The following is a 144,179-nucleotide window of genomic DNA, read 5'->3' as shown; positions in this document are numbered from 1 at the left end:
TTTGTAAAGAAAAATGCATTTCTCCGTAAATTTGGTATACAATACTTGCGTCGACAATATTTAATTTCCTCTTTTAATTTCCCTTCATAAATACCAAAAAAATGGTACCCAATACTTTATTTAAAAAAATGCATATATTTTATAGTAGCCTTAAAAAGCAAGCGAAATTTTAAATTAAACAAAGAAGACAAAAAAATGTAACAAAAAATATTTATGTCGTCTTATATCACGGTGAAAAAAAGTTTAGGTGTGGCCAATATCAGATCGTTAACCGGCTCTCAGCGAATTCGAGAGAGTCACTTGACGGAATCGGGCTCCGCTGTTATGGTTTGTTTGCGAAAAAATTGAGTTTGTGTTGGTGATATAAGAAAAAAATCACCACCAAATTGGCAAGACGAATTGAATACAGAAGGTAGCGTCTTCCAAAAACCGTTGCTTTATTTTTCGCGATTTTGACATGTATGACGTTAGGATCCTGACCACTACAAAACAAACAAAAGGAAGAGAAATTACAAGTTTGTAAAAATTCAGTGATTGACTTGGTACTATTGTGATTTGTGACATTTAAACTGAAAAACTTATGAAAAACGAATTTCGGCATGTTAAATTGGGAAAGCACAAATTATAAAAATTCCTTCAAGTACAGTTTCTTCTTGTTTTTATGCGGATGACGTCGAGCAAGAAAGTGCGTGTGTATGATTTCTTGTGTTTCATAATTTCTATTGCTTTCGTCTACTCTTCTTCTTCACAAACAAGTAATTCACCTTTCTTTTGTTTGCATACTCTGACCATGACGTCTCAGCGAATTCAGAAGGCGCACTCTATTATTCTATTTCTCTTGGTGTAAATACTTTCGAAGAATTCTGCAGCCGAGTATCCAGTGACGTGGCAGCCGAAGTTACTTGCTCAATTTAATGTTTCACCATAGCTGAAGATAATCTATAATTTTTGCTTTTATATAACGAAACCAAATACAGAGTATATTTATAAAAAAAAATATAAAAAAGTTCAATATTACGAAAACAAAACAAAAATAAAATCGTCCTAAAATTGTCTATAACACAAAAATAAAAAATATAAAACAAAAATTGCTTATTCGATACAAATATCTAAAAATACGTATTTATATTTCCATGCAGAGTAATTTTAGCAAAAAAAAGTACAAAATTTTGGACAATAAAAAAACGCTTAAGAATTATTCACCAAAAACTATGCTATTAGGAAACATAATTGGCGCTTACATCAATACTGGGTTGCTTGGCCGAGTCCCTACCCCAAGCTGTGGTGTATGTCTTGATGTTATTCCACAAATAAGAGGATCTACCGTTTTATTCTGACTGCGAACGATCTTTTCATGACCGAAATACACTTGAACGTTTACCATAACGTAGAGTGATTGCTGTTAGGAACGATTTTTTTTCTATTAATTGGTGATTCATTCCCACTACGGTATGCGAACCAAAGTCCCACCTGCTGGCAGTAATGCAAAAAATCAGTCGGTAAAATATATATTGTAGTTAAAATTTCAAGTCAATAGGTCAAGATTTGTCTGAGTGTTGAATCCGACTGACTTGAAAAATGTAGTCGTTTTGAGGAAAACGCCTTTAGCCTTCCGTTGGACAACTTTTGTGAAACTTTCCATTGAGTACCCTGGTCTGGTCTTTTTTTCGTTATGTTCAAGGTTCCTTTTTAAGGTGGTAGTCTAGTCAAATACTCATTTTTTATTAAAGGTGGCTTGTCAACAAGATTTTGGCTCTTCAGGACATCTGAAACGAAAAAGTTAAACTGATTATTATTCTGTAGGCTTGTCATTCTGGCAGGTGCTACAATGGGAAAATTTTTTGAAAAAAAAAAAAAAAAGTCGGTCTTTTGAAAAAAAAAGGTATGTTTTTCGGGTGGAAATCAGACTGTAGTATGGAAAGTTAGGGCTGAAAAGAAACGAACGTAGCACGTGCCTTAAACGGTTATATCCAAAAATCAATAGAAAGTTACAGTTGAGGAAGCTATCTGGAAGCTCAAAGTTGAAGAAGCCAGTTGGCCAGGATGCCCAACGGAGGGTTAACATTTTTGGTGTGGCACATATGAAACTGCGCACAGTTACGCCAAAATTCAAAATATAAATATTTGGACAATTCTTCCTACTTAATCTTTTGACTATTTAATTTTTAAGTTTTTTTTAATTTCTGCAGTGACCTATACTCAATGTAAATTCACAAAGAGTTGGTAGATATGGATTTATCAAAAATGGAGCTTCTGATAAATGAGTAAATGATAGCAACACCCTAAAATCCACGCCAAACAGTACACTCTCTGTGTATAGTTTCTTAAAAATCACAACAGAGTTTCTCAATCAATATTGCCAAATTGCCTGCTATCAAAAAAGCCTAGATAAAAAAGGACTCGTTCGAAATACCTTTCAATGCATATAAATGCACATTTTGGGCTACCTTGCCCTCACTTTGGTTGGCAGTACATCCCATGGTTAAAAGCGATAAGGTTACGAAAAATTTCGTGATTGAAAAAAGAAACGTGGAAAATCTGATTCTGTGACGAAATGCGTACCATAAATGTTTGCTTTCGTTTGTGTGCAGCTGAAGGTTAAATATGAATAGGATAAATCTGGCATAGGCTGTAATCGCAGATCCCCAATACGAGGGAGGAAAATAAATGTAAGGACGAGCAATTTTCAAGGGTGAATCACCGTCAGCGAATCACCTCCAGTAACGATGAAAGTCTTCGACGACTTGCAACTGCAATCAACGTTTGTATACAAATAAAAGTAAAAAAAATAGTACATGAATTTCGTGGCAGCAATCAACTTTTTTTACCACATGGCGGTTGCAAAGTGTCAGGACCTCTAACAATTCATTCATGAATACATTGCAATATTGTTCAGGACTAAAGGGATATGCAAAGGGTGGTTAAGTTTCAAGGTCCGGTGTTGATTTTGAATAAAATACAATTTTTTTAAAGAAATTATTATCATTTCTCTTTATTATGATAATATTGGTACAGTTCAATTACGTATGAAAGAAAATATCGGCCAAATGGCCACCGCGACCTTGGCGCCACACCTCCATCCGATGGTCCAAATTTTCGATGACGCTGAGGCATAATTGAGTTAATGTGCCGAATTATCTCATCCTTTAGTTCTTGAATTGTTGCTTATCGACGTACACCTTTTCTTTCAAATAACCCCAAAGCAAGAAGTCCAACGGTGTCAAATCACATTATCTTGGAGGCCAATTGACATCGCCGCGACGTGAGATTATTCGGCCATCAAATTTTTCGCGCAAAAGAGCCATTGTTTCGTTAGCTGTGTGACAAGTGGCACCCTCCTGTTGAAATCACATATTATCCACATCCATATCTTCCAATTCGGGCCATAAAAAGTTCGTTATCATCTCACGATAGCGAACACTATTCACAGTAACTGCCTGACCGGCCTCATTTTGGAAGAAATACGGCCCAATGATGCCGCCGGCCCATAAACCGCACCAAACAGTCATTCTCCGCAATCACTCTTGGATTATCATTCGCCCAAATGTGGCAATTCTGCAAATTGACGAATCCACTGAGGTGAAAATGTGCCTCATCACTGAAAATGATTTTCTTCACGAAGTGCCCGATATGCATTTTGATTTGAGCGCCCGTTTTCATAATAAGCCTGAATAACTTTAACGCATTGCTCGATTATGTATCTTTCCATGGTTCTAATTGAATTAGTCTCAAATTGAAAAATGTCAAATGCAATGTAGAAAAAAGCTTGACGTTTAGGTGTAGTTTACATTCAAAATCGGCCTTTAAAATTTAACCATTCTTTATTTAATGCCGACTAATAGTCAAGGCTGTAGTCGAGAAAAAACTATCAGTGTACGCCATTTTGACACAGACATGTGCCGAAAATCGTGTTTATATTTGCCAAAAATTTTTAGCTGTATTAAACGAAAACACCGAACATTTAATTTCAGTAACTTTACACAAGTCGGAGTGATACAAAATTCTAAGTTTTTTTCATGAATCTTCGAAAGCATTTTCAAAATCATATTGATTTAAAATCGCCGGATTTTCAGCACATGGCTGACAATTCCTGTTGTTACCTGCATGTGCACACCCTGTATTTAAATATATTTGTAAGTAGAATAGCTTAGAAAAATCAGCAAAATGTGTTGCACCTGATAACTCTAACTTACATGCCTTTAATAATTATATGCAATGTAAATATTTTTCAACACATTATTGCTTGCACATCTCGCTTTTGTTATTACAATCGTTGTTCACCATTCCTTTATGTTATTATTATCTAATTTACAACAGTTGTTCGCATTATTTTCTGCTTGAATTTGTTTGTCAGGTGTTGCTAATCCTTTCAAAGTTTTTTTTTTTTCGATAGAAAAGCGCCATGTTGAGTATGTTGTTTTTGTTGTTGCTACTTACATATAACAATCTCCTGTTTCAACCGCTTACTGTGTGGTTGTCTTAATCCCAGCGGAATTCAATTATATACCTGATTAGTTAATTTGCCTATTAGAGCTTGAAATTATTTGGCACTGATTAAAAATAATCCCACTGATGTTTTAAACAAAAGGATTTTCAACAGTATCGTAGTTTTGTTTAGCTGCGCGGCGAGGACATCAAAGAGCAGCATAAGCCGCCAATGCAGTCCACTTAACGCAACTGTCGATGCTAATTAACTGATTGATTTAGGCGAATAGTTGATTTAAGAGTTTCCTACTTCAGGAGGCCTAAACCTAGAATTTGTTTAGGAATCTTTTTTGAGAAGGTGGCAAAAAACTATGCGCACAAATACAGCGTATTTTGTAGGTTAGTTCAGTAAATTTGCATTTAAAATATATACATTAAAAATATCTTATATCTCGATATAGCTTCTGCTCAAATATGAACGAGACGTTATCAATAAAACGGTCCGCGGATGGCATATGGCAAAAATAATTTTTTTGTTTTTTGGTAGGACTGTTATAAGCTTACATGGCAAATTTCAGCGTGATATGTCACATAGTTTGTTTTCTGTGCTACTGTAAACAAGTGAAGCTCGAGTGTGTTCTTCGAATTCTCTTTTATGACTTAAATTGTCTCAAAATGTTTTCCACGGAGCGGCAACTTGAGCTTGGGAAACAGGAAAAAGTCACATGGAGCCATATCAGGCGAATACGGTGCTTGCGGAACGATATTAACATTATTTTTGTTCAAATAATCGCGAACAAGACGTGATGTATGAGCTGGTGCATTATCGTGATGCAAGAACCATGACATGTTGTCCCACAATTCCTTCCTTTTAAGACGAATGTTCTCGCGCAAACGCTTTAAAACGTCTAAACAATATTCAGCGTTAACCGATTTTGTGATTTGTGCGATTTTCAAGCACAATTTCCTTTACTTTTCCGATGTTTTCGTCGTTTACTGATGTTGCTGGACGACGTTCATGAGGCAAGTTTTCAACCGATGTACGGCCCTCTTTGAACGATTTGTACCACTGGAAAACACGTGCACGCGATAGAGCAGAGTCCCCATAGGTTGTCTGCAACATTTTTAAGGCGTCTGAAGCCGAAATTTTGTTGGAATAACAAAATTTCAAACAAATTCTTTGTTCAACTTGAATTTCCATCGTTAAATTCGAAGAACACACTCGAGCTTGACTTGTTTACAGTAGCACAGAAAACAAACTATGTGACATATCACGCTGAAATTTGCCATGTAAGCTTATAACAGTCCTACCAAAAAACAAAAAATTTATTTTTGCCATATATCATCCGCGGACCGTTTTATTGATAACGTCACGTTCATATTTGAGTAGAAGGTATTACAAGGAACATTATTTTTTAGCCATTGCTGGAAGGTGTTTGCCTTAAGGTCTGGAGCACAATCTTGCTAGAAGATTAAAAGCCCTCCATTGAAGAAAGTTTCACTCAACTGCTTCATTACGTCTTCTAAGACATTCTCCTGCTACACATTGGCCCCTTTTTCGCAGAAATGAAGAAATGTAACGCCTTTACAAGACACTCCCCACCAAACCAGGATGGATGGGAGCCATGGAAGAGGCACAACATTTTTTGCCTCTTTGTACTGTAAAATTTTAGTCTTGCCTGGAAACCACTTTCCATGGCGCTTTGCAAATCCAACATGAACGCAGTGGGCAAAATGAAAATGGTAGTTTTTGAATGAAACGAAAATACCAGGAAATGTTTTTAATTCAAACATTTTAATATTTTACAAGGTTTGGCTGAAAAACTGTGAGAGTAACTTCGGTTGCCACGTCACATAGTACTCAATAAAAGGATTCTGCTTGCTCATTTCACAGCCATTCCACACTAATAAAATCTCAAACTAAACATCTCTTAAAATCTGTACAAACTAAAGATGACCAAATGCAAAATTTTTTTTCTTGGGAGGGCGATGTAAAAATGTGGAGTTTGTTTAACAATCGTCAGTAATGCCACACCGCAAAAAACATAGAATGGGATTTTTTAAAGAAAAATTGGGAATTTTCAGTTTTTTTTTAATGAATATGTAATTATAAATATTTAAATGGCAACATTTTTCAACTAACTTAAAAGCGTGGTCATACCTCTGCATTCTGTACATCGTAATTTTTTCTATGTGAGAGACGAAAATTTAGTTTTTGTTTTTAATTTGACACAAAACATAATTAGTTTTTCGAAAAAAGTAAAATTATTAACTTCCTCTTGTTCTAAGTTTTTAGTTAGTTAATATAGAAAAATACTGAGAAAAACATGTTAAATTTAATTTTAAACTAGTTTTTAGCAAATTTTACTATGATTACAATAAACTACGGTTTTTCTTAACCTTAGTTTACGGAATTTAGAAGTGGCCTCTTTTTGATTATGGTTTGTGCTACAAAGGAGGACTATAAAGAGGAGTAGGTAGGTAGGTAGGTGAAATGGTTGAATGCCATTCTGGCACTCCTCAAGGAGCACTAAAGCGCCATTTTGATTGCATTATGAGACCTCCAACAGGCAGACACCTACAGCCAACCAGAGCTGTTGATATAATGGAGGAGATTGATTGGATTTAAGTTGGCGCACTGCCCCAGGCTGTCGAAGAAAGGAGCTCCTAGTGCCCTTAATCGTTTAGGTGCCAAACCCGGACATTTACAAAGAAAGTGCTCTACAGTCTCCTTCTCCGAAAGATCCCCACAGCTTCTGCATTGGAGGCTCAATGGTAACCCTAGCTTTTCCGCGTGTGTGCCGATCGTCCAATGACCGGTAAACACCGCTACGAGTTTAGAAATTGAATGGCGATTAGTCCAAAGAGTGAGGAGTAAAAAGAGTAACATTTAAGTACATTCGAACACTTTTTTCACTTTCCAAAATTCAAATCACTACTTCAAAGCACTTGTTTTTAGTTGACAAAGGATGATTCCGGAAAATTCATGACAGCATTTTTGATTTCTTTTGACAATAATAATATTCCTTGGCATAGGTTTATAAATTTAGGTGGCTAATTTGAAGGAAATATTGTGAATTTGAATAAATAATAGAGATCTCGTGTTTTATTAACAAATTTCGTACTTATTGAACGAAATATATGCAGCGATTGAAAAAGATTGAAGAAGTTTTCTCTAGCCTTTTGCGCAATTTTGGATCTGCCATTATGAATTTTGAAAATTTCAAGTCAGCATTGCAAACAGGGGTCACAAAAGCGCAAGTATGATAAAAATCATGATATTGCTTTATATTTTAGAAATATTTTCTTAATTTCAAACCACTGTATGATGATACACTGAACTATTTGAGATGTACCAAGCCTTAAACACTGGGTAGTGAAATAAAAAAAACGGCTGGTGAATTTTTGAGGTCGACCAATAATCGCTTTGATACCTTTTGTGCTATTTGAGAATAAGAAAAAAAGAAAAACATATTTTTTTAGAATATCCTTTTGGTGTAATGTTCTTACAATCAAAATACCTTTTAAGTGTCATTTTATTTCCAAATCCTTTCTAACAACAGTATCATTAGCAACCATAGCAGACGCAAGCGCGTGTCACAATTTACCTTTGTCTGGCTGTCACATTTGACATGTCGAAGTGCAAATTATCCTCTCACTACTAAATGTTGCCAAATAGGCAAATCAAAGCGTTTGAGAGAAGTGTGTCACTCAGAGCGAATTATGAGTATTTGCAAATGATACGCGAACGGATTTGATTCAACAATGCAAGGGAGAGCAAAGACGTATTAGAATAATAGTCTAAGAAGCAGCTTGTTATAGGAGGAACTAACAAAGCAGTACAAAGACTGGCTGGTGGCTGCAGGCGTGTCCAATGCCAGATCTATGTATAATAAGTATGGCTGTCAAGCGGAAGTGCGAGGAAAATGTGTGAAAAGTATTTGAATGGATTTGAAACGCTGTGCAAGTGGTTGTTATGCAAATGTTTTTCTCTTTTTCTTTATTTATTCGTGGGGGTTAGAAGAAGGCAGGCTTTGCGATTTGGTTTTTGATTTTCGAGTAAGCGTGTTTTCTATTTTTTTTCTATTTCTTCTTGCCTGAGTGGCATGCGGTCACTTCCTATCGAAATTTTTTTACGCATAGAAATTTTGATTGACAGTTTGGTGTAGTTAAAATCTAAAAATTTGACAGCTCAATGTGGTGACACGCGTCGCATGAAGAAAATCAAATGCGTCTATAATTTAACTATGTAAGTATGTGCGTATGTTTGTACTCGAAGCTTGTAACTGGACCAGTAGCTGCTTGTCAAATTTCGCTCTAAGCACATAACGCACATTTTGCGGTCGAATAATTACAAAATGTACGCGTACATGCGTGAGAATGCATGCATACACTTATACATATACATATATATGTGTGTATGTTTGTATTAAACACTGAAGTCCAACAATGGATTACACGAGTGTACGCGTGCGGCGGGTTAAAATAATTACTACTCCCACTTAAGCCTCAAAGAAAGGAGAAATATGAAATTATTATTTGACAACTAACCACAATTTGATTGAAATCCTATATCACGCAGCAGTGCACCAACTATTTATGACATTTAATCTATGTGTGGATATCCATTCAAAGAAAGAAATTTCACATCCCATTGCAGCCAAGTGCGCGCGTGTTCACGCTACAATTTCCGCAAAAAGGCAATTATGACAATTTAATCAGCACAGCGCGCACAAGATTGTCCAGGTTAGAAGAAAAACGAAAATATGCAAGGTGAGTTCCAAAGTAAATAGGAAATTTTCAGTAATTAAAAAAAAATATTATTACTTTTATATTTGAGAAAATATCAAACGTATTGCAGAATAGCTTTCAGAACGGGCGGAATGTGCCTAAGAAGTCTTGAAATATACGACATTTATGTAGCCAATTGTACGTAGGAGCTATTAGAACAGCATTCGGAAATCTCTGAAATATGTATCGGGTGTTTTGTTTTTAGCTACTTGAGAACTATCGATATCGATAACTATGGTTTGGCTGAGCATGATACACTCTGTTGACATATCTGTTCACTCAAGTTTGTCAAGTCATCATAAACTGTTGAACGCCAGAACAAAGCTTCCGAATTGAAAAAGAGGTTGTTTCCTTGGAGGATAGTTTAACGTGACAACATCATAGGAAAATAATGATGGAATGGTTGCAATTTTCAAAAGAAAATATTATTTTATTTGTTTGATAGATATTTTGTATGGATATAGAGGAGGAGGTTAATGGAATCGCAATGGAATAGGTCAAGTTACATTTACACAAACGTGAAAATTGACGAAACATTTATCAAATACATGAAAGATATGTTCAATTTCGATTCTGCATCAGACGTTAATTAGTCAGCAACACTAAGGGGCACCATCATCGATTTGCCTTTTTCAAGACACTTTACACTCGAAATACTCCCTTTAGTTTCCTACTTATCCTATCATTGTCCTATTCTCAACAGAGAAATGGTTCATTACCATGCACACAGGAAGGAGGCATATGCAAATACAAATATGTGAATTTATATACATATGCGCATATACATACCTATATATGCTCACTCAAGTAGGAGAGAGCCAGATGTCGAACGTTGCCGAATGCGGGGGCCGATTGTGCTCTTTGTCGTTCGTTCCGCGTTCTCGCTTGCAGTTCAAGCAAGGTAACGACGCATGAGCAAGATAACGACGCATTTTTTGGTGCGTGCGGCCGGCTACATCGAATTATAAGACGTTATCACGTCAAAAACAAATAAATCTGTTAGCGAAGATCAAAGAGCGCTCTTGACATCAGCGGTACTTATTTCTTTCGAAACGGCAGCTATGGTGAGTGGAGGGCGCATCAGGCCATACTGACTGAATTTTTGTTTCTAAAATTTAGCTAACTAAACATCGGCTATACTTGGTTCCAATAAGACGACGCAACTTCCCAATCGATTTATTGCAATATTCTAGCCATACGATCAGATTTATTGAAGAAAGTAGACTGATTGAGTAGACAAAGTACAGGGGCCGGAATTCGGAGTGAACACCAATTAAAAAGGAAATATATTTAGTTTGAAAAATTACTCTTATCTAATTCAAAGTAAAAGGTGTGTGAAAATAATACAAAATTAAGAATCAATTTACATTTGCTCGATATGACCACCTTTCGCCTTGACTATGGCCTTGAGACGGTCCAGAAATGAATCGCAAGCTGCCCGAATGGGAGTTGCAGGAATTTTGGTCCCCTCGCGCACAATAGCTTTTTTCAGCGCCTCGTGACAGGTGAATCTTTTAGTTCGGGCTTTGCTTCCCAAAATAGCTCAAAGAGAATAATCCATCGGATTCGCGTTTGGTGAATTTAAGAGCTATTGTGTGGACGTTATGAAGTTCGAAACGTTGTTTTTTAGCCATTCTTGGTTCACTCGAGATTTGTGAGATGGTGCCGAATCCTAATGAAACTTCCATGGTCGTCGACTGAAATGTTTGTCTGCCCACGGCTTCAAAGCAACCTCCAGAATACTTTCCCGATAATATTTCGCATTTACCTTGACCCCAGGCCCGATGAAAACGATTGGAGAGCGCCCATCTGCGGTTACAGTGGGCCAAACCATTACTTGTGGCGGGTGCTGCCTCCTGGTGGCCAATCGATGACTCAAATTCTCGTATGAAGGGTCGGTCAAATAAACTCTATTGGTTTGGCAGTTTACGAATTGCTCAATTTGAAAAATGTTGTCGTCAGAAAATACAATGTTCGGAAATTGACCGCTTTAGGCCAATCGAAACAACTCTTTTGCTCTCTCAAGTCCAACTTGTTGCTGCTTTGGTGAGAGATCATGCACCTTTTGGATCTTGTAAGGCTTGGCATTGAGATTGTTTTTCAGTATACGGCGGAAGCTATGACCAGATATTTTCAGTTCTTTCGCCATTTGATTGGCGCTTCGTCAGTGGCAATGCAAACAATTTTCAGGTTAAAAAAACGTCAAACATCGAATTTTTGCTTATTCGCAACATTGGGCAGCATACAAATTTTATTCTTAAGTAGATTCCTCGAAGAAAGTGAAGCCTTTTTTTTGACGTAGAACATTCGAACCGACGTTAAATTTTATTTCATCAAAATCGGTTCGGTAGCACTGGCTATCTCTGTGTCCTGGACAATGTGAAGACCATTTTTTGAAGGCTGACAACTTTTTGAACGAATCTCGTATGGCAAAAAAAAAAATTATATTTTTTTGCATTGGATGGAAAAATAAAATATCCAAAACAAAAATAATTTTTTTTTTCCGTTTTCATTTTAATTGCTTTTAAAGAAACAGCCCAAAAACACCGTGTCAAATGAGGCGACGGCCTTAAAATAGTCCACTCGGCCACGCAAGACGCTTTATTGGGTGGCAGGGGGCCCATTATGAACTAAATAAGTCGTTGTTTTTTCACAAATTTTGTTTTTAATTTTTTTTTAAGTTCCTGGTAAAAAATCCCAATTTGAGTCAACATCAAAATATTAAATTGGGCAATGGAAAACGGAAAAGCATGAGAAAGTATGTATATTTATAGAAAAAAAAAATCAAAATATGTATGTACCTATAAGTACATTTTGAAATAAATACAGCGCAAAAAATATTTATTATGCTTCCCATTTTCACACGAAATGAACCGATGTTGTGGTCAAATTCGCACAAGGAACTGCTGTTTATTAAAAATCCAGACTATTTTGGAATGCGCCATATTTATCTAGTGTGTAATAATAATGAAATAAAATAAACCGCATTTACTTTTGTTAAATTCAAAAGGAGAAAATGTCTCTTATTGCTAGAGGGCAGTTCTATGTGCGAGGTTGAATGAAGCACGGAAAAACGCAAGGCGCGAACATAATCACAGCATAATTTGCGCTAATAACGCAAGGCAACCCTCTTTCCTGCACCTCCAAAAAACACGATAAATACCACCGCTATGAGCAATGCTGTTAACCACACCCCGTGCTTGCGAATGCGTGTGTGCGTGTGTGTGCATGTACCTATATTCGCTTCCTGTGACAGCGGGTTACGACTCATATTACACTTTCGCCTTCTACGGCCCTAGGCATGTATGCTTACCTGCTATTATCCTTTTGCAGGCGCTTTTAATATTTTAATATTTTCTTGTAACACGATAATACCCGTATATTGTGTGCCTATAATTGGCCTATGGAAATCATAACAAAAAAAAAAAAAAACTCACATACAAGTCACGGCATTCAGAAAGAGCTGCACTCTTCATATTTTATATATTTTGTATATCTAATTCCTGAACTAAGCAATATTTCTGTATTTTTTCGTGCGCTCTTGCCACTTACAATTTTGCGCTATAATTGCCCAATTTGTGTTTAACAATTGGGTTTTTACGAATTCGTGTATCTTCGTGTTAACATGCACTTGTGCGATAGAGTCGTGTTAACCCATTGCATGTTTCGACATCATTTTCCGGTACCAAAAATGCTCGCCTAATTGGTTTTCTATAAATTGAGGGATACAATTTTTTATGTAATTTTCATATCCTTTCTCTCTTTGATACACCAATTACTGGAGCAATTATTTTACATGTTTGAAATTTTTTGCTAGAATAACACTATTTTCATCTCACTTATAGGTCATATCACTTGCGTGCTTATCTGGTCATAGGAACGTAGAGGGCAATGAGAAAGTAGACAAGTTGATTAAAGTAGGATGCGCCGACGGGTGAAATGTGCTTCAGCGCACTAGACAGAACATCAAGAAATGTTGCTGGCGACATTTAAAGTAATTGGCCGGTCGGTATTAAATTACGCTGCGCCCATCTGATAGCCTGGCACTAGTGATTCGAAGTGGACAAAGCTCCAAACCTCCAAAGGCCGAAGGACATTTAAGTTGATCCCCAAATTAAATGAATGGATAAGCAGAAAGCACGGCGAAATAGATGACTATCTATCCAAAATTCTAAGCAGACATGATGGCCTTCTTGCATACCTCCACCGCTTTAATCTAGCACATAATTCGATCAGCCCTGAGTGCGACAGTGAAGATGAGAGTGCAGAACACGTGACTTTCCACTGCGCCAAATTTTATGAAGAGCGCTTCGAGCTCGCAAATGTCCTCAGCATCATCGCCACACCAGACAAACGTGTAACGTAAAAGCTGAACTCGAAAGAGAAATGTGAAGCACTAAAAGTCACCCAGATGGGTCACCCAAAGAAGCCATTTTGAAACAGATTTCCTGTTGGGGTAACTGAATTCACGAACAGACGACAAGCAAAAACGCGTGAGGTAAGGCCTCAAGATGAATCCAAACAGACGACAAGTCGATATCGAGTGACGATATTGCAATTTTTCGATGACCCATTGATCACAAAGCAATGGAGGTTATCGAAAGCGTATAACCCCAATACGCAATTAGGAGGGGAACCTGGTCGCAGGTACCTGGTGTGTCTAAAAGGCATAAGCACGGCTCCACCTTGATGAAATGCTTTTAGTAGTCTCAAGGAGGATTCAGCCGAGAGTTGGAATGTTAAAGCGGTTAGTGAGAGCATACCCCACATACCTTTAGTGTGACGGCACCTTTCATGATGTTTGTGCCGTTTTCGATTTTAACCTCCTCTGAACAAAACAAAAAAAAACCTGCCAAAATACTGCTATCAGGACAGTCACGGCATACCTCCCACCTTCACAACGAGTGAATGACCTTCCTTCCGTGTCTAGAAGCACAGAAAATTGCTCAACAAGCAATTCTTGCTTGGGTATAACCGTAGGAATCACTACTGCATACATTATTTGCTACAGCCTGAGCCACCTCCCAGGCAGGGAGGCATCTCTTCGGCTACACGGACGATAACGAGGACATAATGCGACTGCAACTACTGGATTGGGCAGTAAATATGCATATTGGGTCCTGGAATAAGTTCATAACGTTTTTATATTTTCTTTTATTTTACAACGATTTGCTTGCTGTTTGACAAAGGGTAGATATTCGTTCAATAGAGCTCTTTCTGCTGTACAAAACTATGTTAATTGTATTTTTGAGTTCATTAATTTATTATTAGATTTGAGGCTTATCAATAAAATACGCAGGAGGCTGAATTCAACGTTTTTGACACCTGCTCTCCTTTGCTTTTCATCGAGGTCGAAAAGCTGCCGAAGCAGCCCGGTACATTTGCAACGTGTATACAGAAGGTATCATAGGCGAGTCTGCAGTACGCAAATGGTTTTCCATGTTCAAAACTGGCGACTTTGATGCCGATGAACGTCTTACAGCGGATGGCCCTCTAAATTCGATGAAGAACGTTTCAAACTACTTTTGAAGCAGAATGGTCGTCAAACCAGTCGTGAATTGGCGGAAAAAATGAGCCGCGATCATAATGAGATTTACTGAAAACTTGGGAGCCTGAGTGGCTAACGAACTCAACGAAAATAACAAAGAAAATTGCCTTCAAATTGCTTCTCAGCATCTCACCCGCCATCAAGCAACACTTTGTCATAAACAACGCTATTTATACCAAATCGTCACCGGAGATGAGAAACGGTGCCTATACATCAATATGAAGCAAAGAAAGGAGTGAGTGGCTCCAAGAGATACGCCAAAGCCGAGAATCAAGTCGGATCTTCATTCAAAGAAGGCAATGATATGTTTTTGGTGGGACTGGGAGGGCATGGTGCACTGGGAAATACTCGAAAAGAATGTCCCGGTCAACAAGTGAGCTCTACATTGTTCAGCTACACCACGTGAATGAGGCTATTTGAATGAAAATACTTGATCGACATAGTCAAACCAATACTCCTTCACGACAACGCCCCATGTTGCACAAGTCGTCAAAGCCGCACCCCAAGAGCTGGAATGGGAGGTGCTTCAGCATCCGCCGTATTCTGTGGACCTTGCACCAATCGATTGCCATCTTTTCCGCTCTGTGTCAATGCATATGAAGGGCGTTACCTTCGATAACAAATGCCTCCTTAAAAACTGGCTCAGTAACTTCTTTGACACCAGACTAGGCGATTTTTGGCGGAACGGCATCAACAAATTGGTCGAGAGGGTGGAAGAGGTTATAAACAGCAACGGCGAATATACAATTAGTCTTTTCGCCACGCCACAGATAATGGTTTATGCCGCTAAAACAGCAGATGGGTGCTCTCCAAACGTTTTCGTGGAGCCTGGCGTCAAGGCAAATGCGAAATATTATCGCGAGAGTATTCTGGAAGTTGCTTTGAAGCCGTAGATAGACAAACATTTTGGTGACAGACCATTGACGTTTCAACAGGACTCGGCACCATCTCACAAATCTCGAGTGAACCAAGAATGGCTAAAGTCAACGTTTCGAACTTCATAGCGCCTCTCAAATTCACCAGACGCCAACCCGATGGATTATTCTCTTGGGCCATTTTGGGGGGGCAAGGTCCGAACTAAATGATTCACCGTGTTGAAGCGCCCTCCAGCTCTGTCACTGGAAAACTTTTCATAATATAAAAGAAACAACATATTTTTATTGCTCCAACTTGCGATTTTTTTTATTTATTCATATAAATTTCTTTAATAGTATATTTAATATATATTGTTGTATTTCTGATAAACATTCATGAGATCATAATAATGATTTTTTATAATATACTTTTATGCATATTTATAATATATTTCTGCGTAGTTATTATGTATACATTTTTCTTTAATGTTTTTTACATACATATATTTAATTTCATTTTTCCTTTTTCTTTATAAAAATCATTCATATTGTAATATCTTATAACTGTTTAAGCACTAAACGATATACTTCCTTTTTTTACAAATATTATCAAAGCAAATAAAAAATAAACAAATCAAATTTGTATAAGCAAATGATAAAAAAACAGTATTAAAAGCAATGCAGCTAAGTAAGAAATAGAAACGATTTACACTTGCAAAAAATATAAATTTTCTTCTTCCGTAATATTTTATAACATTTTGCAACAAACAATTTTTAAAGCGAGTAAATTACAGCTAGAGAAATTGTTTTTATAAACTTATTTTCTTTTTTTTCTTTAATTTTTGTATAAGTATGTATGCATGTTTGTAAATAAGTGTTTTTGTAAGTTGTAACTTGACAGCACCTGACGTGGAAATTTGGCAACTCCGCAAGCAAGCAGACTGCGGAAGGGTGAAATAAAGCGCGAAATGGAATAATAACTACATTGTAACTATTTACTTGCATAAATTTAAACTAAGTTGAATATTTTTAAAACAAAAAAAATTGCGCTATTTACAAATTAGCTTGGCTTGTCTTAAGTTAAATGTATGTATGTATGATATAAATGTTATGCGTTTTTTTTGTGGCTTTGTTTGGCAATTTGAGCGAATGCATGACTTTCTTTACAAACTACACATTGAGAATGAGAATATTAATGGCAATTGATGAAGTTGATGACAACGTAAAAATATGTAAAAAAAATCGAATGATTTTTTTCTAATGTTCTTCTTCTTCTAATTGACTAAATGAATGGAATTATAAATTAACAGAATTTTTTAAACGTAACTTTTTTTTTGGACACTCACTCCGGAGGCGACCGGCTGCTGCGCTAAACTGGGAAAGTAATGAAAAAGGAGTTGTAGAAATTTGGCAACGTCGCTAGCATAACTTGAGCCTAACTCGCTGGCGAGACATAGCAATTTTTTTCCGACTTTTTTTAAATAACCCCTTTTTCCACTTTGCTTCCAGCATTCGCTTTGACGTTCCTCCATTATTAAGTGAGTACAAAATATACCGAGATCATTGTGAAAACTACTAGAAATGAGCCTGCGTAAAGCTTTACTCACACCAAATTGACAATTCAGTAAGCAAAAACAAAAAAACAAATATATGTTTTATAAAATTGCTTTGAAATATCAGACTTGGTAGAGCTTTCGTGGCCCATTTGGTACAAATTTACAAATCGTTCAATTTAAATTCAATTCGTTTTGTTTCGTATCGTTTCGTTTTTGCTATTGGCTTTTCTGTAAAATTCATTATACTGTAAGAAATTATGGCTATTTTTCTGTTGAGAAAGTGAAATACTGCACATTGATGATGATTTGAATGGTTCGTGGAGAGTGGCTTTAATTGAGTATATTATGAGAGTAAAATTGAGTACGAAATGAGTATATGAATTGTACTGCGAGAGCGTGGGAAATTTGCTGCTGGCGAATATTTGTTGTGAAGGAATTAGCTAAGCAAGAAAACTGGAGAGAGAGAGAAGTGTAGGTAGGTGTAGGTGTAGGTACGTTTTCTGTGAGATCGAGATGAGTATCGTAAAGAATTTTTGTTAGGTGAGTAGAAAATTGTCAAAGGCTTAATGCCGCTAAGAATTTCGAATAGATGGAGCTTTTTAGTTTATGGAAGCTCATTAAGCTCTCGTTTCATAGAATTTTGCTGCATAGAGATGTGTATTATGCACTTTTATTGCAGTTATTAATGCAGGTGTCAGAAGTCTATAACTATTTTCAAAGTTTTTTTAAACCGCATTTGTTCGTTTACTTTGGTTCGACATTTTTAAAGTTTATTGCTTAGCTAAAGCAATAAATGCTTAAGAGCTTTTCAAACTATTTGAGGCGATAAAATAGTTTATAGAAATTTTTTGCAAAGCTTCTTTTCGATGTAGAGCTTTTTTTTGTAGAGGCGTAGCTTGTTTTGTAGAGGAGTAGCTCTTTTAGCGCTTTCACGTATATTGAGCTTTCATTAATGTGGAACCTTTTTGGTAAGTTTTACTTCTTAGATTTACATATTCATCTAAATTTCACCAGCAATCAAATTTATGCTCTCTTAATCTTTTTATGTTATTTAAGTTATTGAGAAAATAGACATTTTATAAAAGTCTACAGTATTATGTAATATGGTTTGAACTACACATAGTAAAGTACTGGCAGAAAATACTTGTAAAAAATTCGTTGAAATACAAAAAAAAACACATTTTCTGTGTACTAAATTAACACTAAAGGCCTGTTTGCATAGAAATAGTTTTGAAAAATGCTTCATAAAAAAATGCACATACAATTTTAAGTTTTTTTTAGCGCTTTTCAAACCTAAATTCGCTTTCTATGAAATTAGCCCTAAAAAATATTTCTATATAATAAGAGCTTACTTTACTATTTACAAGAAAATCGAAAATTTGAACAGCTACGAAATTCTAACTAATTGTGCCCAGATTTTATGCACTGCGAAATTATTAAGAATTATGTGAAAAAATTACAGCTAAGCACATATTTTTGCATAAATTTCGCAAACTATAACTATTTTCTATACATAAACGAATTCAATTAAAAACTAATTATGTAGTAGCGAAAAAACGTCTAATGACAAGAAATTTTTGCAATCACCTGCCTTTTTTGATTAAAAAAACATTTTTTTATAACAATATTTCGTTGCTTAATGAAATAACCAATAAACTATGAAAATAAAATAGTTTACGATCTAAATGTTAATTATAAAAATAACTAAAATAAAATCTATAAACAATTACAACTAGTTCCATTTTAATATTTAGACTTGGTGGTTGTTTTTGCAGTGGTGGTGGTGGTGGTGTGGGTGCTGTTATTTTCACTGTTGCTATTCGCTACTCAGAGCGCTTGTCATTGCGCTTTGTCCAACAAAAATTGCCAACATTGAAAAATCATTTTTTTATATAATATTTTTTGTTGTTGTTTGTTTTTTGTACAAAACGCTTAATTCTTATTGTGCTATCGTATTTTTAATATTATATTACTCTTTTTCTTTATTAACAAACAAAGCAAATAATTAAAATTAAAAATCATAATTATTTTACGACATGAGATCATTGCGTTTTTTGGGAATTGTTTTATGTTACAAATTTTATTTATTTTCTAATTTTGCATTTTACTTTACAAACTGGTTTTTATGTTCACAAAAAAAATTTTTTATAAAATTCAATTACTTATTTGACCTACTATACAAGACTCGAAAATATATTTCTTCAAATTTTGTATAGTAAAAATTAATTTATATTAAATTTAATTTTTTAAATCTTATAATAATTCAGCTAACTTAGAGATGAACATTTGATTACCACTGCTATCGACTTGGTATGCTTTTTCTACTCATATTTTTTATAAAAATATAGCCGACTTCAGCCCCTTACTTGCAAGAGTCTTAACCCAAATAATTTTTTTTAACTCTTATGTGACACAAAAAGCGTCATAGGAGAAGATTTTAGAAGCTCTGCAGCTACTTGCTAAGTCGGCAATATTTTGTATTAGAATGCCGCTGAAATTCAAGTAGCAGGTTTAGGTTTTTGTAGCTTATTTGTGAAAAAATATGCTTTCCTTAAAATATTTAATTAACTTAATGCAAAAGTGCTCACTTAAGTCCGAAATTTTTGTAATTAACAGCTTTTTTCTGACTTTGGTACACGAGATCCATGCTTTGTAAATTTCAACTGGGTAATATTTTTCATATTTTTATGCGAAGCTGAGATCAATGCTTTTGATTTTACAAACATCGCTACTTGAAAATCAGCACAGAAATATTTTAAAGCTCTATGAATGGAAATTTGCGTTGTGGGCAGAAAAAATATTACTTTAAAAGAATTAGTTATTTCCTCAACTGGTTTATATAAAAGAAGTAAAGGTTGTTGTTGTTGTAGCAGTTAGCATTGTTTTAGCTATTAGAGTGATAGTTCTTGAACGGATAGAAAAAAATCTATGTACGTAGAACCAACTGCCGTGGGAACGCATTCCAGTAATGTAAAACGTCGAAGTCATATTTTCTAATTAAAACACATTTCCATTTTAAATTTCACCAATTCTCACAGCTGTATGTGCACAGTTTTCTATATTTGAATGTATGTTAGCTGAAGTTTAACTTTTTTGTTATTCTTTTCAAGACTGAAATAGTTACTTTTTTGAAAAAAAGAAAACTAAAGACTTTTTTGGAGGTGTCTAAGAAAAATTTGCTGCAAATCATACCAGAATTGAAAATATTAAATATTATTTCCTTGAAAAGCAACAAGTTAACTTGATTGAGAAGTTTCAAGTTTTCAGGCGACACCTCAGGGGCTTAACCGCATATATTTAAAGCTTTAACGGAGAAAAAGCCTTAAAACTTAAAATTCTACAGCAATGCAACTGAAACAAAAGTTAAAAGGCCATTTCAACTCATATCACATCTCTACCGGTTAAAAGCTTCGAACTTGAATAAAGTGAAAGCTGTAAGCTGTAAGCTATGCGAAAGCTCAACAGCTTACTAAAATTTCTTTTTAGCCTTAGTAGTTGTGAAGGCTTTTAGTTTTAAAGTTGATATAGAATGGATAGATTAAAATATTTAGGTAAAGTAAAATTTAGTGAAAGCTTGAAAACAGCATTTAAATTACTTTAAAAATTTTAAATTGAGCTGCCCAGTGATCTATCAATTCCATTTTTAATTATATTTAAGGCTTTACAACTTTTAAGCTTAAATTTAAAACAAACGCGAATAAAGCCAGTGTTTTCATAGCTTCAAGTAGGGCAAAAGACCACAAGATCACTGGTGTTTGTTACCAGCTCTAGGTAGTTCAAGGCTTCAAAGACTGTTTTCCCAAATGAAATAATAGTTTCGAAAGCTACGAGTTTTGCAAAAGCATTTTCACTAATTTCATTATAGCAGTAAACTTCTTAAAAGCAGCTAACTTAAATTTTAAAGAGAAAAAGAGAGGAAAATTTTTAGTCATGGAGTAGTAAAAGTTTTATATAAGTTATCATATATAAATTAGAAAAATATAAAATAATTTAAGTGCATGGAGCTAGGATTAAAAAGTGCACAGCTGAAAGTTTAAAAAACTGATTAAACTATGACAAAAGTCTGAAAAAACTGATTAAACTAAACGTGTAGAAACTGCGCTTTTCAGAAAATAGCTTTAAAAAAATGTGTTTTATTCTAATTTTATCTTAGCTTTAACATGCTTGAAGATTGTCTAATTTGAAGACACTCATATAATATAATCAATGCTCTAAAGCTTGATAATAGGCGAAAGCTCAAACGTCTTATGTATAGGAAATTGAATTTTTAATGTGAAATTAGCTAAGGAGTTTCGGAAAACAATTCATATTTCCACTTTTTTTTATTTGTTTGGTTCTCGCCTGCTTTATTTCGCACAATAAAATTGTACAAGTGAAAGCTTCCAAGCAAGGCACTTTAAAATCTTGTAAAAAAAGCTTCTCAGAAAGCCAATTTTAAAATCCAAAAGTAAAGTTATAGTGCTTGAAGAAATTTTATTAAATAAATTATTATTAAAGCTCTAACAAAGGTAAATTTTGTTTTGATTTTGAAGACCGAAATTAAAACAATGCTTCAAGCTTTGAAACAAACTATTTCAAACTTTCATGAATTGTAATTATGGCAAAAACGTGCTTTTGTTTTACTGTTTAGTCCGTTTGTTTTCAAATACCACCTATTAATAAGAAATTTCCACTTCAGTTAGCGTCCAGCAATGAAAGCTTTACACGCAAGAATTTGAGGAGGTTATTTTAAAAAAAAGCTCTATCAGAAAGCCTCTAAGGAAAGCTTCTACTTTAGGCACGCCAAGTTTAAAAAAAGAGAAATATTTAAAAAACAGTTGAAAGCTCAAAAGTGCAATGCTTTTTCGCGCTGTAAAATCAGCTATGAGTTTCTGTTTTGACTACAACCGCTAAATTTTAAAACAGGTGAAAGCTCAAAACCACAATACCTTTAATTGATGCTTTTTCTCGCCATAAAATCAATTAAGAAATTTGTTTCACTTTAATCTTTTTTGTGTTTTCTTTTTTTGCTGTTCAGACTTCAACTTTTAAATTTTAAATTAAAAATGAAAATGAAATGTGAACTTAATTAAAAAATTTGTTTCACTTTAACGTTTTTTGTTTGTTTCTGTTTTACCTATAACCTCTAAATATTGAAATAGGTGAAAGCTGAAAAGCGCAATATTGTATGCTCTTTCTCGCTATAAAATCAGTTGTAAAATTAATTAAAATTTCGTTTCGCTTTAACGTTTTTTTTTTTTTTGTTTGTTTCTGTTCTGGCTAAATTTTAAAACAGGTGAAAGCTCAAAAGCGCAATACCTTTAATTGAGTGTTTTTCTCGATATAAAATTAGCTGTGAAATTAGTTAAAATATTTGTTTCCCTTTAACGTTTTTGTTCTTTTTTTTTGTTTCTGTCAATATTTAAATTTTAAAACAGATGAAAACTCAAGAGCTTTTTCTCGATGTAAAATCGGCTGGAGTTAGTAAATTTTATGTTTTACCTTAACCCTTTTTTATGGTTTTTGTGTTTTAACTTCTACAAATAAATAACAATCATTCCTTTTTCAGCGGAAAACCCTTCTTATGCTTGAGCTTTCAGTTTTCGCCCACAAAAATAATTTCCACTCATAAGGCATGAATTATATCCAGTTATTTTTAGCATTCATACTTCAATTAAAAAATTAGATAATTGAGACCAATTTGAAAATGATTATCGTAAATTACAAATTAAGAATATTTTCTATAAATTCACTTACAAATATTTAAATTTCTTTTTACAAATGTTTTTGTTTCATATTATCATTTTAAATTTTTTGATTTTTAGCATTTTTTATGTATCCATACATACATTTTTTTAGTTTTATATTGTATAAAATTTATTGTAATTTTATGTGAAATTTGCTGTAATTTTATGCGCTTAAGCTGTTTTTCATTAATTGAAGATTAGCTAAAATTTATTTTTTTTTTTCATCTTTGTAACAAAAAAATTGCAACAAAATTCATAAAAAAATCAACATTTGCATGTTTTCTTTTATTTAATTTTTGTTTGAAAAAACATGTAAAAAAAATCACAAAAATGGATTTCAAATTTACCACTACATAAGCACTGAATTTGGTAAATCAATGCAAAAAATTAACTAACCGTAATTACTAAATTTTTTTAAAGCACTTCTTTATCAATTTTTAAACTCATTTCTCTTTTAAGTTTTTTTTACCTCAATATTAGTTGTTGTATTGCAGTAAAATGTGTTTGTAATTTAAATTACAGCGAAGACTTTGAATTTGTTTGATTTTTATTTTTTTTTATTTTTTATTTTTATTCTAAGAATTTATATTTTACAAAATCTTTATATTTTTAAAGATTAACGTTTTTATATTTTTGAGCATTTTATTTATACAATTTTATAAATGTTTATTATTTTTTATATTTTTATTTTATATTTTGGAAATTTTATTACTATTATTATTTTTTATTGTTTCATAATTTTTTTTTAAGTTTATTCAAATTTAAAAAAATTTTTTTTTTAAACTTTAGCACCTTTCCACTTAAATATTTACGTCAGTTACAATATTCAATATCAGTATGCTTTCGCGCTATTGGAAAAAATATTGTAATTCTTTTATACATTTAAAAAGAAAATATCACCATTTAACATTACACCCTTTATTCATATTTTAGTTTTATGTTTTTTTTTGTGTTTTACTGGGAAATCCCTACTTGCAGTTTGCGATTCATGAATGAAAGAAGAATGAAGAAATTTTTTTCTAAAAAAAAAATGCAAGGTTTATAACTTAAGGAAATTTATTTATTAAGTAGTTATTCGGAAGATGAATGGCTATATTGTAAAATAATGAAAAACTTATGTGTTGTGAATGTTATTAAGCAATCGAGATCCACTAAACTTTTAATTACTTCAATGCAAGAAAAAATATTTAAGTGTCGTCGAAGGAAAAGAGATCTCTGAAAAATTGTCAGAACCATTTTTTTTGTTCGCCCTGAAGAATATTTTGCTTAAAGAATACTGTTTAATTTGTGCTTTTGGACTGACGGCAGTTTAGCTAAGTAGAGTAATGAAAAAATATGCAGCGCAGAATGTGCATAATACAAAAACATATTTAGACACCTGATATGCACTGGCGCTTATTATTACTATTGTATTTGGCGCTTGGTGGGTTAAAAAGTGCACCACCGCTGGCTAAGCTTATTATGCAGGTTAGAATCGGATGAACTTCAACAAAATTAAAAAAAAAATTACTATACAAATTACTTCGAATTATATGTATGTATGTATAGTAAAGTACCTATATAAGCCTGTCAAAAAGCACTGCTTGAAATATTTAAGTTTTTGCTGCTTTAAGTCATGGAATCTGTAACAATGAAATAATTTTGTTCTATTTTTATAATAACAAAACTCTCTACCTGAAGTTCCTTAAGTGTTGTTTTTTTTCTCACTTTAAAATCGTCTGCCTCAAAGGGTTAAAATAGCTCTTAGTTTGAGTGGCAAGAAGCCATTTTTAAATGCACAAATAAAAAAATACTGAAAAACAACCGATTTGAATTGAAAACTCTAATTGGTGTTTTCTTTTTAAAACCCACAGCTAATTATTCTGAGACCAACTGTAACGTAAGCAACACTAGAAGATCCCCAAGCGCTAACTGAAGTAGCCTATAAACCACTGACTTCGGGAAATACACTGAAAAACTACCAAATCCAGTTGAATTGAGTTCACAGAAGAAGCTACGCCAGGCCAGCTACTGCAACTGGATTGTACAGTATGTGGCAAATTATTAGAGACAGTATTCATATTATAGATAGGAGACGAATGTGACAATTATAAAATAAAAAAAGAATAGCTCACACATACCGAAATTTTTTGGATTTTTATATTTCTAAAGGTATTCTATGACGTTCGAAACTAATGCCCCAAAAAAAAGTTCAAATTAATCCACCGAAAGGTATATGAAGTGGCTGTGCTCTCAGATCTGCGAGTACTTGCATAGCAACTGGGAGAAATACAGTGTGCAAACGTTTTGAAATATGAGGGGCTGGATGATTTTTTTCATAAGCAAAAATATGCTGATAACCGTATTATCACGAAAATAGTGGCCACCCGGTTTGAAAAGTTAATTGAAGAAGAGTGTCATTACACTGAAAAAGCACAAAACGTTAAAGCTCGCTTACAAACAAGAACATATCATTAAAAAATATGTACTGAGCTGAATTTTATTTAAATGGTTTTTTTTGTAACTTGTTTTAACTACTTTTTATAAGGAAACCGCCATTTCAACTAACTAAAATATTTCAATGCGTAGCTATGGGATTCAAGAAATTCCTTGAAAAGTTTTTACAAAATATGGAGAAAACTTTTTGTTTTGCTTTTCTTAATTTTTCTATTCTGCAGGGTGGGTGAATTGTTATTTTTTTATACTTTTTCACTTTTTTACTTTCACTTTTCAGTTTTTCAAATTTGTGGTTAGAATAATGTAGAATTTCAAAAGTTTCCTTCTTTTGACAAATTTTAAAACAAATATTTTTAAATTTTTATTTACAATTTTTTGAAGAAATTTTCTTTGTTTTTGAATTTTAATTGTTGGGTTATAATATGAAAATTTTCATTTTGAATTTGTACCTGTTTTAAATTTCCAGTTATGCTGTTCCTCATTTCAAATTGCAAATTTTGTAGTGCATCATTTAATTATTTAAAAAAAAACTTTATACTTTTCAGTTTTGATTGGGAATTTTGCAAAATTTTCAAAAAAATTGTTAGTTTGTTTATGAAATTTTTATTTTGGAGTTCTGCAAATTATTCAAACAAATTGTAAATTTGTTTATGAAACTTTTATTTTGGAATTTCGAAAATTTTTCAAAAAAATTGTGAGTTTGTTAATGGAATGTTTTTTATGTATGGTAAATTGTGCTGCAATTTTGAGATAGGCTAGTTTTCACTTAAAAAATTTTGTTTGCAGTTCTAGACTTTTTTTTCTTATTTTATTTACCGATGATTGCATTTTTATTTGTCAGCTTCAACCTTGAGTTATGCTATTTTTCATTTAGAATGAGCAATTTTGGTTTCGATTTTGATTTTCAAATTTTTCGTTAAAATTATTCAAAATTATCAGCTACAAGTTTTGAAATTGCGTTGTGCTATTTTTGAAATAAAGTGTGAATTTATAAAGCCTTTTTTTTAATTTGAATAGCCAATTTGAATTCTGAGTTATTTTATGTATTAGCATGAAATTCCAACTTTTGTAGTTCAGTTTTTTGTTTTTGTTATTATATATATTTTTTGTTTTTCAGTTTAAATTTTCAGTATTGTCATTTTTATGTAAAACTATCGTTTTCTGTTGCTTTGTGCTATTTTTTTAAATAAATTTTTTTGAAAAAATTGTCAGTAACGAAAAAAATTAATAAATTCTTATAATTTTACCTGTCAGTTTTTAAGTTATGCCATTTTTATGCAAAACTAGCATTTTATGTTGAATTATGTTATTTTTTTTATAATAATACAATTTTAACTGCAAATTCTGAAAAAAAAATTAATAAACCCTTTGTTTTAATTTACTTTCCAGCTAATTTTGAGTTACACTGTTTTTTGTATTAAATTTTGACTTGATAGTTCAGGTTTTTAGTTTTGTTCCTAGAAAAAATTTTTTAGTTGTTAATTGCAATTTTGAGTTATGCCATTTTTATGTAGAACTATCATTTTATGCTCCCGTTTGCTATGTTTTGAAAAGAAATTAAAATTTTAACTTTTGAAAAAATGTTATAAATTAATTTTTTTATAATTCACTTGCCAGTTTTAATTTTGAGTTACGCTGTTTTTCGTAAAAAAATTTAAACTTAGTTGTTCTGGTTTTTATTTGTGTTACTGGAAAAATATTTTCAGTTGTTAATTGCGATTTTGAGTTATGCCTTTTTTATGTATAATTGACATTTTTTGAAATGATATTCACATTTTAAGTTTCGAAAAATTTTAAAAATTATTTTTTTTGTTAATTTACTGTCCAGTTTTGATTTTGAGTTGCGCTGTTTTTCGTATAAAATTTAAATTTTGTAATTCATGATTTAATTTTGGTTGTCAGAAAATTATTTTTACTTGTCAATTGCAGTTTTGAGTTATGCCGTTCTTATGTAGAATTGACATTTTTTCAAATGAAATAAAAATTTTAAATTGCAAAAAAAACTTATAAATTAATTTTTTTTTTTAATTTACTTGCCAGTTTTAATTTTGAGTTACTCTGTTTTTCGTATACAATTTGAATTTTTTAATTTATGATTAAATTTTTGTTGCCAGAAAATTTATTTTTACTTGACGATTGCAATTTTGAGTTATGCCGTTCTTATGCAGAACTACAATTTTTCAATTCCCAAACGAGTTTTTGTTTTAAGTATGCAATCTTTTTTTCTTCTTGCCAGTTTTGATTTAGAGTTTTGCTATTTTTCATCTTAAATGGTCAGCTTATAATTCAGGCTTTTATTTTTGTTGTTGTAAAATTGGTTTTTACAAGTCGGTTTCAACTCTTAGTTATTTTAGGTTTCATTAAAAATTGTCGGCTGATGGATGGTCGCATTTTTGCTATAACTATTGAAAATGTTATTTATGTACGTACTTGTGAGTTTTAATTTTAGAGTTACGCTATTTTTTTTATTTTAAATTCATAGTCTGCATTTTCAATTCAGCTGTTTTTGGTTTTATATTTTAAGTTCATACAAAATTGTAAAATCTTTATCAAAAATGTGTTGTTGTAAAATTCTAGTCCTTACTTCGTTACAATGTGTCTAGAAATATATCAGTTGAAAAGTTTTATCAAAAATACTGCAAAAAGTGTTTTCTTTGAAAAATGCTACAAAAAAAAATTTCAAAAATTACTAACATCAGTTTTTCATTTTTCAAATTACAATTGAGTGACTTTAGAATATCGATCATACGAAAGTTCACATGGGTACAACATGGGTACAGTTTTTAATTTTAGAATATTTAGTATGTTTTAATTGCTTTGAAGGTAATCGTTTTTTACTCCATAGATTCTACGAGAACCAAATTTTTGGTCAACTACTCCAATAGATTTTTTAGTAAATTTGTTGTTTTGTTTGTAATTTCTGCCTGGTTTGCTGCCAATTCATTTGTTATATAGATATGTAGGCTTTTAGTATAAATGCTGTCTTTTATAAAACGCACAGTCTTATTTGTTTCACATTAAGAAAAATACAACAACAAACTTCATCACCATAGAAAAATATTTTCTTTAAGCACAAAAGTTGCTTATACTTAGCGGCAGTTGAAATACATAAGTTCTGGAATACTATTCATACGATTTGATTTGTGTCTTTGCAAAATTTCCACGTCTAAATACGGTAAAGGCTGTTATTAAGATTTGTATGTATACACACAATGTGTAGTTGTTATAAACGCTTACATTTTAAAAAAATATTCTTTTCGATTAGTACAAATATTTTTTGTGTCTTCTGTTTCTCGCTTTCACTTCCATTTCGTTTCGACTTTGAATGCGTTTGTTTAGTTAAGAAAAGCTTCGTTGCTAAAATTCGGGTTCGTTGTCGCTAACTACGCTCCTTCATATACACACCTTCCTCACTCTCCTCTCTTTCTCACACATAAGTGCTGGCAAATCTCTCATTTCCATTTTTCGCGCTTCTGCTCCCCAAGCACCAATTCATCTAATTCAAATGCGTTCCACTAGCTTTTATAACCATTCATTGGCTTTTTCTCCGTTAGCCGCTTGCTCACAGCAATTTAATTTCACACATTTGTTACCTTCCCACACAGATTGTCTCCATCACACGCGTCACATCCCTCGCTCTCTCGCTTTCTCATTCCTCTTTCGGGTGCTCACTTTCATGCGGCGTATAAGTCGCGCCATTCCACGCGCTGCTTTCGTTCAAAAACTTCTCATTCAACATTTCTCGTGCCGTTTCTTCACTTTTAAACTTTTCAAACTTGTTCATTGCTTTCAAAACATTTGACGCTTTTGGTACTTTTTCGTTACCACTTTATACATTTTTTTGTTTCTTTTTCGCAAATTTATTTATTTTTTTAAGTGTAAATAATTTTTTATATGCATTGCTTTTCTGCTGCTGCTGTTTAATTGTAAGTATTGCGGCTGCTGCTGGTGCTTCACATTTCGGGCACTCATCGTGCCACAAGGAAGCCACAACCCATTGCCACAACGATGACTGTAACGACAGTGGGCCAGATGAAGGCTTTGAATTGCTGGAAGAGGAAATAGAAGAAATAAAAAGAAAAAAATTGGCATTAAAATCGGAGTTAATTTGATGTTTTTTTCTTAAGCTACATATTAAGAAAATTAATGAAACAATACTGCGGTCTAAAATATCTACTGTGTCCCTTCATGTACGCCAAGCATTCCCTAATTTGCTCTCTACTCATCACAGTACCTCATCCAAACCTTGTTCCTTATCAAACTTAAGAAACAGTTGGGTTTGGCACATACGCTCTGCCTTTCTTTTGGCTGCAATTGGCCGAGATACTCGTATCTCAACCTTTTCCGCGCTATTCAAGAAGAAGATGTATTGGAGTGTCCGGGGACTGGTCGCAGAAACGATAAGAATCAGTCGATCATATCCCAATCCTGTGCAGAAGACTGCAATGGCAATCTGCAATGGCTTGTGAGAATGCCCGTAGCATTCTCAGTTTATGCTTAGGGAGGGCTATGAGTTTCCTAGAGCTCTTTTGATTGTACCACCCACTCCCCAGTAAGGTATTCGCCGACTCGCGGCAGCAGAGATGCTTGGTTTCAAAATAGGAAATATTCAAAAAGAAAGCTGAAATAACTAAATTCAAGGTTTTTAGGCTAACACAGCAGGCGACCAAATGTTACTGCTAATGGAATTTGATATTATTTCGCCAGGCCTAAGTTTATATGTATGTATTATATATATGAGCTCATTTCATAAAAAAAGGGTTTCACAAAATATATGTATTTTGCGCTAATGAGAAAATAATTTTTAAAAATTCGCATAGCTGTTTCAGAAGCTATGCCTTTTATATTACCAAGCAAGGAATGCACGATTTTCTTTTTATTTGGAGAAAATGAGCAACACCTTCTTGAAAAAAAAAAAATTGTAAAAATCAACGAGAATTTTGAGCCGAGTCAAACTTGCGCTTTGTGAGACTAAAATTTAACGGGTTGTAAAACTGCATACCAAAAATTATTTAAAAAACTCGAATGCAAAAGTTTGAAATTTGGGGATTTTTTTTTTTTTAGTTTGCATAATCTTCAAAATTTTGATCTACATAATATTTGTTTGCTGCAGAGATGCTTGGTTTCAAAATAGGAAATATTCAAAAAGAAAGCTGAAATAACTAAATTCAAGGTTTTTAGGCTAACACAGCAGGCGACCAAATGTTACTGCTAATGGAATTTGATATTATTTCGCCAGGCCTAAGTTTATATGTATGTATTATATATATGAGCTCATTTCATAAAAAAAGGGTTTCACAAAATATATGTATTTTGCGCTAATGAGAAAATAATTTTTAAAAATTCGCATAGCTGTTTCAGAAGCTATGCCTTTTATATTACCAAGCAAGGAATGCACGATTTTCTTTTTATTTGGAGAAAATGAGCAACACCTTCTTGAAAAAAAAAAATTGTAAAAATCAACGAGAATTTTGAGCCGAGTCAAACTTGCGCTTTGTGAGACTAAAATTTAACGGGTTGTAAAACTGCATACCAAAAATTATTTAAAAAACTCGAATGCAAAAGTTTGAAATTTGGGGATTTTTTTTTTTTTAGTTTGCATAATCTTAAAAATTTTGATCTACATAATATTTGTTTTAGAATTATTTATATTTGTTATAAAAAATTAATGAAGATTAAGTATAACAAAAAAAAAGTAGCCAAAAAAACTGGTCCACATATTGCGCTTCTCATTCAATTCCGTCTGCATGTGTCTATGAACATTTAGAAAGGGCCTCGGCAGCGATGCCTGTAGTGAATATTAAACATCAAGTGGTGGTAAAAGTTTTGCGGCGGTCAATGTCGAGTCTCTCCAAGTGCATTTTTGTCAAGAAAAAAATCCGAAAAACCATTTGCTCTTCGGATGTGGCACAAAACAAAACATAGACCATAAACTATTTGCGAAGCGACATCAAGACGCACAACAAAAATTGAATAAGATGAACGGCCAAATGCTGAACAAAGACTTGGGTGGCAAAATTCATTCAATTTAAACGCTTTATTGGGTGTTTGGTTGAGCTCTTCCCCCTATTTGTGGGATACATCTTAAGGATGTTCCACAAAGAAAGGTGCTTACAGTTTCAAGCCGACTCCGAACGGCCGATGGTGTTTTATGAGAAGTTTTTTCATGGCAGAAATACACTCGGAGGCTTGCCATTGCCTGCCGAGAGTGACAGCTCTTAGAAACTACTTTTTCTATCATTTGATGTTTCGTGCTCGTATACTCGAATCTGGGCGCTTTTGAGCATAAACGGGCACATTGCAGTAATAGTACAAATGAAATTTAGTCCGTTTACTTTTACTGAATACCGAATGATAGTCACACGCCCGCGCATTGGGCTACGGTGGCCGGTTTCCAATAGGTGCTCTCAGGATAATATGGGTTCCTTGCCATCGCAACATTGAGGATAACTGCAGAGCCGATGATGCAAGCAAATGACTTATGTAGAAGTTGTCTTGATAAGAAAGAGTAAGAAACGATCGTGCACCTTCTGTGCCATTTTCCTGCTCTATCCAGGCGGAGATTTGCTACTCTAGGCAGACAATTTTTTAACGAATTGGAAAATCTCAGTTCTGCATAAATACGAGGTATTCTAAAATTTTTGAAAAGCACACACTGGGTGTACGAGAAATAGGAAATCTCACAGCATCAGCAGCATCACAATGGGCTATAATCTTGAGTGTGTCCCACAGGACAACCGCTTCAACCTAACAAATTTGACGGCTGTAGTTTCGCCAAGATGCTCATTATACAGTGTACAAAGTGTACAGCTCAAAGTTCGAGCGCTTTTAATGAAAAACCTTTGCATCGTGCGAATTGATTTTCAGTATCAACAGATGACATCTAGCGTAGTTCCATGGATTATCCATTTTATGCTCGTATACGATATTTGCAATAGATACAAAATGGCGTAAAATGTATACGAAGGAAAGAAAACAAAAAATCAAAAAAAATTGTTCATTTATTGCCTGCAAGTGCAAGTAAATCAAAAGCGCTTAATAGTTATAATCTCAAAAGCATTTAATGGCCTATTAAATATACTATTGTATCACTTTCACACTGCCCACATCCAGTATCATCCCCTTCGCTTGGCAAGTCGCAACACCTGAATGTGCCGTACGGCTGCAAATACCCTAAGCTATGCTCCATACATACAGACTTATAGCAAGTAAGCAACGCGCCTTTGGGTCAACTGCGCCTTTAGCGCTCATCGACGGCGCGTAAAATCCTCCCCAAAGACCACTTCACACGTGCCACTTCAACGCCAATGTTACACTTAAGTATTTATCATGTAAGTACAAACATACATATGTACATATCTTCACAAGTATGTTGCTATCAATAAATAATTTTTATGTTTTCGCCGTCGACATTCGGAAAATGTAACAAATGCGCTTATAATTACAATAGAAATGTGCCGAAAATTGATATCATTGGTGGTGTAACCCCCAGTTGGTCATACAGCTAACTGCATATACATCTTTACACACAGAAATAGGTATGCTTAGTAGACGTAAATGAGTAGTGGAATAGTAAAAGTGCTAGATAAATAAACATAAATAAATATTTCATTATCATTGCGGTCAGTTAATTTGATACTTTTGTTCGAATGGTCGCATTTTTTTTTGTTTTGCTTCAATGCATTCTGTATTTGGATGGAAGAAGTGCTCTGGGGTGGTTTCCGTGCGATTTGGCAATGTATGCAAATGAAATGTTATAGAAATTTCAATAATTTTCGTCATCTCCGCTAAATTGTTTGTAATAATCGAAATGCATTTCGAACACTTGTTGTAATATTTAGTATTTTTAATACATCGAATCTGTACGCGCGCTGTGGAGTTGTGTTGAGGAAGGTAGACTATTTTCGTGCATCTTCGGCAATTACGGACCTTCATCTGAGGCGGGATCTCATAGAGAGCATTTATATACGTTAAACTTACCCAAGAAGTACTCAGAACACTAGCCAACATGGTCAAGAGATTTTGAGATTTGTACTACCTAGCAGATCGTTATTCGGCTTTGAGCGAATTTGAAAGATATCCCGACGTCGGAACATTTTTTAAGGGGAACTTTGGATTCTGCGTCATTCGTTTTATATTTCAACAAAAATTTTGCTTTAGGCTAGTGAAACACAAAACGAATGATTTTTTTCAACTTACAACTTACTGAGGAAACTGGTTTTATTTGTGTGTATGCATGGGAAATGTTAGGAATGAATGTAATATATGCAGAGTGTTTATTTCTACTTTTATCTCAATTTCTATAGTGAATATTGTTATTAAAACAATACATAATTATTAATAAATGTAAAAGAGTGATAAAAATCATGTTTTGATAATATTAAAAAATCATATAATGATAATAATAAAATAATTAATGTAATAAGTATTTTTAAATGGTAATTAAATTATTATTTTAAAGTAATTTTTTTTTAATAGGATTTAAGAGAAAAATTTTTTCATGGACAAGGAGGAAAATATTCGATGCCATCCGAGATGTTTTTCTGTCCGAAAAATTTGATAATTTAATACAAATTATCTGTAATAAACTAATGGACGACGCAACACCTTCATATGTTATCAAAGAAAAATCAAAAATGGCTTTGATAAAAGTTATTTCTCTTTTGAAAAAGAAATGGAAAGATGCTCGCAGTACGAAAAATTGTTTCCTGGAGAATAATAAAAGCTTGTTCGACGATTCAACGAGCGTAACGGTGAATAGTTTACATAAATTTACATTAATATAATATAAATTTATATATATAAATTTACATTAATATATTAATTTATATACATTAATAAAGTTTTCAGACAGCATCCTTGATGTGAACAATGACGAGGAGATATGAATAAATGTATGTTCTTCCTATTAAAATTTAAGTTCGTTTCATAAATAAATGTATGATGCGTCACTTTCAGTTTAAGTGTGTTATTTTTCACGACATATTTTCCCTCTTTTAATGTGGCATATTCTTTTGAAGATTGTACGTCTACTGTCAAAATCAAAGACTCCAAAAACCTTGGTAATGTGAACTTCAGTAAAATCTGAAAATTTTTCGCAAAAACTGTCCGCCATTTTGGGTCCGCTATTTTGAATTTTGAAATTCTGATCTCATATTCACAATCAGCGACCCCAAAAACCTCGGTAATGTGAATTTTAGTAAAATCTGAAAACTTTTTGCGAAAAATGTCCACCATTTTGGGTCCGCTATTTTGAATTTTGAAATTTTGATTTCATTTTCAGAATCAGCGACATAAAAAACCCTATAAGTAAAAATTTCATCAAAATCGTACTATTTCTCTTTGACTTATTGTTTTCTGACCAAAACGTCGGGCTACTTGACCACTGTGCAGCGGAGAGAAACACGTCGACCTCATAGCCCGGGATCAAATGGATGCGTGAGACTCCAAGAAGAAATACGTCATCACTAGCTTCCCAGAACGGAGATGCCAAACCATGCTGCGGGGGCAAAGCCGATGGCACAATGAACCGAGTAGCAGATAGACGGCGAAACTTATCCCATCAATTGGCAAATGGGTCCAAAGGAACTTCAGGGAAGTGAACTACTTCTTAACACAGTTCCTCTCCAGCCACGGATACCTCCGGAGATACCTATACCACATTGGGGTGATAAGGGATTCCAAGTGCATATACTGCGAAGGGCTCGCTGAAAGAAGTTCTCTGAGGGAGGAGATTGACAACATCGCGCCGAGCAACACAAGTAGAAAAATGCTCGAACGCGGTAGAGAAATACATTGAGAACATACTGCGGAAAAAAAGATATACCTCGACATAGTGCAACAAAGCGAGCCCGCACAGAATCTGGCTACAAGCATGGTGGCCCAGTAGAATTGGTCCTTTATGGATGCCGTTCTGAAGTAATGTAGAAAATAGTGCCGGGAAGAGTGTCTCCCCAGAAGGAAAGGAGGGATTGTTTTAGTTATGGGTTTCTAGAAAGACAATTCCTATACAATTTTTTGAATTGTGAAATAATAAAGTTTACACTTCAAATGGCTCACAAATCGCTTTGGTTTCTGTCAATTTTGTTTTGGTTGTGTTGGATTTTTTTCCCGACTGAAAAAATTTCGTGCATTCGTTGGAGCAGGCAGCCCAAGGAATCTATGCTGCTTATGAAACAGTGGTTTCAGTGAGTTCATTCTGGTAACATGCGCCAGCGTCGAAGTTGAGACAGCGCGCATATTCTGGTACGCCCAACATCCAAAATGTCGATGAAGTCATAGAAATCATTCAGTCGGACTGGCAACTGAGCACCGATAGCATTGGCCAGAAAATGAAGATTAGTCAGCAAACTGTTTGGAATCATTTTTATAATAGCAATTCCAGGATTCATACGGTATTGGAGGGCATACATATTTGAGGCTATAACTTCCGGCAACCATTATTTTTTTTTGCTCCTTTTCATGAAGCTACATGGAGGACTACAACTTAACTCAAGACATTTAGAAACATTCAGTTATCGTCGCTATATCGTCACAAATCACACCGATTTATAAATCTCAAATTTTCTTTGCTGCGTTCGTTCATTCGTTCATAAGGTTCGGCGTGAATGGGAAGCATCAGGCAACCATGCAGAGTCTGTTGGAAACCACAAAACTCATGAGGAACGTTTTGACATTGTCCTACATTTATTCAACAAATGCTAGCGATCACTGTCGAGGGCCCTTCAAAATTAATGAGAGCCCTTGCTAGGGAGCTTATAGTTCCTGAGCGTCTTATCCGCCCAGTTGTTCATAAAGATATCCGGTATGATAAATTTTGGTTTTATTTCTCTTACTTTTAATTTAACTAATTTTCAATGAAACTATAGCGCATTCTTTAACAAAGGTGATGTGAATAAAAATTCCAAACTTTGTATGAAATTTAGAAAAATTCAGTGAAATTTATGAAAATTGCATCAGAATTTCGCACTTTTTAATCAGAATTTTTAGCAAACCTTTGGGTATGCAGTTTTATTTCCCATTTATTTCTAGTATAAAAAGTGAAAGCTACAAGTGCTTCAAAAGTCATATTTATTATTAACAATTTTTTTTTAATGGCATTGACAATTTTCTTTCATATGAAAAACACTTTTATGCGGAGGAAGATGGCAACACCGTAAGTAAAGCAAAAATAAATTTAAAAAAAAATCCAAAATTAACGCGATTTTCGAGTCAGTTCAGACCTTCCTTTTATTACCTTAAAATTGCACCCAACCTAATACAAAATTTTTCTCAAAAAAAAATCTACATTTTTAATCAGCTTAAATAAGTGAAATGCCATATTTCTTTGGATAGATGCAGCAGCTACTTCTTGAAGGTGAGACCACCGAATTTTTTACAATTTAAATAAAATAACATTCGCTTAAATATTTTTGATTTATTTAATTTGCAATCACAGCGTCTCACTGCAGCGCCTCACCGCAGCGCCTACTGCCTATATGCCACCTGCTATTTGAGTTAAAAAAATAAGCAATCGCAAATTCAAATAAGTCTTTTGTTTTTATACAAAATATAAACAACAACAAACGTGCCACAATAAATGCAGCTGAAATTTGAAACTGTAATTACGCGCTTCAGTAAACAACTAGAAAAGTTCATTAACATACAAAAGCATTGCAGAAAATTGCTTATCGTTGCAGGAGGAAAAAAAAAAAAAACTAAGAAAAAAGGAGTGAAAAAAATGTGCTATACAAGTATTGAAGTAGCAACAACAAAATTACGACGACAGCTGTGCGCCCAGGGGCTGCAGTGAGTCAGCGCTAAAGAGCTGCTGAAAGCAAAAAAAACAAAGCACCAAAACACCTATGAAAATTAAACAAAAACATCTAGAAAAACTATTTTTTCGTTATCACCATTAAAGAGCGCTTTACAAAGGGTAATAAAATTAACAAAAAGAAAAAAATATAAACGAGTAAAAAAAAATTATAAACGAGTAAAAAAAAAATGAGTAAAAAAAAATTATAAGCGACTAAAGCAAAAAAAATTGAAAGAAGTAAATTAAATTAAAGCAAAAATAAGCCAAATCAAAATGTTCGTAAAAATTGCAACGATTTGCAGTTTTTGTTTAGAAAACCTCGTAAAAAAGCTGGAAAAAGTAAAGCAGCCAGCCAATCAGGCGACATTGCAGCAGGCAGGCACTCAGGCAGTTAGTCAGCCAGCCAGCCGGTGTTGCGGACTCAAGTGACAATAAAATTCGTATTTTTTGCGATAAAATTTAATTGCGCAGCTTTGTGGCGTCAATAAAATAAGCGAACTCAGCTATGGAAAGAATAAAATCGCGCGCGCGCTTCCGCAACGTGCCACCGCGACCAAACGCCTGGAAGCCCGCTTGCTTTTCAGGGTCTTTACACAGCGAATGATGTTATGTACAGGGTCTTTCAACAATTACAAATATGCAGTATTTTGAAAAATTTAGATGCTTCACAGCAGCTCCAATTATTTTCTTTTGGCGCTCAAGCAAAATCGGACTTATTTTCATAAATCGTATAACAGTTTTTGTCTTTTTCACAACACCTGCCTGGAAGACGCGCAATCGAACAGCACTAATAGGACTATGAATAAGTTCGTGCGGTTTTACAACAGATGGCGTAACTTGATTATTATTCCATCGATCCACATTTCCAAACATTCATTGGAGAGCTACTGTCGTAAGGCACAAACGTCAGTATAAGTTTTTTATTTGAAGCGTAAACAACAATATTTTTACCACACTTGAAAATGTCGAATTTCGTGCCAAATAATGTGTTTTTGCGGGGAATTCTTCTTCATTATTTTAATATGAAGAAAAAAGCAGCCGAAAGTCATCGTATCTTGGTGGAAGTTTATGGTGAGCATGCTCTAGCTGAGCGAACGTGCCAGAAGTGGTTTGCACGCTTTAAAAGTGGTGATTTTGGCTTGGAAGACGAAGAACGCGAGGGTGCGCCGCCAAAGTTCATGGATACCGAATTGGAGGAATTGCTCGATCAAGATCCGGCTCAAACGCAAGAAGAGGTTGCAAAAACTTTGGGAGTTGATCAATCAACCATTTCCAAACGTTTAAAAGCCATGGGAATGATCCGAAAGGTAGGCCATTGGGTGCCGTATGAATTGAAGCCAAGAGACGTTGAACGCCGTTTTATGGCATGCGAACAACTGCTTCAACGGCACAAAAGAAAGGGTTTTTTGCATCGAATTGTGACTGGCGATGAAAAGTGGGTCCATTACGACAATCCAAAACGTCGGGCAACGTATGGATACCCTGGCCATGCTTCAACATCGACGTCGGCGCAGAATATTCATGGCCTGAAGGTTATGCTGTGTATCTGGTGGGACCAGCTGGGTGTTGTGTATTATGATTACGGGGGATGTCTACCGACGACAATTGATGCGTTTGAGCCGAGCACTGCGAGAAAAACGGCCGCAATACGCCGATAGACACGACAAAGTTATTTTGCAACATGACAATGCTCGGCCACATGTTGCACAAGTGGTCAAAACATACTTAGAAACGCTCAAATGGGATGTCCTACCCCACCCGCCGTATAGTCCAGACCTTGCGCCATCCGATTACTATCTCTTCCGACCGATGCAACATGGCCTGGCTGACCAGCACTTCCGTAATTACGATGAAACGTAACGCAACGAAACAAGAAACCCGTACTTGAAAGACCCTGCTCATTTAGCAGCACGTGGCTGACGCGTTTGCCTCTCATTGCTTAGCGGGCGCGCGCGCTCGGTTGGTTGGTTGAGCGGTCGCTCATGTCCATTGGCCTGCATGTCTAGCAGCGCACAACTGACTTAGATTGTATTTTGCATTTAGTCGCTGCAGCGTAATAAAATTCTTACTTACTATCTTTTTGTTCAATAGTTTTTTCTTTTTTTTGTTTTTGGTTTTCTTTTTGCAGTAGTTTTGAATTTATTGTCGTTCATCGTTCAATGTGGAAGCATTGCGCCCGCCTTGTTTCGACTCTTATTTTTCGCTTTCGCATGTGGCCACAAGTGTTTCGAAAACAAAGAGTTTTGAATGCATTCTTCATGTCATTCTATAAATGAATGAACTGTGTCATACAGAAGTTTTTATTTTACATACAAATTATGCATGTACGCTATTTTTCTTGGGCCCTGAACAATAGCGTATTTTACGTCTTAAATAATAAAGAACACCTGTGGTTGTGGGCTGGCACATACACACACCTGTTTATATGTGTATGTGTATGTAATACAAAGGTGGATCTGAATTTTGTAAGAGAAAAATCTTCTTTATTAGATACTCATTCAGTGATTGCACAAGAAGCTTCAAGGAAAGAAAGTCATTTGCCTCTGCACACATGGCGAGGCTAAAGGATGTATGTATGTATGTGCAGCTATGAAAGAATTCCATAAAAAATTTCATGGAAAATTAATAGTTGGCTCTTAAGCTATTAATCTGTTTTCACGTCTATGTTCCAGTTGTTCTCTTACTTGATTTTAAAAATTTAAATTGTGTGCCTACTTAGCATGCTCGTATCGCACCCTAAATACAAAAGGGTCACAACTCAAAATTTTCCACACTCGAGCTTGACTTGTTTACAGTAGCACAGAAAACAAACTATGTGACATATCACGCTGAAATTTGCCATGTAAGCTTATAATAGTCCTACCAAAAAAACAAAAAAATTATATTTGCCATATGTCATCCGCGGACCGTTTTATTGATAACGTCTCGTTCATATTTGAGCAGAAGTACATTTTGAGTTGTGACCCTTTTGTATTTAGGGTGCGGTATATTGGGCAAGGCGTGTATGAGTTAATTTACTATGGCACTACCACTTATTGACAAGTTATGACAATTTATTTGTTTCTTATTTAATTTTAGTAATTCGCTTATGAAAATATGATTAATAACTGCCACAAAAGCTTAAAATTTTCTGTAAATATTAAAAAAAAATTCAAAATATGTTCACAAAAAATGCAAACTCCTTAAACAAAATATTTAGAAAAATTTCGGTTTAGTAGTTTTATAGCCCACTGATTTTATGCATATTAGGGCGCAAGTTTGGAGATGCTCAAAATTCCCATTGATTTAAAAAATAATAATTTATTTGCTGGCGATCTTGTGAATTTTCTCTATTTAACGAAAAATATCAATTCTCGAGGGAAAAATACCCATTCCGTATAAAGATTTTTAAAGCGAAATATATGCAATTATTTTTAACACATGAACAATTGTTATTTAGTTTTATGTTTAAAATTTTTCAATTTAATTTTTTAAGATAAAATAAAAATAGAAATTAAAAAAAATGAATCCCTTCGTTTAAAATTTTTTCGTTAAATTTTTTAGGCTAAAATATGCTTAAAAAAATTGTAATTTTTTTGTTTCAAATTTGTCAGTTTAATTTAATTTAAGAAAAAATATACCTATTAAAAGAAATCCCTTTGTTTAAAATTTTTTACTTTATTTTTTAGGCTAAAATATGCTTAAAAAAATTATAATTTTTTGTTTTAAATTTTTAAGTTAAATTTTTTAGAATAAAATGAAGTTAAAGAAAATTTAAGTTTTTTTGGTAATTTTTTTTTTTATTTTTTGTAATAACTGGATTGAAAAAAACCTATTCGGACGCTTTTCATATTTTTGTCACTAATTAGTAGACTTTTCTTAGTTGTTGATCAAAATTTTTGGAGATCTTTTGGGAAAGAAATTAGTTTTTATTTAAAATGAACTTAAAAAAAATTAAAATTTTTTTGTTTAAATTTTTTTGATTTTTTGTAATAACTGTATTGAAAAAACCTATTCAGACACTTTTTATATTTTTGTCACTAATTACTGAGATTTTTCTCAGCTGTTATTCAAAATTTTGGTAATTTTTTTTTTAATTATAAAACTAACGCCATTCAGATATTTTGCTTAAATTTATCGTTTATAGCTGAGTCTGTTCCCAGCTTTTTTTGTTTAAAATGTTTTCAAAATTTTTGTTTGAGTTTTTTAAAAACACCGCATTGAATTATTTTATAATTGTCACAAACAGCTGAAACTATTTTCGTTAGCCCCTGAAAGTTTCATAGCGGGATTCTCATTTAGCGGGATTTTCGAGTTATATTTAAATTGGTTAAGCGAACCAGTGAAAATACGATGAAAATACAATAATTTTATTACTGTATGCACTTAGTGACGCTTCAGTCTATTTGCACACGGATGTAATGCACGAGTGCGTATAGAACTGTTCCCTATTTAATACGATTTTTTTTTTTGAAAAATTACAAAAAAATTTGGTTCACAAAAAAACAAATAATACATTTTAAAAATTACAATTGGGGAAAAACCAAAAAAAAAAATTTTAAAAAAATATTTTTAATCCTAAAAAAAAATTTAAAAAATTATTTTTAATGTTAAAAAAACAGAGTATGTTTCACTCTAAAAACCGCAATACCCAAGTTTCAAAAGTGAATAAATTTTAAATTAATAAATGGAGTCTGAAAAAGAGCGCCTTTCAGAAATAACAAATAAATTTCAGTTCAACAAAAGTGAAATTAATTTTTAAAAATTATGGTTTTTCCCAATGTTTTTTTAAGTAGCCTTTATCCTGAAATGTTAAGGAAAAATGTTTTAAATGTTAAATAACCAGAAGATATTTCACTCTAAAAACCCAATACCAACATTTTCAGCAGTGAATGAATCTCAAATCGATATATTTAAATTACAAAAAAAAATTACAAATAAATTATGTTCAAAAAATTTAAAAATAAATTGAAATTAATTTTTAAAAACTTATATTAAGTAGGTTTTATCCTAAACAATTAAAAAAAATGCTATAAATGTTAAAAAAAACGGAATATATTTAATTTAAAAAATCTTAACGCCTAAATTTTCAATAGTGAATAAATCTAAAATTATAAACTAAATCTAAAAATAGAATTTTTTTCGAAATAACTTTTTTTAATATATTTTATTCTAATTAATAAATAAAAAAAATGAAAAAATTTCAATTAAAAATATCTGCGTTTTTGTTTTTCACTTTGAAAACCCCATTTAAAAATGTTCAACAGTAAATAATATAAATGTCAAAATGATACATTAAATTTAAAGAAATAGACAGAAGATATACCATTTTAAAAAACTGCATAAAAAAATTTTCAAGAGTGAATAATTCTCAGAATAATAAATGAAATATAAATAAAAATATTTGTTATTCCAATAAATGAACAAAACAGATTTTAAATATTTACACAACGAATATTTCATTTGAATACCGAACACCAAAATTTTCAACAGTGAATAAATCTCAAAATTATAAATGAAATCTGAGGAGTTCTTTTCAAAAAATTAATAAAAAATGTCGGATCAGAAAATGATAAAAAAAGTTAAATTAAATTTACCGACGCTTCTGTAGGGCTTAGAAGCAGCAGATGGAAGATGATGCCAGGCAAGGGCCGACAGCATTAAGAAGAAACCTTTATCTTATACCATTTTAAATTTTTTGCTTTCATAGCGTGTTCGAAATTGAATACTTGCTAGATAATTCTCTACTTTAACAATTCATACTCAGAAGTCACTTCAAGCTATTCGTCCAGCTTAGTACTAACTGATTGAGCATAATCGTTTTACTTGTCCCAAGTACTCTTCCTTCCCTCTGCTTTTCACTCACCTTTTTCTCTGACTTGGATTTTGGCACATCCTTTTTCTTCTTACGCGGCGGTATTCGCCCATTAAATTCCTGCAAACGTTCACGGCCTGCTGTAAAATTATCATAACGATCATCGAACTCATCCCAGCTGGTCTCATGCTCGCTATGACATTCGCGCTCATCATCATTTGTGGTTGATGTGCGACGCGACCTAAATGAAGAAAAAAAAAATAAAAATTTAAGAAAAAAATCATCTTAAACAATGCAATATTGATATAAATTTTTGTATGCAATCTTTTTAACATAAAGAATCAGTAGAGATATTAACTTATGAGAATCATGCTGATTTCTTATGAAATATCATTGCCGAGCGTAATAAATTAAAAAAGTTTATCCGAATACGCAAATTGCAATTAGCGAACAATAAAATGCAAGAGTAGATGAGGGGATGAACAAGAGTCAAGTGGCTGGCTGCACGTTGTGCCCATTCTCATAGTGAAATATTCATAAGGCGATAAAGTGGCGACATTCGAGAGGTGCCAATCAACATATCCACCAATACATTCATGGGCCATAGTTTTGTAAGTAATCTCGAAATGAAAGCATTATCATGGCAGCAACTTGTCGCTGGTCATGTCGATAAGTATTTGCTTGCGCTATAATTAACAGCAACCCGTCAACGGCAGCCGACGTGCGCTACATACATATGTATGTATGTTGATAGCAATTGGATGCTGAAGGGGCTGGTATATTTGTCTGTGGCTGCTGCTCTCATTGTTGCTAACTGACCGATAGCACTGGCGCAGCACACTTGGTGCGTGAAAAGATGTCATGGGAATTGATATTTTTAGCGTACTTATATACGGAGGCATAGCGAGATTTCACAATCTAAATGGCGCGTTAATGCGTTGCGGGAGCTGCGGTTACTTACAGCTGGTAGGTCGTTGATCGCAAGCGTTCAGTGTGTGTGCCTTTCAAGCTCACTACGCAGCTATACATAGACTTTCGATTATAACCAACGTCATTATATGGCTGATACTTTATAGAATTTTATATTTTTTGGTTTGTATTGTTATTGTTCTGGCACTACTGTGCAGAGTAGGCGTTCCCAGGCGATAAGAAATTGTATGTAGATTTGTTAATTTTTGAAATGGAAAACTTGGAATATTGCATGCGATAATGAGTTTAAGTTATGCTTTCGGCATACTATGTCGCATAGAATAATGGCAATGTGCATGTATAGTTTTTGGGCAATATTTGAAATGTTTGGTTTTCTGCTTTCGTTAAGCTTCGAAAACATTCGTTAAATTTTAAGAACTTTCGTTAAGTTTCCAAGGGATTCCAGTTATACAACTCGCTTTAAGTTTTGGAAACCTTCGTTAAGTTTTAAGAACTTTCGTTGAGTTCCAAAAGGATTCCAATTGTACCACTATCGTTAAGTTTTGGAAGCATTCGTTAGGTTTGAAAGAGGTTATGAATTTCATAACGCAACTTTCGTCAAGTTTCGAAGAGGTTCTAATTAGAGGTTCTATTATTAAGCTTCGTGTCTTAAATGTTCACTTTTGATGTTGTTTTCGCGTATTTCAATGCTATGAAATAAAAATTGCAGTTTTCTTATTTCGTTAAGATTCAATTTATTTAAATACAATTCCGTCTTATAAATTTCGCATAAAATATTAAAGAATTGAATTTTTAAAAAGTAGAGATAATCTATTGAAGACAAAGTTGCTTAACTTTCGTTAATTTGAACAACATTTCCAGAACTACCAAATTTCTATGCAAAAATTTGTTTCACTTACCGCTTCTGCGCATCTGAAAAACTGCGATGCAATCGCGCATGTCCCTTCGCCATACAAGATTGTGTTGATGTCGACGTCGACGCTACACAGGTGCGCTGATGCGTTGTCGCTTCCGTCGATCCGAACACATTGCCGGTGCAGGTGCTGGCATTTGCGGTGAGCGGCGTCGGCGGTGGGGTATACTGATAGTGTGGATATGAATATTGCTGATATTGTTGTGGGGTTGTCTGACTATGCGCACTGGTGTGACTACTGGGCGGCATTGGTGGGGCCGACTGGGGTGGCTGTTGGAGGTGTTGTGTATTGCTATAGCCGCCACTGATGTTGTGCTGACGAAAGAAGGTGTTCTCTTCTCCGGCAGCAAAGCTGACGCTGGTTCGTGGCGTGCGCGGTGTGCTGCGGCTGGGTGGAAAGAATACTTCGCCGCCACCACCACTGGCTGTGTATGGAGATGGGCTATGCACGTGACAGCATGGACTGGCTGGTGGTGGATACTGGAAGGCAGGGGTATCTAGAAAACAAAAAGGAAGAAAGAATTAGTTAGCGTTATGGGTAAAGCTTTTACGAAAAAATATATATATAAAGCTACATTATTGAAGTTTCACTTTAAAGTATTCTAATAAACAACAAGAATCCTAAATTTATACACACCAAAAAGGTTTCGTTAAGCTTAAGACTTTTCATTTAGTACTTATATTTCCGTTGGGTTGCAAGAATTTTGGCAGCGTAAATTAAAATGTTTTAAAATTTCTGCGTTCTACAGAGTTTATACAAATGGTATTCCGTCAAGTGTTTGCGTTTGAATAGACCGAAGCAGACAAGAAAATAATGTTTTTATACGGGCCAATGTTAAATTTGCTTTAGAAAATCTATTTTGCAAGTTTTTGTTAAGCTTACAATGCTTCGTTGAGTTTGAATATTTTTCGTTAAGTTTTAAAACATACTAATATACTTCAATCGATTCACATAAAGTAGCAAAAAATAAAATATCTGGCTTATAAATATTATTTCGTCAAGTGTTTGAATAGACCGAAGCAGACAAGAAAATATTGCTTTTTCATACGGGCCAATATTGAAGCTCTTTTACAAATTGTATTTTGGAAGTTTTCGTTAAGTTGGAATTTTTTTCGTTAAGTTTACAATGTTTCGTTGAGTTTTCATTTTTTTGTTAAGTCTTAAAATATACCACCGTAATCCATTATATTATAAAATAACGTAGATAATTTTCCTGATTTATAAAGATTATTTCGTCAAGTGTTTGAATAGACCGAGGTAGACAACAAAATAATATTTTTCATACGGGCCAATGGTAAAGCTGATTTACAAATTATATTTTGTAAGTTTTCGTTAAGCTTGAATTTTTTTGTTAAGTTTCAATTTTTCGTTAAGTTCGAATTTTTTTACGTTAAGTTTACAATGTTTCTTTGAGTTTGAATTTTTTCGTGAAGTCTTAAAATATACCACCGTAACTAATTTATATTATGAAGTAACGAAATATTATGCAATGTTTCTGATTTATAAATATTACTTCAGAAACAGACAACAAAATAATAATTTTCACACGGGCCAATGTTAAAGCTGCAAGTTTTCGTTAAGTTAGCAATGTTTCGTTAAGTTTGATTTTTTTCGTTAAGTTTGAATTTTTTCGTTAAGTTTGAATTTTTTCGTAAAGTCTTAAAATACACCACCCTAACTGATTTACAGTAAGAAATAACAAGAAAATAATGTTTCTGATTTTTAAATACTATATTCAGCATACAATTTTTCCAGATTTTCGTTGAAGTAAACGGATCAGTCGAATTTTAAAAAAAGATTCGGTAAATTTTTTTGTTTCGTTCTAATTTTCTAATAAAAATTACTTGGAAACTTGTATGATATAGGGTATTTTTTTAAATTCAATAAAACTTTAAATTCTTTCGTTAAGTCCCAAATAATTTTTTAAACTTAAAAATGGTTAGTAAAGCATAGTAAAATATCTTCGGATCTAGCTGAACTTGAAATAATTGTCGTGCATCTTCCTTCATCGTAGCATCATGTTTCGCTTTGTTTCGTTAAGTTAAAAAAATGGATTTTAAATATAGTCCCTTCAGAATTCAAAAACTTAATGTTGTGGAGAAAAAAATTCAATAAATTTATAAAATTTTTGTTTTTATTGAAGTGTACGCCTTTGCTTAAAAAAATTAATACTCGTGCATAAAAATGCTTAAGTTCGGTAAGAATTTCAAGTAAATCAAATATATTTTTTATTAAAAAATTTCTGTTTCTATAACAAAAATATTTTACTAACGCCACCTGCCCATCACCAATACAACAACTGGCGTCGTTTATACACCCACACATGCACCGCTGTATTACACTTTGCCACCTCAAGAGGGTATAGAATTTCAAAACTAACAAATCTGCATTTTTATTTATTTTATCTGCTAATTAGCGACAACGTAAGCGAAATTACAAGACACCTGAGACCGAGCGCCTTGCTGTAAAACGCACACACACACACACACAAACGTATACCCACACTTATTTGAAGTTGGTAATTTATTTTTCTACAAATATTGCACATGAGCAGGTCGTGGCACCGGCATGATAAATTAAACGCATACAAGCAACAACAACAACTTCGTTGTTATAAAAAATACATACAAATACAAATAAATGAAATGCAAAGCACCTTTTAATGCATTTAAAGCATTTTAAAGCAATAGCAAAAATCATAAAAATCAATCAAGCGTAAGAAGGCGTTTAAGAGCAAGAAAGAAAATGAAGAGAAGTGAGGAGAAAATGCAAAAAGGTGCCAATAAGAATTGCATATAATTTGCATGAAATTATACAAACTTTGTAAAAAAAAGTGCAATCTGGAAGTTGCAAATGTCAGCCAAGCGCATATACCATAATTGCATATACATACATACATACACACGTGTGTATGTTTTGCATACCTGGTTTACAAGCGAGCGTCTGAACGTGCAATTTTATGTACTTATAAGTATTCTTCGCGCGAGTAATAAATGCAATCGCATCTCGCTACTTTGCTTATTGCAGTGTAATTTGAGTGCTGATAATTTACTTTTTACAATGTCAGAATGCTTATTCTTCAGTGTAATATATGAGTCGTAATGTATGCAAAATAAATGGTAATTTATCACAATTCGCACTTTTTTTGTTGCACTTTGCCCTCGCCTTCATTTGCAACTGAATTGGAATTTTTATCGCATCTCTAAACGTTCCACTACAGAATTCTTCATTTTCATAATTTGAACGAAGTGGTTTAAATTAGAAAAATTAGAATGTTATACAAGCTTCGAGATTTCCGACTTATTTCGGGTTGTCGATGCTTCCACCTTTCTTGCGAACTACGGCGCTGAATGTAATGACAGGCGTGTCTCATACTGCACGAATATTAGTAAATGTTAAACGAGTAGGGGAGGTCTGAAATAATGTAGCTCACTTGGAGAGGTTAGGGAGAGCACCAACCAGAGTGAAACCTTTAATACTGAAGAAGGGGGAAACTGGAGGTTACAAAAGAGATACTCGAAACATGACAACTAGGAACTGTGGGTGGTGCAAGTCAGCGTACTAACAAGAAAATATCACAGGCGGCTTATATTCAAACCAAAAAGCTCCTCAGACGCAGTTAAAAATGAAAGCCAAGATGTCGCAGTCGCAGCCTTGCGAAATCCAGTCTGGCACTCCCTATTATGAGATCTCCCAGCCAGAGCTGTAGATATAATTCAGAAGATTGATGCTATTTAAGTTGGCGCACTGCCCCAGGTTGTCGAAGAAAGGAGCGCCCAGTGATCTTTATCATCTAGCTGCCAAACCCGGACATTTACAGAGAAAGTACCAATAGTCTGATTCTCTGAAAGGTCCCCACAGCTTCTGCAATGAAGGTTATATGGTAACCCCTGTTTTTTCGCGTGTGTGCCGATCGTCCAGTGACCGGTAAACACAGCTACAAGTTTGAAAATCGAATGACGTGGAGTCTCCAGGACTTTCTGAGTCTGCCGTGTATTGTACTGGGGCCAAAGGGTTTTCGAAATCTCACATGAAAAAATAGAGCTTCATATCTTCTGTGTTTTCCTGAGAAATAATTTGTGCAATTCCCCTTTAACAACGGTCAGAGTGATGCCGATGACCGAGTAAAAGGTCTCTGAGACCGATTCAGTCCCATTCCTGGCAAGCTCATCAGCAATTCCATTTCCCTCTATGTTCCTATGCCCTCGAACCCATATAAGAGAAATGTTACCCGCACATGCAAGATATTTGATCTCCTCCTTAAAGGAGTTGACTAGTTTGGATTTGCACCATAGCATCGTTAGAGCCTTGATTGCGGCTTGACTATCGGAAAAAATGTTAATATCGCCCTCGCTGCCACATTATCTAAGCAATTTGCATGCCTGCAGGATCACAAAGGCTTCTGACTAAAAAACACTAGCAGTTTTCGGAAATTTTAAGGAAATAGATAAATTGCCTGATTTAGAGTAACCCTTTGCACCAACTCTCGATTCCATCTTGGAACCGTCGGTGAAGACAGAGGTCCAAGCTTCGGTGCAGATTTTTTTCTCAATCCAATCCAAACTCTACTTTGCAGATGGAGAAGTCTGTTCGAAGTTCGGAGCAATACGGAGTTAACTGCCCGAAAAAGCTACCATGCCCCTTGAGAGATTGCCTCCAGAGGCCAACCTCCTTTAACCTGATTGCACTTTGAGCTGCAATGGAAATAACGTAAAAGTCGGGAAGTGAGTGCAAGTAAAAGGATGGGAAGTAAGTGCAAAATTTTCCATGCTCCAATGCCTGCAGTCCTTTGCACCCACCCCAGTTTAATGATACTATAGCTCTTCGAAGAGCTTCCCCCTAAACCAGGCATCCGTAAGTTAAAATTGGTAGAACCACTACTTGTACGTTCGAAGAACGACCTGTAGCTTGAGTGCCCATTTTTTGCCGATCATAGATTTGCAGTAGTAGAACTGGCCTTCTTTACCCGATTTCCATGTGTAGCTTTCAATGCAGTTTTGAGTAAAGTATCACTCCAAGATACCTAACTTCCCTGAGAAGTACATATTAAGGTGATTATTTCAATGATACATTCAACAAAGAAGAGAATTGATTTCTAGTAATTGTAAAACCTGATGATATAGAGCTCGAGATCTTATAAAATTCTCGAAAAGTCCCATCAATAGGCGCATTGCATTCGAAATTCGTTTGGAAAAAAGAGGGAATTCAGATAAAAAGGGTAAGAGTTTCCGAAAGTTTTCGCTGGATTGAATCTCTGCAATTTGTCGAGCGAATAGGAATGCAACTCATTCATTCTCAATGCCATCTCAATATACCATCGAAGTCTTGCGGCAGAGCAAATATTCTGTACTACAGTAGGTTCTGTTTTTATGCGGCTTTTTTTTATGCGGTTTTGAAATAGTGCGGTTTTTTTTAAATTACAAAATGCATGTCGACCTATCGGGAATTGTACATATAAACAAGATTCTAAACCAGCTAAGCAAAAACTCATCACAGATTCATGCGGTCTGTGGAACGTATCTATAGTTATAATATGGAACTAGTGCCCTTTTTTATGCGATTTTATTACATTATTTCAGATTTATGCGGTTTTAGCATTTGAAACGTATCTATAATTTTACTATAGAACTAGTAGCTTTTTTTATGCTGTTTTTTTTTTATGCTGTTTCTTGCGGAACGTATCTACCGCATAAAAACAGAACCTACTGTACTATATTTTTATCCTACGAATTAAATGCACACAGTGGAGCATCGATGATGCCTATGCTGACCATATGTGGTGTTCATGGATTGTATTCCTTAAACTGATAGAACTGGGCTCCATTTCCTATTCTCTCTGAGATGAAATTTCGCTACTAACCTGCCAGAATGTTTCAAAAATCCTTCATTGTTTTGCTGGTGTCAATACTGCACCTGTGTCCGACTATTCCCCCTATGGTGTTCTCTAAAATTGGCTCGGCTCTAATAAGAGACTTGATGGAACCGCAGTTCGCCAATCCACCAGCCAGCTCGTTGCCTTGAACCTCACAGTGCCCCGACACCCACATAAGCTCAAGCTTATTTAGCCTTGCAAAAAATGTTAAGCCTCATCTTTCATTCCTGAATAATTTTTGAAAAGGTACGAGCGGGTTTTAAAACCTTTAGAGTAGCTTAACTGTCACGGCAGACTTTGGTGGTAGACCTAGTAGTTGTTGTAATTGCAAAATATTACACTTTTATCAGAGTTGGTGCTAACAGGAAAGTGAACTTCACAATCAGACTCGGCCACTTATCGAAATGATTTTAAAATTTAGTTTCAAAATGATTTCGTGAATATTCACTATAAAGTCAAAGGAATCGTTTGGTAAGTTTTTAGAAATTAAATAATTTTGTTATAAAATATTTGTTACAGAACTTTAAAAATTTAAAATATTTATTCGTTTTTTTTTTTAAATCAAAAACCTTATTCTATTCAATTTACTACCAATAAACTCAAGCCAAAAAAAAGCAAAAAAAAAAAAAAACTTAAAACAATTTGCTAAAAGCTTTTAAAACAGTGGCGCAATTCTGCGCATTTGACCCCCTATCCTTGATCTCGCTCGCATGTTAATAGGTACAACAACAACAACAACAAGAAAAGCATAAAAACAATAACCAACCGCAACTGCTTGTAAATGGGCAAATGCTGCAAATAAACAAAGTAACAGCATAAATAACAACAACAGCCATCATTAACCGAGATAGCGAGCGATAAAGACAGCTAAACTGGCAGAGAGAGAGAGAGAGATAAAAGCTCGATGTAAGCCTTGCGCTCAGCTGTTCAAATGTTTAATTTGATTACCGTCGGTCGCCTTGCTGTGGACAACAAAAGCTAATGGAGCGCAAATTTGTTGTTATTAGCCATTGTTGTTGCTTGCGGCTGCAGGCATTGCAGGCACGATCTTACCGACCACTCCTTAGCAGCTGAAGAACGCAAAAACAAAAGCGCGCTGGTCAAAAAAAAAATGTTAAATTAAATAAAGTGAAAAAAATAAAATAAAATAAAATAAAAAAAATCAACAGCAACAACAATAAAAAGTTGGTTAGTAATTTAGTCGCGCTGATAGACATGCGGGCAACATTTGTTGTTGGCAGTTAGCATTTGAAACAAGTTTGATGCCACAGCACCATGTGCTTGAGTGGCTGGCGCAGATATTGATTGCTTGTATGTTGTTGTTTTTTTTCTTTTTTTTTTTCTTTTTGTTATACCATTTTTTTCCGCGATGACAATGAAGTATTTGCAATTGTTGATGGTTGGCCGCTGGCTGTTAGCGCACGTGAATCGCTCGCTGGCTCGCTTGCTGGGCTGAGAAGCTGGCGCAGCTAACCTTGAAATGTAGTAGCATCATTAATTCCATTACAGCATAACACTTGGCGGATTCGCTGTCATTTATTTTATAATGCATTTGTTTTTTGCTGATGCAGACTGCAGCGACACAAAAAAAAAAACACTAGCAATAATAAAATAGTCGCAACTACTACAAATGCGATGGAATATTTGGTCTGAAGCGCTGTTGGCATTTAAACGGCAATAGAAGACTATTATGAGTTAGCGATTTTTTTTTTTAATTTTTCTTCAGTAATTGCATCTGTTGGATTGAAGTGCAGTTGTGCTTGCAGTTGTTACATTGTTATTGTTTTTGCTGTTAGCAGCATATCATTCGCGGTTTGTTGTCGGTTGTTGTTAAATATTTTATCACCTTCAATTAAGCATGAAAACAAAGTGACCAGAGTGATTACAACATCAAATGAAACAATTAAAAACTACAAGAAAAAAATTGTACTCGTATTAGCCAAAAATCTAAAATGGAAAGGGGAACAAATTCGGTTATTGAGTATACGGAATGTTGTAATATCCAAAATAATACGGCAGAATGTCATACAATACGATCGGCTATGGTTGCAAGGATAGGCTAAGACAAGAAGGTACTAAGAGAGAGGGTAAGGAATAGGATAGAAAAGGACAAGAGAGGATGGAGGGCTATATAATAGTGGGATAAAAAAGAGAGCTCAGTATAAGATAGGAGTAGCGGGTAGCAGTATTGGAATTTGTAGTGACAGTCAAGCTGCATTGAAAGCCCTTGCTAAGCCACGCTGCTCTTCGAAGTTAGTCGGTGAATGTAAGACAAAACTGAACAAAGTTGGAAAACACAAGAAACTTAGTCTTATTTGGGTGCCTGGACATTGGGAATGAGTTAGCTGATAAACTGCCTAATGAAGGCTCTGCAAGTAGGTCACTAGGCCCTGAAACCTTTCTAGTTGTCAATTTTGCAGCGATTCAACTATGGGTTGACGACTTCATGAAGTCTACCCATAGAGGACGTTGATCTGTGTTGAACTCGTGCAGATTAGCCAAGTGCTTTGTGAAAGAACCCAACAGGAAAATAGCGACATTTCTCCTAGAAGTCAGTAGAAAGGACCTGAGAGTAATGGTGGGTGTAATCACAGGAAACAATGACGGTGTTCAGCATATGGCTGTCATGGGCGTCGTCCACAGCCCGATATGCCTATCCCGTCTTGAGGACGACGACACCGCAAAGCATTTTTTCTGTAGCTGTCTGGAGTTTCCCAAAATCAGACTTAGGATATTGGGTTGCGATATACTGAGTATGGGTATATACATATATATTTATATAATGTTTGGCCGAGCTCCTCCGCGTATTTGTGGGGTACGTCTTGATGTTGTTCCACAAATGGAGGGACCTACAGTTTTAAGCCGACTCCGAACGGCAGATATTTTTATGAGGAGCTTTTTCATGGCAGAAATACACTCGAAGGTTTGTCATTGCCTGCCCAGGGGCGACCGCTATTAGAAAAATGTTTTTCTTAATTTTGGTGTTTTCGCCGAGATTCGAACCAACGTTCTCTCTGTGAATTCCGAATGGTAGTCACGCACCAATCCATTCGGCTACAGCGGCCGCCTGGGTAGCAGCGGCTAATCACCTACCCTGTCAGAAAGCAAAATAGATTAACGGAACCAACGCAAGACTGAGTCTGAGGAGTGAACAAGGAAAACAAAAAACAAAGAAAAGGGTCTACCGACCAATTTCGATTAATGTTTGTCTGTATACTCTCCGGTCCAGTAGTTTTAACTGTGTTTTGTCCTGGATCTTGTCAGCGTAGTTGAAAAGATGCCTCCTGACGTGTCTGGGAGGTGGCTCAGCCTCCAATATATGTATGTTTGCAAAACTGATAGCTTCGTTACCACCCTAGCAGAAATTGCTTACTGAACATTTTGCTGTGTTCCTTAACTGGAAGCATGGAAGCCTTATTGTGAAGGTGTTGCAGGCAGGGCGGTCATCAGGAGGCACGCCGTGGGTGTCCTGTTAGCAGCATTGTGACAAGGCTGGAGCTTTGTCCACTGCGAACCACTAGTTCCAGGCGACCAGACGGGCGCAGTACAATTCAAAACAGACCGGCCAATTGCTTTAAATATCGCCAGCTACATTTCTTTGGTTTTGCCCCAAGTGCTGCCGGCAAGTGATTTGAAGACCTTCTTGCGGTTTTGGACCTTAGTAGCAATTGCGGTTGTGTGAGCTTAATTTTGAAAAACCTCAAAATGTTGGCTTGTTGACTGTCGCTATTGGTGTGTCATAGACTTTTACCTTTAGCTGAAGAAGATTGACCTCCGATCATATTAGTGACTGCTGAAAATATTTCTTAGCAGTGGGAGAGATAAAACGTAAGATTCTTCACGCATCTGGCTCTAAAGTTATGACATAATCATACTGATAAACATTCAGTTTTTTCCTCATAATATCGACTTCCATGGTACGCCTCCTCGGTAGTTGGGGAGTTTATACAGGTTGCCTAAAGTAAACACGGGATTTTCAGCTCACTTTCTACAGCTTTTAAAGAAGTTCATTGGTCCCCTAACTCCTCGCTTGATACAACAATTTATTCAATCTAGAGTAAGCCACACATTTTTCTTCGCTCTTACGCTGACTTCAAAGAGAAACTGCCGATCTACTTTTGTTTTTGTGGTGGCGGTTAAACATTTTTATGCTACGATAAAGCAAAAAATTCCATGCTTTAAGCATTCCGTGTGAATTATTTCGCATTTCTTATGCAATAAGATTTTTTTTTTTACAAAAATATATGCAAAAAACATTTTCTTAAGAGCTGCGAATGGCGATTTATTGTTTAAGATGTTGTTATTGTATTGTGCCGCATGAATGTAAAAATTTGCATGCTTGAATTAAGTTGTTTGTGTTTTTATTGCTGTTGCTTTTATTGTGTTCTTCTAAGTATTTAAATAGCAATTACAACATTTTGTACAATCTGTGACAGCATTTTTGCGATTCATGACTACTCTAATGTATTTGAATATTTTTTTTATAATTTTTATTGTTACACTGATTGAATCTTCCGATTCCTAATTGACAATCAAGCGCTTGAGCATCGATTTCTCATTGCTGTTTTGATGCGCTCGCGTGATGGGGGCAGTGTTGATGAAATATTAGATTTATTAAAGCGTCACTCGGCAGCTCGAGTGATTGAATGGCTTTGAGTTTTGTATGTGCGAATGTAAAATTACAAAAATAAAACTTTGATGATGGAGCAATTTTATTTAACTTTTGAGTTGAAGTTACAACAAATACGTAATAAAAACGTCAGTTGAGAATCCAATATTTTATTAGGTTTTTGTTTGATAAATTGTTTGTGTACAAATAGTGACTGAAAACAGCACCGGTCACACTAAAATATCCATTTTAAATTGAAGAACACAAATGGTGTACGGGCAATTTGTTGGAAATCCAAAAAAAATTGTACATTCAAAAATTTAGTTTCTGTAAAATGGCATTGCTTAAATCCTATTAAAGCGACAATAAAGAGTTTGGCTTTTAATTGTTTGCTGCTTATTACTGCCGCAAGCTTATTATTTTATAGATGGACAATTAGATGCCAAAAAATATTGTCAAAAGACAATTCGCCAATAAACCCAGAATTGTAGCAGTAGAAAAACCATGAAAGACGGTTCTATGCTATTGGAGCGACCTGGATTTATATTCGGTCAAGGACTTTCGTTGCAGCTGCATTCCCCAAAATTGTATGGGAAAGTTTTATGCTGTTCAAACAACAACGTTAAAAATGTTTCAGACAAATTATATTGGCCGCACTCAATTCATAAAATAGTAGCGTTTTGCTGGAAGCAAACAGACACAGTGAGATAGCCAACAAAACCGAAACTACCTTGGAAAATTGAGTTAGTGGATAGGTGCAATTTTATTTACCGTGGTTAGCTATGCCTATGATTCGTAAGCATACATAAACTTAATCAAATGAGAATGCCTGATGTCTGATGAGAGCTGGGAGTTTGAGGATAAGTAAATGAAATCAAAGCGAAATAATGCGACGCGGGGCACAACTTAGAAGACTTTTTCAAGCAATGCACGCCTTTATTGACTGCATTAACTGCTTTATTAGATAGTTGCTTAATCAGCATAATTAAGTGACTGCCATGCCAAGACCTGCAGATATTGGCGATAGGGTCAGCGGTTCCTTGTCATTAATTATTCAATTACCAAGTCCGTGAATTGGTTCCTTCTTCTGGCGGTCAGTTGGTCACTTATTTAACTTATGTAGAGTCCGAATATTTTTGGGCGTAACTAAGTTATATAATTAGAGAATGAATGAGCATTAGTTTTCAATACCGAACTGACCGATTTTCAAGGCCGAACTGAACATTTTTAAGGACCCAAGTAATAAACAACCGCGAAAGTCTTGAAATTCTAGTAGTTTTATTAGTCAAGGGATTGAAGTATTTTGGACTTAGTCGTACATTTTGGGATTTTTGGACTTAGTCGTACAATTGGTTTCTATGTAGGCTTGAGTATGATAAAAACTGCAGTCAAAAAATTACAAAAACTAATAATTTGAAAATTTATTCAAAAGTTTTGCTATCCAGCATAGTTCCTTTTATAATGTATACGGCTCTTTTTAGCATTTTTATAATTATTTTTTTACTTTTGTATTAAAAGTTTTTGAAAACCATTTTTTTGCAAAAAAATTGTAGGTATTGTATTAAAAAGTTTTGAAACAAATTTAATTTTATATTAACAGTTTTTGAAACAAATTTAATGTTGTATTAACAATTTTGGAAAAAAAATTTAATTTGGTACTAACAATTTTTGAGAAAGAAAGTAAATTTTTGTATTAAAAATTTTGAAAAAAATTTAATTTCGTATTAACAATTTTTGAAAAAAATTTAATTTTTATTAATACTTTTTAAAAAAAATTAATTTTGTACAAACAATTTTGGAGAAAAGAAGTTTATTTTTGTATTAAAAATTTTGAAAAAATGTATTTTTGTATTTCAAATTTTGAAAACTATTTTTTTTTTTAATTTGTATTGCATTAAAAGTTAAAAAAAATATTATTTTATATTAACAATTTATGGGACAAATTAAATTTTGTATTAACAATTTTTAAAGAAATTTAATTTTGTGCTAACAATTTTTGAAAAAACAATTTATTTTTGAATTAAAAATTTTGAAAAAAAATTTGTACAATTTCTGAAAAAAAAATTTTTTGTTTAAAGATTTAGAAAAACAATGTTGGAACGAAATATTAGCAATTTTGTTATAATTTCTGTTCATAGTTTTAATTTCATTGAAAAATGTTTTTGTTTTATTTATTTTCGTAAATTTCTTTTTTTTAACTTTGTTTTTCGGAGTTTATTTTCATATTAAAAATTTAGATAAAGAATTTTTGCAAAAGAATATTGTATTAAAGAATTTTCTATTACCAATTTTGAAAATGAATTTTTGAACAAAATTTGTTTTTGTATTAACAATTTTGATACCATTTGGTTGACAGCTTAATTTTCGTTAAAAAATGCTTGTGTTTTATTTTCATAAATTTCTTTCATTATACTAGTCTCTTTTTTAGAAAAATAATGTTTGGAAAAAACTTAATTTTGAACTACAAATTTTGAAAAAGAATTAAAAAAAATTTTGGATTAAAAACTATGATAATATTTTGTTCGTCAGTTTAATTTTCATTAAAAAATGTTGGTGGTTTATTTTTATAAATTTTTTTGTTTTATTATTTTTGTGTGAAAAAAATTAAAAAAAAAAATATTTTTGGATTAAAAGCTTTGATTAAACTTTGTTCGTCAGGTGAAATTTTCATTAAAAAATGGTGGTGGTTTATTTTTATAAATTTATTTTATTCTACTATTTTTTGTGGAGTAAATTTTCGTATTAAAAATTTAGAAAAAGAACTTTTGCAAAAAATTATTTTTGTATTAAACATTTTGAAAAAGAATTAAACAAAAGGGTTTTTTTTGGATTAAAAATGTTGCTAAAATTTTGTTCGTCAGTTTAATTTTCATTAAAAAATGCTTTTGTTTTATTTTCATAATTTTTTTTTTTTTTTTGTTTTTTTTTGTGAAACTTAAAAGTGTTTTATTTTTAATAATATTATCATAGTGACGCTTCGCTAGAAGTAATCAGTATCGATTTTTAACTGTACGTATTTGTTAAGTGTTTAGTTTTGGGAGCAAAATAATTCAAGTTCTACTACGGTTAGTTGGAAAACGCAATTTGTTTATTTTTTCTTCAAATATTGTATTAACTACACAAATTGAGTCTTTCAAGGAATCTCTCTTGCAGTTGATCCACAATTTAGTTGATAAGTCATTTAAATTTACAGTTAATCAATCAAGAAGAATATGTAGTAGTATACAAGTCCGATGCGCCAACTACTGAAGAGGCTAGAATAGTTCACTTTTTAACAGGACTTTTAATCTGGCATTTGTAGCCACTAAGTCAGTTAGTCATTTAGTCGCTTACTCAGTCAGCCAGCCAGCATTTCTACATTCAGCCAAACTAATGCTATGCCTAATTAATCAACAAGCATCAAATGAACGCACGCTCCTATATGTAGGCAATAATCCACACATACCTGTTCGCACATTTCATAGTAGTGAATTAATGCAATGTTCCGCTTCATGCGCCATCATCACCACACTAATCTAATACTTGCGCATACGCCACGTACTCGCATCACATACCTTCCTGCCTGCAAGTGCTGTCTTGTCGACTTTGCAGATGCAATTTTACAAAGGTGCTGCGACATTTAAATAGAATTTATCATATTTACTTATTTATGCAAATGCAAATCGGAATAACAAAAACGCTCGCTTTTATAAAATAAGTACACACAAATGCACACATGCAAAAATAGCAACTGAATGACAAAATAAGCTATAATCAGCAGCAACAGCAGTTGGAGTTGAGGTTGCGGGCTGGAAGCTAAGCTGCCGCGCACCAACTTAGCCTTGAAGTTTTGCAATAATCTTTTATTTTATACGGCTTATTTTTCTTTTTTTCCTTTTTGCGCTACTTGCTTATATTTATTTATTTTTTCTGGCTGTAATAAATGCAAAAAACAGAAATGCATAATCACGCTCAAAGCGATGGCTATGCGCGCGAAAGGAGGAGTGGAAATATGTACAAGGTGGTCCATAAAGCTTTCGGAATTTGAAGTAGTCATTTTTTTTTACTTTGGCGGCCAAATAATTTCTTTTATGTGTAAAAAATTTAGTTTATGATAGGATATTTATAAAACTTGTCGCTTTTTACTTGAACAAAGTTGGCAAATATTAAAAAGGTATCTCCGAAATGGGAAGGGCGAAAATCATATTTTCAGATGAAGCTTATTTTTTTCGGGCGACTATGTTAACAAGCAGTTCTTTCACATTTAGAGTTGGGAAAATTCTCTAGTCGACATATAGAAGTCGCTGCAATAGCGATGCACGTAGAGTGACTTTTTGGTGCATATTTTTTTTCAATATTATTCGTTTTTCTTCTCAAAGAGCAAGAACGAGCAGTCACTGGCGAGAGTTACCTACCGCGCTATGATAACCGACTTTTTGACTATAAAAACGAAGAGGATCACATAGTAGTGGCACGTGGCCTGTGGTCTCAACATGCTCCATATTCAATCTTATATTCGTTATTTTGCGCACTGCTTTCGCAAATCGAACAAACAGCCAAAGCCGGAATGTTAATGGACTGCCTAAGAGCCATAATTTAGCTACATTAGACTACATTTTTGGTGAGACGCCATTAAAGATGAATATTACGCTAACAATGTAGAGATGTTCAAGTGTTTAAATATGAAATCCAAGTTGTAATTAGTGGGATCAGTGCTGAAGCACTCGAAAATGTACTGAAAGATTGGGTTGAAGCAATGGGCTATTGGAAAGCCAGCCATGGAAGTTTATTTAATGACCTCGTCTCACTTGAAATGGTGTTGTTTGGGTGTTTCTTTCGAAGCGTGTTAAGCGGAAAGGAAAAAAGATATTTCATTTTTGTTTTCAGTCTTTTAGTTTTTGATCTATTGCTAAAAAATAAAATTTTTTTCGTTCAAAAAGTTGTCAGTCTTCAAAAAATGGGCTCCCGGAAACAGATATGCCGCTGGTGACACGGATTTCGGGACTCACAAGTGTCTGAAACCACGATCTTAAAAAAAAATTGACAAAATGACGGACGTTCAAAGATGAAAAACCGCTCTCTGACCCTTTCTTTTCACTTTAGAAGTCCGAAAAAAATACTAAACAATTTTTTCCCCGAATAATAGCAATTTACACGATAACGACATTACGTCCTCTTTCTGTGTTAACTTCGTAACTTCATTTTTTTCGAAATTGAGATTTTTAGTGAAAAACACTCCTTAGCTCTCCTGTTACGTAAAACAAAACATGCAATGTTCATAATGATTATAGATTTTTTTCAGAGCGTTTCGATTTTTCTCGTATCTACATGTTCGAATTCAAAAACCTCGTATCTACTATAAGTATCGTATCAAATAAGTTATAACATTTCGTAGAAGTTAAGTAACTCTAAACATTTTTGTCGATTTACTCAAAATTATGATTTTGTAGATACGAGTTTAACACAGAAAGGGGACGATTAATTCTATGTCATTTAAATTTAATTTTATCAAAATCGGTTCAGTAGAACCGGTTGTTCTGAAGGCTGACAACTTTTTGAACGAACCTCGTAGGGTAAAAAAAAAATAATTTTTTTAAAATGTATCAAAATGTACCCAAAAACTACTATTTCAAATGAGGCGGGAGAACCTCAATGAAATGATATCGGATGTTTTTGAAATATTGGTTTTGTTTTATTAAAGTTTTTTTTTTTTTTTTTTTTTTTTTTTTTAAATTTGTCTACTTGTTTTTAATTTTTTATTAGGAAAAACAAATTTTATTTGATTTTTGTATTTATTTAATTTTTTGGGTTTTTGCTCACCAGTTTGACTTTTTCCCCATTATTTCTTAAGTACTTCATTAAACTTTTTAGTTCCGTTTTTTGTTTTATTTTTGTTTTTCATTTTTTAATTCTTCTTAATTTTATATTTATTTATTTATTTTTCTGATTTTTTGTTTACGTCAAGCTGGTAAAAGCGTCAAACCACTAAAAAAAAAGTAATTTTTCATTATTCATGCCGTTTTGCTTAGTGAAATCAAATTCTCGCTAGCTGAACCACCCTGTTGTTTAAGACGTAAGCGCGCAATTTGCGTCATTTCAAAATGCCAGGCGGGTGGTGGCCAATTTTATGATAAAGAGCCTAAATTGTAATATATTTTTTTTTTAATTCGAAGCAAAATAAAAATGCGCAAGTTATTAAATAAAAATGCAATAAAATTTTTATTACTTTTTATTAAAAACGTATTTTATGCAAAGCGGCAATGAGTGGTAAGGAATTGTCACCAATTTGTAGCACCTTTGCGCTTTATTGCAATAAGCTTTACTGCGGTTGCTGTGGGTTAAATGGCTCAATTTGATCAGATGGCAGGCTGGTTCATAGTTTTCTTGTATGACAAGGGCGTGGCAGCGTGTGAATGGCACTTGATTTGTTGTTATTACTCGTATGAGTGCAGATGCATTTCGCAATTATTTTTGTAATTTATTTTACTTCCACTGACGAGGTTAGTTGTAATTTTAAACGATCTTTTTTTTTGCAAGCCAAAGAGGTTGGATTATTAGTGAAAATATTATTAGAGGTTTTATATATTACGGTCTGGGTTGACCCTTGGCCTCCCTCAATAACTTCCTAAGTAACGCAAGGCCTAATTGTTGTCTTATAGAGTTTCAGCTTCGTTCACTTAGAAAGAACGAGGAACCTAGAGCCTTGTATAGCGAAAAGAAGACCAAATTTCCCGCCTGAAACCTTGCACTAACTTATTATATTAAAATTAGAAAACGTGTGCTAATTTACAATCCAAGTTTTAATAATTTGTAGTATTAGTGCTGATGAAGAAGTGTTAAATCGATAGCTGAAATCGCTCACTCCGAAAGCCGGGTTACTTTTACTGAAAGCATTTATACTAGACATTATTCTGGAGTTTTGACAATTTATTATTTAATTTTAATATTTTTTTTTTTTAACAAATTATAGTTCATTATCCTATAAAAAATAATGTAAATTGAAGCTTCAAGCTTTGTGCGAATTTAAAAAAAAAATTTTAAGAAAATGTAAATCTCCAACTTTTAATCGGAATTAAAAAAAATTCAGTTTGTAACGTTATACTTGTATCCCATTAAATTGTAGTAAAGGGTGATCAATTTAGTGGTATCCGTTCTAAATTTAAATAAATCGACGAAAATTCAAATGGGGCAATCTTTACCCTTTTTGTGTATAACTATTCATGACACGATTACATTCACACGATCATGGTGACCAATCCACTGGTCCGAGGCGGCGACGCCGCAGGAAATCCCGTGTTTCATGTTTCAGCTATCGCTGAACACCATAAGTTGGACTGAGCGCGCGATGAACACTTCTCACAGAGCGTCGATTTTCGTAATAGAATTGTACGATTCGTAGACGTTGTTGAGGTGTAAGTATTTTCATGATGAAATTTCAGTGAATACTGAAAGAATTAGGCATTTCATATAAAGATAGTCACGCGTGATTTGACAAAAAATCTTATTGGAAAAAGCACCTCCAATCTGACCCTCCTTACGTATGTGACCGCTCACAGCATACTCCCTCTTGGCGCTTACTTTTAAGTCTCACTGAAAAATAACTACAGTGTAACCTGTCCTAACAGATACCTTTATTTGGGAGGTAACCCTAGAGCGTACATTTTTTTTTTTACCAAATTTTATGCATCGGAAGATGTTAGCTCCTCTTGAATGGACAACCCCATTGCACGGGCAAAAGCTAAGTGACGGTGAGTGCACGCCCAAGGGAGGTTTCACTGTATTTATAAAATGTTTGTAAAATTCCAGAGAAAGAGAGAGACATATATACCTATGAAATGATACTTTTTTTTCAATTTGAAACGTTTATTAACAAAAAAATGGTTACAAATTTAATCTTCAAAATAATAGCCATCGCTAGCGACACATTTTTCCCATCTCTCAGGCAATTTGTGGATGCCGCGCCAAAAAAATTGACCATCTTTGGCCGCAAACCAATCATCGAGCCCATTTTTGGTTCTTCGTGAGAATTGAAGCGCTGCTCGGAAAGTGCGTGGCCCATCGATGCAAACAACTGATAATCGGAAGGCACCAAGTCTGGTGAATAAGCCGCATGCACCAGGGAGTCACAATCGTACGTCTCCACCAATTCCCGGGTCGCTCTTTTTCGATGTGGCGGTGCATTGTCATCAAGAAAATTACTTTGTGACGCCGATCGGCATATTCTGGGCGTTTTCGGTGTACAGCGCTGTTCAAATCGGCCAATTGTCGTTGGTAGCGTGCACCGTCAACTGTTTCACCTGGTTTTAATAGTTCGTACCAAATCATACCACGCTGATCCCAGAATACACACAGCCTTACTATGCGGCCGAAGCGATTGTGTTTGGCCGTTGTTTTTGGCTTGTGGCCGGGCGGACTATCCGATCGGTTACGCTTGGGATTGAGAAATACAACTATTTGATGCAAAAAAGACTTCTTTTTGAACTGGGAGAGCAGCATTTCACAAGTCCGCAAGGATGTCAAGGATGTCCGCAAATCGTAGTTTGAAGCACGAAATTCGACATTTTTAAGAGCGACAAAAATGCACTGTTGTATGAAAGGTAAAAAACAATGAACTGAATAATGTTGACAGATGACAGACGAAAAAAAACAAGACATTTGGGAAGGTTTAAAAATACTCCTAGCGACATCTATGGACTAATAGCGGAAAGCTAGTAGATGTATTTCAAAATTATGAAAACTATTGAGAAAATTAAAAAAATATGAATTTAAATAATAATTTGGAAATTTAACTGTTAATAAAACGTGAGACAAAAAAAAAACGAAACTAACGGTATAAAAGCAGAAGTTCAACGGTAGCTCAACCAAGCGCTCACTACCTCGCATTCTCGCTTCATATGGTATATTTGTATATACCTATGCAGTTCCGTTACGAATCAATATTCACTTCCTTGCAACAGTAGCCGCTGACTTGTAATTAATACCCCGAATTTGGCAATGTCCTTGCAACACTTGATTTGGACGCGCTGAATGTTAACGCATTGGTCACATTGAACTTGGCGGGCGCCAAAATTGGCAAAAATTCCATAAATGTAAAATATATATGGTACATACATATATGTATGTGTATGTGCTTTCATTTGGCCGTCATGGATTTTTGTGGCTGCCTGTTTTACACATTGAAGCGCATTGTTCGAAATCGTTGTTTATCCTCGATTTTCCTCGACTAAACGCCAATGTCCAGCGCCACAAATGGACACTCAATATCCACACACACACATACAAGTACGAGTACATATGTTTGTATGTGTGTACTTAATGTACGCGGCATTCACGGAATGCATGCCACACCATAAATGCCAATAATTGCGATCTTTCGCACATTCAATTAACACCAAATTTAGGAGGCGGCAGCGTTTATGACCGTTTAAGCGGTCAATTAACGGTGTTTAATTACAAATGAGTAAAAAAAAAAGTAAAAATTCATTAGAAAATAATTAAAAAAACATTCTCAGCTTTATAGCGCAATCAATACAATTCTAATTTTAATTGTCTGCTGCAGCTTTTTGCTTCTTTTTCATTTTCTTTGCTCTGTATATTCTCAATCAACTTCCCGCATTTCTAAATTTTACTTGACACCTCTGTGTCTGTCATTCACCAGCTCAAATATGTACATCGATCAATCGCACGCATATTTCGCTAAACTTCACTGGATGATCTACATGGCGATCGCATTGCAACATAGTTTTTGTTTTTTAATTTTTTTTTTGCGAAATTTTGCAATCACGCTGGTATATTTATATGCTCGTACGAGTGTGCATAGTGTGGCATGCTTCAATCGATTTGCCATTTTTGGCTGGACTGCTTTTTATTTATCATTTTTATTGATTTTTTGTTTTACATTTTTCTGTTTGGCTTCGCCACATTGTTTGTCTGTTTGACACTTAAATCGCAACACTTTTTGTTGCGGCCATACCAGCTGCCATGCGATCAGTCTGTATGTTTGCCAGTCGGTCGGGCAGCCATACATTTACACATTCATTGATCCGGTGGTTTGCGCTGCTGTCGCAATTTGTCATTTATGGTTGTGATTTGGTGGCCAGCTGCACGCCAAAAATGACTATCTGGTAGTATTTGCTTCTACATGAATGTTTATATGTATGTTTATATGTATGTGGATATGTATGTTTATATGTATGTTTATATGTATGTGGATATGTATTTTCGTAATACAGATTTGCTGCCTTTCCTACGGTCTCTAAGTTGTCAGAAATTTGTGTGCATTTTTCATTAAGTATATGCGCATATTGCAACTTTGTTGTCACATGTCAAGTGTCATAACTGTTACGACTATTGTACTTTTGTCTATTTGACATTTAACAAATATGTGTGGCAGTTAGTGCTGATCGTACTACAAGTAGCAATATAACACTTGGCGAACTGACACTGCCATAAACCAAATTACATATTCATGAAATTGCTTTTGGGGGGGTTGTGAAAAATATTGATTTTTCCTTAAAATATAATTCAATCATGAAAATGTATGTGTTCGAAATTGAAGTAGAGTGCCAAGCAACTACAATGCAAATATTTGATCATAAATTTTTTGTACCCCGATTGGGTTACTGAATTTAGCAAAGGACAAAGACAATTTGGCGAAATTTTTTTTTTTGATCTGGCCCCAAGGCGACAAATGGTTAGAGACCAAATAATAATAAGAATAAATTTTGTTGTAGTTACAGCTTACTTGAACGATGTATTCTCTTTCATCTCAATCGATACAAAATTTATGTTAAGTTTTTTATCAAAGTAAGCTTATTTCCATAAAAAATAGTATAGGGTGGGTCATGTAAAATTTGCTTTTTGAATCAGCTATAAAAAAAGAAACTAATCAATATTTTTTCAAACTTTTTTTTATTTTGAAGATTGAACATTGTCATTTATGAATAAAAAATAATATCGTTCAAATGACTGTCACGACGGGCTTTACAGTAGCCCATTCGATCAACCCATTTTTTAAGCACATTTTCGATTGTTTGGGCTCCAATTTCATGAATGGCAACTTCGATTTCGTGTTTTAGAGCATCAATCGTCTCTGGATGGATCGCATAGCATTTGTCCTTAACGGCTCCCCACAAGAAATAGTCCAACAGGCTTATATCACAGCTCCGAGGCGGCCAATTGATATCGGCATATCGTCGAAAAAAAAAAACACTATCAAAGTTTGAGTTTGAGCGAGTGGCGGATAAGATGGAACGACGAGCTAGATCAACTGATAAAGGGCGAAAATGTTATATGTTTCATCAAAGCGCAGCGGTTAAGATGGTTGGGTCCCATTACAAAAATGGACGGTACGAGGGCACAGAAGAAAATCGTAGAAGCCAGAGCGTTCAACACTAGAGCAAGAGGAAGACCGAGAACAAGATGGACCGACGAACTAGAGGACGACATCAAGAAACTTAGGACAACGAACTGGAAAAAAGTAGCAAGCATTCGAGGCGTATGGAGGTCCAACGCAGCAGGCCAAAGCTCACAAAGAGCTGTAGATGGTGATGATCAAAGTTTGAGTGACTTCAAACTTATATTTTATTATAAAAGGTGATCAGATTGGAGCTAATTTTTCCTGATCCCGCGGTACTACTGTCAAACTAAATACCTAATTTTTCATGACATTTCATCATGGAAAGACTTACCGCCTCAACAAAGGTTACAAATCGTACAATTTTATTACGAAAATCGACACTCTGTGAGAAGTGTACATCGCGCACTCAAGCCATCTCATGATGTACAGCGATGAGGCCCATTTTTGGCTTAATGGCATCCTGAAGCCATAGAAGAACAGCCATTACATCCATTGAAAATAACTGTTTGGTGTGGCCTATAGGCTGTAGGAATCATTGCCCTATATTTCTTCAAAGATGAGCTAGCGAGCTGGCACCAATCTAACAGTGAATGGCGAACGCTAACGTGCCATGCCATGATAAACGACTTTTTGGGGCTGGGAATTAAAGCCTGTGATCTCCATAATATTTGGTTCCAACAAGACGGCGCTACTTGCCATTCAGCCTATGAAACAATGGATTTACTGCGTCGTCGTTTCGGTGAGCAATTTATCTCTCGTCTTGGACCAGTGGATTGGCCACAAAAATCGTGTTCTATCACACTTTTGAACTTTTATTTGTGGGGAAATGTAAAGTCTAAATGCTTTTTGGATAAACCAGTTTCGCTCAGGCATTGGACGCCAATATTGGTAAAGCTTTTCATGAGATAGAAAGTCATTAGTCATTAGGTCACAAGTCATTCAAAATAGGTGTTTATGTATGGCCAAATTACGGTGCAGTTGCGGCCAACATTTGAAAGGCATGAGCTTCAAAAATACATAGATGTGATCAATGGTTCTACACAAAAATAATAAAGATTGCTCAATCAATTTGATTTTTCGTTGTTTTACTTCAGTTTAAATCCGATATCTCTTGATCATTTTTTATTTACTCTGGTAACCAAACCCCCTATTGAATGCAATCAAACGATACCAACTCTAAGGTAGGCATTGATTACAAGTGAAGGCTTCGCAATGTACCAGCATTAGTTTAGTATGGGTTCCTGGCCATAGGTGCAGCTCTGAAAATTGCGCCAAAAATGAGCTGATTGTGTGAATAAGCAAGTATTAGATAAGCTGCGGAACGCAGTTTTTAGATTAATCTACATAGCATTTACATTTATCTCGTTAATATCGCCAGCCTTCTTTTTGTGATAGTTCGATCGCACGACAAAAAAGCATTAAACGATGAAACGCCAAAGAAATTGTGAGAATATTATCTAATTCATACATATACGAGTATTCTATGAACTAAATCCGAAAATTGTGTTTATATAGGCAGTTAGAAACGTATTTAATAGAAGTTTTTCAGTTAGTGTATATGAAGGAAATACCTTGGACTAAGTTGATATGAAAAACCAGGTTATAGTGATACAATTAATCAAGAGCGTAGAGTTTTTCGAATAAATTTTGGACGCAGAAACCAGTTGAAGCTTCAGCTGTTGATGTTTTGCTATATTACTTTTTAGCTGTTTGTTATGTTTTATGCTCTTTTTCTATGCTATGTCTGTTATTTTCTAATGCTATACTATACTACCCATGCACAGACATAGTCTCTGTGTAATCGGAGTTATTTTTTGATGGATCAGTTGAAAACACCTTCATAGGACGCTAAAAATATCTTCCTGGGCTTCTTCCTTCTCTGTACTGTTCGATGCGTATAAGTCATGAAAAATAGATTTTTCTCAGAAATCAAATAATCGATTTCGTGTACATCCCTTAGACTTTGAAAAATGAACAAACAAACAAAAACATTGTTTATATGCATAAAGAAATAAATTTGTAGAAATCCTTGAAGTGCCTTTCCTTTCGGAATTTACATGCATATGACTTATGGTATGCAAGCTGTTTTTCTCGAAATCCACTCAAAGCGAAATTCATAATAAAAAGTGCGAAATTCATAAATCTTCGTTACATTTCGCAATATCGTGTAAACTGTCACTTTTCAAAAGTGAACTTAAAACACACAAAAAATAAAATAAAAAAAAATCAATAAAAACACGTAAATACTACAAAGAAGAATGTAGAAGCCGCTTATGGGCTTTATTATTGTTCTTATGTCCATAACAACTTGTTGCCGTTGGTTGAACTTCATTGTGGTTCGTCATACGAAAACAAAGAACTTTCATTGCGGTCGGGCATTTTTTGCTTGATTAGCAGAAAACCGGACGTACAAGTGTCATTAAACGCTACATAACGGTTAATTAATTACGAATGCATTTAAAACAAAAAGGGCACTAATTAAAAGATGCAGTGAAATCGAGTTGACACAAAAAAAAAATTAAATGAAAAAAAAAAAAAAATAAATAAATAAAAAAAAATGAAAAATAAAAAAGAATAAAAAATAAAAATAAAAAAAATTAAAAATAGGAAAGAACTAAAAATAAAAAAAAATTTAATTAAAACGAAAATTAAAAAAAAATAATGAAAAATAAAAATGAGAGAAAAAAATGAATAATCACTGTGAGAGTTCATTAATAAACAGCGGAAATTGAAAACATGAAATTTTATTTTTTATCGTTGCTTTCTTAAAATAATTTAATTTCCTTTCTTCAATTTATGCAGCTAAATTGATTTTCCACCGATTTACTTGTGTATGTATGTATTGTATATGTGTGTGTGTCCCATTAAAAGTAGTCAAACTACCTGCCTCGCGAACAGCTATTTGTCTAATATCTTCACAAATTGAATAACTGCAGACATTTTTGGCTACTACCGCCGAATGACGCACAGTGAAATTCTCAAACTAGTCAGTCATGCTCAGATGTTGCTTGATGGCCAATTTGTTAGTGTAAATGCGAGCACGCCTCAGCTGTTTTGTAGGCACTTTCAGTGACTTATGCTTTTGTTATTTCTTCTTTTGTTTTTTTCGCTTTCCGCGTGTTTTTAAATTTTTTGGCGCTCACATGTTTTTGTGTGTTTTTGTTTTTGTTACAATTTTTTTTTTCATTTTACAACCAAATTAGCAACAAGTCGTGACGTTGGCACAGACAGTTTTTTGCTGTTAATTTTAAATGTCAATAAATTCAAGCAAATTGAGAAGGTCCGTTAAGTGACGTCACACTGACACATTTTTGGCTGGTGTAGCACAAGCGACGGCTGAGCAAAAGCAGCGACTAAGGCGTGTGCTATAACAACAAATTAGCATTTAAAATGCAAATAAAAAACCAATTGTTTTGCTAATTTTTTTTTGTTGGAGAGGTTATTGGTCGAGCAATCGCGGCTGTATGTAGTAAAATCGAATTAGTTTAATAAGTTAATGGAAAAAATAGAATTATTAAATTTATTTACGAATTCCTTTAAAACGAGTAGGAGAACTATAAAGAAAAATGTTGTGGCTGCTGAGTCTTTTTAAATTAAATAAGAAAAAAAACTACTAAAAGTAGAAGAAAAGCGAAATTTTAATGAATTTTCGGCAATTTCACATAAAATTAGTCATTCTGTAAATTGATGATTATTGAATTTGCCTTCGATGAATTGAAAGTTGATTGAACTTTCATTGGCTTTTCGCTGTGTGCGCTGACTCATCGATAGTGTTAATTCAGGTGGTGTAATTAGAAGGTGAAGAAGAAAGTAACGGGTAAATATGACTTAGCACACGCGTTATTACTCAGCGTTTTGTTGAAAACTTAAATAAAACAAAAGTGATATTAATTTCAAAAATATACAGATATTGGATATTCAAGTGTTTTTGTATATCCGAAATGTAATTTAAAATAAATAAATGAAGATATTTTTGAACATTATTTCTTCTTGGTATTAATTTTTTTAATCATTTTATATTTTTTTTGTCAGAAAAGCAAATTACATAAAAAATATCACAAAATATTTTTGAAAATTTTTTCTTTCTGATGTTAAATTTTGTATTAATTTTATATTTTTTGTTAACAATTTTCTTTGAAAAAAAAAAAACAACTAAAGAAATGAAACTCAAAGGATATCAACTTCAAAAATAAAATAAAATTAATTTGCATACCTAATCGTTGAGGTCAATGATTTATTTTATGTATTTATGGATGGTATAATTTTTTTGTTTATCCCAAAAGCGCACTGAATGATAAATAATTGAGAATATATACATATAATATATTTTTTTGATATTTAATTATTTATTAATTTTATATTTTTTTTTAATTTAAAGAAAATAATTAAAAATAACTTGCCTAGTATCAATTTCAATAAAATATAATTAATCTTTTGCAACCCTCAACGTTGAGGTCAATGAAGCACTTATGGATATTCAAGATTTTTTGTTTTTGTATTATTTTCTCACTTAAAAAATGTTTTTCTGCGCATTTTCATATACGCAACTTTTCCTCGATGCATATTAAGAATTTACGATTTTTTAATTAACTTTATAATTGTTGCAATTAAAGCGTTTAATAACAATTACAGTAGCAAAGCGATTTGCGGCAAAATATTAAAAAAAAAAAACAAGAAAAAAAATTAACATGGTGCAAGCGTTGGAGATGTTTATGTGTGTTGAAGAGAACTTCTTCATGCATATATACAAATAAATGTATGTATGTGTGTATGTGTGAATATATCTATGTATGCATGTACCTATGTATGTTTGCATTACGTATGTAGACACTATAATAAGAAGCATCTAAGCACTTACGCTACACAACATAACTCAAAACGCATCTAGACTGTAAGACTTTTGCTACTTGACTAGAACAAGAAAGGAAAAAAAAAAATTAAAAAATTTGTAAAAAATATGTAAAAAAAAAAAAATACAATGAAAGACGTTTGACTTTTTTCTACTTGCAACAGAGTTGTAGCTTAGCGAAACACCAAGGTTGCAGTTTGAACAAAAAAAAAAACTTCAGCACTTAAAATACTTGTATTTATAATATACAAAATGTAAGCACAAAAGACACTTGGACAAGCATATGCGCATATGCAGATACTTACACATATGCATATATGCATTCTGGCCCACTGCAAAGCTCATCGCAAATCTAAGTCTGGCTGTCCCAACATTTCTTACAAGCAGCTACTTGAATGTGGCATTTTCGCGCAAAAGAAAAAAAATACAATAGAAAAATATTCTACGGACAAGTGCTGGAATACTGCATAATTCATTTTTTACTACACATTTGCATACCCCTATTTCTTCACTACAAACTCGGCTCTACATATACTTACATGCGTTTCTTTATATTGGCTTTCCTCTACTGGCAAGCCACAACCCGCAACCCGCACATTTCGCACTTCGTTATTCGCTAAATGCTAATTATAGCAGCTAATCATTTTCTGTTAGACAATGCATAAAATTTATGAATGCTATTGTTATTCATATTTACATACATTTTACTCGTTATTTTTATTTTTTTACTTGGTTTTGCTTTCAAGCCAAATACTCACTCCCATTAGTTACCAAAGTATTAGCAGCGCTTAGTCATTAGCGTAGCTACTGGATTTGAAACTTAATGAATGGTCAACATAAAAGAACAAAGAAATCTAATTTCAAATGTTGCCAGCTGAAGAGGCAGCCGTTGATGCTATTGTTTTTGCGAATTTATGCATTTTGCGGTTATTGTCAGTTTGGCGCGATTACAATTAACCTTGACGCATACTCGTCGTATATGTACGAGTATGTATGTATGTGTGTATGTGCATAGCTTATGTCATATTATTTGCATAGGATTAGCACTCGCGCACATATAAATATTTTGGGATATTAAAAATAAGAAATTGAAATGAGTGTGAAAACTTTATTGGCATGGGCGATACTTGAAAATTATGGATCTATTCAGAATTGTGTGCTAAGTCGCTTGGCATATTTTTGCTTTACGCTAACGAAATATGGTGTGTACAAATGTATGAGGTGGCGCATAATTAAACACCCTATTGGAAGATTTATGATTTTTGCAAATGGAGTCATACGTCAATGAAAGAGCTACTTCACACAATAAAAATTTATTGCTTTCTGATTTAAATTTTTTCATTAATTTCATATTTTTTGTTAATAATTTTCTTAGAAAAAAAAACGACTAAACAAATTACGTATAAAATAACGTTTATTTTGCATCCCTAAACGTTGAGGTGAATGAAGTACTTGGTGATATTAAAGTTTTTTGTATATCCCCAATGCGAATTGAATTATAAATAAATGTGATTTTGTTTTTTTTTATAAATCATTCAAAATTTATTTTAAATTATTATGGATTTATTGTGAATTTGTTATAATTACATTATTTTATAAATGTTTTAAGTTTTTTTTTTGATATTTTTGACATGAATATTTGATAGTTTTATTGAAAATTTCAAAAAAAAAAAAAATATAAGACACTCAAATATTGTTAACTTCAAAAATAAAATAAAATTATTTCGCATACCTTAACGTTGAGGTAAATGAAGTATTTAAGGATGTTGGACGTTTTTCTGCATATCCGAAATGCGAATTTAATGCCAAATAAATGAGAATATTTTTTGTTTTTTTTTTTCACATTTAATTTTTTATTAATATTATATTTTTTTAAATTACTTTGTTATCTAGAAAAACGCAAAAACAAACAAATAAAAAAAAAATTTCCCATTCATATTATAAAATTTTCCCACTAGTAGCCCCACTTAAGGTTTCTCACATTGTGCCCGCCGTTGTTGTTGTAATAGAAAAACTATTGCTCATACGTACTGTACTGCACTGCTGGAGTGGCAGTGCTTCACCGAATATAAATCCGGATAGCTCCGGGAACATATAATCTACAGCAGTGGGGACGGGTCGGCGTGGTCGAGTGGAAGACAATTTCTTTTTAACAGCTGTAATCCAATTAGCCATAAAGTTAAAAAAATATCAAAAATTAAAAAAAAAAATTAAAAATAATAAAAAATTTATAAAAAAACACAAAAATAAAAATAAAAAAAATAAGAACACATATATCGGATAAAGCCGAAAAAAAGTTAAAAGAAAATATCAAAAAATAAACATAAAAAAATAAGAAAAATATATCAAAACCAAAACCCAAAAAATTAAAATTAAAAACAAAAAAAAAATTTATCAAAAAAAAAAAATCATCGGGGTACTTCTTATTTGAACTAAATTTGTTTTTTAATTTTTGTCGCGCGTCATATTTTTACCCTATTCTAAGACATAAAACCCGTTCAGTATTTTTTTCGCATTTTGAAAGTAAACTAAATAAATAGTGTTCGGTACTATCAAATAAAAAATTTTAGAAAGGTATTGGCTTCAAGCTTTTATAAATAAAACAAAAAAATCAAATTAAAAATCAAAGTCAAAATCAGAATTGGGTCACCGCTGGGCTAGAAATTTCAAAAAATCGATGTTTTGTTTTTTCGATATTTCGAAAGTATAGCACTTTAACAATACACTGTGAAATTTTCATGCGGAAGTTCCCAAAATTATAGCTTCTACAGCTCATTAACCAGATAGAGAGCGGTGCGGCTCGCTCCTGTACCTCAAACTTTACACTCATTTATCTCGAAACGACTTTTTTCGGCCTGGTGTTGGCAAAACAAAAAAAAAAAAAAATATTCAACCAAACAGTCTGAAATTTCATCAATGGTTATCACCCTTACTAGAATCATATTATAATTTCAATTAATTTTTTTATTTTTTTGTTATTTTTTTGATAAAAAAACCCAAAAAACCCGATTTTAAGAGAGTCAAATATAGCTACAGTCATACTGATTAATAACTTTTTTGGTTTTTGCGTTTCAGATAAATAGAAGAGCCAAAATGGACTTGGACGGTACAATTTTTCATGAGGGTCAGCTTCAGCGCCATTTTTAAATTATTAATATTAAAAAAAAATTTTTTTTTTCATTTTTATATGTAAAAGAAATTAGAAAAAAGGTAAAAAAATTCCTCAATACCAAGCGGAAGGGGTGAAGAGAAATATTTTGCACTACTTAAGTGAATGTCCAGGGCTAGCTAGGGCACGACTTTGCTCTTTCGATAAGGCTTTCTTCTAGCAAATTAATGAGATCTCAGACATCGAGATGAAGAATTTGCTGCTATGCCTGGATCTCTCAAAATGGATCTGATATAGAAAACAAAAAAAGCAAAAGCAGGGCATCATCACACGAGAACAGTGGTGGTAAAACGGCGCTAGGATTATTTCAGTAGAAATACTCAACCACTTCAACAATAACAACAACAACAACCCTACATTTTCGAGCTCTAGCTCATCGAGATCCCTTAAAAGTAAATTATCAACATAAATCAAACAATTATTACAAGAAAAGATAACTTATTCAAGTGTTATGCCAATGATAATTTGTAGGAAGGCGTTTTTTTATTTTCTGAAACTTTGAAAAGTGGGAGCGACTACTAAAATTCAACCAAAGAAATAACAAAAAATCACGCGTTCGTTATTTAGCTGCTATACGCGATGCCGTTTTTGGCTACTTTGTGAATGTTGAAAAATCAGGAGCTCCATACTACATACACACATATATATACATACTATAAAATTTGTCAAAACAAATCTTAATTTTTTTATAAGCATCATTACTTGGTAGTTAGGTGAGTCAGGTTGCTTGTTCAACACAAGGCACTCGTTGGTCCTAAGGCCCATTGTGACACCTGCATTGGTTTTCCTGCCCCTAACTAAGTTGCTTAAGCCACTTAGATCTTTTAAAGAAGGTAATTAATCCCTCCAGTGAGACAATTTGCACATTTCGCAGGTCCTAAAAGAAATAATCGCCATCATTCCTTGGTAACAACTAATGCCGGAAAATTATGCTCCTGAACCTTTGTAATTTTTCCACTTTAGCAAAATTAGGCCTACTTAAGGTTTGCTAAGCCTAAATATAGTTTCAAAGATCTACTTTATTGTAGGCAGAAAAAATGTCAATTTCTTGCCACTCGATTTGCTGTTCAATCCAATTTGATGAATCCGATTAAAATGTACACGCAATTAACTAACACTCAAGTTCAATATCACAGATAATTTTAAGTATTACAATTTTATGAACGATGTATTCAATTACTCGTACGCTATCGCATTTCGCGTGCACGGGTAGCTATTTGCGTTGCAATGAAATTCATTAATATAAATCATGGCTTATCTGCCGGCCATTAGTCATCGATCTGTGATCGCCAATGCAGCAGGCAGCAGATAATGGATTGTGCAGTGTGGCGGGCGATGCGCCAAAGTAGTGAACGAAGAAGAAGAGAAAAAAAAACATACACAAAAGAGTCGTCAAGTAATACTAGTAGTAATAAGTAAAAATAATCACATAAAACGAATTAAAAACAATAAAAACAAAACTCTAAACAGAGAAGCTAATTGAAAATAATTCACACTTCGTTTGGAAGCGCGAAAATTTATGGGCTACTTATGGAAGTGTGTAAGCACGAAGGAGGCGAAGCGAGATTGTAAATGTAGATGTATATGCAGGTAGGTAGATAGTTAATTAACTGCCACGCTGACCGACTGACGGATGCGCTAACTCACTAGGCGACTGTCTAAGCGTCTAACTGAGCGATAAGTGCATGGGCTGGAAGAGTATTGCCAGAGTATATGGCGGTAAGAGGCGCGTTAGCGATGGGAGGAAGTTGTGGAGTACTGCGTTGTCTCGAGTTGGCTTTAGTGACCGCCTAGCGAGCCAGCCAAGCAACTAACCAATCAACGGCGTCAGTAAGCCGCTTAGCACTTCATTTCGCGCGCGATAATGCGATTAGTTGCATCTGCAATATATGCAGATTTTTATTTTTTATTTTGCGATGACAGATTAGTACTATGTACAGTCGTGTATCCATTTGAAACTATAAATGTAGCTGCGTAATGCATCACTACTTGTACATATACATATTCATATACATATACAGAAATGCAGGTGTATTATTTTCGTTCGCACAGTGCCAATGCGTAACTCAATCAGTAAGTTCAAGTTCAGTGCCCCAACAACAATAGATGCAGTACACGCAAAACGTTAAACATCGAAAAAAAAGAATTAAACTCAATCTGATACGCGCTTTACTGTCATCAATTGACAATTTTGTCTATTTTCTATTTTAAGCTCGCAGCACATTACGTTTTGTATAGCGAATGCGGCTGCGTTTTCGCAAAATTTGCTTGGCGCCTTAGATTAACAGCAACAAAAGCAATAATAATGGCGCGAAATTGAGCGTATCAGCGTTATTACTGATTAGTCACAATAGCTATATATGTATGTATGTGTGTATATATGTATATACATTACGAGCATAGCAACGTTCATATTCAGTCAAGCGGCAACGAGCTTTAGGCGTAGCGTAGGTTGTGTTCGCTCTTCCTCTATGAACTCGCCACATGCGCGCGTTCGAACAGCCAACGGCGAATTTGTGTAGGCGAGCTATTTTTAAAAGCATTTAGTGGTGTAAATTAATTTGCTTTTATTAATTTAATTTTATTTAATTTATGTGCCATAAAAATGCTTTGGAGTTTGTGTGGTAACATTTTTGGAAGACATTTTGTATTTGTTCTTTTGTTTTGTGAATTTAGTTTTTAAAGGCCCTAAGTGATTAAATTCCGTATTTTTCGATATTTCGTATATAATCCCAATTTCTGGGTTCGCCACTTCACGGAATGTATTTATTTGTGCAATTTCGGTATTAAGTGAAATTTTGTAATTTATTCCTTTATTATTATTATTTTTTTGTAATGTATTAATAAATGATCAATCAGTGGTTTTTCCTTGGCCATCACATCTAATTAATAAAAAAATGAGAAAAGCATAACCTTTTCTGATTTATCGACTTAAAAAGTATTTGTTTAGTTTGATGAAATAAATCAAAAGGGCCGAGTGCATTTTCCATAGGCCATCGCCATAGGCCAAAAAATAGAAAGAAAAAAAAACATATGTCGTATATGAGTGAAAAAGTTGAAGTCGGCTTCCGGTATATTTGTTGTTATATTTCGTTTTTTTCTTTGAAATTTTAATCCTATGAAATATGAGCTAAAAAATTTTCTTCTTGTATACATTTTTTTTTTTTACTTTTTTAAATAAAACTATAATCCTATTTAATATCTGTTAAACAATTAAACTCGGCTTCTTCTTTTTATTTAAAAATTTTGTAAAAAATATGTATAAACATTTTTTTTAATATTACAAGAAATTTAAGGCAATATAACAAACAAAAGACGAACCAAGAGAAGCCAGAGTAAACCACTTTTTATTAAACCCATTTTTATTAAAATTTTTTTACGAACATAAACAGATTTTTATTAAAAATTTTATTAAAAATATGTTAATACATTCTTTTATTAAAAACAATTAATTTTTTTATTTAGAGAACGAAATTTCGGACTAAAACTGTTTTTGACTAATTTCAATTTTTATTAAAATTTTGTATTGAAAATATTTTATTTATTTAATTTATTTCTTTAGTAAATAAGAAAAAATAACTTATACTGTTTTAATATCAAAAAAATAAGACAGAGAGAAAGGTTTTCGTTTAACATTTTTTATTTAATTTTTTATTGAAAGCAATTTATTGGTTGGTTGGTTGGTCTAAGGGTGACTCCGCATCGGGGTGCCACATAGACCGCAAGTTGGGTCCGTTGTGTTGCCCTAGAGCTCATTATTTTATATGATTTCCCCACCTAACCGAGATTTTTATTATAGATTTTGGTCCAAAATATTAATTCGTTTCGAGAATTTAATGAGAGATTCGATTTTCAAGTCCGAGAGTACTGAAAGATTGTCAATTGTTGGAGAGCCTAGAAGAGCGAGTCGACTTCTGGCTAGGCCGGGACAACTACACAGCAAATGCCTGCTCGATATGCAGGTTGTTTCTTTTAGTTTTATAAAATTTTTTTTATTAAAAATGAAATGCAAAAAGGGAACACAATTTTATTAAAAATCAGTTGTTAAAATTTTTTAATAATTTATTTTTTTTTTTCATTTATTTTTATAAAATTTTTTTATTAACATTTTTTAAATAATTTCATTTTCTATTGAAAAATAGTATTTTTAATTAATTTTTCTTTTTAATAAATAGGAAAAATTAATTTATCTTGTTTTAATATTTAAAAAATAAGAGAGAGAAAAAGTTTTTTATCAAAAATATTTTATTTAATTTTTTTATTGAAAACAATTTATTATTATTTTTTGTTTATTTTTATAAAATTTCTGTTATACAGTTTTTTTATTAATTTCACTCTTTACTAGAATTTTTTATTAAAACTATTAATTTTCATTAATTATTTTTTTTAATAAATAAAAAAACACTTTATCTTGTTTGAATATTTAAAAAATAAGAGAGAGAAAAAGGTTTTTTATTAAAAAAATTTGTATTTCTTTTTTTTTAAACAATTTATAATTTTTTTTTTTATTTTTTTATAAATTTTTTTTATTAAAAATAAAAGACAAAAAGAAAAAGACATGTTTATTAAGCACAAATTTTTATTAAATTTAAATGTTTATTGAAAACAATTTATTAATTTTTTTATGTATTTTCATAAAATTTCTTTTATTACAATACAATAATTTTTTTTTAATAATTTCATTTTTATTCAATTTTTTTATTAGAAACAGTATTTTTAATTTAATTTGTGGTTTTTTAATGAATAACAAAAGAAATAATTTATCTTGTTCTAATATTAAAGAAAACAAGAGAGAGAAAACATTTTTTATAGAAAAGAATTTACTTATTTTTTTTTTAATATTTTTTTTTTATAGTTATTTTTTTATTAAAATTTTCTAAAAATTAATTTAACTTTTTATTAAAAATATTATTTTTTAATTCAATTTATTTTTATTAAAACATTCTTAAAATTGATTTAACTTTTTATTAGAATTTTTTATCAAAAATTAGTTTTTTAAATTAATTTTTTTTTATAAATAAATAAAATGCTTAATCTTGATTTAATGTTTAAAAATATAGGGGAGAGAAATTTTTTTTTATTAAAAATTTGTTATTAGATTTTTTAATTAGTTTAATTTTTATTATATATAATAATAATTATATAATTGTTTTAAATTCAATTTATTTTTAAGCCGAAATTTATTTCTCTCATAACTAAGTAAAAAAAATGTTATAATTTTTTTTTAAACCCGCAAAGACCCCTCTGCGGTTCGATTGCGGCATAAATTGTAGGTCACTATATTTTTGAGGTGTTCAACAAGACGAACACCACAAATTATAGATGGAGCGGAGCTCGGCCAAACATTTAACAGGGAGTAAAATTTAATCAGACGTTAAACAGTAATGAGATACTTAATTAGTAATCGATCATTTTAAATTCACAATAAAAATTAAGTAACTCTAGAATTTTTTATGTTTTATTTTTCGAGAGTTGAATACGAAAACAGAAACTAAATTGAGAAAATCTTTCAGTATTTATTAAATTTAATTTATTGAAACGTTCCAGAAATCGTTTAATTCAGCTTATTTTTATTTTGTTGATTTATTTTTTTTTGTTTTGTTATTTCGCTTTTTCTCTCCATAGGTCCTCTTTTGGGGCAACTAAGTAGAGTATAAAAAAATGGACTCAACTCAGGCCTTATTTCTCAGTTGCCTTGCTCTCGTTGGCCTAAAGTTGCGACATTTTGGATCTTAGCTTTTGACTGCCCTTGAGAACTTATTAGGCTTGCGTATTAGCAACCAAGAATTTTATCATCAACACGCTGAAATCATCTCATACCTGAAACTCATTATCATTCAGCTATCGCTTTTCTCTCTTTTCTACTCCGTTCCACTTCTTCCAATGGTAGCACAACGGACGCATTTGAATCCTGTGAAAGCAGGGTAACCTTCTAATACATATTAAATAAGCCACAACTATGTAGTAAATAATTGCAAACCCTTGGTGTAATTTTTTTAATCAACACTGTACGCCTGTATGCATTGGCTCTTCATACAACATAACCATATTTGGCTTTATTTCGCAGTATTGATTATCATTTTGCATGTGTAGTGGACACTTAATTGACTGCTAAATGTTGTTGACAGTTGCTATTTGTTTGCAAACAAGAACAAAATAAAGTTGCACTTGAAACTGACACTGAAGAAAACTTGCAGATATTTTACACTTCTTAGGCATAAAGTTTGCTCGCTTGGGGTTTTACGATCAATTATCAGTTCATAGATAAGGCAGTTGAAATCCATTAAAATTGCATGAAATAGTATTAGTGAACTGAAGAGGGACCACTTAATAGATAAAACGTAAGTTTCGTCAATTGGCACGGCTTCTGTGCCATAGAGAAATACAGAAATGCATGAAATAATTATGACAGCGAATTGTGAAATAAAAAGTATATATAAGTATTTTTGGAACAGAAAAACGACCATATAACGTTCAAAGTAATTGTACAATAACAGTAAACTATAATATTTGTGTAGAACAAAGTTGTAGTACAACATGTCTCAAATCTTGTTTGTTTGTACGAGCAGTGAGTCAATGCTTCCAAATTTTAGCCATAGTTTGCCTCAGTTCGACGGTGGAATTTTGCGGGTAACATTTTTGTGGAACATTTTAACCCTCTGGCTGCCTTTGTTACGGGTCAATTCGGCCCTAAGCCTAAGAAAGTGTTTAGAAAAGCCTAAAAGGTGTTTTTAAATGGGTTACTTGAGGACTAAAATGTGCTACAAAATACACAAAATTTCATGAGGGCTACCGAAGCCTTGAGAGTCCTAAATATATGCGTAATAGAGAGTTTTTTTGTGCCAATCAAAAAAATCGACTTTTTTGTTGTGTTGTGTTATTTTTAAAATGCAATTCTATTGCAGAAAGTAATTCCTCATCAAGGCACTGCGTCTTGTAATAGTTTTTGCGCAGTTAAGCAGTTAATTAAGTTTCATTAACAAATGGCGGTACAGTACAACCAAAAAGTGCTGACAGGCGCCCTTGAAAGTGCATAAAAAAGATGTCGTGTCTGCTATAATTACACACATGCTTACATATTTACTTACAGCTGTGTGCAATCACTTATGTACATTTACGAATGTGTTTGTACGTGTGCGTGTGTGTGACATCAATGCCGAGGAATGCCGGTAGTTGCTGAGCGCTTTTATTCAGCTCAGTGTTTTGTTTTTTTAATTTTTTCATGTTCATTTTCTTCAACAAAACCCACAGTAAGAAAATGTTGGAAGTAAATGGCAAAAAGTGAATAAATGCAAGCATCGCTGGTGCAGTACATTTGCCACTTCACGTGCAATGTGTAAAAATGCCAAAAGCATGTGTCATCAACATCAACAACACCATCACCTATAACAACACCACCGACAACAACACCACTACAACTACAAGTAATAGCGACTGCTGGCGAGCTGTGGAAGACTGCATGAACGGCTTGCCAGACAGTTTGGCGCGCAACCTGCGCCATGTGAATTATTCGTATATTTTCCATACAGAAAATGGCTCATATATGTACTTATTTATGTGTGTGTATGTATTCACTTATAAGTAACCATACATTAAGACACTAAGTAAATATATACATACATGCATACACATATATGGACTTGTATGTACGTTTTATGTGCAGACAGATACTTGAGCAGCAAAAAGTGGCGTTGAGAAGCCAACGAAGACAGATAGTCTGCTGAGAATTACTGTTACAGTACTCATAATCTTTCATACATACTTATAAACATATATTCTTATACAAATTTAATAATAAAAAACAAAAAAAATATCTTCCAAAACAAAAACATCGTGTAACAAAAATTTTATATATTTGAAATATGAATGAAAAGTCACTTTGCTTGCTTCTATCAATCTCCTCCTGCCAAAAAATATGTACATTAGGCCGGGGTTTGTGGGGAGGCAAAAAAATCGCCCATTGCTCTGTGAAAATCATATTCTAGGGATCAAAATAAGAAACTTTGCCGAAGGAACCATACCTCTAAAACGAATTCTGATGTCCCCAATTTGGGTCGAACGAAAAATCCCACTTTGACCCATTTAGAGTGCTCCAATCGAGATATAGATATAGATATAGATATAGATATAGATATAGATATAGATATAGATATAGATATAGATATAGATATAGATATAGATATAGATATAGATATAGATATAGATATAGATATAGATATAGATATAGATATAGATATAGATATAGATATAGATATAGATATAGATATAGATATAGATATAGATATAGATATAGATATAGATATAGATATAGATATAGATATAGATATAGATATAGATATAGATATAGATATAGATATAGATATAGATATAGATATAGATAGTTTACAAATTTCTTACAATTCGCGTATAAATCTAAAATTTCATATTTGTGCAAAAAAAAAAACATTTTTTTTTAGTTTGTAAATATATAAAGTAATAAAACGTTAAATTTTAGTGAACGCTGCAGTATCTACAAAAGAAAAATTTTAAATAATAAGAAAATTTCAGTGCCTTTTATTGGATAGAAAACCTATTATGAACGGCTATATTCGATATTTTTTTGACACACCTTTTCTACCTTTAATCCAAAACCATTATTTGGCGGCAGCACGAAAACTACTGTCATCAAACAAATAGTCGGCGTACAGGCGTGTCGGCACCCACGGTTTATTTTCGGTTGTGAAGCCATTGAGAATGAAATTTTAACCCAATAGAAAGTGTGTTTCAATAACACTGATCCGCAATCCGATTGGAATTATTTATGTTGTTTTATGTGCACATTTGGGACACTTCTGGAATAAAAATTGCCGAACGATCAAGACTGAATATTTTCTAAGCTCTCGCCACACAATTTATATCACTGCTTAACAGTACGTTTGCCAAGTGAAAACCATCTTATACTATATTTCCGATAACAAAATCTCGATTACTGGTAAACAAAAGCCCAAATTTTAATATCTGAGATTTTTAAATTGAATTGAAAGATTACGGGCGAGTCTCTTGAAAATATAGACCAAAGAGGATTGTGTTTGAATTCGGGGTTTTGGGTTTTTGTAAGTCAAATTTTAAGCCTGGAAGAGCTAATCCAAAATTCAAAAACTAAGAGGGAAAGTATTGAAGAGGGAAAGTCTGAATTCAGCTGAAGGGCATTTGCCAGCCAAATAGAAAGTCTCGAAAAGCCACACCTCAAATAATTGAAGCAAAGATCTCCCTCTAAATAGCCAACCACTTTTTTCTCCACTCTAACTAATTAATTATTTATCAATAACAAATAATCAAATTTTTTGTTTACTACTTATTTACTAATACCTCCTACCTATACTCACTTTTTTACTAATTGAAAAAAAAAAAAATGATTTTGAGTGGTTAAAATCTTTGTTTTGAAATATTCTTGTTCTCTAGTTCACAAGTGTCAAAGATGATTAGTGTACGATGCCATTGGCAAAAATTATAAAACTTCCGATAGGATGATTAATTTTGCCCCACTTTGTGCTTATTACGAAATTTATTTGCTCCAAATCTATGGTAAGGCTAAATTTTGGGCTTCTGTCTGCTCAAACACTCCTTCATGCACTTTTGAGTATTTTACATATTTTTTAGAGCAATCGCAGCGAATGGTTGTGAAAATTATTTTTTTCTTAAGAGGTAGAAATAACTTGAACCAATTCTATAATATTTAGTTGCAAAAAGGAGCAAAAGCTACTTGAGAAACATTTCTATTGCATTAACAACAACAAATGCGCTATTGAAAATTGTTGTTGCAGTAGTTATATTTGCTTCAAGTTTATAAATAAAAGTAGTCAAAAAACAAAAAAAAAAAAAAACAAAAACAAAAAATTAAAAACAAAACAAAAAAAAAAACACTTAACATTTGAGACATTGAAGAAAACTGTAGCGTATAAAAGTTTTGTAGGACTGCAGACTAAACAAAAAATGCGCGCACATACACACAAATTAAAGTAGCAATGTCACCAGCAATAACAACAAATATAAAAGTTGGTAATACATATACATATACACCTGGGTTCAAAATAATGGGTCCACGATGAATTTTTTTTATTTTTTATTTAATGTTTTTTTATGTTTCTATAAAACTGTAGCGCATTCTAAAACAAAAATCACATAACTCAAAGCATTATATTTTGTACAAAATTCAAAAATTTTGAATAATTTTAAAAGAATTATCATCGAAATTTTCAACCTTTTAATCCGAATTTTTAGAAACCTTTTAGGTAGGGTAGCTCTGTAGTAAAGTGAAAGTTGAAAGGCGCTTAAAAATTGCAGTAGGTTTGGTTAGGTTATACTGGCTTCCCGACACACAGATACCATTGTGGTCCATAGCGATACCAGATTAAAAGGACTCTAATCTTACTACTTACTTTCTTACTTTTTGGTTTTGTTTTTGTTTTTTGTTTTAGCGATAATATGCATCACTCAAGAAGCGCGTGCTTACCGCGAATTTTAGAAGTCGCTCAAGCTCTGGTTCAGATGTAGATAATAGCTTTTCAAAACTGAGAGCTGAGCCGGACAGTGACATAGAAAATGCTCCAGGGTTTCTCTTGTACCCGGCTCATTACACTTCCTGCATCATTAGGAGTTAGATTTAGCTTGTAAGTATGCGCTGCAGTGCCCTGTTAGTACATCAACTAAAGTTTTACAGTTTCTTCTATCGAACGATATAACCGATTTAGTATACTTGTCATCATAAACGAGTTTGCACATGATCCTGGCAACTTTGCAGTTGGTTACACTAAGCTAGCTGCCTTTCGCCTTTCTTACCATGCTTTCCTTTAGTTCTTTTTGAATTCTGCACAGGAGTTTAAGTATCTGACTTATTTGATCCCCTGCAAGTCTTGCACCTTCTTTAGCTATTCCAGCCACTGTCTCATCTCCCTCTATGCCTCTACGTCCGAGCTTGTTAAGCGCTTAGTTGCATTCGTAGACATTTTTGGATGATAGACAGTGTGATTTTATCGCTTTTTAGCCGCTTGGCTATCCACATAGAAGTTTATTCCGCAGTCAATGCTGCTTCCGTACATACAAGCTTTGCTGCTGTCTTTACAGCAAATATCTGGGATTCAAACACAGTACAACAGTTACGAAGTTTGAATGACTTTTTGATGCTTAATTCCGCACAATATGTGTCAGCGCCGATCCCTTCTTTCATTTTTTATTCATCGGCAAAGACATAGGTGATGTTACTTCTCGGTACTAAGCTCTTGCGCTATGCATCGCCTTCGATAACGATCTTTAGTGGTTTCCCACAACTCGTAACTGGAACCATTTAGTCTGAACTGAGCGCGACATTCCTAATAATAGAGCAGCTATGTGCGAGGGTTCTAGAAGTACACTGAGCGGTTGAATGTAGCCTCACAGCTGAATTTTCCGGATAGAAATCCATCAGTGTTAGGTTGAGGATAATCCTGAGAGCTGCCGTTGGAGTTGATTTCATAGTTGCCGTAAGCATGGCACGGAGACTCGCAGAACTTTTACCAATGGCTTGAGATATGTTTTCTTTCTTTCTTTCTTTTTGAAAACTTCTTTTGAATACGATTTTGCACATTTTCTACCAGTTCAAGCAAACATTCGGGTTTCTTCTCGGTATTTATTTATGGAAGTAAATCTCTACACAGTCTGGGAAAAAAATTCTAAAACATCAGTGAAATTTTGAGCCACTTTGAACTTGCACTTTATAGACTAAAATTTAATGGGCTTTAAAATTGTACATCCAGAATTTTTCTTTGTTCTTTTTTTGTGAAATTTGTTAAACTTTTTTAAATTTTTTATAATGTTTGAAATCTTGAGTCGCATGGCTTTTGTTGCAGCATCACTACACCTTATAAAAAATTTTAGAAAAAAATTAAATACCAAAAAAATAAGTAGCTAAAACCTGGTACTTTGGCGCACTACTATTATTATGAACAGTAGTGTATGCATATACATATGCCTGTATGCTTGTATGTACACATATATATATACCCGCTTTTGATTATTTCGCAGAATTAGCTGCCGACAAGCACAAATGTTGCTGAGCAACATGCAGCTATGCACAAGAAATATGGAGAAAAAAAATTTCAAAATAAATATAGAGAAAAATCGAGGAAAAGCACTCAAAGCCTAAAAAACCACCAGTAATACGATAAAAAGCGAGGAAAAATAATGAAAAAAAGGAAAAATGAAAAAACCCAACGACAACAATAACAAAACGGCATGGCTTGGCAACAACGGTCGCTGCCGCTACGGTAGCCTCAGCTGCACTGTGCTGATGCTCTGCAGTTTTCCGGCACTTGATGCCCGGCTGTTGGCTGTTAGCTGTTGGTTTGCCGCATTTTGTGGCGCAACTAAATGCAAATTTGCATTACGGCTGCGAAGCGCAGTGAACGCTCGCAAAGGCAACGAAAATGGCATGATATAATGTGCTGGCTGAAGGCGCGCTGATGACGCAGTTGCCAGCCGCCGTGCGATAATAGAAAATGAGGCATGGAAAGCAAAAACAAAAACAAAAAAAGGCAAGTGGAAAGCTGTAAAACTGGAATAGGTAGATATTATGCATATAATGCCGCAGCAACAGCAGCTTTTCAAGTAGCAAAGTCATGGGCAATGGCAATGACACAAAGCCGCTAAAGCAAAACATCAACAACAGCAGCGTCGTCACAAAAGGTGCTGACAACAAAGCAACCAGGCGAACTGTAGTTTGTAACTGTAACAGCTTTGTTGTTACCAGCATAAAAGGTGGTGTGTTGTTGGCGGTGCAGGCTTCGTGCAACAGCTTGGCAACAAATGTATAGCAACAAAGTTATGTATACAGAAAACTTACAGAAAGGCGTGCGATGCTCCCAAAGGCATTTGGAGTGTATACAGAACAGAATGAAAAACAAAAACACAAAAAAAAAATGTTTGCCGCAACGAAAGTTGAAAATTTATTTTACAAAATACAAAAAAAGAAGGCGCTGCGGCAAGGCCCACTTACTTGCAACTTGGCGCACAGCTGTTTCTAAGCGCGCGCCCGCCATATTTGTTTTCATTCGTTGCTGACGCGCCCATTTTTCCTGTTGGCAAATTGCCAACAGTAGCAATACCAGCAGCAGCAGCCACAACAAGTCGCTACGCTATGCCACACCGTCGCGCCTCGGTGCCTGGATACACACCTAACAAGCAACACAACGACGACGACGACGACGACCTGGCCACCAGGTTCACGGCCGTTTGCCAACACGAAGTTGCTGAGCAAAACAAAACCGGCAAAAATGACGCGCGCGCACCACCTAGCTTTGCAGACTTTTAGGCGCACGCATGGCAGAGTAACAGCTGTTGGCAACAGCAAAACGAAATCAAAAACCAGCCAGCGATCAATAGAAGAGGCGTGTGCCGAGTTAGCGCGTAAGGAGCGGCACGAGCGCGAGGGGTCAATGTTAAGAAAGTGCAAATCACAACAAAATGCGCATAAAAGCTGTGCCAGTAGAGAAAAAAAGAAAAACAAAAACAAAAACAACGTTGAAACGCCGGAATGTAGGCATCAAATGTATGAATAGAGACATTTTTTATTATCTGCTCCCTACTTTTCAGCCGCAAAGCAGACGCCTGACAACAGTCACCAACAACAAGTGCGGCGCATAGGCGGCAACATTATGTGCGCCTTTTAGGGGTGGAGCGTGTACTTTTGGGTGGTTTGAAAACATATACACGCGTGTGGTATGTACGAGTATGTAGGCTGCTGTCAAGGATTTTAGGCACCGTAGCGGCACTGCCCGGTAACAATGCTTGGGATTGCAGCAATTTTAACATATGAATATACAGTTGGGCTTATGGTTTTATGCGCTGTTACCAGCTAACGTCTCCATGTGTGCTGGTATGTGTGTATGAGTCATTAACACGGAAGAGGATATGCGCCATGGCATATTAGAAGTGCCAGCATCCTTGAACACCAAGTGCATGAAGAATTGCCCGCAGTGGCTTAAGAGTATGTGCGAATTTGGGTTGGAGTTAAAGAACAATGAGTGTACTTACAAATACTCACACATATCTAGGTACATACATATGTCGATACAAGCGCGACGTGTAAGGAGTATCCGAGAATTTATGCATATGAAATATGCGCACGTATGTGCGCTACGAAGTGACGGAAAGTGAGGAAGTAAAGCTTAAAGTCAAGCATTTTTCTGAGAATTAGTAAATGACTTGAAAATGTGGCGGCAGGGTTCGTAATAATGTGAAGTACCTTTGGGTGAATTGGGAACTAACTAGTAGTTGAGGTGATGTGGCGCTGCACAAAAGATGGATGTGTACTACCTTTTCATTTTTTATTTATTTTTGATAAACAATGAACTGGTGTTGGCTGCAGGGATTAAGCGAAATACTTGCGCGCATATTAAAGTAAAGTAGTCGATGTGAAAATATTTTCACCTATCAGACATGAGTAAATATGAAGCGTAAAACGCTGTAGCTGGCAATTTTTAAAAGGAGATTAAGAGATTAAGGAGATTAAGATGGACGTTTTCAAAAGAAAAGGCGATTGCGTTGGAATTAAAGCAAATTTTTAGCAAATCTTAAGTCGGCTCGTCATAATCGTTAGCAGAATTACTGATGCGCTCGTAAATATGCAACGTTATGTGCTTACGCAGGTTGGTTTTGTACACTGATGATTTCCGATTGCATTCCAAATAAGGTGATTTGTATTTTTGGTGATATTTATTAACCCTTTCGCATCACCGCTCATAGTGCGCGATGTACTCAAAATAACTGGCGTTCATACTACTTTAAGTCGGCAAGACTTTTACTGTTTATTCTTATGAAAAAGAATATCACAAAATTACCGAAACTATTTATTTTCCTCAAACTTTAACAAACAAATAATTCATTGTAAATTATTCTCTTCTTGGTGATAAGAGAGAGTTTTTGTTCGCGCGGATTACTCCGTCAAATGTTACAAAAGGGTTAAGAAAAATGAAAATAATCTAGGCGAACATAATGGAATTTAGTTGAAAAGTTCAGTGAAATGCAAAGAAATCAAGGAAATATTAATGCTTTGTTTTCCTCAAACTTCAACAAAAAGATAGTTCATTGCGGATTATTCCGTGGTAATAAGAGAGAGTGTTTGTTCAAGTTTGATGCCAAAGGGTTAAGAAGATAGAAAATAATCTAGGCGAATAGATGAAAATTTGGCAATTTAATATCAGGACAAGTCCTGTAAGTTGAAAACTTCACTGAAATGCCTAAGAGGTCGGGGAAACACTTATGCTTGTGCTTATCACATTACCCTTCGTACTCCTACGACTTCTGCTCACATATGTACATCCCGTTGCAAAATTATAAGCACACCGCTATGTTTTTAGAAAAACATAGTTTATACCACAAGAAAAACCATAAAACGCAAAGCTTCAAACTTTGTAAAAAAATTTTTAATTTTTTTAAAAATTTCCTCAAAACTTATAACTTTTTAAGCAGGACTTTTCTGGGTATGGAGTTTTATAGTCCTTTCAATTTAAATATAAGAAAGTGCAAAGTCTTAAGTAGCTACAAGATAGCGTTGATTTTTGAGAAATTTTTTTCTTTCAAATGTTACGCTTTTTCATCCATACAAATTACGAGTACCCGCACAAATTTTTTCATATGGAAGAAAGAGCTAAGCAGCGTCCGCATAAATACAAAAATATTCCGAAAAATATTCAACTCAGCTTAAAAAGTTTAAGGTGCCCTGCTAAGTATGAAAGATTTATTGTAAATATGAATCGGGATACCGAAACGTTCAAGGTAATAAAATGGCGGCAAAATTTTTGACCGCTTTTAACACTTCTCAGTCGACTAAGGGTTTGACGCCCTGAGTTTTATCAAGCGCCCGCTTACAAGAATTTTCAGTTCAAATGCACTCATTTATATTACAAAATATATCTCAATTCAAAAATTGATATCAAAAGCAAATCTCATGGCTTAAAAGTATTGCGCAATGCGTCATCAAGGGCACCAACTGAAGTAGGGGAAAAATAAATAAAACAAAAAGCCCCCAGTGCCCATGGGAATGCCGAGCAATGCATGGCAATAAGCTTTCTGGCGGGAAAACCCAAAATATTTGTAGTTACCAAGTTAAAAACAAAAGATAAATAGGAAAGAAAAAATTATTATAATAAATTGCATAAAAGAGAAAGAGAAAAAAGAGCAACAAAGTCTCATTTATCTCTTATAAAAAACAAAATGATGCCCAGTAAAAGGGGTAGTTTCCTAGAGGCCTACATATTGTTGAACGTGTAAGGTTGAGTCGCTAGCTAGTAGAGAGGAATGACGGAAAGCTAGTAAAGCAACACACAAAAACAACAAAGCCTGTCTCAAGAAGAGGGTTGAGTTGCAAAAAACTGGGATGCCAGCAAAAGCCTGCTATTAGTGAGCGTTACAAGGCGAAAGAGATTAAAAAATGGCATAGGGAGCAAATAAAATTCAAGGTATATAAAAGTGAAGATAAGGAAATGTGGAAAAGTGAGAGACGATAAAATTTATAGAGCAAAGGCAAAAGATGAGAGAGTGAGAAAGCGAAAAACAAAATCTGTCAAGCAGTTGGGATATTTAAATACGAACAGAGGTAGGGATGAATAGGCTTAGCTAGGCACATACATATACGGGTGGAGCGAGGAGACATAGGGATTTTGTTGGTAAAGGGTTGCTGTCGGCAGCGCTCGGCTCTTGCGCAGGTGTGAGACGCTCTCATGAAGTACGTGTGTATGTCGGCATGCTTTGTGTTACGACTGTTCACGTGGTATGTGTGCGTGTGTGTGCTCATTTTGTTTGTCAGACCTGTGTGTATGGGTTGGGCAATTTGGAGTTTTGGTAGGCGTTGTGTTTTTTTTTTTCACTGCTTTTTTTTGTTGGTAGTGTTGACTTTGATGACTCAGCGTTGCCACAAGCAAATATGGCGTAGGTATAGGCATATGTATGTTTATATATGTATATTAATTTTTGTTGTATGCATGTGTGTATGTATGTATACGTGCTGCAATAGTGACTTACTTTAATATGGCGTTGGGAAATTGAAAAGTACTTAATATTAAAAAAAATGTTTGTATTCTTAATGTAAATAAAAATATTAGCTTAAAAATAATTCTATTACAAAAAAATTTATTGTTGCCGAATTTTTTACTTTAGAATACTAATCAAAAAGTAATGTAAAAGAATTTTATTTTTGTCAAATTTTTAGCTTTAGAATACTAATTAAAGTTGAAAATTCGGCGAGAATAAATTTTCTTTTACAGCTTCTTAAAGCTTCGAAATTTCCGTTTACTACTACTCAATGGAAGACATATCGTATGAGTGACCTGGGCTGTGTGGTAAAGGTAGGTGTGGCTATGGGGGTAAAGATTAGATTTCATTTATTCGTTTTACTCAATTCTTTAAAAGTTTTTATTACAAGGAAATATCAAAACATTTTATGTTTTGAATTTTAAGCCAGATTGTTTTAAATTTATATAACAAAATTAAAAAAAAAAAAAAAAAAAAAAGATTTTTCCTGAAATTCACTTAAAATTCTTAATTTCGGATATTAAGCTAGATAATCAGCCTAGTTTGGTTTCTACAAAACTTTTATGCAAAGCAAATAAATTTAAAAAAAATTATTAGTTCTAATACTTGACTAAAAACCAACAATTCCAGCTATTTTTATTCCTTTTTCTCTAAAAGGACAAAAATTAAAAAAAAAATTGAATTCAATATTTTGCATATAAATCCTAAGAATATTTAACTAACAGAAAATACTAGAAAATATATCGTTTGCATTAAGTCTGTATAAAATTTGATATTTCATTTGCACACAAAGCCAGTTTCCTAAGAAATTGATAGGTTTTCGTTAAAAATTTTGATAAAAAAAAGTATTTAAGAAAAAAAGATGCAAATAGCTTTTTATAAATTTTTTTAAATTTGAATTTATTTCAAACTATTTATTTCAAATTTGGAGTAAGAGCACCAACTAAAGTAACTTAATCAGTTTTCTTTCTGAATGTTGATAAAACGGTGTTTTAGAAAAAAACTATTTGCATAAATTTTGTTTAAACTCCTTAAATCGAATTTGAAGCAAAATCGACAATTTGGTTTGGTTGCTTTCAAAACAAAAAATAAAAATAAAAATAAAAATAAATAAAAAATTAGTTCGTTTACAATTTAATATTTCGAATCTTAAGCTAGATTTCCAAAAATGTTATATCTTTTCGTTAAAAGTTTTTATAAAAAGAGAAGAATTTATTTCTTTCAAAAGTAAAATAGAAATAAAAATTTAGAAAAAAAATTGTTTGCATTAAATATTTTAAAAATTTTCTATTTTGAATGCTAAGCAAGATTCGAGAAAATTTAACTAAAAATGGATTTAACAAAAAAAAACTTTAAGCAAGTTAACCAACAATTTGATTTGGTTTTGATAAAAATTCTGAAAAGCGAAATTAAAAACAATTTGGTTTGCTTAAAAATTTCTTAAAATTCAATATTTCAAGTATTAAGGCTGATTTCTGACAATTTCAGCTGTTCTCATTTAAATTTTAATTTTTTTATAAAATTAAAAAAAATATTAATTTTTTTTTATAAAATTAAAAAAACATTAAAAACATTTAAAAAATTTTCGAATAGTTTAATAGCAGTGCAATGATGAAATTATCACTTTTAAAAATTCTGAAAAACAAAATTAAAAAATATTTGATTTGCCTAAAATTTTTTAAAATTCAATATTTCAAATAAAAGGCAGACTTCTCACAATTTAGACTATTTTCATTAATATTTTTATTTTTTGATAAAATTTTCCAAAAATTTCCTTTAATTTCCTTTTAAAAATTTCGTGTACTTTAATAGAAGTGCAATAATTGTAACTGCTTTGTTTAAAATTTTGAAATAAAACAGGACTTAAAAATGTAATTTTGTAAAAAAAAATATTTTGCATTAAATTTATTTCCAATTCGATAATTACCTAAACATTATCGAACTATATTAATTAAAAGGGTTTTCAGTTGCTTAAATTAATTGAAACTTTTTTTTATTCTTATCTCCTTTCACAATTTTCATTTTATCTCCTTGAGGTCTGCCTACGAGTAGAAATCTCTATCAAGTTGAGGTACCTGGGTAAAACCACTACCGGATTTTTCTTAGCCTGCTAAAAATAACCAGGAGAGAGAGGAATAGCAACAAAAGTCTTAGTACCAACAAATTATTATTATATTGAAAAAAACACCAGAAAACAAATTTCTTGTAAGCACTTTTTTCTGAAGAAAATTAATTAATGAGAAATATTACACTCTGAAAGTAAGTATGAGTATTTATGTATTTCTAAAAAGATCTCTACATTTTAGTATGATATTTATGGTATTTATTAGTTTATCAATACCGTATTAAATAAAATGAATTGAACTAAAAATTAAATTCAAGACTGATTCCTAAGTTCTTATAAAGTCTTCATAAAATTCGACCATCTTTGCCGCCGCCTTCGTCTAAACTCTTTTCGTCCTTTCTTCACATACTCCTCTTGCATTTTCGTTCTTGTCTTTGCTAGCTTTCTTCACTTCTTCGGGTTTAGAGTTAGGGTTTCCACCCCACATATGTACAATACCCCCTCATGCAATACAGCGCACGAGAAATCTGTGGTACCACAAAATCTTTTTTTAATTAACTTAGGAAAAAAAGCAAATTTTTTGAAGGTGTTGTGTATTTTCTTCCATATAACAAAATGTGGAAAAAGGAGATAAGAGGAGAAAATTAAAATTTTTTGATTTATAAAATTGCGTACTCAACACAAATAAAAAAAAAAATTCGAATTAAAAAGTTTGAGATTTTGATGCAATTTGCCGAATTTTAATAAATTTTGTACAAAGCTTTAAACTTTGCATTATATAGTTTTTGTTGTAGTATGAACTATACTTAAAAAACAAAAATAATTGAAATTAAGACATAAATAAATAAATACTCGAAACTTATCAATATGTGGCGCTCACTTTCTTTTGACGCTGACGCTGGCAGTAAGGAGAGAATGCGCAACATCATCAGAGTGAAAAGTAACTAAAAATCAACGTGAATTTTCAGCCTACTCAAACTTGCACTTTGTTATGCTCAAATTTAATGGGCTACAAAATTGTATACTAATTTTGTTTTTTTTTATTCTGACTAAAAAGTTTGAGATTTTGATGCAAATTTTCCGAATTTTTATAAACTTTGTACAAAATTTTATACTTTGCGTTATCTGGATTTTGTTGTGGTATGAACTATATTTAAAAAGAAAAAAAAAACTTTTTGTATCATTGCTGAAGTTGTTTATTAGTTAAATAAGAATCACAGCTCCGTAGAAAAAAAATTAAATACGCAGATTAGCTATAATCCGGCGATCAAGCTGTCAAATGCAAAAACTTATAAAGAAGAATATGTTGCAGCGTTGTTGTTGCTATCAACTCGTCGCATTTGTATTTACTTCTTAACGTATTCAATACACGCTTAGCTGACTTGTGGTTGTTTGTAGGGAAAACAAGTTTTTCCAGATTCAGTTTGTTTGCAGTTGCAGAGCTTCCTCTGCCACAACCTTTTTACTACTTTATGTTGCTACTCTTGATTTTTGCTTTAAGAGCAGCGCAGCAGTCGTTTTTTATTTTAATTTCTTTTCTGTGTGTCTTTTTGTATGCAGTTTTTATGAGATTTTTTTTTTTTTTTTTTTTGTATTTTGATGTGCAGGTTTCTACCTTTTTGAATTTTTTTTTACATATTTTTTTATTTTTTTTTTGCTTTTCAATGCATTTGAAGTCAGCTAACCAACCAGTTGTGTTGCCAGCAAAGTTCTTTGGCTTTTGAGCGCATGTAACATATGTATGTATGTATGTGTAGAGAGGCGTATGCATGTGTACAAAAGCACAGCGCAACATTAGCTACACCAACAATAACAACAACAACAACAGCAAGGGTAGTACTGATCGCGTGCGCGCCTTGCATATAAAAGCAATTTAGTGAGCGCACAGTGCGAACGTTATTCGATACTTTTATGTTTTCTCGTTATTTAGTTTTTTGTGATGTTTTTGTTTTTGCTTTTTTTTTTGCTTTTCGCTGCTTAAAGAGCCAACAATTGGTTATGAGGCTGAGAAAATTAAAAATAAAAATATTTGTGTGTAATAAAAGGATATTCTATATATTTTACTTTAGAAAAAATGTATTTAGGCGAAAGAGGAGTGCCTAAGAGGCAAAGAAAATTCAAAGACAATATTTTGAAAACCCAGAAGGATAATAAAAAAAATAATAGTAATAAAGGTAACCATAACAAAATATTGATAATGAATGCACTTATTGTCTCATGAAGGGCAAAAAAAATTAAAAAGAAAAAAATTAAAAAAAAAAAAAATTAAAAATCTTGAAAAAGTACAATAACTTTACGTATTTATAAAAAAAATCTCAAAGATTTAAAGTAAGTTAAATAATCAAAATTAAAGGTGGGCATGGGCAGGGCCATATATGTAACTTCAACTGTTGCAGTCATATTGACATGCAACATGCGCCGCAGCAAGCTACCAGCTACTAAGCTGCAGCCTTCTGACATATTTGTATTTATATATATATGTATGTACGTACATATGTATAACATCAGTTTATTAAGCGCGTATGCAGCATAAATATGCGCCTGCGCGCAGCTTACTTGCTTTTGATTCGATCGGCTGGTGATCTTTTTCAAACATAGCTACATACATGCACACATATATTTATAAAGGCGTATGACCGTTGTTGTGGGCTGCTGTTGCTCGGCACGCGCCAAACTGAGTTAAATTTTTTTTTTTTTTCAATATTGTTTTTCTCCCATTTTTTGGTTTAAAATTTGAATACCATTTCTTATGCTTGTTTCCTTTCAATTTATTTTGTATTCTGTATTTTTTGCTTTTGTTATATTATTCACATGCACAGCACGGGTGTGGTGCATACGACCTAAGTAGCAAGTAGTATCTCGTTACCGTTTGCTGCAGCAGACATTTGGGGCGGCTGGTATGGCCAAAATATGGTAATGCCAAAGTGGTGGTCACTTGGTCAGGCGGCCAGTAAAATTGGGTGTGTTTGGTTTGTGTCTTGTTTTTGTACTTATTTGTGGGCTTAACTATTTATTATTTTTAAAAAAGCATGCCGTCAATATTGCATTATTAATAAGTCAAATGAAAAATGAAAAAATACATAGACACACACATATATACACTTATACATACATATGAATAAACGGCAACAAAATGCATGGGTGGAAGATTTTCCCACTTAAAATATGGAAAGTTTAAATTTGAGATTATAATATAAAATTCGAATTTCAAATAAGAAGAAATTGCAAGAAATTGTTATAAGAATCTTGAAGAAAAAATTGTATCAAAAATGAAACTAAATTTTAATCAAAATTACAACTAAAACTTAAATTAAAACTAAAATTAGGGATCAAATCGAAATTGTAAATAAAAGGAAAATAAGAAAATTGAAATTTCAATAAAAATTAAAATTAAAATCCAAATAAAAAAATTATATTATTAAATTAAATAAAAAAACAATATAATATACAAAAAATATATAATTTTTTTTAGTTAAAAATAAAAGATTTCATTATATTAAACAAAAAAATAATAATCGAAATAGAAATTAAAAGTAAAATAAGAAAATAAAAATATAAGTCAAAATTAAAATTATAATCAAAATTAAAAACAAAAAAACATTTGTATACATTTTTGTAAATAAAAATAAAAACAATTTAAAAAAAATGATATTATTAAATTAAAAATAAAAAAATACTTTATTAAAAAAAAATATTTATAAAAGAAAATAGTTATATTTATAAAACATGTTATTTAACTTAAAAAAAAATTGATTTATAAAAAAAAGTTAATATTTATTATGAAATTAAATAAAAAACATTTTATTAATAATAAAAAATTATTTTGTAAAAATATTTCTTATTATATTAAATACAAAAAAAATTTTGTAAATTATAAAACTCAAATTAACATTAAAATTGGGTCGAAATCGAAATGGAAGTTAAAATTTACTTTTAAGAAAATGAAAGTTTAAGTCGAAATGAAAATTAAGAAAACAAGAAGAAATTAATTTTATTAAATCAAATAAAAAAGTGTTTTACTTAATACATTTTTTTATTAAAAAAAAAAATTAATTTTTTTAATTAAAAAAAAATAATAATAATTAAAACAAAAATATTTTATTTATACAAAAAATATTTTATTTATAAAAAACAAAAAAATTATTTAAAAAAAAATTTAATTAAAAAAAAAATTTATGTAAATATATTAAATAAGAAAATAATTAAAATTTTTGCTTTCGTTTTAACTAAAATTATATTAAAATTGCAATAGAAAAAAAAATTAATTAAAATACAATAGAACAACTTAGATTATATATTATAAACTGGGTATTAACAATTCAAAATTGAATTTTCCAAAAAATTTTATAAGAGCCCATAAATTCATTACAACTAAGTGAACTAATCACTGCTTCAACAAGCATTTAACGCCGGCAAATTCATTATTCACTCTGTTAGACCGACCCGCTACCGGCCGTGCTTAATAAGACTTAGAAGACAAAGTCTTTAAAGGCCGACTGGCTGCAAGCCGCCTGGCAGTTTTGGCGGTTTATTTATCCACAAATGACCACCACTGCTTTTTTCGCTAACTACTGCCCAAAGCACTCAACGCCCAGTTGGCCGCTCGCTAAGCTGATCGCTCATGAGCTACTAATAGCCATAAGTGCATATATATAGCTACATACATACATTGTTATAACAGTGCACTTCTGAGTTAGTTTGAGCTATCAGCGTCTGGGCTTTGCTTTTCCATGCAGTAACCCATATATTTTTGGGTTTTGTAACATGCAAATATTTATTATTTTGTTTTTCCTACTGACCGTTGCGATCCGTAACTGCTTTGTGTGTGCCACTACTAGCGGATATTTATGTGTCTCATTTGCAGTTCATATTTTTCAATTATTATTTTTTTATTATTTTCTCGTTCCCAATGCATTGTTCTATTCTGCCATTTCGGCGGTTTTGCCTTGATAAAGCCCCTATTTAACATTTTCGACAGTTGTCAGCTCTGTTGTGGCGTCCAACTATTAATACTTTCAAGTAACTTTTTAACGCATGAATAATTATAAAACGATTATTTTGCATATTTACTGATTTTCCAATGAACTTTTACGATCTATATAAAAACAGTGAATTAAGGTCACTTGGACATTTAAAAAACCAAAAGGAGAAAAATAAAGAAAAGAAAGAGATAAAACAAGATTAACAAAAAAAAAAAAAAAAAACAATTTAACGAAAAAAACATACCTCAATTGAAAAAAAAATTAAAAAAATAAATAAAATAGAAAAAAAAAAAATAAATGCAATAGAAAAAATTAAAAAGAGGCCATGCGAGGGTTGACACTAATAAATAAATTTAAAAAAATAAGAATAAATAAATAAAATCTAGTTAAGTAAAATAAAATCAAAATAAACTTAAATGAAACAAAACAAGAATAGAATAAGAGAATAAGAAAATATTTAAATGAATAAAATCAAATAAAAAAACTAAAATAAAACATAGTAATTTCACAAAATAGAAAATTAGACGAAACAAAGTAATTTTAAATAAAAAATAATAAAAATAGAAACTAAATAAAACAAAACATAAAAAAATATACAAATAAATAAAAAAATATATAAAAATTAATAAAAATATAAATGAATAAAATAAAAAAAATAATAAAGGGGAAAAAAAACTAAATGAAACAAAATAGTTTAAAAGGAAGAAAATAAAACTCAACTAAATAATTCTAAGTAAAACATAAAAAGTACAAGAAAATTATATTAATTTTAGAAATATATAAAAAAAAATAAAAAAATAAAAAAATAATAAAAATAAAAAATAAATAAAAACGAGACAAAATAAGAAAGAAAACAAAGCAAAGCTAACTAGTTTTCAATAAATGTCCTAATAAAAAAAAATGAAAATAAAAAATGAAGTTAAAAACATACAACAAAACATAATAAAAAAATGATATAAAAAAAAACAAAATGAATAAAATAAATGAACAAAAGTGTTGAAAAAAAATTAAATAAAGCACAATGAGAATGAAAATAAAAGTGAATTAAATAAATTAAAGAAAAACTAAAAACATTAAATAAATAAAAAAAAAATATATAAAAACAAATTAAAAAATTAAAACAATAAAATTAATTAAAAAAAAATTAATAAAAAATAAAATAAAAATAAATAAAACAAAATTAAATAAAATTTAACTAAAATTAAATAAAATAATTTTAAAGAAAAAATGAATAAGATAAAACTAAAATGAAATAAATAAAAAAAATGTAAAATAAAAAATTAAATAAAAATTTTCATTTAAGAATTTTTTTTTAATTAAAATCTCTGCTACTTGACTTTTTTCTAAAATTAAGTTCACTCCTATTTAAAGTTTTTTTATTTATAATCTATGGCTGAGTGTGTTTATTGCCGTGGAACTGCCATACTAAGGATTCGAAACATCATTAAAATTACTTCTAGCAACCCCGTGCAAAAGCTTAGGCTTGCGTTTGTCTCACGAGTGTTTGCAATAAATTTCCTATTTTTAGTGCTTTAAATTTTCAAAGCAATACATTGTTCTACATATATTTATATATCTAATCTTTTGGTTCATTTCTCAGCCACTTAGTTTTCCTTAAAATATTACTCATATTCACTTTTCTTATCTTCTTGTGTAACTATTGTACTATAAGCCACCGATAATAATATTGACAATAAACCACCGATCCAAATGCTTCCTTAGCTGACATTGTTCGACAGCAAATTTAACAACTCTTTACTCTTTACTTTACATTGCAGTCGTTACAATATTTACCTTTCGATTGTCGTCTACTTGGCTGTATGGCAACTACTCATAACAGCAACAACAATAAAGCTAGAAATGACTCACTGATTTGTTTACTATCGCTTGCCACCGCTTACTATTGTTCACTATATTTATTTAATTATTGACTTTATTGGTTCGCTATATTCGAGTGGTCATTGTTAATATTTCATTGTATTCATATTTGCAATACTCAAGTGTTGGGTGGGTATAAAAAATGTTGTAGTGATTAGTTGTTTCGAAGGCAAAATTCATGCACGAAAAATTTTATGTACAAATATATTTTAGTTATGCTTGTAATAAAATATGATTATTACATATATTTTTTATAATTAAAGGTAAAAGGAATAAAGGAGTAGATAAAAATGTATCACTAATTATTATTTATTCAAATTTTCAGATATGCAGCCACTTTCCTGATCGATCAGCCAACTTCAATCTTATACAAAGTGGCATCTCGGGACTGTCATGAATTCACTCTCCTGATATGAAGATAAGCTTCACCTAATTATGTATCTCGAATTCGGTCACATTTTCGTTTGAGATGGAAAATTTCCTACAGTTAGTGAACATATAATTTTAGGCACTGTATGCAAATTTGCATTTCGTTCAAAAGCGATAACAAGCAAGAGCTTGGTTACCCCAAAAGTTGGTATGCCCCAAAATCTGGCTGGGCTCATGGTGAAATGATTTTTAGAAGTGTGCTAAATAGCTGTTATTCGGCTCTCAGCGAATTTGATATAATCAGCTGATGGGCTGACGTCAGTTGGAAGGAGACTGTGTTAGTGATATACGAAATAAGTCAACCAATAACACTTCGTTGGCGTCTGAAGAACGACCGATTGGACGAGTTTGTGAATATGTGTGTGAAATGATCATGCAGAATTCGACTGCCGAATCCCCAAGTGACGTGGCAACCAAAGTTCCCTTCATCTTTCTTTTTCGCCATAGCTAAAGAGCAACCTGGTAAATGTATCATAATTGGGCAGCACCAATTATTTGCGTATGCAAGTGTGACTGATATGAGAGATACGTGATTAGGTGGTCAAATATATGTCATAAGAGGCACCTTTAGGTACCGACATTGCCCTAAAACAAGCGAAGGAGCAAGACCATACAATTACTTTGCCTTGTACGTTGATTTCTAAAAAGTTGAAGTTGCTTACAACAATTTATCAAATCAATTACAAATAGTGAAAGCTGTTAAATGAGTAAGCCACTTAACCGCATGGAGCACTTAAGTGAATAGCGCGCTTATGCGAATAACACTTAAAAGATAATATAATATTTAGATGGGGTTTAGGAAAGAAGGTAAAATTCCAGCAAAAGAGCCTATTCGACTTTAGAGAGATATGAAAATAGCAGGAAGTCACTTAACCAGATTTTGTGGCAAAGGTTTTTCGGCTTTAATTATTTTTCGTCTGTTTTTACAAAATGGCAACCAATGCAATCACTTATTAACTAGCATGAGATATATGACCATTAGGGTGGCATTTGATCATTAGAGCCCACTCTTAAGGCAACACAATTATAATTTTACAACTACCCAATTATCTGCAAAACAATTTTCCCACTAAGGCCGCTTCCTTTTCAAGCAGTATGATATATTTGCGTACCTTTTTTTTTCGAAATACAGTGATGACGTGGGAAGGGAATATACATAGCTTAATACCCTAAAAAGGTGCATGCAGCTAAGTGATACCAAATATTAATTGCATACTTTAGGGGTGATACACAATGAAAGCTATTTGGAGTTTTAGCATAGAATTCAGAGTGCAACTTTTCTTTACAGCGCAATTCAAAATCGATAAGTTGCAATATTTGCTGCATACTTTTAGGGTGCTGTTCAATATTACCTTTGGGATTAGTTTTTCAGTGATAGTTTAATTTTGAGGAAATTTTAAGCTAAGTCAAAGGTTACCAGATTGGACGTTTAATCCTTAGGTAAGTGTAGAACAAGCTTAGACTTGTCTTAGAAATCGACTTTCGGTATCCTTAGACGTACTTCATCATACTAAGGCATTCATCAGCCTAAAACTACACCTTCGTATTATTACAACCAGTATAGTACAGCACATTTTAGAAGAGCAAACCTGGATCAAAGTAATGCAATTTTCCATGTAACTTGCAATTTTCTAAATTTTTTCCAAATGCATCCACTAGATGATTTTCGAAAAAAATTTAATTAATTTTTTTTGCTTTTACTCATTTTTCGTTTACAATTAATTTCTTTTACTTTTTACACAAAAATAAAAAAAAATACTCTTCTTTATTTTCAAACAATAAAAGTCTAAAATTTAACGTAGAGACAGCAACAAAAATTTTGTGCTAGCACTTTTCAAAAATCACTTGGGCGTTTTTATCGTCAAATAAGAGTAAAAATAAATTTTTTATCGCCAGCCCTTAAATGTTTAGCTAACTTGGGAAATTCTTAATTTTTGGGGAATTTTCCTGAATCTCATATTAATTCACTCACCTCCCATCCCATTGCATTGAGTGCAATTCCTTTTACCATTTGTGTCCATTTCCCATTTGCTGCATATTCTTTGAAAAAATTTCCATAATAATTTTTTATGACAAAAAAACCCATGAATTGATTAAAATTATGAAGGGGTTGACAGCAAAATATTCAAAGAAAAATATTGTAAAAATGGGGGATACGATGTATGTATAAGAAAATCGATAAAATTGATGACACACCCTGCGAGAAATTTGCTATATACAATTTTCATATGTATATGAGTAGGTACATTTGTAAGTGTAAGAATTTGTATGCCTTGTGTGTTATGTGGTTGAACATATGTGAGTGTGTATGTATGTATGCAGGTGAAAAAGCGATAGTCATTAGGATTTGAAAGGCCATATGGCAAGAATAATATAAGAAAGTTGATGTGGGGAAATTGGACTTAAAAAATAATCGAAATTGGGGCTTAAATTAAAGAGAGTAAAAAAGAATTGAAAAAAAAAAAATTGTTTCACATACGAAGTATTTAGTTTAGAATGTTGAAAATTTTAATTGAAGAAAGTGTTTCAAAAAAGAAACGCCCAGCTCTAAGAGAGGGCTTAGGTAATACGAAGCCGGTTCAATAAGTACCCATGTTTGATGACAAGGGGCGCTCCTGAGGGAATTTGCGGCAAAACAAATTTCAGACTGATTGATAGATTATTTTGGATTTGGCAGCTATTCGAGTTAGACGAGACAGAGGCGTATTTTGAAGAGCTCGACAAATCCTATTTTATCGAGGGGTTACAAAAATGGCCGCAGCGTGGGAAAAGTGTATCTTTCTAAAAGGGGAGTATGTGGAAAAATGAAAAAAAATATTGAAAAAATGGTGTCCACATTTCTAACACGCGTACTTATCGAAAATGGGTTGTTTACAACAATATCAAGGAAAAGATTAGGTGAGCCAACTCAAACAACAACAAAAGCTTATATTCATCAAAAGAAGGTTTTGTTATCAGTTTGGTGGGATAACAAAGGAATTGTCTACTTTGAACTCCTACCACCCAACCGAACAATCAATTCTGATGTCTACATTGAACAACTAACGAAATTAATCAATGCAGTTGAAGAAAAGCGGCCCGAATTGACAAATGGGAAAGGTATTGAATTCTATCATGACAATGCAATGCCACACACATCTTTGGCCACTCGGCAAAAATTATTTGAGCTTGGTTGGGATGTTTTGCCACATTCACCATATAGTCCTGACCTTGCACTGGTCTGATTACTTTTTGTTTCGATCTTTACAAAACTCCTTGAATGGTAAACATGTCAATAATGATCATCATCATCGTCAAATCGTAAGAAATGGCAAAAAGTTGAATCGCCAATAAAAACCAGAAGTTTTATGATTGTGGGATGCTGCCTGAAAGGTGGCAAAAGGTCTTTGATCGAAATGGGCAATACATTAGAGAATAAAGTTATTTAGTTCCATTAATAAATTTTGTTTGATTTTCTAAAAAAAATCCGGAAGTACTTAGTTGCCAACCCTGATGCATTGGTGGTATACGGCAGTTGTTAGACCGATATTGCTGTATGGGGCCTTAGTATGGTGGACTGCGACAAGAAAACTGACATACTTAATGCCACTAGAAAGGATTCAACGACTCGCTGCTCTGTGCATAACAGGAGCGATGAAAACCACTCCAACGGCGGTGCTGGAAATGATACTCAGCATGCCACCTATTGACCTTATGCTTATAGCGAAATCCGCGAGGAGGTTGGTGGCTGCTGAAACTTTAGAACACCTTCTGTGCATTACTAAAAACGCGTTTAAAATGCCTGGGAGCCCCATTGTTTGAGGGTCTGGAGGACGTCTCAAAAGCGGATCTCCCAGCGCTGCTTGGATTCGCCAAAATCGTTGACATCCTACATGATGTCTACTTTAGGTATTCATAGAGGTCGGTCTCCATCTGGTATCGCTACGGACCAAAAGGTCTACGCGTGGCTTGTTGCCAACCAGGCTAACCTAACCTAACCTAGTTGCCAGCCCAATATAAAATGAAATAAAATTTTTCTATTAAAACAAACTTTATTATGTTCAATAGAAAACTTAAAAAAAGCGCTTAAAAATGCAAAATAGAATGTCAAGTGTCTCTATTTTCCAAAAACGCCTAAAAATTTATTTGGAATAACATAAGGATACATTTGTTTGTAGAATTAAAAATCCCCAAAAAAAATTAAATAACAGACTCACCAAACCGCTCACGAAAATATGCCAAATGAGTGGGTTTCTGACGTTTAAACGGTTGTTTTTTCGAATAACATGCCTTAAATAATTGGTTTCTATCAAAATGGTTAATGGTATATTTAAGTACATACATATAAGTAGAAAAAGTTATATAAATAAAAAAAAAATAAAAAAAATAAAATAAAATAAAATAAAAAATAAAATAAAAAATGCTTCATTAAAATTTCTCCGCTTTCGCAAAATCTGGGAATTCAACTTCCACTTTCATTATCCCCAACTTAAAAAAAAAATATATGCGCACATTTTTCCAATTTTTATTTTTATTTTTTAGGGTCAGCTTATTCAAATTCTTAATAGTATTTCCGATGACTGCCGAGCTCCTGTAAAGCTTCGTCAGACTCCTTAGTTTCATAAACTGGCGCAACTTCTCCTTTGATTGCGTAGTGCCGAGCAATATTGCCCTACCTTACGCGCTTAGCTGATCAATTCAAAAGGTAATTGAGTAAAATAAGATTTCTTTAATCAAAAAACCAAAAAACAGTGTTTTTGATAGCTACATAATTCCTTTAAAAAATCTTTATTATTCGTACTGTAGATTTCTAACCGCAGATAGAAAATATTTCTTTGCAAAAAATGAAAACAAAATGCGTTTCGACTTACTGTTCAACGATTGATAGACCGCCTCACAGAGGGCCATCACAATGTGCGGACTCGCCATCAACGGACTCTGCATGGGCGTTTGTGTGGCCGATGTGGTCGTATTGGGCGATTGTGATGTCGATGAGGCAGCGCTGCCGCTGCCTCCGCTGCCATGACTGCCACTCGATGAGGATGCAGAGTCATCGGCGCCCGCCTCGGGCATATAAAAGACAACAGCCATGGTTTTGTTTTTGTGATTTACTTTTTATTTTTATTTCTATTTCTTTTTATTTGTTGTTGTTTTTTTGTTTGTTTTTTTGCTACTTGCTGAGTTTTTTGTTGTGGTTGTCTTTTTATTTTATTTTGTTTTTGATGTTGTTTGAAGTTTTTTTTCGCCTCACTCGTTTGTTGCGGTTGTTGTTGTTGTTAATGCTGCTCTTAATGTTCGAGTACGCGCACACACCTGCTGCACGCGCTATTAGGCGTTGTTGCTGCGCAGCAGTGGGTGGTGATATTCTTGGGGGGTCGCACACGAATGTTCTTGCACACAACAGATTTGAGCATGCAAAATGTCACTCTGAAAATGTGCTTGTTCTTTTTCTTGTTTGTGATTTGATTTTGCTCACTTCTCCTGGTTTTTATTTAATTTTCCAGTTTTAAGAATTTTAATTTTTTTTTTTGTTGAATTATAAATTAATTTTTTGTTTAGTTTAGTTGTTTAGTTTGCAAAACAATTAATTTGCACTTTTTCTAATTCTCCTGTGTCAATCGCAACAATTTCCAGCAACTTTCGCGCTTTATGGCAAATGTTCGTAAATATTGCGCGCAGTTGTGAAATTCTTTCCCTCGTCAAATTTGAATTCAAAAAGTTGTTAGTTCCTGTGGGATTAATGATGTTTTATTATATTTAGTGCTCAAATTGCAAGCAAAGCTATTGGAAAATAATATTTGCTGTGTAAATTTTGAAATTTTAATTTGTGAACAAAATAAATGAAAAATTCACGCGTTCTAAAAAAAATTTAAGAGAATTGTTGATATTTTGCTTTTTGAAATTGAATTCGAAAATTTCAAATAAAACACGTTAAGAGCTTTAACTTTTTTGTGGAATTTGATGTTAACTCTTCTGAAATATTATAAAAATAAGCAAGGTTAAGTGAAATTAAAAATATTTTTTTCAAATTTTTTGAAATATTTTTTTGAATTTTCATTATAATTATTATTCTTAAAATTTATTACTTCATTATTTTTAAAATTTTATATAATTCTTAATTTTAAATTTTTTTTACGTTTTTCAATTTTTTAAATTAAAATTTTTTTTTCCATTTTTTTTTTTTAATTTTTAAAATTAAAAATATTTTTTTCTAATTTTTTGTAACTTGTACTTCATTATTTTTAGATTTTTCATAATTCTTTATTTTAAAATTTTTTTAATTTTTTGAATTAAATTTTTTTTTGCATTTTTAAAATTTAATTTTTTTTGTCATTTTTGAAATTTAATTTTTTTTTCATTTTAAAATAATTTTTTTTTTTCATTTTTAAAATTTGAAATTTTAAAAAATTTTTTTGTTATATTTATTATTTTTTTATGGTTATATATTTTTTTATTTTGTTGAATTTTTAATCAGTTTAAAAAAAATTACAAGCCAGCTATCAGTATTTTTATTTTTTCTGTAGATTAAAATCGAGTTTTTTCCGAGAACGGGAAATAAAAGACCCAATTTTTTTGTGTTCTTTCTGTTATTCAAAATATCAAATCTAATTTTTCAATAATAATATTTGCTACGGTTTATTTAGTCAAGCAAAATTGAATTTTTATTAAAAAAAAAAATTTTTTAATTAAATTCATTTATTTTCTATTAAAAAATTAAAAATTTAAATTTAAAAAATTTTTTAAAACTTAATATTTTAAGTATTCATTGCGTTTCGAGAAAAATATTAGTTTTTCAATAAAGTGGCAAAAACACTTTGTGTGTTATTTTGTTTTTGTTAATGTAATTTTATTACGAAATTATTAAATATTTAGTTTTTTAGTATTTTATTTTATATAAATAAATACTTAATTAGTTTAATTTGCATTTTTTTTTTGTAATAAATTAATGGATTTGATTTAAATTTTTTGTCGTTTTCATTTAGTTTTACAGAAATATTAGGGGAAATATTTAAATTTCAATGACTGTTTTTAGCAAATATTTAAGGCTTTGTTGCAGAATTCTTAAGTACGCAAAAAAGTTTATCAAAAAAGAACAAACAATTTAGAAATCTGCTAGCATCGAATTCAGTGCGTGTTTTGCAAAAATTTTATTCCGAAAATTGTTCTTATTGTAAATAAATAAAAAAAGTCTCTTTGTTTTGAAAATTTGTTCACCCCTTTATCGAATGCTTTGCACCAAAACAATTCAGTGCCACGGTTTATCTCTTCAGTTGGTGTGGTAAAAATTAAAAAAAAGATGTGTATAAAAAAAGCCAAATACAATTAATTGACTTCTGATGTAGAAAACATTTTTTTTTATTTTTTCGAAACCTATTGGTCCGAATTTTCTTTATTTATTTTTTTAAAGCATCATTTTATTTAAAAAAAAAATACTGTCTGACTTTCAGGTTCTTATATATTAAATATCATTCTTTTTCATTCTTCTTTATAAAAAAAAATTTACTCTTTGTTTCTGATTTATTAAAATGTAAAAAATTTTACATACTTTTGGCTATTTTAAAAATAAAAATATTACTGCATTGATTTTGCCAAAAAAATTTCACGATTGTTATAAATTAATGAGAGTTAAAAAAATTTTAATTTTTAAGATATTTTACATTTGCCAAAAATGTGCCAATTTATATTTATACTTCCAGTATTTTTTTTAATAATAAATTACTTTTTTAATCATTTTTTAGTGCGTTTGTTTTTAAAGTTTTTTCGTCTAAATATTTTTGGAGGGGCTTGTGGCTCTTAACTACAACGCAATTTTGCGTTTGCGTACACTCAAAAGTTATGGAAATATTAACTTTCCGAAACTTTTTTTTACTAATAAATGCAAAAAGAAGTAGTTGCTCGTTTTTATTTTTTTGTGTCGATTTTTTTTAATTTCTGCACATTATTTTTTTATATTTTAATTGTAGTTGGTCTTTTGCATTCATTTGTTTGCTCTTTAGTCTCGTTTGTTTATCAACAAACTTTATTATTTTTGAAATTTAATTAAAGACTTACAATTCATATCACTTTTTAAAATTTCTTCACACTATTAACAATTTTTATATGCGTAAAATATACAAAGTTGCTATTTTTCGCACGCAAAAAGTTTTTGTTTTCTTTTTATTACACTTACGATATGCTTTGTTTACAATTTTTTCGCAATTTATGCAATTCGAAAAAATTTCGAAAAAATCAAAAATTTATTTTTTGCAATTTTTTATACTTGTTTCTTTTTTTTAATTAACTAGAAGCACTTAAAACGTTGTTAAATGGTTTTTCGCTTGTTTTTATTGTTGTTGTTATGTTCTTTATTTTTTGGCACTGTTCAGTTCTTGCGTGTTGGCGAATCTCGCAAATAAACACACACACACATACACGCGCGCACGTATGCACTCTATTGGGGTTTGGCGTTGCGATGTTGTTGTGTTGGCGCTTTGGCGTACAGCACAGTGTTCACAAAAAAGTGTTAAAGTGTTAACCACCAACCAACAAACACGTCTTACTCGCTTCGTTGTTTCCAATCAACTGTGCCTGCCATTACAGCCGGCGCGCAGTGTAGGTTCTGCCACCTCCTCTTGACGGCAGCGACAACGTCGATGACTACTACTCAGCGAAACACGACGTACAACACAGAATCAGCACCAGCAACGGCAGCAGCCGCCGCTACTCACACCGACGCACAGTTAGAACGCTTGAAAATGCCAGCTAGTCAGTCAAAAGCAGGCAGTCAGTGAGCCAGCTCAATCTACACCAACGACGCAACAACAACAGCAACAACCAGAGCAACAATGAGCGAGCACACGAATAACCGGAGTCAGTGCAACGACAAATACATAAATATACAGAAGTGGAGACACCAGCCGCTGCAGCCACAGAACGATAGCACAATCATAATGCAGAGAGTATCAACAACAGCAGGGAGCCAAGCGCACAACAACAATGCATGACGATTTAAAAAAGCAAAAAGCAAAAATAAAAAAATGAATAAAGAATAAAAGAAAATATAGAAAAACCGTAGAGCAGAAAAAAAGGAAACAAAATCGTGTTAAAAGCAGCAAAATCAAAAGAGTCAGCGGCAGAACTGCAGTTGCATGCAACGATAATATAAAAAGGAAGCATTAAAGGCAACACTAACAACATTGGCAGCAGCAGCAGCAGCAGCAGCAACCGCGACAATTAGAAACCAGAACAGCAGCTCACATATATGTATGTATATATGTACGTATATGTGTGGTAGTTACACACACCTACGAACAGGTAGGCCGTTAACGCATATGCAGAAAGCCCAGAAATATACACAAAAAAAGCAGTTAAACATACGCACATATGAGTTGCGTTTGCATGCAACTGAGGAAAATGCAGAATCAAACAAGTAAATGCAATCCTATAATACACACACACGCATACCTAAGTAAATGGCTACACATGCGTATGCACACACACTTTAGAAGTCATCAGCTAGGAGAGCCACTCAGCAGCAATCAACCAAAATACCTGCTGTTCACGGCGCACTGAGATTATTTCGAAGACCTGCTGCTGCTAATCCCAGCGGACAGAAGAGGAGGCACTACACACATACATAAATATATGCACGCATTTGTAGCTGTGGTACATAGTAGTTTAATATATTCGCGCTCTTGTATAGCTTAGGCTCTCTTCTTACTTAAGTCGCTCATGCCCAGAAGATCATGCAGATTCTGAGTGGAAAAGAGAGCAATAGTGGAGAGCAGAAGAAGTGAAGTTGTCTTATGAGAACAAGTAAAGAGTATTTTGCTGATATCTAAAATCAAATCTTAAGCGCAATAAGCGAGATAATAGAGGCCGACCTAATTGGTGGATCTTTAAAGAGTATATAAGGAGGATTCTCTGTCTTGCTGCTCAGTTGTGGAGATTGAAAAGTTCGATCTTGAAATTTCACAATCTCTGCTTGCTGGTCAAAAGAACAACTTCATCGGCGGCGGATAGTTTTCAGCAGCGACAAAATTGCAAGCGAATTAGTACATAAGATATCCCTGAGCTGTTTATTCTGTTTACGTCACACTTAGGAAATGCCATCCGAACCAAATAAGTTGAAATTCAATGCATCTGCGAAATTAACTGAATTCCAGTACACGGAAACACGTTCTTTCGAGCTGAATAAGGAAAATTTGAGGCCGACGTTGACACATGACCATGGCAGATTTACAGGCTGGGCCTGTTATGGACTGCTGCTACCGGCTGATTTGCATTTATTGAAAAGACAGCTGCGTGGCAAAGATCAGTGATCGACATCCGGGTAAAAATTTGGCCGCAAGTGCAAAAACAAAGATGTGATCCTGATAGAGATCTGGTTTAATTTATGATACGTTCTACTCGTTTTTCTTTTCGTTGCTAGTTTGGTAGTACAGCCTTTTGTAATTGGTAGCACCGTTAAATGAATGTATGCAGAAACATTAAGTCATATGAAGTAAATTAAAAACAGCGGGTCGGAAAAGGAATACATTCGCGGTAAGGCATGCCTGACGTAAGAGGCGACTAAAATCCGGCCGGAGCGGAAGGGGCCCGGCTTAAAAGGTCTCTTATACCCTGAGAATCTTCAGCGGCAGCGCTGTAAAGCTCATCAGGATCGAGACCAGTAAGGTCCTTATTATGATATACATACTAGAAAAACTATACGGATTAAACGGTCTAAGGGCTGCTGAAAGTAATATTCTATCCCCTCAGTATAGGAGGGTAATACCTGCCGAAATGGCTGATAGGCTAATGCTACAATCGCTATGTCACCATTAAGTTGGTGATACAGGCTCAGTTAGGACAACTCCTCACTACTGTCTGATTCTGGCTCTGAACGCAAGCTCCCATAAGGATTCGTGTCAAGCCTCGCATGGCCTCTCTGCATTTCCATAGATAACCACGGGAATTACCTTTAAGACAACTGTACATCGTGCGGAGATAGCGGCTTGAAGGGGAGAACCATGAAATGAAACATGGAACAAAAACAATAACAACAAAATTTAAACAAAGAAAGCTCTCCGAATTCTCCGTATAAAAAAGCGTGTAATAAGGAGATGGAACGCTACTCTAAGGTAATGCGAAAGCGGTTCCAGAGTGGACGACGGTTCCCAACGAGGGAGAGTTTTTTATCCCACGGCCATATCATTACTGCGACGGCTACTTTGATAATGCATTAGGCACTCGCTACAGCTATATTCCCCAAACATTTGCAAAAGAACTCAAAATTGATAACATTTCAGTTGATTAGCTTTGGAATATAACAACCATTGCCCATTTTAATTCGTTTCCATTTGAACGATGACTGGACGAAGTTACATGGGCAGTGATTGCATTGATTTTTTCTTACATCACCAACACAATTTCAGTTGTATGGTAAACAAACCGCTGTCATAATCCCGGTTACGTCAGCAAATCCACTGATTTCTTACAAATCGCTGAGAGTCGGTTAACGGTCTGATGTGCGCCACAGCTCTGCATTACGTACGTCGTGTTATGCGCAGCCTCGTATTCTCTCAACCTCGTGAGTTTCGGCGCTTATTGAACTATAGACTAGTTACTGGTGTTAGATTAGTCACTAGTGTCAGACTAGTCCCTAGCTGCAGAAGGCATATACGGGTGTAGTTAACCACATGAACACAACTTCCATACTTCCTCAGCTCGTTTGAGTTCATAGAGGGTAATCGGCAATTGGAGGCTAAAAAGCTAAGATGAGATTTGGTTCCTCGAGCAAAAGTAAATATATATGTATAATTGTGTCAGACGTTGGTAACAACAAATTCACTGATACAACTAAAGAACAGTCATGCGAAAAAAAAAATATTTTAATTCCAACAGGCAAGTTGAAGCATGTTAGAATAAAATTAGGAACAATTGGCGCTTACACACTTTTTGCGTGGTTGACCGAGCTCCTGCTTCTAAATATTTGTGATGTGCGTCTAAATGTTTTTTCACAAATGCAGGGACCTACAGTTTCAAACCGGCTCCGAACGGCAAATATTTTTTATGAGGAGCTTTTTCATGGCAGAAATACACTCGGAGGTTTGCCATTGACTGCCGAGGAGCGACTGCTATTAGAAAAAACTTTTTCTTTCTTTTTTTTCTTTTCACCTTGGTGTTCCTCGGAGATTCGAACCTACGTTCTCCAAATTCCGAATGCTAGTGACGCACCAACCCATTCCGCTATGGCGGCTTTACCGTATCAGAAATTATGGTCTTTATGATTTCCGAAATTCATCGATTGTGATTTGGATAATACACGAACAAAGCAACAACAACCAATACCTGGGGGACGAGTACTGGGATACGCACAAATTTGCACCGAAAGCTTGAATGTGTAAAGCCTTTAAAAGCGAGAACGCAACTACACCGACGAACGAGTGTGGAGCAGATAAGAAATAAAATAAAATCAGAAATCAAAAAACAAAAACAAAAAAATTAAGAAAAACCAAAAAAAGGAGAAATAGAAAATAAATACACCTACAAATAAATGAAAACAAAAATAAAAAAACGCAGTCAAATCAAAACATTATAGATTTTAAAAAAGCAAACCAACAACAAAGTATGCAAAAGTACTATTGCGCTCCATGAAGTTCAAGATATCCCAAAATGAAAGAACTGGCAATGAAAAAATGAATTCAGGCAATTGAAGAGGGAATTATTTCCAAGCACACAAGAAGAAAGAGAAATGAATTCTAGGCAGTAGGCTAGCTAGGTGATAGAGGGAGCCTAAGGAGAGTCGAAAGTTGTATATGGCTACAAAAACAAACAAGAGGAGAAACGCAGGCAAGTCAGCTTGTAGCGAACGCCGAAGCAAAACAAAACGGAAAAATGAGCGCCGATGCTGATTTTTATTTGTTTTTAGTTTTTTATTTTCTTCTCTTCTTTTCGGCTTTCAGTTGACTTTTTTGTTTATTTTTGCCTGCACAATTTAATTTAAGAGAACAAATAGAAAAAGAGACTGCTTGTAAGACAACCAGTTTCTAGGCAGTGCAACTGCTGTGATATGGGAACAAAAATGGCGGGAAGCGATTCGAAATTAATGCATATACATACATACATGCATACGCACTTAAAAAGATCTGGTTGTATACAACTAAATAATATTTTCTTATACGTATGACTTCTCTGTTGCTGCCGCTGTCGCTGTCGCTGTGGAGCTCTGCAGTTACATCTGTTGGTTGAACAATTGGAATACGTGTCAATGTATTGGGAGTGTGCGAACGTATGTATATGTATGCAGAAATAAATTTATCTCTTAAGTCCCTGCCGGAAAGTTTACTGTTTTCGAATTGTTGCGCTTTTGGCTAATTCACACGCAGCTGTTGCATTTTTGGCGACGACAAATTACGAAGGTAAAATTGTCTTCCTTGTGGTTTTTGTTTTTCGATAGACAAGTACTATTTTTAATTATAAATTCAGCATGCAGAGGATGTGGAGGTAGGTCCGGTTTATCGTTGCTGTAATTAGTTGTGAAATGTTTCGTTTCTTTTTTTTCACTGCAATTAAGTTATAAAATGAGTAGAATACTTATAGAAATTTATATAAAATTCAGCAAATTCAGTTCAGAAGCGTTATCTTGTTTTTTATAATTTTTTTTTATATACAAATTGGATCAGCTGGTCCTCAATGAGGAAAATTGGTTTGAAAAATTTTTTCAAGATATAGAAATACGAGGGGTGCCTTTTATACGTCGGGATTGGAGAACAAAAACAAATTTTAATCATCGAAAATTGCTTTATTGTTTTTCAAAATATTCTCTATGAAGATCTATACAATTTTGCATGCGTTTGAACCAATTGTCGAAGCACTTTTGCCACTCTGAATGAAGTACCTACAAAACATGCATTCTGAATGCCGCAACCGCTTCTTCAGGTGTCGAAAAACGTTGACCTCTCAGTTTGTTTTTTACGTACGGGAATAAAAAGAAGTCATTCGGTGCCAAGTCAGGACTATACGGCGGATGACCCATTAATTCGATGTTTTGGGTGCTCAAAAATGCAGTTGTTTGAGCCGATGTGTGAGAGCTCGCATTGTCCTGGTGAAGAGTGATCCGTCTTTGGCGATTGGTTTTCCTAATTTCTTGGAAGACAACTGGCAAACAAATGGTTGTGTACCACTCATAATTTACTGTTCTGCGTTGTTCTAGTGGTACGGTTGCGACATGCCCAGTTTTTCCGAAAAAACAGGCGACCATTTGCTTGGAAGTGCTTCGTGCGCGAACAACTTTTGTTGGATTTGGCTCATCTTGAAACACCCATACAGTCGACTGCTGTTTACTTTCGGGCTCATACGCGTAAATCCATGATTCATCACCTGTCACGATGTCATAAACGTATTTCGAAGCCCCGCGATCGTATTTTTTGAGCATTTCCATTTGAAATGAAAAAATTGTGTGGGATCCAACGCGAACAAATTTTTTTGACAGTCAAATGCTTATACAATATTGAATGTATGCTGGTCCCACTAATGCCTAAGATTGTTTCAATCTCACGATAGGTCACATGACGATCTTGCAATATCAGTTCGCGCACAGCATCAATGGTTTTCGGAACAACAACTGATTTTGGACGACCTTCACGAAATTCGTCGTGGAGTGAACTATGACTACGATTGAATTCACCATACCATCGATAAACACTGGTCCTTGATGGAACTTCATCGCCAAAAAGTGAATTAAGTTCATCCATGCAATGTTGCTGAGTTAACCCACGTCGAAAGATTTAATTCCATTTTTGGACCGAGATGAATCTTTAAGTTACTGTAAACAAAACAAATAGCGTTGGTATTTCAAAACGTTCTGAGTACGTAAAAGCCAAAAAATGTCAAACTTTGCGATACAGATGCCAGTTGCCAGATTGCAACACCAGGGTTGCCAAATCCCGAAATATAAAAGGCACCCCTCATAGACTGCAAAAAATTTAGTTTTATTTTACTACTTAATAAATAAAGAAAATTATGTTATTTTATGTATTTTTGTGGAAATTATCAATCAAAAAAATGTTAATTTACACAAATTTCTAACAATAAATTTTTTTTTAATTTTTAGAAGCATTAATGCGAATCATGAATTATATGTGAAGAACTAGGAAATACGTGCTTAATTATTAGCAATTAGTATTGAGAATTAAGAGACAATACAATTTTTTTTTGAAATTTTCAATAAAAAAAATTTCGAAAATCAAAACACAATTTCTGAGATAAAAAAATAACAACTATGTTTTTTAGAAAAAATTGTAAAAGCATTGGTATGAGCAACTTTGAATCATCAGATAGCAAAAGAATTAAGATATAGCAAAATTAGTTTCAGAAATTTTCAGTAAAAAATTTCGAAAATCAGAAAACAATTTCTAAAATTAAAAAAAATAATAAAAATATTTTTTAGAAAAAATTGTAACAGCACGAGCAACTTTGAATTATGCCATAATTAAATAACAGCGAATTTTTTTCTAGTTTTCGATAAAAAAAATTGTATTTAAGAAAATTTCTAAAATTTAAAAGATTTAAGAAAAAAAATGTTTGAGACCTTGATGGGAACTATTATACTTTGAATCGTGTCACGCATAAATTATTATGACAACACAAAAACAGTATATAGGGTGTCCGGTGGCAGTATTAGGAAATACTTGCTAAATTAAAAGAAAATTACTTATGGGAATTAAGAGACGCCGCATTGTTTCTTAAATTATCAATAGAACAAAATTTGTTTTTAAAAAAAAATTTCTAAAATTATATTATAAAAAGGTTTTTGTTTAGAAGCTTTGATATGAGGAACTTAGTACCATGTCATCTATAAATTACAGCGAAATTTTTAATAAAAAAAAAATTTATTTAAAAAAAGTTCTAAAATCTGAAAGAATTACTAATGGGAATTAAGCAGAAATTTATTTTAACTAAAACACATTTTTTTTCTATTTAAAAAAATTTCTAAAATAAATAAAATAAAATAAAAATTTTTTTGTTTGGAAAATTTCAATAAAAATATTTCTAAAATAAAAAACAAATTTTATTTAAAAAATTAAGTTAAATAAATTTGATTTTTAATTTTTTTTTATTTAATTTTTATTTATTTTAGAGTTTTTTTAATAAAAAAATTTTAATTCTTTATTGAATATTTTATTGATTGTTTTTTTTTATTTTAGGCATTTTTTTTTATTGAAATTTTCGAAAAAAATTTTTTTTATTGTTTATTTATTTTTAGAATTTTTTTTCAATAGAAAAAAACATTTTTTTATTTTAAATTTAAATTTTATTGATTTGTTTATTTTAGACATTTTTTATTGAAATTTTCTAAAAAAGTTTTTTTTTATTTGTATTTATTTTAGAAACTTTTTTAAATAGAAAAAAAATTTAATTTAGAAAAAAAATTTCTAAAATAAAAAAAAATTTTAAAAGCATTAAAGCGAGCAACTTTGAGTCACTTCATGCATAAATTATTATGGCAACAAATAAAGTAAAATATATACAAGACGTCCAGTTCCAGATTTGGGAATTAAAAGCTAAATTAAAAATTATTTGTTAATAATAAAAGTTAATTTCAATAACTATTACAACGAAGACAAGCGCAATTGTAATTTTTTTAAATTATTTCCCGCTAAATGTTGACCGTTACCTGGGCTCGGCCTCCATACTTCGTGGCACCCATTGGAGAAGTGATGTCGGGTTGCCAATAACCTCGCGAACGATGTTTTGTTTTATTGCTGAGATCTTTTAGTACTTGTTGTTGTTGTTGTTGTAGCAGCAGAAACATTCCCTATACATATACAAGGAATGCTGCTGAAGTGACAGTCCTTGGCCGAATATAAATCCGAATCGTTCCGGTTACGTAGAAGACTTTACTTTTGACATACCTCCGCAGAAAAAAGTCCGTGGGGATAAGATCGAGTGATCTGGATGGTCAGGATATGTCACCGAAATGCCATCTTAGTTAGTTAGGCAAGAAGTCACTCAGCATCGCTTTGGCCTCTCTGGTCATGTGCAGCATGGCGCCATATTATTGAAACCATGCGTGTGCACTTAATGGAAGAATATAAGCGCTCAGCAGGCGACGTAAGAGATACTGTACACAGAAGTTGCTTGCTCTAGACGGTTTTCAAAAAAATATAGTCCACTTTGGGACTGTGAACTGGCTGTTGATGTTTTAATAGTAAGTTCTATCCTCTGACCTTCAGGTGACCAATCACGGCAATTTTGCTTATTTACACTCCCATTTAAATGAAAATGGGCTCATCAGTCATAGTGTTTACCATACGAAATCGCTCAAACATTGACTCGCAGAAAATGTTTATATGTTTGTAATTGTTAAGCTTAAGCGCTTGCTATTTGGAAGGAATAGAACTCGAAAGATTCTTTCGCAATGCTTTAAGCACAATAGTTTATGGAAGTCCCAGGACTGCCAGTCTGTTGCGCATCAACAGACGCGGATTATGGGCCAAACTTGTAGTGACGAGTTCAATACTTTCAGTTGTTCTCGATGTCTGGTCGGGCTCCGGTTGTGGGCTGTTTATCATCGAATTTGTTGCCCGAAGCCTTTGCAATCATGATTGAATCAAATCTTCATTTGTGTCATCACATAAATGTCGAATATTGTAACGTGAACAAAATCTATGACGAGCACTCGCACAATAATCATAGACCTTGAAATACGCTTCGATTGCCACCGGAAACCCTGCATAGCCGAGTGTTTTCAGTTATAACTCTTTGCTCCAAAGTCACCACCAGACACAGAAGAATCAGTTTTTTCCGTGATTTTAACCGTCTATTGTTTTCCCAAGACTCAATTTTAAGTTGTTTGCTATTTGCTCTCTGTATGGGTGACTTGGCCTAAATACTAGGTTAGGTTAGGTTAGGTTAAATGGCAGCCCTAGCTTAGGGCACACTTGGACAAATCTTCAAAGAAAAATTCGTCCGTTGTGATGCCGTACAGGGGAGAGGAGATAGGAGAAAGGAGAAGGCAAGAAAGAAAGAGCCTTGGGATTAGAGACGATGATGGCCATGCATTTACGACGACGCCGACGGTGGCTGATTTACGGTCGTAAATAGCCGCTTCAAGTTACTGATGAACTTCACCAGATTTGTGATATTTAGACCCGCTAGACCCAGATGTCTAAGTCTTTGCCAGATGAGAACAGGGCTGCTGAGAAGAAGCTGTTGAGATGATTCCACCTCGTCCTCAAGACAGCTTCTGCAGAACGGATTTGAGGCAATTCCAAGTCTCTAAATACTAAATACTGCTTGCTTATTGTATCCAGGTTTGTATCTATTTGTCAACTGACCATATTTGAAATTGTATTATTGATATGTTGCTATCGACAGAATTCAAAGAGTTCAAACAGTTTTTCTTAAGTTTGCTCTCTACTCCCTGAATTTCTCGGATCCTGTCGCATCATATAAATCTCGCTTACTTCTGATTAATCTTAAACAGCTAGAAAGTAGTAAATCGATTTTGTGGCTGTCATTTTTGTTTAATCTTGTAAGCGGACGGATTGATTGTTCCTCTCTGCTCGAAATGATTAACTCTTACCTAGGTCCTTACCGGGTCTTTACGTAATAACTATCTCCTCCATTTCAATAGGTGCCGAACAAATTATGCCTGCAATGCTCCTATTGTTAGCTCTTTTCATGAACTCAATGAGATCTAGAATTCTACTGAATTGGGTTTTATTTACTTGATCCAAGCTCTGCTTATTGTAATATAATTTAACTTTTTGATAATTATATTTTTGTTTTAAGTAGCGAGTAAGAATAATTATTCGGTGCGCAAGTAAGTTCTTGCTGTTTTTTTTATGAAAATACAACTTTATTCTAAAAAAATGGTTATAAGTGAATCACTGAAAGTATTGCCCATCGCTGGCTACTACTTTTTCACATCTTTCTGGTAGATCTCGTATACCGTCGCGGTAAAACTGTTCATCTTTTGAGGCTATACACGGATCAAGCCATTTTTTGATGTCTTCATATGAATGGAACTGCTGGTCAGCTAGTCCATATACCACCGATCGGAACAGGTGATAATCGGACGGCGCAATCTGGACAATATAGCGGGTGGGTAGGATTTCCCATTTCAGTGTTTCCAGGTAGGTTTTATCGGGTTTGGCAACGTGAGGGCGAGCGTTGTCGTGCTGTAGAATCACGTTTTCATGCCTCTTCGCGTATTGCGGCCGCTTCTTTGGCCAAACGAGGTTCATCCAAAAAGTTGACAGCTTTCAAGAAATGGTCTTACAAAAAAAAGGTATGTCGCTGGGGACACGATTCCCGGACTCTCAGCTGTCTGAAATCAAAAAGACAAAAAGGTTCTTGTCCGTTTCTGGCCCTCTTTTACTTTTTTTTTAAGTTCGAAAAAAATACTAAAATTTTTTTTCTGAAGGATCGTAGTTCACACGATAACGACATCAATTCTATGTTATTTGAGTTTTATTTCATAAAAATCGGTTCAGTAGAACTGGCTGTGTCTGCATTCATTGTCCATGTGAAGACAAAAATTTTTTTTTAACAATGGATCCAAAAATAAAATATTTTAACACGCTTTTAAAGAAGCCTCCAAAAAACACCATTTCAAATGGGCGAGGGCCTTAATTTTTCGGTTATAACTAACCGAATCAGTACAGAAATGTACGTGGCAACTGCTAAAAATCTCAGCATTAGATGTAACATAAGTTTGGATTTTCTACTTCCATTTGAAGGAAACTGCGGCTGAGGCACATCAAATGCTCTTAAATACTAATCGCGAGGCTGTGTTTTGTAGAACAACGTGTTGGGTGGTGTGAATGCCTCAAAATTGATGATTTTGATGTCGGAGTCCGGAGAATTCGTAAAGTTATTGGGAATGGTTCAACAATCCATTCCAAAGCAATGGAAATGATTCATAATCAAGGTAGCACGGCAAAATTATCAAAACTGAGGTTACGTTAGGTTAGGTTAGGTTGAAGCGGTTGTCCATTGTAGGACACACTCAGGCTCATGGCCCATTGTGATACCGCGTGGGGAACTAGCCCCTATCCCTCCTGAAACCGTGGGGAACTAGCCCCTATCCCTCCTATTTAAAAATTTCGCAAGGTCCTTAATTTCGACAGAGCCGAGGTCTTCTAACTCGTCGAAGAAATGTCCGCCCAAAATGGCAAGTCTACGTCTGGATAGAGCAGGACAGTGACACAGAAGGTGCGGGATCGTCTCTTCCTCTTCCTCGTCTAGACAACTTCTGCAGAAGTCATGTGTTTGCACACCCATGCTCTGTGCGTGCCTACCGATTAGGCAATGCCCCGTACTGATTGAAATCAGTGTGTTAAGACTATGCTTACCTCTTGTTAGTAGAAGTTCTGTGCGTTTAGCATTGAGAGTCGGCCACATCTGTTGGGCTATTTTGCAATAATACAATTTCAAATATGGTCAGTGGCTTCGTTACGCCATCTTTCGTTTGCTACTCTTATAATTTCCTCGCGGATACGTAGTCTACGTGTTTGCAGGGGTATACCTATATCGTTGTCTATGTACTCATCAGTCAATTTGGCCCCTCAATGTCGCAATGGCCAGGAACCCATGCTATCATTAGGTGAAATGACTCAGCCATCTCGTTAAGAGATGCGCGGTATTTCATGGCTACCTTGGAGGTTATCGACTGTTTTGTGAGGGATTTTATCGCCGCCTGGCCATCAGTGAAAATGTAGATATCATCTGCGGTTATCGCATCACACTGTACCAGTGTCACGGCTTCCATTATTGCCATCAGTTCAGCCTGAAAGACACTACAGTAGTTGGGGGCCGAAAACTGAAGGAGATCCCCAGATGTTCGCAATATACACCTCCGCCCACCCTGCCATCGAGCTTTGAGCCATCTGTGTATACATGGATGGACTCGCCCTTTCTTACCACGTCCCATTCCCACTCTACCCTCGAGGGTAGGAGGGCCACGAACGTTGTAGTGGCAAGTATAGGCGGAACTGTATAGTCCACCTGTCTGGGAAGCCCCAACGTGCCATCCAGGATTTTGCCGTGGCCATAGTCTGTATTTGACCACTTACTCAGCCAAAGTACTCAGCCAAAGTACTCAGCCAAAGTACTCAGCCAAAGTACCAGCCTTATTGCTGCACTGCGCGCAATGTACTTTGCCTGCAGGTCTACCGGAAGGAAGTTTAATATCACATACATATAGTGCTTTCGATGGTGTGGTTGACATTGCACCAGTTATAAGAGCGGATGCAAGTCTTTGGACCCTGTCAACTTTTTTAATGTTCACGCCCTTCTGCAGGGCGTTCCACCATATTGCAATACCGTAGTAGAGAATTGGTCTAATTACTGCTGTGTACAACCAGTGTATCATTCTGGGTTTCAAATCCCATTTTTTCCCAATGAGCCTTCCGCAGGAGTATAGCGCCGTCGTAGATTTGCGTACTCTATCTTCGACTGCGAGCCCCCAATTTAGCTTCCTATCTAGCACAAGTCCTAGATATTTAGCATTTTCTGTTACCCTGAGGGGTTTTCCTGACTGAGACGACAAAGTAATCCCGCTCAGTCTAATGTTGCAAACGAGGAGGTTTTACTTTATCATAATGTGTCAATCGATACCATTTTCGCTCATGTAAAGAAGTCAACATGATCGCCTTAAAAGAAGTTGGTTCTTTCGGTGCAAGCATTTTGCGATACTTGAAAGATACGAAAGGTAGTGGCAACGAACAGTACTTTGATAACTAAAAATTTAAGCAATTACTTTTTTGAAATATCGCTTGAAAAAATATCGCTGAGAAAAACCGATGGGAGTCAAGAAGTGCACTGAAATTTCAAACAAAACTTTAAACAATTTTAAATAATTTTATTTCTGATCCCTCCAGTACAAATATGTAAATTTCACTATTTTACACAATTAGAAGATTTTCTTTTATTTGGCAACAAAAAAATAAATGCATGTCTGTGCATGTTTGCCTCATTCAGCTACAATCGCATGCAGTCAAAAGTCTCAAAAAGCATTGAAAAATTAAAAAGAACTTCAAAATTTTGCAATGCATTTGCAAACTGGGCAACCCCAATTGCATCTGAGATGGTAAATGTCCGACAATGGAAGCAACTGCAAAGCACTAACAACCACAAACTAGCAGCGTGAGCAGCATCCCCAGCAGCATAAGTTTGTTGTTGAAAGCAAAAAAGGTTGTGATTGCGCGTGCAGCCTTAAACTCTTCTACTAACTTTTCCTTATGAATGTGTGTATGTGCATATCTACACACGTACACACCCATATGTATGTATGTATGCCTATGTAGGTTGACTGTTGCCCTTTTGTTACTGCGGGTAACTGGTGATTTCTTTCATTCTGGATGTACGTATGTATGTATTGTATGCAGGCACAGATTTTATGCATTTAAGTTAGATTGATTTCCCTTATTCCTTAACCCTTTTTAAGGTGATTTTATGCATTTTTTTAATTATATGCATGTTTAGACATGTTTGAACGTGTTTTATTTTACTCTTTTTTACTTAAGTTTTTCTTTTTAATGTTTTATTATACAATTATACATACATATGTGTGCTTGTATTTTATGCTCCTATCAAGAAAAACTGATTTCACAATCTGACGCATGTATTGCATCAGACTGCAGAACAATAAATGCTGACAACGGATAAGATGAGCATAACTTGGTATACGTTTTTATAAATGGACCATGTAGGAAAATTTTATGCCAGTAAATTAAAATTTGATTTCACAATAAGCGACAAATGCTAAGTGGTCCGATAGGAACCAGACCTTAACTAGTTGATGAAGGACCACAAATGTGTAAATTAAATACAATTGTATTCCATATTATTTTGAATCAAAAAAGTAGTCCGATTGTAACTAGACCCCAACTAGTTGGCGAAGGACCAAGAATGGATTCAATAAAATAGAATTTCTGTTCAAATTATTTTGAAACAAAACATATTTACAATAGCAACTACCACTGCGAAGTAGTCCGATAATAACTAGACCTTAACTAGTTGACGAAGGCCCAATAATGGGTTAAAGTAAATGAAATTATAAGTACTTGCTGTCGATTAAATAGAAAACATTTCTATTTCACTTAACCCTCAACAGTCAGCGTTGGGTAAACTTTCACTCGGACTTTACTTGTTGAAGACGAGCCAAAACAGGTTTAATTAAATAAAAATGTAAGTACTTGTTGCCCTCAAACAAAGAACATTTCTTTAACCCATTGTGATACCACAGTAGCGGTTTACCTGTTAGTCCTCGTTAAACCACTTTGTTTTAAGTGCAAACCCATAGATCTGACTGACTGTTATATCCCTAAGGTCATCCGTATCATTTAATAACGATGAGCTAAAGTATCTAAAAATAGTGGCACGTCACGCAAGACAGTGACAAAGAAGATTTCTGACAGACTCTTCCTCCTGCGCATTCTCGCAGCTTCTGCAATAGTCGAAATGTGGCGCGTTGAATCTTTGAGGATGCCGACCTAGGATATAGTGAACTGTATTCATAGCACCTAATATAGAGACGTTTTTCCTTGACCGATCAAGTAGCGCCTTTGAGCACCTGATGTCTTATCTCTCATCTCAAATCCATCCTGTTTTAGCTGAGGTGAAAGTGCTGCTTGCACTACGCAATTTTTAGGTTGAGAAGGGTATACCTACAATCTCCATACGAAGATGGAGGCGAGTGGCAATGCTCTGATATGTCACTATCCTCTGGCACACATATCAAATGGATGCGGAAATACCTATTCCGCCATCTCGTCCAGAAATTACGCAAAATGATGGAATTAGTAACAACCCCATCAAGAGGTTTAAGCGTCGCTTGGCTATCGGAGTAAATATGGACTTCTCTAAAGGTAGTCACATTTTTGCTTAAGGGGGGACCCTCATTTAGACGGTCGAAAAATGCATCATTTTTGGGAATTTTTTCTCAGGTAAAATAACTTCAAACGTTTTGTAATTCATAAAGTACTTTAATAAATGTCTTGACTGTCTACAAAAATTTTCGGAGAAGAAAAAAAACATGTTAAGTATGGAAATATACACCTCGTCCATGGCACCTCATTCTATCTGTGTACATTCTAGCGCTCTGAATTTTTTTCTGAAATAAAAAAACCAAATTTTTTTTAAAACTTTAGGATAATACCTTCGATGTGACATTTTGATTTAAAAAAAAAATGTCGAAATTGATATTTTTTACCCAGTTTTATGTTAAAAGTGATTTTTCATGCATAAAAATTGACTTTAAAATTACAAAAAAATATGAAAATCTTTTTTTAAAAAAAAACACTTAATGTCACATTGAAAACAATTTAATTATCTTTAAAATGAGCTATTGTAAAGCCTGATTGGTTCAATACAGCGTTCTCAATCGAAAAATGATGTTTCGAGAAAAACGCGTTTAAAGTTTTGGATACAGGCGATCAGGCCACCCGTCGCGTCCTGTTAAAAATTTTGTCACTCCTTCAAAAATACAGATATCGACTTGAAATTTTGAAAGTATATTCTTAAATAGTTGTAGAATAGATTAAAATTATTTCCAAAAAATCGATTTTTTTGACCCAATAAATGAGGGTCCCCCCTTAACCCGACAGCTACCTTATTACTGGCTAGAACTTCAGCCTGATATAGGCTATAGTGATATGGAAGATGAGCCGAAACGCATGCTCGTGGTTTCTTACAGTAGACGTCAAAGCGAACTTTATCGTCAAGCTTTGAGCCATCAGTAAAGTACCGTAAGCAGTTTTTCCGACAAGACGTATTGATAATGCACTCACGTCTAGCTGAAATTCTAGTTCTAAATAGCCTATTAAACTATGGATGAGTTGGACCCAGACGAAGTGCTATAGCTGAGTGTCCAACACCTAAATCGCGCCATTGATTAGTTGCCGCAAGCCAAGCAGCAGAGTTACCTGCATTCTGCTTACCAACCAAGTCAAGAGGAGGTAAGAATAAAAGAGTATTCAGGGCATCAGAGGGTGTGGATCCAAGAGCGCCGCTGATACATTTAAGCGCCATATATTCAGCTCTCTGAAGTCTATTTCTAATCGTAGAGAGATTAGATCACTTTTATAAACTCTAACGGAAATTGCCTTTTGGTCGTAATGGAAAAGGTACTATTATAATAAATAAAGTTTTGTTAAATATAGTTTTTTTTTTCTCGGGACAAACTAGCAAGTGCAGCACTCAGATACATTAAGTCCCTTTTTAAGCTTCTTTAAGTCTACCCGTGCTCCGCACAAATCTGAGGAGCCATGGAGCCAAGGTGGTCGCTTCTTAAGACATCAGTGTCAAAAACCTCAAGCTTGATTCGAGTGAAGGCAGGGCAGACGCACAGAAGGTGGTTCGCCGTCTAATCCCACTCTCCACATGCTGGGCAGAAAGCACTGTCTGAGATGCCTACCTTTTCCATGTGCTACGCTCATATAAAGTGACCCGCTATCAGTCCAACTGCCTACAGCCCCTTCTGCTTAATGACAGAAGGATCTGCGACAGTCAGTCGAACATGACTGGTAACATCAGTTTTTTCCATCTGAATCCTTTCTCAGCCTGCCAGGCTCGCTTGTGGGTTAGAGTAGCCCGTTTGGTAACCGCGGCTTTGATGGCAGCAGAAGGGAGTGGCTGAATGGTCTCCAAGCCAAAGAAGTTGGCCTCAGAGTCCATTCTAGCTATTACCCGCAATACCCACATGTCCCGGGATCCATGTTAGCGTCAGGATATTATGTCTACTGACATAGTTCAGCTTGGATTTACAGTACTCAATTACCCTTGAAGTGGTTTGAGGGATGTCTAAGGCCATGAGCGCAGCTCGGCTGTCGCTGCAGGCACATAAAGATCTGCCTCTCTATCTGTTTTCCACAACAAAGTTCATCGCTTCTTGAACAGCATATACCTTCGCTTGAAACACAGTTGCATGCAGTCCAAGAGCAAAGTGTAGTTTTGACTCGCTGGATTCCACGTAGATAGCAGAGCCGCGACCGTGTTCGGTCCTATGCTGCAAAATGCGAAAAAAGTGTTTGCCGGTCTCATTTTCAGAGTGTGACCACATTTGAGCCTCTGGCTGCCGATCAGAGAGTTGCTGGTTCCAAAAATCTTTTCCACTTTTATTTTAATGATATTATTCTTAATAATAGTAATTATTTTTTAATTTTAATTTTGGAAAACATTTCATAAACAAAAGAAATACTCCAAATTTACCGCTTATATGCTTGTAAAACTTGAGGCAAGGGCTTTACGTTCTCATCATTTCAAATTCACTAGAGGAGTGCTAGTTTGGCACCTGTTGATTTCCCTGCAGGGCATACGCTCACACACTTCTTGGACAAATTTTAAATGAAGTGGATTATTATAAAAAAAAAATTATAAAATGTCTCTTATGTTTTCAAGAGATTGTGATAAGAGCGGAAATTATTTTAACTCCACTACCGCATTGTGTGAACAAAAGAGAGCAAATGAATATTACGCTTTTGAAATGATGACTTCAATGTTCCGTGAATTATTTTAGATGCTATTTCACAACAAAATTTTTATAATGGGAAAAATGGCCCACGCCGCTTTGTCTTTGCTTTATCGATTTTGGAAAAGCGTTCGAGACTCTTAAACACGAAGTAGAAGTTGGTAAGAGCTTGCATGCAAAGGAGTGCTTGGAAAAATATCAACCTGATAAAAGAGCTGTACGCTGACGCTTGCTGCCGCGTCAAATACGAAAATATTATAATTGAAGGCATCAGAGTTCAAACCGGTATTAGACAAGGCTGTGTATTATCTCCGCCTTGGCTCAACTTATTCCTGGACCCAGCAATGCGGCAAGCCTGTACGGTTAAAAGAGGCATTTCCTACGGTTTGAGCGGTCACCTTAAAGCTCTAGACTATGCGAGCGATATTCGTCTGCTGTCACACAAATACTCGCATTTGTCAAAAAACCACCAGCGGTAAGCAATGCTGTAGCACGAATCGAAGCCCAAGTTTTCCAGATTGCCGGGACTCAGTTAGAAGTGGTGGACGAATTTTGTTACCTCGGGAGCATTATTTCAAAAACTGGCAGATCAGCAGCGGGCATACGCACCGAATAACTAAGGAACGCGCTGCGTTTGGTATGCTAGACAAGATTTGGAGAATGACTCACATTTCCAGATGAACAAAGCTAAGGATATTCGAAGCTTACGTGAAGTCAGAAATCTTATATGGGTGCGAAGCATGGAATATTACAGCGTGCGCGGTACAATCTTTCCTGAATTGTTGTCTTCGTAAGATTATTCGGATATTCTGGTCGTTCGCTTTTTGGATACGCCCAAGCCAGCACACGTAGAAATCTAATGTCGTAAGTGGAAATGGATCGAGCATACATTGCAAAACTGGAACCCTTAAGGAAGTTGGAGAGGCAGGAGGTAAGCCAGCACGTGGAGACGGCACGTTGAAGCCGAAGCGAAAAACGGAGGTTGCTTCAGGTGCCAAATTTAATTCTTAGTGTTAAATAAACCAAATTATCATTTGTTTATTGAGGCCGGATGTTCTATATTATATATCTTTCCATGCAATAAATATATGGCCCAAAAAACGAAGTCTTGGAATCTGAAGATCAGACTCCGCTTTTTTATGTAAATCTTTGCTCTGAATGCGTATCTAAGTCTGTTTTGGTCCTTACGTGAACATTCTTTCTAAAAATATATTTAATAAAAATAGAAATTGTCCTTTTGCGGACCAACAGCCATGAGAAAGTACATTTTTTTGGCGCCGTATCAAGAAACTACAGCAGCAATTCAACAGCTGAAAAAAATTTGGAAATATATTAACGTAAATCATATATTGAGAGTGAAGATAAGGGTTTTCCAATAAGAGGTGTTATTCCCGTAAAAGATCAATGGTTTCGTTGCTTGTGTGTCACGTAGCGTCGTCTTGTTGAAAATAAACGTTGTCCAGATCAATACCATCCAATTTCGGTCATAAAAAATCGTTAATCATCTCTCGATAGCGTAATCCATTCACCGTAACTCTTGCTCCAGCTTCATTTTCGAAAAAGTAAGGTCCAATGACTCCGGCGGACCATAAACCGCACCAAACAGTCACACGTTGAGGATAGAGAGGTTTTTCAACAATAACTCTTGGATTTTCTGAGCCCCAGACCCGACAATTTTGCTTTTTGACGAAGCCACCGAGGTGGAAGTGGGCCTCATCTCTCAAGATGATTTTTCGATGGAATTCCGGATCATTTTCATGCATTTCAACGACCCAATCAACAAAGACATGACGTTGTTGATGATCGGCCGGCTTGAGTTCTTGTGTTAACGGGACTTTATAAGCCTTAAAAACCAAATCTTTATGCAAAATACGGTGTAATGACGTTTGTGGAATGCCTAATTCCAAAGAAAGACGAGCAATGGACAAACCTGGGTTTTCTTTAACACTTTCGGCTACAACAGCAATATTTTCGGCTGTTCTTGAGCGACGTGCACGAGTTTTATTCTTCACATCACGAACTTTTCCCAACAGCTCCAATTTTTTCACCAATGTCTGTATTGCGGTCCGACAAGGTGCTTCACGATGACCCAAAAATGTTCGAGTTTTACGAACCGCCTGTGCCAAATTCTCACCATTTTTATAGTGAATTTTAATAATTTCAATGCGTTGTTTAAGCCTGTATCGTTCCATTTCTTATTAATGGCGTAGTTTCTACTTGTCAAATATCAAAAAATGACAGCTTCAAAAGTGACATCTACCGAAATAGCGGGCTATTCAAAATAACACCTGTTATTGGAAAACCCTTTAGTATAAGTAGTATTTTATTAAAAGCAGGAAGCCAGCTCGATGACCCGATGGTGCTGATAGTTCATTAAGTTTGTAATTTATTTTATCCGGTTTTGAGAAACAGGGGTCCAAAATGCATTGATACTCGAGAAGGAACATTAAGTTTAACTTTTGCCCTGAAGAAATGTCCTGGAAATCGTTCCTACGAGCAGTTTGACCACAAATATTATTTCTAGCATTTGTCTACGGGCGGGAAGTGTGGAGGCATTGAATTGTTTCAGACGACTACTGTAAGGGGGAAAACCATATACACTAACGGAAAATAAAATAGGTATGCGATATTTTTGCCAATTTTGGCAATTTGGTTTTGTCTATTTAGTGTCTCTTTTTTTTCTAAAATCTCAACTTATTTTACAACAGAAACCATAGAAGTCGTATTTTCAAACTATGTGCCAAAATTATAAAACTTTTACAAAAATTTCAAACTTTTTAATTCGAATTTTCAGAATAATTTGTAGTATGCAGTTTTATAGCTCATTAAATTTTAGTCTAATAAAGTGCACGTTGCAAGTCGCTACAAAATACTATAAATGTTTTTGTTGTTGCAAATCGGGAAAAACGGATCTGATACTGTTTAGCAGAAAACATACAACACCTGCTCTTAAACGAATATTTCTATGAGGGACACCACTTAGAGTAACAGAAAGGGCAAAATATCTAGGACTTGTACTGGATAGGAAGCTAAATTGGGGTCTCACAGACGCAAAGCTATGACGGCGTTGTACTCTTACGAAAGGCTAATTGGGAAGAAATGGGGACTGGAACCCAGAATGATGCATTGACTCTACACAGCTGTGGTTAGGCCAATTCACGACAATGACTAGACATGCCCTTAAAAACACACGAGCTACTTATTCTTGAAGAAATCGCAAGAACGAGGAACGAAAGATGGAGTAATGAAGCCACCTGCAGAATCGCCCGACAATTTTGGCCGACTCTCAATGCTAAAAGCATAGAATCTCTGCTAAGCCAAAATATGCACAGTCTTAGTACACTGTCATAACGGGACACTGCCTAATAGGTAGACACGCCCAAAGGATGGGGATGCAAGCACATGACTTCTGTAGAAGTTGATGAGGAGGAGGAAGAGACAATCTCGCCCCTACTGCGCCATTGTTCTGTTCTATCCAGTCGTAGATTTACTATTCTCGGTAGACAATTTTTTAATGAGTTGGAAGATCTTGGTTCTGCAGAAATCAGAGATATTTTAAAACTTTTGAAAAGCACACACTTGTTTTAGGGGAAAGAGGGACAAGCTCCGCCGACACCACAATGGGCTATGAGCCTGTGTTCGTCTCATGGGACAAACGCTTTAACCTAACCTAACCTTGTTGCTGTGTTGAAGTGGCTGAGTATTTTTATTGAACTAATTCTAATTAGCGACTAGCGTCGTTTTACTGGCACTGTTCCAATGTGATGCCTTGTTTTTTATTTGAGATATCATTGACTTGTTGTAAGGAAGGCTTACCGAAAGAGCGAAGTCTTGCTCTAGCTGGACCGGGGAATTCGCATAAAAGAAAGAAAGAATAGACTTACCTTCAACCTCGTCCGCCTGATGGCTTCTGCAGATGAGATTGAAATGATGGTTAAGTCTGGCTGCATGATCACCTAACTTCCAGTGACCTGTATGGGTTTCAGTGTTACGTGAGATGCTTGGGCAAGAATATTCTAACAGGTAGTTCGTCCTGTGGATGTTGTACGATGGCCATATTTTTCTTGTTGTGGTCCATGCAGTTAATTGCTTCTACTTTTTTTCGTCTAAAGCATACTAGTGTGACGCAATGGATGTTTTTATGGTGTTGAATGGGGCAGCACCTACCACCGCCCCTGTTAAGCCTAGTGCGGAAAATTTTCCGCTATCTCATTATCCTCTATATTTCTATAGCCGGGAACTCATATCAGACTAATTTGAAACCAATGAGCAAGCAATTCTATTTAGTTCCTCCCTACACTGTAAAACTATGGAAAGTAATTGGATTCTAAGGCCTTGATAGCTGCTTGACTGTCTGAAAAGATAGCTACTCTATCACCAATTTCTTTGTAGTTTTTCAGTAATTTCCAAGCTTCCCTGATTGCTAATAGTTCTGTTTGCAACACGCAGGCATAGCCAGGAAGCCGAATTGATTTGGATAATGTGAGTGAAGAATATATTAATACTCTTCCCTCTCTTACATTCGGCTCTGGGTGGAAAACGTACCGTAAAGTTTTTCTTGAAGTATTTAGAAGTCTGACTTCTTTGTGAAGTTTGATTTCTTTTTGAGCAGTGTGGGTCCCCGTAGAAGGATCTTACTTTGACCGCACGATCTCATTGTCCAGCTTACTACGTTTCTGAGTCTCACCGCGATGCATGTAGCGATTGTTTTTGTGTGTAAGTTTAATGTAAATAGATGTTTTATTCTATTAAGCGCTTCAGTAGGACTTGTGCTAAGCGCTCCTGTGGGTTTTTTTTTTTTGTTTTGTCGCGACAGACTAGCAAGTACAGAACTCAGACACAATTAAGTCCATTGTATTGCACTCGGATTCCCTTTTTAATTTTCTTTAAATCTACTCGACTCCGAAGAAATCTGACTAAATCTTGTGGTACCAAGGAGCCAAGGTGGTCCCTTCTTAACATATCAGTGCCAAAGACCTCAAGCCTGATTCGAGCGAAGGCCGCGCAGACGCACAGAAAGTGGTCCGCCGTCTCGTCCTCCTCTCTACATGCTGGGCAGACAGCACTGTCGGAGATGCCCACCTTTTCCATGTGCCTTGTCCATAGAAAGTGGCCGGTCATCACTCCAACAAGCCTCCTACAGTTCCTTCTGTACAAACCATCCAAACCAAGCTGCTCCTGTGGTTAGAATGCACGCTGATTTTTGTATCTTGGTTAGCGTAGTTTGGATGAATTTCTTGTCTATGGCAGGCTATGTAAGACCAATTGGATAGCTTTTCATTTCTTAACCAAAGTTCTTTTACTCGCGTAAAATTGCTATATTAGCTTTCTGGACCCCGTAATCTGATTTTGAAGCTCCAGCTTTGTTTGGGCTCTAGGATAACAATTAAGTATTTTATACTGAGGATTTTTGACATTTTGGTTGACGTTGCTAGCCTTTTTCTGCCAAATACCCTATGATCAGAAAGTACCGGGAATGTTTAAATAAAACAAAACAGAGTTAAATTTCAGGCAAATTTATTTTATCTTTTTCAAAATATGACCCGTCTGAAGCAACACACATGAGCCCACGTTTAACCCAGTCCTCCATGCACCCCTGGTAAGCCGATGGAGGGATAGCCTTCAACTCCTTTGTCGCATTCTCTCTGATCTCCTCTATCGACTGGAATCTCCTTCCACGAAGTGGTAATTCAACTTGGGAAACAAAAAGAAGTCGCACGGGGCCATATCAGGTGAATACGGTGCTTGCACGATGGTATTTACTTGGTGTTTGGTCAAATAATCCAGCACAAGAATTGTTTGCCAACATTTCCGGCCGTTTGCGACGTACAGCATCTCTCAAAAGCTTCAAAAGGGAAAAATAATATTCTTTATTGACTGTCTGGCCCGATGGAAGGTACTCATGATGCACTATGCCTTGGCAATCGAAGAAAACAGTCAATATCACCTTCCCGGTACTTTTTGATCATTGGGTTAAAAAGTGTCGAATGTGATTTGTGTGGAAGAAAATGCTTGATACATTTTGAAACTGCATCCCACAAATTATTTTAAAAATTCTGACTCAAAAGTTTGAAATTTTTTGAAAAATTTCTAGAAATTTCATAATTTTTGAAATTTTTGCACATAGCTCGAGAATATAATTTGTATGTTTTTTTTTTTGCAAAATAAGTTAAACTTTCATAAAAAATTAATAAACATCACATTAAAGAAAGTAAAACAGGCAAAACTGGTCAAAATGTCGCACATCTATTTTATTGCCCACGAGTGTGTGTAGCTAAGCACTTCCATGAAAAACAGTTATTTGAAAAAAATTATTTACCCATTTAAGCTATTTAAATACATATAAATAAATACATACAAAATAAGTTAAACTTTCATAAAAAATTAATAAACATCACATTAAAGAAAGTAAAACAGGCAAAACTGGTCAAAATGTCGCACATCTATTTTATTGCCCACGAGTGTGTGTAGCTAAGCACTTCCATGAAAAACAGTTATTTGAAAAAAATTATTTACCCATTTAAGCTATTTAAATACATATAAATAAATACATACATACACAAGTAGATACACATACGCCACGCGGCAAGCAACATACTCGTATTTAGCTTAAGCTTCCAGCCTCTCGTGGGCAGCCTGATTTGGAGTGCCCGCAAATCGCACAATTGGCGCGCAAATTGCAGACACGCTGCTTGTTATTATTGCTGCACATCTACATACATACTTACGAGTATATAGCATATAAAAGTATGTTGCCAAGTATTGTTGTGGGTTTTGATGACACAATTATCTATTGTTGCACATTTGTGCTAATGCATTTTATTAATAAAACTAATAAATGCGACATGAATTAAATTGAATTTTCAGTCTACTACGAGTACCAGCACAAAATTTCTACTACAAAATTTATTTACTACTACTACGAGTAGCAATTTAAAGTTGTTGTTGATAAGTAACGATGTGGAGTTGAAATATTGCATTTGCCTTTTTGGGCATAGTAGCTGTGTTTTGTGTCACAAACGAGCGCGCAACATGAATGCTGAAGAATATTGTTGCTGAACTGTGTGTGTAGCTGCATCTCATATGATAAATTGCCAATAGCAACAATGTAGAAAAAACTGAAATTTTCTTTTTTCAAACAAATTGAATATTAAAATACAACAACAATTGTGCGTAAATTAAGCGCGTGCGTAATTTTTTGCTCTCATCGCTAACGAAGTGGGCGCGTGTTGCGTTACGTAGATCAAATACGAGGATGTGCCGTGCAGTAAATGAACTGGGTAAGATATTGCCCCCCTGTGAAGTTGCCTGGTGGTGGATAGGGAATCCCTCGCATCATAATAATGGCCTTCCCAGCTGGGTTAGGTTCCAACACTTGTGTGATGACTCAAAGTTGGCTTAGAATCAGGGTGCCATCCGCGAACCAAACTGGCTTGGGAGGAGTCCCGAACAAAAACCGGAAAAGTAATGGAAAATGATGGATTAATTACTCCAGGTGGAACCCACACAAGTGGCAATCCACCCGCTTCGGCGGCAGAGGCATGGATTCTGGAGACCCCAACCATTACCCAAGTCTCTCAGCTCTATGAGCGAGAGCGCATCCTGGAGGAGACGGGGGTTGCTATCGCAATGTCCTCTTCTTCAGAGACGGAAAAACGTTTCCCGGTTTCCGAGGGCCTGAGTTGTGAAGCTGCTTCTGTGGCGGCACGACCTCCCAAAGAAGCCGGGAAATCGAAGAGAAATCCTCATGTGGCTCTGTCGGCCCTTCTGCGTCTGTGCCCTCTAAAAGGCCTCAATCGGTCACGGTTAGCAAATGGGTTACTACAACCCACAAGCGAGCTTGGCAGGCTGAGAGAGGCTGCAGATGGACTAAACTGATGTTAGCTGTCATGTCCGATCGACTGTCGCAAGAAGCGACCACCTTGGCTCTTTGGTACCACAAGATCTACTCAGATTTCTTCGGATATCGGGTAGATTTAAGGAAAATTAAAAGGGAATCCAAGTGTAGTACAATGGACTTAATTAATGTCTGAGTGCTGCACTTGCTAGTTGTCCCGACAAAAAAAGATATGGAAAGTATACAAGCAATTGGTTTCTGTATACATTTGGGTCGTCGAGCTGTGCAATCTGTGCATTTTTGAGAGGCGGTAAAGGATGAGTTGAATTGAAATATGAACTAAATTTTTCCCGAGAAAACTGTGGCCATTTCCAGATGGACTTCTTTTCTATCCACTCTACTACGTACACAAACAGATTTCTATGCGTAGAAAGTATTTTTACTTAAATAAAGGTTACGTGTTTAGTTATGAACTGCGTTAGGCCCGAAAAAAGTGTTTTTTTCTAGCCGGATTTCTCATCAGCCAACCTAGTAAATGCACCGAGCAATGTGGAAGTTATATTGGGGAGTGTATTAAACTTTAAACGAAAGAAGTATACTTTATTTTAAAAATTAATTACTTTTCAGCGCACCCTCGTACGCATGCCAATTAATTGTTATTTTTAGTAAGTATTTTCAGTCAAATAGAGGCTATGTATAGCGGAATGAACGTTGTTTTGCCCCAAAAGCGTGTTTTATTTTTCAGCTGAATTTCTTTTTAGCCACCCTAGTGAATATATTGAGTTAAGTAGAGGTAATGTTGGGGAGTATATTAAATTATAAGCGAAAGAAGGGTACTTTACATTAAAAATTAATAAAGTTTTAGCTCACCCTCGTACGTATGCCAACATACAATACTTAGTAAATATTTTCAGTTAAATCTGTTATGTGTAGCATAATGAACAGTGTTCGGCCCAAAAAGAGTGTTTTATTTTTCAGCTAAATTTCTTTTCAGCCACCCTAGTAAATGCATTGAGTTAAGTAGAGGTAATGTTGGAGAGTATATTATAAGCGAAAGAAGGTTAATTTATTTACAAAAAAACTATAATACTTTTCAGCGCATCCTCGTACGCATGCCAACATACAATGCTTAGTAAATATTTTGACTTAAATAGTGATAATGTGTTGAATAAAGTCTGAATTGCATCAGACCAGCAGATCTCTTTTCAGATCGGGTTTCTTATGAACCTCCCTAGTAAGTGGCATTACTATACATTAAATAAAAGTTATTTTGAATAATGAATTGAATTTTAACTGAAAGCACCCTTTATTGCCCAGCTGGATTACTTTTCAGCTCACCCTCGTACGCACGCTAACATATTGGTATGCGTAGTATGCTAAATTGCCGCAGCATTCTGTGCTGTTTTTTCGCGGTTGTCCTTATTATTGTTGTTGCGGCTATTACTTACTTGCAGTGCCTAGTGTTCGGCAATTGTGTAATAAACAATTGTGCGCAAATTGTGGACTCCAACGACAACTTAAAGTCTGTTGTCAACAATTGTTGCTGTTGCTGTAGCTGCAACTCCTAATGGAACTTAGTACATCATATTTTTATTTTTATTATTTTTTTGTTGCTTTAATTTTTCTTCACCAGCGACTGCCTTGATAATTTCGTGCTCTTGTTATTATTTTGTTTATTGTTGTTGCGTTAGTTTTTTTGTTTTTGTACTTTTTTAGCTTTTGTTGCCTTTATTATTCTTTACATAGTGTTGGTGTTGTTAGTCTTCCTCCTCATTTGCTAGCTGTTGCTTTTGTTGTTGTTGTGGCTTTAGTGCGTGCCCATATTTAAAATAAATTGTTTTACACTCTCGCCAGTCAGGCTGTCCGCAAATTGCCTCATTTATGATTACTTCGACTGCCAACTGTTCTACTACTCGCATGCGTGCTCATTGGGCCTGCCTCCATGCACTCCACGCACTCCACACTCCATACTCCACTACGGCTACTCTACTTTACCCTCCCGCCTCTAGGCTCTGCAAATGCCGCAGTGTGAGTTCAGCTTAATTCTGCTTGCAGTTTTGCCTTTGGGTCGCTGACCCAGAAATGTCAACAAGGAAGTAAAAATGCATTTTAAGTGATTTCAATTTATTTATGTTCATAAGCGCGAGTGTATGTATGTGTGCACATATGTAGGTATTAGTAGTGGTGTATGTGCAACGCATCATCCAAATGTGTCTCAATAATTGATGTTTTTTTTGTTGTTATTCTTTCCACACATATTTCATGTTTTTTCCTTATTATTTATGTGCCTTAATGTGTTTTCAGTTTTTATTTATTGTTGTCTCTGTTTTAGCATTGCTTATCTTTCTTCAATAATTTTTAATGCATTTGTTATGAAAAATTATGTTTTCAGTAGTGAAGGCGAGACATTTGAAAATTAGTTGCCACACAATAATTATTATCTTTAAGAGCAGGAATCAGTAGAAGTAAATACTTTTGTTCTTTGTTTTCGATATATAAAATTAGAATTTGTACCATTAGAATTTCTGCTTATCTGTTGAGGGCTCTCCTAGTGGATTTCAGCAGTGCAGTCACTCTGGGTTAAGCTGACTACTTGACAAGTGGTTTTGTTAGACATTTAAATAGCATTTGATATTTTAAACTAGAAAGGTTAAACTGCTCCTGATGCGAACAGGTGGTTGTTCTAAAAAAAATCACTCTTAAGATGTCCGAGGTTTATTTCTTCGAATAAAATGTAAAGGAACTTCACGAATTTTTTACACAACATTAACTTTTGTTCAAGAATGTAGGAAAAACCTTATTTCTGCTACAAGAGGGAATACGCTCGTACTTATGTATATGGGTTTCAGGACACTGCGAGGTGCTAGAGCAAAGTTACGACTTTCGGGTTCCGTTGTCATGAGAAGAAGTAAAATTCGTTATCTCAAACTGGAGGATATTTTCAGATTTATCAAGGAATCTGAAAAATTTTCACATGTTTATCTACCTTTATTCCTCTATTCTATCCTATTTTTTCTCTTCTGTTACTTCTCTCCTTTCCTCTTTGACTATCTACCCTTTCACTTTCCAGAGCTTTAAATACAATGGGCTATTTAGCCCGAATGTTTCAGGAGTTACCAAATCTCTCAGTGCTTCTTGGATCGATCTGTGAAATTTCAATTATTTCAACTTATTATATTCTAGATCTTCATATAAAATCACTCAATAAAATTTCCATCAGTCGCGAGGTTATTACAGGTGCTTCTTATTCATATTGACCATAACAGTATTAATTGCAGCCTTCAGAGAAGACATAGTGTCATGAGGATGCTAATTAATTGCATGCGCAACTACATCCCACCAGTAGAAATAAAGGGAATAAGGTATCATTGGACACGGATGTTTCCTGGAATACCTACACCGTTTCTAGCTGGCGGACAGCCCTTTTTGCTCGAGTTGCTCGAATACAGTCGAGAGCGCAGAACATGTGGCCTTTCACTGCAAACGTTCAAGTGAAGAACGAGCAGTGGTAAAGAAGCTATTCGAACACCCGTTACCTCACACAAGATTTGTCTAGGATATGTGTTCGACCATCACTGAATGGGACGCCGTAAAAACGTTCGCGACAACAGTCGTGATGAGACTTAACCACATTGACTGGGAGAGAAAAGCCGAGAAACGACAGCAGCAGTTGCAACTGCAGCAACAACAGCGGTAGCAGCAGCAGAAGCAGAAAGATAGGTTAAGTATTTAATACTATTTATTAAAAATTTTAATTAATTAGGCAGCAAGGCCAGCCATTTTTTATGTTATGTATTTACTTAATTTAGCTAAGTCATAATTGGACAGTTTTGAGAAAAAAAGGAAGAATGAAACATAGAAAAAAAATCTATATTATATTTCGTTTATAATTAAGTTTTCTAAGCACCTTTGCTAGCAACTAGGCAGTGGAGATGAACTGTTTTAGACAAACCGAAGACAGATATATACGCTTGAGGCAAACCCTCACAACAGTACCAAACCGAAGACAAGGCAATAGTTTGCGAGTATCGGACTATTGAACATTCTCCGATGTTTCATTCTCCCCGCAATCGTTTTTGAAGGCAGTGGAAGGAGTGAATACTATCGAGGGCGTAAATACTCCTCCCACGCTCACAGGAGCGTAGCCTAGATGTAGGAACCTGTTGTGTCAATAGGCATAAACGCGGCTCCACCTTGAAGAAATGCTGACGCGGTTCAAGGGTGAAAATCAGCCAAGGAGAAGGAATGGTGTAGTGTTAGTGGGAGCGTGTCCCACATACCATTGATGTGACAGCACCTTTTAGAAGGTTTCTGACATTTTGTTTTCAACCTCCTGACTTGAAGCAAAAATAGGCGATTAAGTTCTGAAGCGTTAGTCGGCCATAAGTTCGATGTTATGCCGTCATGGAAACTTTCAGTATGCCATCTTTTGACGCCATCGCCTTGTGTGAAGAAGCAGAATCTTGCTGAAAAATGTATGGGCTGTCATTACGTGCACCATCAATACCAGTTTTCACTACTGTCGCTAGAACTTCGATATACATGCAGCAGAATTCACTCGAAAGAAAACCATAGCTGTAAACTTCGCGTGCATCATAAGAGGAACATAGCCATTTGTCATTCAGGTCATTTCTGCGGCTGGTCGTTTGGTCTAGGTCCAAAATTTGTATCGTTAGAAAAAAAGAACCATACCATCTTAGGCGCTTCAGGGTGTTTACTTTTGTTAAGAAGACGTTCTGATCGTATTTTCAGCGACATAAACTGTCTTCTACATGGAATATACAACTCGGTGGGCATGACCCTCGGAAACATTAAGCTTCCTCGCAGGCGATCTCATTGATTTTGAAGGCTTTTAAGCTTGTTGAATAAATTCACTTGTTGAGGTTACTTGTTAAATAAATTCTTCAAATCAGACAGTGTCAGAAAGTTTCTCGCGTTTTTGTATTTAACATTCTGTACCGCCGCTTGATGCTTCCAGGGCGAAATCTATGTCTCTTCATTTCATGAGTTAAGCTGTAGTCCTCTATGCCTTATGTGATAAAGAGTAAAAAGAAAAATAGTGGTTCCGGGAAGTTACAGTCACATATAGATGTGCTGAAAAATCTTAAGCCGCAGATGTAAGCGTCATTTAATTCTACCCGCTTCTTTGGCATTTGGCCTAAGTCCCATTACGTTTTCGGATTTTTGAAGCGTGACCTTCTGATATGCTTTCCAATTGCGCGAATTGTTGGATCAAGCTTATTCCCATTTCTTTAAGGAAAATTCATTTTCGATATTTTTTATTCCCCATTCCACCTACTATTGACTTCAAACCATAGAACATAAGCATTTAAAGACGCAGTGTCCACTATAATGCAGAACAGAGTCACATATGATCATCGATGGCTCTTAGGTTTTACACTTCAATTATCCGTCCAAACTACTTTCTATTGGCGCCTGTACTCTGCGAAACAATCCAAAACCAAGTGAAGAAGTTGGATAGAGCGTCGAAAAAGTAGTTGGAAAAGTAGCAAAAAATTCAGTGCGCATGAAGTAACTTAAATTGGGTGCATATTAAGGTGGGCGGAAACAATAAAAATATGAACAAATGGAACAAAGCAAAACTAAAATTGCAACAGTGGCAAAATCAGTTGGCACATACTCTGCTTGCTGGCAATGACAGCTGCTGTTGCAAGTAGCAAGTAGCAAGGGCAAAGGCGAGAGCACCGTGCAGCATACGTATGAAAGCGCGTGCCTGTTTGTGTGAGTGCATTAGTAGGGCGGGATCTAAGCAAAATATTAAGTGAGAAGACTTAAGAGAAGTAAGAAGTTCTGAGCGTCTATTCGGGTTGATTATGAAGAATTATAAACTTGGGATAATTTTTTAAATTTTTTGGAGGACCTGCTGCTCTTTAACAATATTTTTATTTTTTTCTCTTCCCGTGGTATCACAACTATCTTGCGGCATGGAGTTATTGTTATTAGGGAGATAGAAGAAATTCGCGGAATTGTGAATGTAAATCAACTTTTTTACTAAATAAAGCAAAAAAAAAATGATTTTCAGTGATGCAAATCTTTATTTTCACCTTCAAGCGCTCCAAAGCTTGTCTGTTTGCATACTGCAGCTGTCTAGTTCACAAGATGCTTGATGTACGATGCTATTTGCAAAAATTATCAATCTTCCGATAGGGTGGTTAATTTTGCGCCACCTTTATTTTTGACAAAATTACATATCTACTATAGGTAAAATATATTACTAACCTTAACAATCAAATAACTGAGTGAAGGAGACATTCGAAGCCGCGCGAGACGTTCGTGACGTGTATGAAGAAGGTGTCTGCAGGTGAAAAGCGAGTCTACAGCACAGAAATGGTTTGCAAAGATTAAAAATGGTGACATTGACGTCGATGGCACGTCCCCCAGAGAAAGGCCTTCTGAATTTGATGAAGAACGTTTCAAATCACTATTAAAGGAGAACAGTCGTTAAACCAGTAGTGAATTGGCGGAAAAAATGATCGGCGATCATAAAACGATTCTCAATCATCTTCATTCAATGGGATTTATCGAAAAATTGGGAGCCTGGGAGCTTCAGGAGCTCAACGAAAAAAACAAAAAAAAAAACGCCTTCGAATTGCTTCTCAAGATCTCGCCCGCCATCGAGCAACGAGCAACACGCGGTCGTAAACAGCGTTTTTTGTACCGAATCGTCACGGGAGATGAGAAACGGTGCCTATACATCAATATGAAGAAAAGCAAGGAGTGGGTGACTCCAGGAGATAACCCATAGCCAGAGTCAAGCCGGATTTTCATCCAAAGAAGATCATGATATGTGTTTGGTGGCACTGGAAGGGTATGGTGCACTGAGAAATGCTCGAAAAGAATATCGCGGTCAACAAGGAGCTCTGGATTTTCCAGCTAAATCGCTTGAATGAGACTATTCGACTCAAAATACCTGATCGACATGGTTAAACCATACACCTTCACGACATCGCCAGGCTTCATGTTGCACAAGTCGTCAAAGCCGCACTCCAAGAGCCCGAATGTGAGGTCGCTTAGCATCCGCCGTATTCTTCGGCCTTTGCACCGTCCAATTACCATCTTTTCCGCTCACTGTCAAACCATATGAAGAGCGTTCCGATAACAAAGAGGTCCTTAAAAACTGGCTCAACAGCTTCTTTGACATTAGACCAGGCGATTTTTGGCAGAACGGCATCAACAAATTGGTCGAGAGGTGGGAAGAGACTGTGGATGGTTCCTTCGAAGCAATGGGAAGGAGAGTGGACCTGGATATGCACACCTCCATCGGGACTTAAACATACTTTCGATTTTTTGACTTTCATTGCTGATGAAGCTTTGCCATTACAGCGCGTAGGCCAACAGTCATTAGAGGAAGTCGCAGCTTCATAAGGGAGAATACATAGTGCGCACAAGTCGGAGGGTGTCATCTATTTGTAAGACTTGACTCTCTTTGCCACAGGATTGGAAGAATTTGAAATAGGCCAACAAAACTTGCCTTCCTTGGGGTTGCCTGTTATCCCTAAGGGGCGCGTCTCCTGGTGGCGGAGAGGGGAATGCCTCCCAGATATGGATGGTACCAGACATGAAATATCGCTAGTGGACCACATAGGTCGGAGGTGTTAGCTTCATAACTTTCCTCCTCCATGTAAAATGCGGTCGAAAGCGAGTGTCTGTACTTGGAGCAAGCGGCTCGCTATGAAATATGTGGTATTACAGATAGAACTGGATGCGTTAAGATGTGTTCATCAGTGCGTTCCCCACTGACGTACGTGGGGTTGCGCAGGGTTGGTAGCCCAGCCGTGAAACCAAAATACCTAAGAAATGGAGACTTGTCATATGCTTCGATTACGAACGGCACTAAATTTCAATATTACATAATTTTTTTGTGCTCATTTTATTGTCAAAGAAAAAACAAAAGCCTGAGTGACCTTCCGAACCAAGAACCAGGCTTCACTCATCCGAACGTTATTCATGTGCTGAATCCAATTCCAAACTCAAAATAACACCAGGGAATAATAGATGCTACGGCTGAAATGTGCAAAATACACGTTTTTTTTGCTATATTTGCTGTTAGGTAACATGACGAGATATCTTTTTAAAATAAAAATCTTTCCCTTTTGAGCATACAAATTTTTTGTGAGACATCCTCTATTGAATTCTGATCCCACTTTCTGTCTCAGTAGCGCAAGAAGCTTTGAAAAACTGAGGTCTGCATCTTGGTTAGAAATTTTAGTCGAGCTGTTTTATTCTTTACTGGGCATGCAAATACAACTTTATGACCTCAGAGCGACTTTTTTATAAAACAGCCCAGCGAAGTTGCCACTGCCATACCGACCTTTTTAAATTTGTGCCATCTCTGGTATACCTACAAACATACACGCACACGCTTGCATATTAATATCTATGTATATATGTATGCGTATAGATATATATGCAAAGTAGAGACACGAACAACAATCGGCAATGAAGGCTGCCTGCTGTCACTGCCGTTGTTGCAAGGGCTGGTCGTGCACATTCTCTCATTGTTGCTGCTGCAAGTGTATGTGTATTTGTGTTTGGGTACTCGCGCGGTTATTTAACAATTATGCGCCACCATTTTGCGGGTCGCTGACCTATCAAGTGATTGCCTGCCACATCAGCAGCAGCCAGCAGCAGCTACAGATGCAACACGACTACTGTGGCAGCAAGAAAAACATAAAAGCAAAAGCAATATAAGTGCGGCAGCCGTGGCAAAATGTTGCCAGCAGCAACAACGACAACAGCGGCAGTGGCAGCATTTCAAAAGCAGCAAATGCGAAAATAAAAAGGGGAGCACAGTAGCAACGAAAACAACAACAACAAATGAACTAACTACGATAGCAGTAGGCGCAGTGTGGCGCAAAGTGTTGCAGCCGCCTTTGCCGCGGTGTGTGCACACACATGAG

The 144,179-nt window shown here is 34.3% G+C and overlaps 1 protein-coding gene across 1 annotated transcript; it reads right to left on the bottom strand.

Moving 5' to 3' along the window:
* Nucleotides 1-28,218: 28,218 nt before the first annotated feature.
* Nucleotides 28,219-106,442, bottom strand: LOC129241431 (cell death protein hid). The gene is made up of 4 exons (XM_054877732.1): nucleotides 105,853-106,442; nucleotides 44,754-45,264; nucleotides 42,976-43,165; nucleotides 28,219-29,385 (listed from the first exon to the last, which is right to left on the bottom strand). The coding sequence occupies exons 1-4, from the start codon at nucleotides 106,070-106,072 to the stop codon at nucleotides 29,305-29,307; spliced, it is 1,002 nt and encodes a 333-aa protein (XP_054733707.1). The 5' UTR covers nucleotides 106,073-106,442; the 3' UTR covers nucleotides 28,219-29,304.
* Nucleotides 106,443-144,179: the final 37,737 nt, after the last annotated feature.

Source organism: Anastrepha obliqua, chromosome 3, assembly GCF_027943255.1.
Source record: "Anastrepha obliqua isolate idAnaObli1 chromosome 3, idAnaObli1_1.0, whole genome shotgun sequence".
Taxonomy (NCBI): domain Eukaryota; kingdom Metazoa; phylum Arthropoda; class Insecta; order Diptera; family Tephritidae; genus Anastrepha; species Anastrepha obliqua.
This window is presented reverse-complemented; position numbering and strand designations above follow the sequence as displayed.

Bases quoted from the DNA above. Each gene is read 5' to 3' on its own strand.
- LOC129241431 (XM_054877732.1), bottom strand. From the start codon at position 106,072: ATGGCTGTTGTCTTTTATATGCCCGAGGCGGGCGCCGATGACTCTGCA. The intron at 45,265-105,852 runs GTAAGTCGAAAC...TTTGTTTTCTAG, and splicing joins GGTCTATCAATCGTTGAACA to ATACCCCTGCCTTCCAGTAT. The intron at 43,166-44,753 runs GTAAGTGAAACA...TTCTTCATTTAG, and splicing joins TTTTCAGATGCGCAGAAGCG to GTCGCGTCGCACATCAACCA.